This window comes from Sycon ciliatum, chromosome 13 (assembly GCF_964019385.1).
Source record: "Sycon ciliatum chromosome 13, ocSycCili1.1, whole genome shotgun sequence".
NCBI classification, from domain to species: Eukaryota; Metazoa; Porifera; class Calcarea; order Leucosolenida; family Sycettidae; genus Sycon; species Sycon ciliatum.
In genome coordinates this window covers 6,381,639-6,516,320 of record NC_088655.1, presented here as the reverse complement: position 1 = coordinate 6,516,320, position 134,682 = coordinate 6,381,639, and the positions used below count along the sequence as shown (strand labels likewise).

At 51.2% G+C, this 134,682-nt stretch overlaps 2 protein-coding genes and 1 long non-coding RNA gene across 4 annotated transcripts; 1 reads left to right on the top strand and 2 right to left on the bottom strand.

Moving 5' to 3' along the window:
* The first annotated feature begins 23,178 nt into the window (after positions 1–23,178).
* Positions 23,179–111,343, top strand: LOC135829386 (uncharacterized). 2 transcript variants are annotated; one of them, XR_010555807.1, is made up of 3 exons: positions 23,179–23,248; positions 37,275–37,373; positions 111,244–111,343. It is a non-coding gene; the product is annotated as an uncharacterized LOC135829386 (long non-coding RNA). The 2 variants fall into 2 exon arrangements; XR_010555806.1 differs by lacking the exon at positions 111,244–111,343 and adding an exon at positions 47,686–47,769.
* A 1,694-nt stretch (positions 111,344–113,037) lies between these two features.
* On the bottom strand, positions 113,038–114,228 carry LOC135829110 (uncharacterized). The gene has a single exon (XM_065341516.1). It carries the CDS (start codon positions 114,226–114,228, stop codon positions 113,038–113,040), a length of 1,191 nt encoding a protein of 396 aa, XP_065197588.1.
* Positions 114,229–123,834: 9,606 nt separating this feature from the next.
* On the bottom strand, positions 123,835–125,025 carry LOC135829109 (uncharacterized). Its single transcript, XM_065341515.1, has one exon. The coding sequence runs from the start codon at positions 125,023–125,025 to the stop codon at positions 123,835–123,837; it is 1,191 nt and encodes a 396-aa protein (XP_065197587.1).
* Positions 125,026–134,682: the final 9,657 nt, after the last annotated feature.

Sequence of the window (134,682 nt, the reverse complement as noted above, 5' to 3'; positions counted from 1 at the left end):
GTACTACAGACCACCGTGACTAGTGACCAGCCTGGTACTACAGACCACCGTGACTAGCGACCAGCCTGTACTACAGGGGGGACAACCGTGACTTGGTGACCAGCCTGGTACTACAGACACCGTGACTAGCGACCCAGCCTGGTACTACAGACCACTGTGACTAGGACCAGCCTGGACTACAGACTACTAACCCCCGTGACTAGCGACCAGCCTGGTACTACAGACCACCGTGACTAGCGACCAGCCTGGTACTACAGACCACCGTGACTAGCGACCAGCCTGGTACTACAGACCACCGTGACTAGCGACCAGCCTGGTACTACAGACCACCGTGACTAGCGACCAGCCTGGTACTACAGACCACCGTGACTAGCGACCAGCCTGGTACTACAGACCACCGTGACTAGCGACCAGCCTGGTACTACAGACCACCGTGACTAGCGACCAGCCTGGTACTACAGACCACCGTGACTAGTGACCAGCCTGGTACTACAGACCACCGTGACTAGCGACCAGCCTGGTACTACAGACCACCGTGACTAGCGACCAGCCTGGTACTACAGACCACCGTGACTAGCGACCAGCCTGGTACTACAGACCACGTGACTAGCGACCAGCCTGGTACTACAGACCACCGTGACTAGCGACCAGCCTGGTACTACAGACCACCGTGACTAGCGACCAGCCTGGTACTACAGACCACCGTGACTAGCGACCAGCCTGGTACTACAGACCACCGTGACTAGCGACCAGCCTGGTACTACAGACCACCGTGACTCGCGACCAGCCTGGTACTACAGACCACCGTGACTAGCGACCAGCCTGGTACTACAGACCACGTGACTAGTGACCAGCCTGGTACTACAGACCACCGTGACTAGCGACCAGCCTGGTACTACAGACCACCGTGACTAGCGACCAGCCTGGTACTACAGACCACCGTGACTAGCGACCAGCCTGGTACTACAGACCACCGTGACTAGCGACCAGCCTGGTACTACAGACCACCGTGACTAGCGACCAGCCTGGTACTACAGACCACCGTGACTAGCGACCAGCCTGGTACTACAGACCACCGTGACTAGCGACCAGCCTGGTACTACAGACCACCGTGACTAGCGACCAGCCTGGTACTACAGACCACCGTGACTAGCGACCAGCCTGGTACTACAGACCACCGTGACTAGCGACCAGCCTGGTACTACAGACCACCGTGACTAGCGACCAGCCTGGTACTACAGACCACCGTGACTAGCGACCAGCCTGGTACTACAGACCACCGTGACTAGCGACCAGCCTGGTACTACAGACCACCGTGACTAGCGACCAGCCTGGTACTACAGACCACCGTGACTAGCGACCAGCCTGGTACTACAGACCACCGTGACTAGCGACCAGCCTGGTACTACAGACCACCGTGACTAGCGACCAGCCTGGTACTACAGACCACCGTGACTAGCGACCAGCCTGGTACTACAGACCACCGTGACTAGCGACCAGCCTGGTACTACAGACCACCGTGACTAGCGACCAGCCTGGTACTACAGACCACCGTGACTAGCGACCAGCCTGGTACTACAGACCACCGTGACTAGCGACCAGCCTGGTACTACAGACCACCGTGACTAGCGACCAGCCTGGTACTACAGACCACCGTGACTAGCGACCAGCCTGGTACTACAGACCACCGTGACTAGCGACCAGCCTGGTACTACAGACCACCGTGACTAGCGACCAGCCTGGTACTACAGACCACCGTGACTAGCGACCAGCCTGGTACTACAGACCACCGTGACTAGCGACCAGCCTGGTACTACAGACCACCGTGACTAGCGACCAGCCTGGTACTACAGACCACCGTGACTAGCGACCAGCCTGGTACTACAGACCACCGTGACTAGTGACCAGCCTGGTACTACAGACCACCGTGACTAGCGACCAGCCTGGTACTACAGACCACCGTGACTAGCGACCAGCCTGGTACTACAGACCACCGTGACTAGCGACCAGCCTGGTACTACAGACCACCGTGACTAGTGACCAGCCTGGTACTACAGACCACCGTGACTAGCGACCAGCCTGGTACTACAGACCACCGTGACTAGCGACCAGCCTGGTACTACAGACCACCGTGACTAGCGACCAGCCTGGTACTACAGACCACCGTGACTAGCGACCAGCCTGGTACTACAGACCACCGTGACTAGCGACCAGCCTGGTACTACAGACCACCGTGACTAGCGACCAGCCTGGTACTACAGACCACCGTGACTAGCGACCAGCCTGGTACTACAGACCACCGTGACTAGCGACCAGCCTGGTACTACAGACCACCGTGACTAGTGACCAGCCTGGTACTACAGACCACCGTGACTAGCGACCAGCCTGGTACTACAGACCACCGTGACTAGCGACCAGCCTGGTACTACAGCACCACCGTGACTAGCGACCAGCCTGGTACTACAGACCACCGTGACTAGCGACCAGCCTGGTACTACAGACCACCGTGACTAGCGACCAGCCTGGTACTACAGACCACCGTGACTAGTGACCAGCCTGGTACTACAGACCACCGTGACTAGCGACCAGCCTGGTACTACAGACCACCGTTACTAGCGACCAGCCTGGTACTACAGACCACCGTGACTAGCGACCAGCCTGGTACTACACACCACCGTGACTAGCGACCAGCCTGGTACTACAGACCACCGTGACTAGCGACCAGCCTGGTACTACAGACCACCGTGACTAGCGACCAGCCTGGTACTACAGACCACCGTGACTAGCGACCAGCCTGGTACTACAGACCACCGTGACTAGCGACCAGCCTGGTACTACAGACCACCGTGACTAGTGACCAGCCTGGTACTACAGACCACCGTGACTAGCGACCAGCCTGGTACTACAGACCACCGTGACTAGCGACCAGCCTGGTACTACACACCACCGTGACTAGCGACCAGCCTGGTACTACAGACCACCGTGACTAGCGACCAGCCTGGTACTACAGACCACCGTGACTAGCGACCAGCCTGGTACTACAGACCACCGTGACTAGTGACCAGCCTGGTACTACAGACCACCGTGACTAGCGACCAGCCTGGTACTACAGACCACCGTGACTAGCGACCAGCCTGGTACTACAGACCACCGTGACTAGCGACCAGCCTGGTACTACACACCACCGTGACTAGCGACCAGCCTGGTACTACAGACCACCGTGACTAGCGACCAGCCTGGCACTACACACCACTGTGACTAGCGACCAGCCTGGTACTACAGACCACCGTGACTAGCGACCAGCCTGGTACTACAGACCACCGTGACTAGCGACCAGCCTGGTACTACAGACCACCGTGACTAGCGACCAGCCTGGTACTACAGACCACCGTGACTAGCGACCAGCCTGGTACTACAGACCACCGTGACTAGCGACCAGCCTGGTACTACAGACCTCCGTGACTAGTGACCAGCCTGGTACTACAGACCACCGTGACTAGCGACCAGCCTGGTACTACAGACCACCGTGACTAGCGACCAGCCTGGTACTACACACCACCGTGACTAGCGACCAGCCTGGTACTACAGACCACCGTGACTAGCGACCAGCCTGGTACTACAGACCACCGTGACTAGCGACCAGCCTGGTACTACAGACCACCGTGACTAGTGACCAGCCAGGCACTACAGACCACCGTGACTAGCGACCAGCCTGGTACTACAGACCACCGTGACTAGCGACCAGCCTGGTACTACAGACCACCGTGACTAGCGACCAGCCTGGTACTACAGACCACCGTGACTAGCGACCAGCCTGGTACTACAGACCACCGTGACTAGCGACCAGCCTGGTACTACAGACCACCGTGACTAGCGACCAGCCTGGTACTACAGACCACCGTGACTAGCGACCAGCCTGGTACTACAGACCACCGTGACTAGTGACCAGCCTGGTACTACAGACCACCGTGACTAGCGACCAGCCTGGTACTACAGACCACCGTGACTAGCGACCAGCCTGGTACTACAGACCACCGTGACTAGCGACCAGCCTGGTACTACAGACCACCGTGACTAGCGACCAGCCTGGTACTACAGACCACCGTGACTAGCGACCAGCCTGGTACTACAGACCACCGTGACTAGCGACCAGCCTGGTACTACAGACCACCGTGACTAGCGACCAGCCTGGTACTACAGACCACCGTGACTAGTGACCAGCCTGGTACTACAGACCACCGTGACTAGCGACCAGCCTGGTACTACAGACCACCGTGACTAGCGACCAGCCTGGTACTACAGACCACCGTGACTAGCGACCAGCCTGGTACTACAGACCACCGTGACTAGCGACCAGCCTGGTACTACAGACCACCGTGACTAGCGACCAGCCTGGTACTACAGACCACCGTGACTAGTGACCAGCCTGGTACTACAGACCACCGTGACTAGTGACCAGCCTGGTACTACAGACCACCGTGACTAGCGACCAGCCTGGTACTACAGACCACCGTGACTAGCGACCAGCCTGGTACTACAGACCACCGTGACTAGCGACCAGCCTGGTACTACAGACCACCGTGACTAGTGACTAGCCTGGTACTACAGACCACCGTGACTAGCGACCAGCCTGGTACTACAGACCACCGTGACTAGCGACCAGCCTGGTACTACAGACCACCGTGACTAGTGACCAGCCTGGTACTACAGACCACCGTGACTAGCGACCAGCCTGGTACTACAGACCACCGTGACTAGCGACCAGCCTGGTACTACAGACCACCGTGACTAGCGACCAGCCTGGTACTACAGACCACCGTGACTAGTGACCAGCCTGGTACTACAGACCATCGTGACTAGTGACCAGCCTGGTACTACACACCATCGTGACTAGCGACCAGCCTGGTACTACAGACCACCGTGACTAGTGACCAGCCTGGTGCTACAGACCACCGTGACTAGCGACCAGCCTGGTACTACAGACCACCGTGACTAGCGACCAGCCTGGTACTACAGACCACCGTGACTAGCGACCAGCCTGGTACTACAGACCACCGTGACTAGTGACCAGCCTGGTACTACAGACCACCGTGACTAGTGACCAGCCTGGTACTACAGACCACCGTGACTAGCGACCAGCCTGGTACTACAGACCACCGTGACTAGCGACCAGCCTGGTACTACAGACCACCGTGACTAGCAACCAGCCTGGTACTACAGACCACCGTGACTAGTGACCAGCCTGGTACTACAGACCACCGTGATTAGTGACCAGCCTGGTACTACAGACCACCGTGACTAGCGACCAGCCTGGTACTACAGACCACCGTGACTAGCGACCAGCCTGGTACTACAGACCACCGTGACTAGCGACCAGCCTGGTACTACAGACCACCGTGACTAGCGACCAGCCTGGTACTACAGACCACCGTGACTAGCGACCAGCCTGATACTACAGACCACCGTGACTAGTGACCAGCCTGGTACTACAGACCAGCGTGACTAGTGACCAGCCTGGTACTACAGACCACCGTGACTAGCGACCAGCCTGGTACTACAGACCACCGTGACTAGCGACCAGCCTGGTACTACAGACCACCGTGACTAGCGACCAGCCTGGTACTACAGACCACCGTGACTAGCGACCAGCCTGGTACTACAGACCACCGTGACTAGCGACCAGCCTGGTACTACAGACCACCGTGACTAGCGACCAGCCTGGTACTACAGACCACCGTGACTAGTGACCAGCCTGGTACTACAGACCACCGTGACTAGCGACCAGCCTGGTACTACAGACCACCGTGACTAGCGACCAGCCTGGTACTACAGACCACCGTGACTAGCGACCAGCCTGGTACTACAGACCACCGTGACTAGCGACCAGCCTGGTACTACAGACCACCGTGACTAGCGACCAGCCTGGTACTACAGACCACCGTGACTAGCGACCAGCCTGGTACTACAAACCACCGTGACTAGCGACCAGCCTGGTACTACAGACCACCGTGACTAGCGACCAGCCTGGTACTACAGACCACCGTGACTAGCGACCAGCCTGGTACTACAGACCACCGTGACTAGCGACCAGCCTGGTACTGCAGACCACCGTGACTAGCGACCAGCCTGGTACTACAGACCACCGTGACTAGCGACCAGCCTGGTACTAGAGACCACCGTGACTAGCGACCAGCCTGGTACTACAGACCACCGTGACTAGCGACCAGCCTGGTACTACAGACCACCGTGACTAGCGACCAGCCTGGTACTACAGACCACCGTGACTAGCGACCAGCCTGGTACTACAGACCACCGTGACTAGCGACCAGCCTGGTACTACAGACCACCGTGACTAGCGACCAGCCTGGTACTACAGACCACCGTGACTAGCGACCAGCCTGGTACTACAGACCACCGTGACTAGCGACCAGCCTGGTACTACAGACCACCGTGACTAGCGACCAGCCTGGTACTACAGACCACCGTGACTAGCGACCAGCCTGGTACTACAGACCACCGTGACTAGCGACCAGCCTGGTACTACAGACCACCGTGACTAGCGACCAGCCTGGTACTACAGACCACCGTGACTAGCGACCAGCCTGGTACTACAGACCACCGTGACTAGCGACCAGCCTGGTACTACAGACCACCGTGACTAGCGACCAGCCTGGTACTACAGACCACCGTGACTAGCGACCAGCCTGCTATTACAGACCACCGTGACTAGCGACCAGCCTGGTACTACAGACCACCGTGACTAGCGACCAGCCTGGTACTACAGACCACCGTGACTAGCGACCAGCCTGGTACTACAGACCACCGTGACTAGCGACCAGCCTGGTACTACAGACCACCGTGACTAGCGACCAGCCTGGTACTACAGACCACCGTGACTAGCGACCAGCCTGGTACTACAGACCACCGTGACTAGCGACCAGCCTGGTACTACAGACCACCGTGACTAGGGACCAGCCTCGTACTACAGACCACCGTGACTAGCGACCAGCCTGGTACTACAGACCACCGTGACTAGCGACCAGCCTGGTACTACAGACCACCGTGACTAGCGACCAGCCTGGTACTACAGACCACCGTGACTAGCGACCAGCCTGGTACTACAGACCACCGTGACTAGCGACCAGCCTGGTACTACAGACCACCGTGACTAGCGACCAGCCTGGTACTACAGACCACCGTGACTAGCGACCAGCCTGGTACTACAGACCACCGTGACTAGGGACCAGCCTGGTACTACAGACCACCGTGACTAGCGACCAGCCTGGTACTACAGACCACCGTGACTAGCGACCTGCCTGGTACTACAGACCACCGTGACTAGCGACCAGCCTGGTACTACAGACCACCGTGACTAGCGACCAGCCTGGTACTACAGACCACCGTGACTAGCGACCAGCCTGGTACTACAGACCACCGTGACTAGGGACCAGCCTGGTACTACAGACCACCGTGACTAGCGACCAGCCTGGTACTACAGACCACCGTGACTAGCGACCAGCCTGGTACTACAGACCACCGTGACTAGGGACCAGCCTGGTACTACAGACCACTGTGACTAGCGACCAGCCTGGTACTACAGACCACCGTGACTAGGGACCAGCCTGGTACTACAGACCACCGTGACTAGCGACCAGCCTGGTACTACAGACCACCGTGACTAGCGACCAGCCTGGTACTACAGACCACCGTGACTAGCGACCAGCCTGGTACTACAGACCACCGTGACTAGCGACCAGCCTGGTACTACAGACCACCGTGACTAGCGACCAGCCTGGTACTACAGACCACCGTGACTAGCGACCAGCCTGCTATTACAGACCACCGTGACTAGCGACCAGCCTGGTACTACAGACCACCGTGACTAGCGACCAGCCTGGTACTACAGACCACCGTGACTAGTGACCAGCCTGGTACTACAGACCACCGTGACTAGCGACCAGCCTGGTACTACAGACCACCGTGACTAGCGACCAGCCTGGTACTACAGACCACCGTGACTAGCGACCAGCCTGGTACTACAGACCACCGTGACTAGCGACCAGCCTGGTACTACAGACCACCGTGACTAGGGACCAGCCTCGTACTACAGACCACCGTGACTAGCGACCAGCCTGGTACTACAGACCACCGTGACTAGCGACCAGCCTGGTACTACAGACCACCGTGACTAGCGACCAGCCTGGTACTACAGACCACCGTGACTAGCGACCAGCCTGGTACTACAGACCACCGTGACTAGCGACCAGCCTGGTACTACAGACCACCGTGACTAGCGACCAGCCTGGTACTACAGACCACCGTGACTAGCGACCAGCCTGGTACTACAGACCACCGTGACTAGCGACCAGCCTGGTACTACAGACCACCGTGACTAGCGACCAGCCTGGTACTACAGACCACCGTGACTAGCGACCAGCGTGGTAATACAGACCACAGTGACTAGCGACCAGCCTGGTACTACAGACCACAGTGACTAGGGACCAGCCTGGTACTGCAGACCACCGTGACTAGGGACCAGCCTGGTTTTTTTTTTTTTTTTTTTTTTTTTTTTTTTTTTTTTTTTTTTACTGAATACCACAGTACCATCAGATGCTGCACAGCGGGGGCGGTGGCATATTGGATGGAAGTGGGGGCGGGGCAAAAGTAACTCCTCCGACCAAAGGTCTCGGAATCATTGTTACTCCTGTGCGCCGATACATAGGAGAAAAGAAACATGTGCATCCAAGAGGGGAGCACTGGCTTTGCAAACGATAATGGGGAGAATTTGAGATTGGGATAGGACAAAACAATAGTAAAAGCAGTGCACCGTAGGAAGATGGAGTGAACTGATAATCGGGTTTTAAGGCTGAGCGAAGGGGATCAAAGAGGGGTAGAAGGGAGCTGGAGTGCGGTCAGTATAATTAGGCTGGTGTGTTGGCAGAGATCATAGCCTGTCTGTGGCCCACTCCCTGGTACTACAGACCACCGTGACTAGCGACCAGCCTGGTACTACAGACCACCGTGACTAGCGACCAGCCTGGTACTACAGACCACCGTGACTAGCGACCAGCCTGGTACTACAGACCACCGTGACTAGCGACCAGCCTGGTACTACAGACCACCGTGACTAGCGACCAGCCTGGTACTACAGACCACCGTGACTAGCGACCAGCCTGGTACTACACACCACCGTGACTAGCGACCAGCCTGGTACTACAGACCACCGTGACTAGGGACCAGCCTGGTACTACAGACCACCGTGACTAGCGACCAGCCTGGTACTACACACCACCGTGACTAGCGACCAGCCTGGTACTACAGACCACCGTGACTAGCGACCAGCCTGGTACTACAGACCACCGTGACTAGCGACCAGCCTGGTACTACAGACCACCGTGACTAGGGACCAGCCTGGTACTACAGACCACCGTGACTAGCGACCAGCCTGGTACTACAGACCACCGTGACTAGCGACCAGCCTGGTACTACAGACCACCGTGACTAGCGACCAGCCTGGTACTACAGACCACCGTGACTAGGGACCAGCCTGGTACTACAGACCACCGTGACTAGGGACCAGCCTGGTACTACAGACCACCGTGACTAGCGACCAGCCTGGTACTACAGACCACCGTGACTAGCGACCAGCCTGGTACTACACACCACCGTGACTAGCGACCAGCCTGGTACTACAGACCACCGTGACTAGCGACCAGCCTGGTACTACAGACCACCGTGACTAGCGACCAGCCTGGTACTACAGACCACCGTGACTAGCGACCAGCCTGGTACTACAGACCACCGTGACTAGCGACCAGCCTGGTACTACAGACCACCGTGACTAGCGACCAGCCTGGTACTACAGACCACCGTGACTAGCGACCAGCCTGGTACTACAGACCACCGTGACTAGCGACCAGCCTGCTATTACAGACCACCGTGACTAGCGACCAGCCTGGTACTACAGACCACCGTGACTAGCGACCAGCCTGGTACTACAGACCACCGTGACTAGCGACCAGCCTGGTACTACAGACCACCGTGACTAGCGACCAGCCTGGTACTACAGACCACCGTGACTAGCGACCAGCCTGGTACTACAGACCACCGTGACTAGCGACCAGCCTGGTACTACAGACCACCGTGACTAGCGACCACCGTGACTAGCGACCAGCCTGGTACTACAGACCACCGTGACTAGCGACCAGCCTGGTACTACAGACCACCGTGACTAGCGACCAGCCTGGTACTACAGACCACCGTGACTAGCGACCAGCCTGGTACTACAGACCACCGTGACTAGCGACCAGCCTGGTACTACAGACCACCGTGACTAGCGACCAGCCTGGTACTACAGACCACCGTGACTAGCGACCAGCCTGGTACTACAGACCACCGTGACTAGCGACCAGCCTGGTACTACAGACCACCGTGACTAGCGACCAGCCTGGTACTACAGACCACCGTGACTAGCGACCAGCCTGGTACTACAGACCACCGTGACTAGCGACCAGCCTGGTACTACAGACCACCGTGACTAGCGACCAGCCTGGTACTACAGACCACCGTGACTAGCGACCAGCCTGGTACTACAGACCACCGTGACTAGCGACCAGCCTGGTACTACAGACAACCGTGACTAGCGACCAGCCTGGTACTACAGACCACCGTGACTAGCGACCAGCCTGGTACTACAGACCACCGTGACTAGCGACCAGCCTGGTACTACAGACCACCGTGACTAGCGACCAGCCTGGTACTACAGACCACCGTGACTAGCGACCAGCCTGGTACTACAGACCACCGTGACTAGCGACCAGCCTGGTACTACAGACCACCGTGACTAGCGACCAGCCTGGTACTACAGACCACCGTGACTAGCGACCAGCCTGGTACTACAGACCACCGTGACTAGCGACCAGCCTGGTACTACAGACCACCGTGACTAGGGACCAGCCTGGTACTACCGACCACCGTGACTAGCGACCAGCCTGGTACTACCGACCACTTCGCCAGGCACGGACGGTCTCACATTCAAAATGCACTGTCACTAGCGAGTACCTGCTGAACGCGACCAGCGACCGCCTTTTCTTGTCCCAATGTTGAATTTTGACCCGTAACTAGCGACCGCGATGAAGGAAATCAAACATTGTTCGAAGCTCCTTCTCGAAATGCTGATGATTTTCCATGGTCCTGAAAGGACTGTTTCGATACTACGGCTGGACAAATGAACGCAGTCTCATATGGACTGTGTAATCAGCGTGGACTGCCCTACACCTGTCATAATTTCAAGTGCTGTCAAGAACAAACATGATAGGAAACGTCTTGGAGAGTGCATCCAAAGCGCTCTTTGATCGATGTTTCTACTCGAAGAAGAAACTAAGACTGAGCGGCTCTCTGTCGAAGTGCAATCACACAGCTCAGTCACCAGGTCGCACTGGCAGTCTGTGCTGGCTAGCTAGTATGCTACGGTATTATGTACTCACCTGTACGGAACACAGGCCAGGATACGATGGCGGATACAGTGAAGGTGCGAGAACTCGCAACATCGCCACATCACGTACATGTAGATGGAGTACTGGTACACACCAGCGCAAAGAGAAGCTTCAACAGGGAACTCTTGACTCCTGGCTTCAAAAGTAGGAGCTGAATTTAATGTCTGCAATAAAACTTGATTTTCTCTCTCTCCAAGTGTTGTATGATCTGAAAGAAGAATATCAGTGCGCAAGTGGTGGGGGATTGTATTATCTGCATTTTGACATACATATCATATAATGGGATCCTTATATGGTCACGCGATGCAAACCTCTAACTAAAGACCACCTGCCACTAAAGACCACTTTTCCGGGCACCAAGGGGTGGTCGTTAGTTACAGGTTTTACTGTAGTAAAAAGCAGTGCACCGTGGGTTAGAAAGATGGAGAGAACTGATAGTCGTGTAAGGTATGATGACTGGGAGATACAAGCTAGATTTAAGGCTGAGCGAAGGGAATCAGACAGGGGTAGAAGGGAGCTGGAGTTCTGGTGAAATGCACCGCTGTTTGTGTTATTACTTTGTCAATCTTTCTTTCTCTTCTTTTTTCATTAGCACATGCATTCGTGATTTCTCTTGCTTTCGTTTTTAAAATTCACACTTGTGTTGATTACTCCTGTTGGTATTGGTGTTGTTTTACGTTAGTTTTCTATAATGTGTAAAATGGGGGTTTGTCAACTGACAACCGCAATATCCATTTGCTATTCACTCAGCGCATGAGCTATATGAAATTATTCTATTAGTGATTGATAAAAATGGTGGTAAAGACACACCTGGCAATATGGCTGTAAACACGTGCCTCCCCACACACGCTCTCTAGGATGCAAAGTTCTGGCACAGAGCTCTTCTTCTCACCACCACCACCATCAGTTCGCGCCTGGCGCCTAGTCGATGCATGGTTTGGGGTATCCGACATAGCAGGCTGGTACATCAAGTAGCGCATGGCACATAGAAGATGACACAGCAACAGCATAGCTCGATTGCGACGTACTTTTCGTCCCCGCTGGACTCATCAGGCAATCTTCTTCTTGGATATCTTCATACGGAGCTTGACTCTGGCGAATGAAGTTGAAGACACCACTGCAGCTGTACTTATGGTTTTACCACCATATTTATCAACCATAAGTACAGCTGCAGTGGTGTCCACCACTTTCTGAATTTCTATAACATAAGGAAATAATTGAAGGTGTATCCAATTTCGAAAGAAATGGTGTCAGCACCGGCGCAATCCACACAGTTCAGTAAAGACAATTTAGCAACCGAACGTTTTCGTTCCCTTCTCATTATGGCTAAGTACAGGGAATAATAGAAACATGTTTCTTTTCTTTCTATAATAGTTCAATTTTGTTTCATTGACAACGACAGTTCACTTTACTGTATAGTCTCGGACCCGACGCCGACCCTGTGTTTGAATACCAGCTGGGCTTGTCCGCCGCCGACAAAAAAAATATGCTGAGGTTGTCGAAGCATTCGACACGTACTTCCGTCCTGCAACGAATGTCGTCCACGAGCGGGCGCAATTCGAATACCTCATCCAACGACCAGGACAAAATCGAGAGGAATTTGTCCACGATCTATACAAGGAAGCCGAATTCTTTTCTAAGGACTCGCAGACTCCATTGCAGCCATTCACACATTATAGGGTACCTCACTTCAAACTCTCCAACTACGGTCTCTTCGCTGCATACGTTCACTTCACTTCCAAACAAAACAAATAATATTAGATATAAATGGAATGCACCAAATTTTCGGGCCTGGCCTATCTTCAGGGTGAAAAAAAACCCCATTCAACTGCCGAATTCTGTGGCTTTGGCGAAGAGAAAGAAAACCAGATCAGGGACCGTGTTGTGGCGCACATGAGCAAGAAACGCGTCAGCCGTGAGATCCAGATGAAGGAGGCGTCCGAACAGACCCTTGCCAAGGCACTCGCGCATGCCCGGCAAGCGGAGAAAGTTGAGGACCAGGCTACAGCTCAGGGTCGCTCTGCAGCTGCTTCGTACGTATCGAAGCCAGTGACCTCATCAGCGGTCTCTCACCGCCCTGGGGACTCGGGACGCAAGGAACCCACACAGCAGCAGCCCAACAGTGGCGCCCGGGGAGTGCTGGAACTGTGGCCGAGCTCATGCTCAGGGTAAGTGCCCAGTTCGCGGCAAGTCGTGTAATGCGTGCGGCAAGCGAAATCACTTCGCACAAGTGTGTCGGTCCAAACGTCAGGTATCCGATGTCTCCGAGTCTGCACCAGTGCGTGACAGTGACAGTAAAACTGTATTCATCGGTTCTGCTGAGTCGTGTGGGCCTACTTCACCGTGGTTTGCTGATGTGCGAGTTGGAAACCGCCCTGTTCTATTCAAGTTGGACACCGGCGCGGATGTTACAACGATGTCATTGACGGCTTTCAAACAACTGTCGCCAACACCTAGCCTTTCTGCCTCCACCATTCAGCTACGTGGCCCTGTTGATCACCTCTTACCTGTTCATGGCGTTTTCACAGCACACTGCTCACATCGCCACAGATCCACAGACATTCCTGTGTATGTCCTGGGAGGAGCTACCACTTGCCTCCTTAGTCGGTCAGCATGCTCTGATCTCGGTTTGATCCAGCGCCTGGGATCTGTGTACAGCAAACCTGAGTTGGTACAGTGTATGAAGGGCCCAGCTGTAAACATCCAGCTGAAGCCTGAAGCCACACCTTACCACTGCATGACTCCCCGAAGAGTGCCTCACCACCTCTACTCAAAAGTGCGCGACGAACTGGCACCCATGGAAGAAGGTGACATTATCGCAAAGGTGGATGAGCCGACTGATTGGTGTTTACCAATAGTTCCAGTGTTAAAGCCCAATGGGAAAGTGCGCATCTGCGTTGATTTGAAGCGCCTCAACGCATGCGTGAAACGAGAAACTTGTTCAGCTGCCAACACTGGATGACGCGCTTTCCTCGCTGCCTGATGCCACGGTGTTCTCAACACTAGACGCAGCTAATGGGTTTTGACAACTGCCGCTCGCGCCACACGCTGCGCACTTGACGACATTCATCACACCGGTTGGCCGGTATTGCTTCAAACGGCTGCCATTCGGCATTACTTTGGCACCAGAGATTTTTCAGAAGCGCATCACCAACCTCCTGGATCAGCTCCCTGGTGTCACCGTGTATATGGATGACATCATCGTCTCTGGACGCACCGTTGAGGAGCATGATCGAAACCTGGAGGCTGTTTTCGACATCCTCAAGAAAGCCAACGTGACCGTCTATGAGTCCAAGTGTCACTGTAGGAAGAGTGAAGTGAAGTTTCTGTCTCCAAGGATGGTCTGCGGCCGAATCCACGGAGAGTGTCTGCTGTTACTGACCTCAAGCCACCCAAGAATGTCACGGAGCTGCGACGGCTTCTTGGTATGTTCAACTTCATGTCACGGTTCATCCCGAATCTGTTAGAAGTCAGTGCTCCCCTTCGTCTTCTGCTGGCCAACAACGCAGTCTGGAAATGGTCTGCAATGCAACAAGCAGCCCTGGATCGGCTGAAACTGCTCGCTACCGACACCCCCTGCCTGTCATTCTTTGATGCGAGACGGCAGACAGTCATCAGTGCAGATGAAAGTAGCTATGGTCTCGGCGCTGTTTTGCTGCAGAACCACGACGGCAGTCTCCGTCCAGTTGCGTACGACGTCGAGTGAGCAGCAGTATGCGCGAATTGAAAAGGAGTGCCTCGCCGTGGTTTGGGCCTGTGAACGGTTCCATGGCTTTGTGTACGGCGACCCGTCATTGACGGTCCATACTGACCACAAGCCATTGATACCTCTGATCAACAAGCGCGACTTGAACCGTGTACCACTGCGCTGCCAGCGACTGCTCATGCGTCTTTTGAAGTACAACCCCGCAGCTGTGTATATTCCCGGAAAGCAGCTTGTTGTAGCGGACGCCCTATCACGCGCTCCGGACGCGTCGGTCGACACGCCAACGTTTCAGCTGGCGGAAGAGATCTCTCTTCACATATCAACGGTCACCAGTGAAATCGTCTCGGCACGCAAAGCGGAAGAGCTTGCGGCTAACACTGCAGCAGATACCGTCTTGCAGCAAGTCCTGCAGTACACGAAGTCTGGGTGGCCCGACTCAGCCCATCTTGTAGAGGATGCAGTCCACCCTTTCTTTCACGAACGTGCCCTACTGTCATGCAGCAATGGCGTCCTGTATCAAGGCACCAGGATCGTCATGCCACCCAAGCAGCGTGCCTTGGTCCTTGCCACCACTCTACTCGAAAGCCACCAGGGTGCCACGAAGTGTAAGGCATTAGCGCGAAACTCAGTGTGGTGGCCAGGCCTTGCCAAAGAAGTATACGCACTGGTCGTAGCATGTCCCTTCTGCTGTAAGCACCGCCTCCAGCACAGCGAGCCACTTCAGCCGGTTCCGCGCCCTCAGCTCCCATGGCACACCACTGGCTGCGATCTGATGGAGCATACTTGGTCCGCGTCAGCGATATTGTCGCCTATCTTTCGACAATTTGAACTTAGACTTTGGACAAACAATGAGTGCACTTGAGACAATAAAACTTGGTATGATGGAAGGTAAGGTACAGAATGACAACTGGCCATGAGGAATTTATTGTCCAAGGAAGGGTTCATACTTTTTTTGGTCCTCCTCGTCGCTGCTCTCGGCGCTGGTGACAAAATAAATAATTTTTGTTCAGGATCGATACTCTCGCTGTCGCAAGCTCATCTCTCTTCCTCTCCGCTGCCTGTCTAGTTTCTAAAGGGAAGTCGACCGTGACGATCGCCTTCTCTATAGGACTTCGCGTGGATTGCCTGCGTGGTTTAAATCAGTCGCCGTTCTTTGCAAGATTTATTTTGAACGACGATGACTCGTACAGTACTTGCAAATCTCCACGATTCGCTGGATACTCTGAGCGTTGAGCTGGAGGTGAGGGAACTGCGATCTCAACTTGGCGAGTGATCCCTGATGTGAGTGATCTCGGCCGTTTTGTAAAATCCCGGGAACTGATTCCGAGTAGCCGATTATTTTCTGGTATGTCGCGCTGATTTTGCCTGCTCAGTGTGACAAGATAATCTATTTTGATGCAGTGCTGTATCAATCATAATCACCAACCTGTCGCTCCCGAAATCTAGCTAGACGTTTCAGGTACTCGTAAACTAACCAACTAACCAGAATTGGGATAAAATGGGCTGCCAAGTGAGCATTGGCGACATAATAACAAAGCTGAAAGATAAGCGACAATATTGCTGACGCGGACCAAGTAATAGTAAAGTGTACCTGGTGGTAGTTGACTACTTCTGGCGATTTCTCGACGTCATCCCGCTGCGTTCCACGACGTCTGCCAGCATTGTCTCCAAGCTGCATGGTCTCTTCGCCACCCATGGCATCCCAGCATGCCTGGTGAGTGACAATGGTCCCCAGTTTGCAAGTGCGGACTTCCGTAGCTTTGCCTACTTGTACGACTTCAGTCACCGAACCTCCCGTCCTCGCTACCCCCAATCGAACGGCGAAGGAGAACGAGCTGTCCGAACTGCTAAGGAGCTTCTCAAGAAGAACCTGAGTCTGCCTGATGCTCTCCTAGCGTATCGCAACACGCCACTAGCCAACGGCTTTGCGCAAGCTCAGCTTTTGTACGGTCGACGTATCCGCACGACCGTCATGACGTCTTCAGAGCAGCTTCACCCAGAATGGCCCGACATCACCGCTCTCCTGACCACTGAGCACACCCTGCAGGAGAAGCAGAAAGAGGTTTACGACAGCCGCCATGCTGCCCGACCTCTGCCGCCATTAGGGTCCGGTGGCAAGGTGTGTATCCCAGACTTGAAGAAGGAAGGGAAAGTAGTGGAACGCCTGTCAAACCGTTCGTACAATGTGGAGACAAACACCGGCACTGTTCATCGCAACCGCCGACACGTCATCAAGTAACCCTTGGACGACACTGCAGTTGTTGTTGATGTTGAGCCAAACACCGCTGACCAGCCAGCAGCACCACGTCGTTCGGAACGGGCAACTCGAGGTGTCCCAGGAAACAGTCTCGAGGTGTCCCAGCAAACTGTCCCACAGTACCGTACCATCAAAGACAGCTGGCCACAATATTCAAATAGGGGTTTCAAATGCAAGATCATAACGTGAAGCAACTTGGAAGAATGAGTATGTATGCGAAGTGTACCGGGATAATGCATGCAGGACGATAGTGCGGGTTCGAATCCTAGGTCATATTATCTTGAAAAAACACTTCAGTATTTACACAATTGGGTGAACTCACCCATTCCACAATTCTCTGCAAATCTGAACCATTCCATTATAATACAACGTTCCGGCACTTGGCCATCGTCAGGTAATAACAATGAATACCGTGGAAGCCACACAAGAGCAGTATATATACGCAGAGTATAGCGCCAAAAAAAGATGCGAATTATGTCACCTAGTATCCAGAAGAGGGGGGGGGGGACAGAGAGAGAGAGAAGTCGCAACTAGCACATCACGGAGAAGAAGCAGCAGAAGGTAGCGAGCCATTGCACTGTGCTCTGTGACGTGAGCGCGAGTGTCATGGCGTTACGCAGAGTGTAGCGCCAAAAAAAAAGGGATGCGAGTTATGTCACCTCTATGCCAGTCTCAGCCGGTGCTTGTGTTAACTGTTAATAACCAAGCAACTAAAACTGAATCACTATCATTACCTGGGCTACCATCTGCACTTGCCTCTTTTTGACTTTTTGACCACACTGCTTCATCACACTTGACATACTTTGACTTTTTCTGCGACTCGGCGACCCGCCATCGGGGGCAAGTCGTCACTCTACACCTGTTTCCTATCACCCTGTCTCCCTGCTTCACACCTGACTCATACTCACAGTCGACTAGTCACAGCTTGCTACTGCCCAGCGCGCTGCCATCGGTGCGGGTGGCAAACCTCTCTCCCCCCCCCCCCTCTGCATAGAGGTGACATAACTCGCATCCCCTATTTTGGCGCTACACTCTACGTAACACCATGGCACGCGCGCTCCCTTCACAGAGAACAGTGCAATGGCGCGCTACCTTCTGCTGCTTCTTCTCCGTGATGTGCTAGTTGCACCTTCTCTCTCTCTGTCCCCCCTTCTGCATACTAGGTGACATAATTTGCATCTTTTTTTGGCGCTATACTCTGCGTATATATGTTGGACTCAGTAGAGCGTCCAGCCCCTATACGATGTCCAACCCCTATATAGAGTTCATTGGTCCAAAATCCACTGTACAGAGTCCAAACTTGGAATCAACTGTGAGCTCAAAGTTTAGATGGACATCACTCCCTGTATAGAGTCCAGCCAATTGGCTTCACCCATTGGTCCATTGGTCCAAAATCAACTGTATGGAGTCCAAACTTTGAAATCAACTATAAGGAGTCTTTATGTGGACAACACTCCCTGTATAAAGTCCAGCCAATTAGGCATCCCCTATCCAGAGTTCGAAATTAGACACAGAATCTGCTGTAAGCAGTGAATATTAACCAGAAAACGGCCTCTCCCTTTAATCCTTTACATCATTCACTTCTCAAGATAAAAGTAAGTATTGAGGCGCCACTGCAGCCACTTCATCACATGAAAAACCCTACAAACACAATCCTGAAATCAAGTGGTCTCTTCGCAGACGCTGCAAATTACAATATCTCAATCATGTAGTGTTGCCAAATTATTGCGCACGCACACACACTACTTGTTGCTCACTGCCAAAACTGGTCACGTGAGTCCCCCCGGGAGAGGGGAGAGAGACTCAAAAGGAATCTTAGAAAAGATGACTCAATTGGTTATTGAACCGCCCAATGGCCGACACCCCCTGAAATCCCCAAAACTCTGGGTGGACTTGAAAATGATCCCACTTATGGGCTCACCACACCTCAGTAAGTGGGTGAGGACAAGGTGCAGAAAAAGGATTGACGGCATCAGGTATCCGTCCCGGGATCCAACTGCAGTTACCCCTGCCCCCAGTGAAGGTAATATTTGCTACTAGTGTGAGTGGCTAAATCAGAGTGGATCTGATAAAAGCTTCACTAGCACCATTGATTACACAAGAGTTAATCTAGCCAGAAGCAGTCCATGGTTAACAGGTATGTATACTTCCAATAGAAAGTATATGAACCCTGGAACAAACAAAGGTGGCAGGTACAACATTACACCTTCAAACAGCCGAGCCTGTTGGCAACAGACCCAACACAATCAGGCATAAGTGTACCTACCAGCCGAACTAGCTGGCACACACATGCACACACCCACACAACGCCAAGAAAATACCTAGAAAAAAACCAAGAATCGAAAGAGAATAATGGAGAGCCAAGGATTAATTATTTGTTTTCAAATTATTCGCACACACACACACACACACACACACACACACACACACACACACACACACACACACACACACACACACACACACACACGCACACACACACACACACAAACTTATACAACGCCAAGAAAAGAGTAGAGACACAATACACACGCAACTCCAACAGCCATGCAAACGTCCACCCATTTACACGTAAAGTCAAGAGGGATAACAAATAATTACACGAAACGAATGCATACTTGGGCGGATGCACGCACGTTTACATACATGTAGTAGTGTACGAGAGTAACATAGTGCAGTAGTCAGCATAATACTAGCACATGCTGAGAGGGCAATAGCAAGCTTCACCATTGCTCATGGCCATGCAAATGTTCAGCAGCACTCAGCTCCGCAAGCTTCTGAAGATCAGCACACCTGCAACAAATAGACAGGACAAGGATACTCTTATTACCATAATGATGCATGGGAGCACACAACTACCAAGTTCTCAACGAATGTGATGCTCAATGAAAATCCATCCACTCAATGACCTGTGAACAGGTGACGGTGGGGACAATAATATATTAGTAATACGAGGAATAAGATCGTTTGTGCACACTCAAAACGCACAGACACACCATCATACATATAGTGTACACAGTGTTTCACTTCACTGCAACTAAATTGAAATGAGATGATTTTTTAAAACAATCTGTACAGCGTTGTCGTCAGTCAGTCTTCCCCAAGATGGAAATGCAATGATATGTTGTCACGAGGCAGTTTCACTGACACAATGTCATGTTTGTGACATCAAAACGGTTACTTCATGGAATACGAGTACTTTGAAGTACATGTATTGGCTTGAGAAGCTTTTTCTTGTCATCGGCATACAAGAAATCCTCCTCCTACTACTACTACTAGTACACTGGCACTGCGGTTGTGGATCCAATTGCATTTGACATCATACTAGAGCCTAGTAGTAGAGGAAGAGTGTCGTGGAGTTCACATAATTATCACAGGGATAAAAATACATTTCTCATGAAATAAAATTATTGATGATAGCTAGACGATCGTATACGATTGATGCAAAGGCAGTTCTTGCAGTCCTTGAGGACTATTACGAAGTGGTTGATTACTTTTAGGGCATTCATTTAAGCAACAACAAACAAACGCGATACGATCCTTGAAAATGGAAAAATTCAAGCATAACAACAGAATAGCAGACCAATCGAAACGGGTAAAAGCTTCCTTACCTCAGTCATCGTCCTGCCATGTAGTTGGACAGCCTTTTGACACGGTGGTACAGGCAGCTCTTGTCCAGTCAAACACGGTATCCTTGTGGCGTCCAACTTAAGAGAGTGTCAGTGTATCTGACTCGTCAGATTGGAACTGTGCTGAACGTTTCTCGTTCTCCACTTTCTGCTTTCATCCCTCGCTCTGATGAAACCGTTCAAACGCCTTACTGGCAACAATGGCCAGCCAAACAGGGGATCCTTGTGGCGTCGAACGAAAGAGAGTGTCAGTGTACCTGACTCGTCAGATTTGAACTGTGCTGAACTTTTCTCGTTCTGCAATTTCTGTTTTCACCCCGCACACTGATGAAACGTCTTCAGAGAACCACAAGACGCTTGCTTTCCGATTTGATTTTGAACGTTTCCTTATCCTCCTTGGTTACCTCGAGACAGATTACTGTCAGCAACTGCACAGCAGAACTGGCAGCCATGGCTGAAGTGAAGAAAGGAATGCGCTGCCACGAGGCAAGCAAAACTGAAAAGGTGTTTCTTCTCTTTCGGGCACAACACACAGGACGGCGTGACTGGATGAACTGGACTCCTGGACCGTGAATAGGGGACTTGTAGAAAAAGTGTACTCCTTATAGGGGATTGCGCGGCAGGATGAAGCTGATCAAAACTAAGTGGACTCCTGGACTCTGTATAGTGGATTTTGGACCAATGGACTCTATATAAGGTGCTGGACATCATAAAGTGCATGGACTCTATACTGAGTCCTACATATATACTGCTCTTGTGTGGCTTCCACGGTATTCATTGTTATTACCTGACGATGGCCAAGTGCCGAAACGTTGTATTATAATGGAATGGTTCAGATTTGCAGAGAATTGTGGAATGTGTAAGTTCACCCAATTGTGTAAATACTATGAAACTGCAGGCAGCCTCAAAACTTCTTCTCAAAAATAAATACGTCAGTTGGAGAAATGAAAAAATACATAACATCTCTACGTTTTTTCGCCTAGGTCAAGGTGGTAGACGGTGTCGTATTACCCTCGAATGCAAAGAGAAAGTTTATATAACCCAATAAATTCTGCAATTACTTTTTCGGAACTCATATTCAAACCGATTGAAATGTTTTTGCATTACAATGATGTAACCAATCAATGGAAAAAAAACATTTCCAACAGTTCTAATAACATGCATGATGAACTAGGCATAAAAGCATACCGTAGGGCCCTGAGCTTCCAAGCTCTCTATTATTAATTCTTTTTTTAAACGGGTCCAAGGAACCCGCCTTCCCCCCCCCCCCCCCCAGGGTCGCTGACCTGCTTGAACCGGCACTGGAGCTGACACTGCTCAAAGTCCATAACCAACTTAATTGAAGACCAAACCTTCTCAGATGCTAAGTACAGTAAATCCTGGTACTAAAGATCACCGTGACTAGCGACCAGCCTGGTACTAAAGACCACCGTGACTAGCGACCAGCCTGGTACTAAAGACCACCGTGACTAGCGACCAGCCTGGTACTAAAGATCACCGTGACTAGCGACCAGCCTGGTACTAAAGATCAACGCGACTAGCGACCAGTCTGGTACTAAAGACCACCGTGACTAGCGACCAGCCTGGTACTAAAGACCACTTCGCCAGGCAGGGAAGGTCTCACATTCATACATGGTTGGGTGGTGCAAACCTGTAGCTTAGGACCACCTGCCACTAAAGACCACTTTCTCTGGCCCCAAGGGGTGGTCGTTAGCCACAGGTTTCACTGTAGAAGGCATCAATTCCCAATTAATTTTTCATCGATAAGGATGTGGAACTCTCTATGCCAGTGCCTGTGTTGTCTTTACTAACTAAATGTATGTATGTGTTTGTGTTTCTCTGTGTGTGTGTGAGTGTGTGTGTGTGTGTGTGTGAGTGTGTGTGTGTGTGTATGTGTGTGTGTGTGTGTGTGTGTGTGCGCGCATGCGCGCGCTTGTGTGCATGTGTGCTCACGCACGTGCGCGCATATGCGTGTATGTGTGCATGTGTATGTATGTATGTGTATGTGTTTGTGTGTGTTTGTGTGTACATGGTTTGTATTCATTAATGATGTTACTTCCAGGATGATTGGACACCACTCCACTATGCAGCACAGGAAGGTCATGTGTCCGTACTAGAACATCTACTTAATGCTGGACACCCATTGGAAGCGAAAACTTCGGTAAGTCAGGATATCCCTGGTGCATGCTTGTTTGGGTAGGAGCAGAAAAGAAGGATTACCGTGCTTTCGCGATTAGACCCCTCTCTTGAATAGTGCTCTATGTTGAAGAGTGCCCCAGTCTCTAAGAGCACATGAAAAAATATGCAGCCCTCTATTGAAATGTGCCCTCCCCCCCCCCCCCCCTGCTTGTTACGAAGCACATGTGCACGTTTGGTGTTCCAGGCCATGTGATGAGAAATCATGGTCGTTCTGACGTAATGTCCTGACACTTCACGGACATACCATTTTTGCCGCAGAAGTCTTTGAAAGCCAACATTTTTTTTATTCTCGACCCAACGATTAAAGACTCCGGGAAGCTTTTGAACGAACACATTTTCTCTGGAAACCGCACAGAAACCTTGTTGCTCTCAACAGTCCACTTGTCAAAACTGGTGGCACGCACAGCGCGGAACTTCATGCCATGAGGTGGGCCATCGTGGCCACCTTTTCTCTTCCCGATCTTTAAGGACTAGAACTGATCTCGTCGAATGCGAAATCGGCATTCTTGCACATACTTCTTTTCCAACGATAAGTTGAATAACTCCACTAATAACTTGTAGGTCGATTTTCACAATTTTGAGCTTTCTGGAAGGCTCCATCCATAAGAAATACACTTCCTGTAGACATGACGAGCATCAACGTAAAAGTACAGTGAGCGAAGCAAGCGTACACGCCAGGGTCATGTTAAGGAGGTTTGGGACAGTTTAGGCAAAATTTCATAATCATGATATTTTGATGTGAACAGATTGCTTGGAGTCTAAGGTACCTTAGGTTTCAAATTCTGAAATAAAAAAGGGTGGTCCCCATATCCGTTTTGTCAACTTCAGTCACTTTTCCACCCTTAGTTTTTACGGACATTGCTGGGTGGTTGCACATTTTCTACTATAAGTATTATCTTTATAATCTCTTGCAGCATTGCATTGAAACTTTCGGAAATACAAACCGACTCGGTTTGAATTGTGAAGAAAGTAGGAAAATGTCATTGGGACTAAGCACACCACCGAAAATTGCAAAATGCAAAGCTGCGCTTTTCTTGAAAATGGAGAAAAGAAAGTAATTTCTCACATGATTTCCAACGTAATATTTCTATGAACATGGGTTTATGGGATCCTTTCATGGAAAGGAACAGGTTTGCCAAATAAAACACAGGGTGTCCCCATATTCGTTGAGACAATAAACACTACTGATAAATGTACGAAAAATGTCATATTTTGATAGTGTATGTTCAGGCATGCAAAGTGGCTCAATTTAATTTGTTAAAAAGGTAAAAACAACCCAGATAGTTCTGTCTTTTTTGGTAATGCCTCCTAGGCGATTTAAAAGCAAGTATCAACGTAGTTGAGAAGAAGTACCGACGACCCGGCCATTATGGAATCCAATGCACCACACCACCACATTGCGCTCTTGGCTGATCCAAACTCTGCACTCACATCACCATCACCACAGCGAGGACAATTCCGGTATATAGATTGAAACTGACAAAGACACTCCAGACAGCTGTTTCGCTCCTCCTGAGCACATCAGTGGAGGCATACGATGTTCAATGAATAAATAATAAGAATAGACTGATCTTTATAGGGCTAAATTGTCTGGAGGGTCATTGTCAATATCAATCTATAATATACCGGAATTGTCCTCGCTGTGGTGATGGTGTTGTGAGTACAGAGTTTGGATCGGCCAAAAGCGCAATGTGGTGGTGTGGTGAATTGGATTCTATAAGCAGGCGCGTAACGCCGTATCGCAAAAATCGCAAACAAAGCAGCTAGAGTTTGCCGCACTATGTTCGCAAAACGCCCAAATAAAAGCAGGGTAAAAAGTATCACAAAGTGCCCGCGTTAAACGTAACCTCGTTCATCAGTGTTTCGATGAGTGCACTGTACTTGTACAATCATGTACTGAATAGGTTCATCACATATGTTTTCTTCACGCTACACTGTATATCAGTCTTGAACAGGATTGTACATGCAGCCATTTTCGGCACCTTTGAAACCGTACAACAGCTGAGTGACCTGAGCGCCCGGGGGGGGGGGGGGGAGTGGGGGGGGGAGGGGGGGGGGGGAGGGGGGGGGGGTTAGCTGAGTGTGAAGCAAGGAGCAGCAAGTACCGGTGTTTTAATGCTCCATGGTGTGAAGTGACTACACTGTCCTGTTTTTGTTCCAACTTGCTGCTCCCTGCTATTTGAGGAAAAGAAGCCATGCTTGTTTGCAAGTCCAACTATCGCAGCCTCCAGAAAAGCCTTTTTAAGAAGCAGCCGATAGTACATGTACATGTAGTTCAAGATGAAAGGGAATGATGTACATGTACAACGTATACCATGGTATACAATGTAGTCTGCTGCATCAGACTCATTTCTGAGTGCAGTTTACCGCGAAACTTCAAAATAAAAGGAGCTGGCTGAGCAAAAATCCTTGGCTGCAAAAATTAAAATAGGATGAATTTTTTACCCTATGTCACGTCACATGACCTTCCAAAGCAGACTAAAAAGGGCTACGATACACCCCTGCATAAGTATCAACGTAATTGAAAAAAAAAGAAAATTGCCCCTATTGGGATTAGAACCCACAAACCTTGATTTGGGAAAGAAAAAAGAAAAAAAGGTCGCCAAAAGTGGTGTTCGAACCCACAAACCTTGATTTGGAAAAGAAAAAAAGAAAAAAAGGTTGCCGAAAGTGGGGTTCGAACTCACAACCCACGGCTGTTAGCTGCACTTGGATCGCGGCAACTTAGTTTTCTGCACGGGAACCATGAAAAATCAATGCATGCTCATGCATAACCAGTCAGCTGGCCTGCTCGCCCACGCATTTGACAAGTAACAATTCCATCAAATTTGAGATATCGCTTTCGTTCTAAGTCTCAAAATAGTTCTAAAGTCACCAAACCACGCTGGTAATCGATGGCTATTCAATGTTAACATCTTCAGGAATACTTCAGCCGTTTCCCGAGAGTTTGGGCATCGTTGCCGTTATTTTTCACGGTGTTCTTCTTCCTCCTGTCTGGAGCTGCAATTGCATCCTGGACTTATTTGAAAGGTATTTCGTGCGGGCTGTGGGGGGGTTCCAACAGGCATAAACTGACATTGCTATAGGATAACTGGTAACTTTCACCCTTCAAGGAGGTAGAGCAATGAGAATTTTTTTGTGGCGGTCGTCCAATTTTTGTGGCGGTCGTGGCTGTATTTGTGCACTTCCAAGGCTTTCATTCTGCCTGATAAGACTCTCTACTGTATGGGAATCGTTGTTTAGGCACATGTAGCTGTGTTATTTGGTAGATCTGCTGTTGTCAATCACTTGGGACACTTTGTGTAACCTATTTGTCTTTCGTTCGTGCCATCTATCAGTTTTGTAGGGTGCCTTGACCTGTATTTGTGAACTTCTCGAGTAAAGACCCTAATTCTTGACTGGAGTCACGTCTTGAATAGAATTTGCTGGGCGAACTCTTGTTCACGCAGTTGTCCTTATCGTAATAGTCAATATCTGCTTGCTGGACGGACTAGCGGCTAGAACAGGGATGACCAAATGGTCCAAGTGTGCACTAGTACACGATTATTGTTTCCATCATCGTGAAACTGCAGTCGTCTGCCTTTGGCACTGAGGACATGAGGAGAGTTGATTGTTACTTCTGCTCAGCAATGAAGCGATCATCAGCTCTCTTTGTTCTAATTATTGAGAGGACATACCGGCATCGCAATCAAGTAAAGATTAGCCAAACCTCGCCAATCTCCAAAGAGAGTCGAAGATATTTTCTCCAAATGCAAAGACGATCTTTGTGAGTTTGTGACTTGCATTTGCGTGCATACATGGGCAAGTCACGGACCACGGCGAGTGCACGGTTACCATGCCATCTCCAACCGACGCCATCTTTCTAAGTTGCCGCTTCTTGACAGCCGTGAACCTTCGGTCCTGTTTTTTGTTTTTGTTTTTTTGTTTGTTTGTTTTTTACATCGGAAGCTTAATAGTGCAGCTGCACAAGTATGAAGAGGCCAATGGGACCAAAAAAACAAAAAACCTCTTGGCCAAAATGAGGATAACTGTCGCGAACCTCCTCAATTGCGATGGAAATACTCATCGCAATACAATTCCCTCAAAGTTTATCGTAGAGCGCTGGGATTTTTGCAAAGACTTCTGGATGCCCGTAGCCTGATTTGGTCGTAGCACCTGGCTGGCTAGGGACGCGCAAAAATGGGCAAATCCCCATTTTACAAGCACATGATAAAGCTTGAGATATAGCCCCACTGTCGACGTCTGCACCCTGTGGTGTTTCGTCACGTACTGAGTATGATGCTGGTTACTGGTTCTGACATTGGGCGAGATGTGCTGTCCCAATTCCTTGCGAGATCACTTTGGGTGGTGGAGCACTGCATTTTAAGCTTCTAAAGCTGACGGCGTTCCACCGAGCCATGATGGTGATGGCAAACGAGAGCATGTTCTTCGCTTGCGGAGTCGTGAAGTGATACCTCCATTTTCAGTAGTGACGGTTAACGCTGTGTTAGACAAGTCGGAAGGGTTGCCTACCTGTGCTTTGAAGATACTCGATGGGTGATTTCAAGGGATGAACGATGTAATGATGGCGGATGCGCTAGTAAGCCCTACGGTGGTTTGTGTTCCCATATGGGTGTTGAATTACTCTGATGAGGCAGTGACTCTAGACTGGGCGATGCAGATTGGTCGGTTTGAACCAATATCTGAGGTCCTGAACATCGGGACCGAAGACACTGTGGCCGGTGGCCAGCGAGAAACCTCGGTTCAAATAGGTAAGACAGAGGATCCCCTCAAGGTCTTGAAGCAGTTGCGTATTGGCGCCAATGGTCCGGTAGCAGGCCCGCGTTGCAGGTTGGACGAGCTGGACTCGATCTTGGAGCCTGGTGGGTTAGACGAGCTGGACTCGATCCTGGAGCCCTGTGGGTTGGATGAGTTGGACTCGATCCTGGAGCCCTGTAGGTTGGACGAGCTGGACTCGATCCTGGAGCCTAGGTGTGTGGAGGAGCTGGACTTGATCCTGGAACACACGGGAACGCGGGGTGCTAGAGAGGGTCTTGGGACCGGTCTCGGACAAGACATCTCCTTGGAGAAGATGGGTTGCGCACAGACTTTTGTGCTTTGATACCATGCTGCGTTCGAATTGGACCTATCCGAGCTTGGTCGCACTTCGGTGCTTCAACATAAGATTGAGACACGTGATCGTGATTGCACAGGCTGCAAGGTGTATGCCATCATGGAATTCTCGTGAAACTGCTCTCGGGCTTGTTGACAATATGAAACATCAGAGGCTGGTGGAAGATTCTACTGGTCCTTGGTCATCGCCTATTGTACTTGTCGAAAGACAGCCAGTTTAACACAAATTAGTGTTGACTACAGGCAGCTTAGTGCTGTGACAGAGCGGGACCTGTATCCCCTCCTGCAAATTGAAGAGACGCTTGGCGCTCTGTAAGATGCAAACATGTTGCACCCTAGACCTGTGTTCAGGTTGTTACTATGCCTTTGGCAGTTGCAGACAAGGAGAAGACTGTCTTCTCTAATCATAATAATAATAGTTACAGTTCGCATGTCACTCATGGAAGGATCCATGGGCTTAACGCATCTGTCAACAAAACCCAGACAGAAGAGCCTGTCTTCTCTAGGCCCGGTGGCAATTATCAGTTTTTGTAATGCCATTCGGAATGTGCAATGAGCTCAGCTCATTTCAACGGCTCATGAGTTTACTGCTCAGGGACCATTGCGGCGTATCTAGTGTATCTAGAATTTTCTAGTGTATCTAGAATGAAATCACTGTTTCAGCGTTCATTGATGACCATCTGGAATGTTGCGATGCTGTGTTCAGCGAGTTGGTTGCGAAACCATACTGTACTACCACAAAACTGTGCTACAGTGTGTGTGGATTACGTCTGTCCTTGTTGGCAGCAATGAACCTACCGTGGAAGTATTGGCGAGGTCGCCAAGGTCTTTTGTAATCGATGGTGTGTGGGTGCAACTGATTCGTTGGATACCACCAAGTCTATGAAATGGCTCTTGGAGCTATGCAGCAGTTTGTACTGAACCCGATACCTACGTGGTAGAGGGGTGTGTCTACCACACGTTATGGCCTATGGTCTACCTCCATCTGGGATGGCACGAAATGGCGAACCGTCATACGTACACGCTCTGAGTGAGTGATTGGCAAACGTGCATTCAGCTGTATGCGACAAGCTCTGTGCTGTTCATCAACACCAGGCTCATCTCTACGATAGTGGAGCAGTACCAGTTTCAGCTGAAGTAGGAATTTTTTGGATCGAAATGTCCCTCCAGTGGAGCCACATTTCATACTCTATGCCCGTACCTGTTGCGGTACAGAACCAGTTGTCTTGGCCAACGAGAGCTAGGCGGTTACCGTCACGACTCGCTGACTTTAATGATGTTTGAGATCACGGGGACGTGATTCTTGAGAGGCCGGGGAATTGTCATGATCCGGTTTAGGCTCATCGTGAAAAAGACCACACATTGAGTTCAGCAGCCAAAAGCTGGGCTCCAAAATATTCAAGAGTTCTGTAAGAACCATGAATAGTCCTGCGAAGGATTTGGCACTTTCGTTAGTTGAGCAATCATGGCTAACAACTCGTGGCCTAGAGTAGCAAAGTGTTTTCGTACGTCGGCGACACCTTCAGTACAAGTCGTCAGCATTGTACTCACTTCACTGTTGAGCTTGAGGGGACCACGCTTAATCCTGCAAGGGAGCTGATACATGTGTTAGTTGAGCAAGAATGGTGCCTTTTCTCGTGTCGTAAGACGCAAAGGGTCGACAGTACTTTGCGTACTCTAGACCGCCGGCAGGTTGGAGGGAAAACGGCACTGCCATCTGCTGTTATGTTTGGGGGAAGAGACCATATTGGGTGAAACAACGAGAACGACACAGCTACGCTTTCCGCCTGCTGCAATGCATCCCAGCCACTGGATCGCGGACCAAGAACATGCAAGCATTTGAAAAACACTGTATTCGTATTTGAGTGAGCGGGCTCCCCGTATTGATCAGTGTACTAATGTTATATCCTAGTTTGGCTGATTGCATCACTGTTTGAAATATAGAAATAATCCTTATGCATTCTTTTCGCTGTTGCCTACTTTTGATCACATAATGTAGCATAATATATAAGGAGCTGTTTTGCTGGCATTCATCCTCCACTCTCGGGGAGCTCACTACTCCTCTGACTCTCTCCTGCTTTGGGTCTTTGACTCTTCACGCTTGATTCTTTCGATTTAGCATCGCAATGGTTCAATAAACACTGTTCAAGTGGAATTAGAATCAGATGGTGCCGCACTGTGTAGACGTTGACCTGAGTACCTGTCAGGTGAGGGATTCATTGCAGGTGGCGTCAATTGCGGCATAACGGCTAATTGCGTTGACTGCGATGACAGCGTGGGGTTTTGACTGTATGGTCAGAAGCGTCTGGTGTGGCGTCGACAATGCGTAGATCTACGACGATTGCTATTGCGCTGCGTGCGGCGGCTGCTACGACACTGCATGCGGCGGCTTCTGTGCGGAACTTGAAAATGCTGTGTACAGCAGCTGCTGCGGCGCTGCGTGCGGCGGCTGCTGTGCGGAACTTGAAAACACTGTGTACAGCTGCGGCTGTGTAGCCTGCGTCGACAATTGACGTGGCACCGAGCACGGCGGCTGCTGCAGAGAACTACTGGAAAACGCTGTGTACACAGGCTGCTGCGTGACCTGCGTTGACGACTACTGTGGCGCCGAGTAGGATGGCTGCTGCACAGAACTACTTGAAAACGCTGTGTACAGCGGCTGCTGCCTGGCCTGCGTTGACGACTGTCATGGCGCCAAGTAGAACAGGTGCGGCACAGAGCTCTAGAGCTGCAGAGAAGCCGGAGAGCTTGAAAACGCAGTGTACGATGGCTGCGGCCGGGAGTTCGAAAACTTCGTCCACGCCGGCTGCTGCAAAGCCAGAGAGCTCGGAGATGCCGTGTACGGCGGCTGCGCGTGCGGCCAAGTGTTCAAAAGCTCAGTGCACGGCGGCTGCTGCGAAGCCAGAGAGTTCAACAACTCTGCATATGACTGCTGTGTCAGGGAATTCGAAAACTCCATGCTCGGCGGCTGAGCCGGCGATGTTGAACTTGGATTCGAGAGGATCTCTGTAGCTGTGGCCATCAGCCCACGTGGAGGCTTGACCTCGAGGTCTTTTGGGAGCGCCGCATATGGGTCCCCTTTGACATGTATGTCGGGCGGACCTTGGCCAACAACGACTACGTAGACTCTCCTCCTCTCTACTACTAATGGTACTCGTATGACGGGATGGCCTGGCCCTGCATACTAGATCTACGGGACAGAGCAGCTGTAGGTGCACCCAAAGACACACTGTCACTCGCACTACATGTGGTGCTACTCTGCATGTGTGTGGATTCCTGTTGCATTCGTAACTGCAACTGATCCTGTGCAGTATGCAGTGTCCTCGCCGCAGACACAGACTCCAAATGCTCTCATACTCGATCAGGGTTACGTGAGTACCGTACACCAGTCGTCTCGCTGGTGCACGTCCTATTGTAAAGGCTCATGCTAGCCAAAACTGTACTCGCAAGAGTGACAGCATCCGTATACTGCTTTTCCAGATCATCAGCATCGTTGCAGAGACTATCAAGCAACACATTGTCCTGACTGGTACTACTACATTCACTGGATAACTCAGTGATGATCTCCATCACAGCGTTCAGGCCGTTCTCAAGTAAAACAAGACTGTACTTGATCTTGTCTTTATCTACATCTGGTTCGTTGATGGCGACGAGTAGTCTGCGGCGAAGGTTCGTGAAGGTTGCCTTCGCCTTCGCCTCGGCGAGTTTCAGCGTCAGCCATCGTCTGAGAGGCTCGAAGGACCAATTTACAATTTCTACTTGGTCCGACTCATTAAAATGTGCGCTTCACTTCAAAACTCAACCATGTGTACAAAGGAGCACCTGTACTAAAAAAACAACCAAGAGACCGTAGATAGATAACTACTGTGTCGTTTCTTGGCCTGACCTTCTAGTTTTCATCGCTGCTGGTGTCTCAGGGCGCATCTGCAAGAGCGTCAACCTGCAAAACGTCGACATTTTTTCCATCTCCTCCAAGCTACACTGCGCCTCTTTGATTTGTTCAATCCATAGGCACGATTTAGACGATCGACTTCGCCTCCTTCTCGTGCAGTACGACTACCAGAATGGTGGCTGTAGGTGTTTTCGCCTGAAGCTCCCACAACACCTTCGAATTAGGCGAACAAGTAAACCACCACGCATAAAAAATCACTTCTGACCACCGTGTACCGCGCGAGTAGGTCTACTGATCATGAGTCTGATCTGTGTCGACATGTCATGCAGTCAGACCATGCGTGCTCTTCCCTGCGAGCTGCCTGTTTCACGAATCCACTGGCCCTGGAGACTGGCGATCTTTTGACGCATCGGGATCGCGGCTCCGAGGACTCCGCACCGTATTCCCCGGATAATTCACCCTTTCTGTGCTTCAGTTTTCCAGCCAGGTTGTCGCTTGAAAGTCGACCTCAAGGCCGGTTATTTATTTCGATCAACTTCTCGACGATCACTTCTGTGATCTTGATTCGTCGGCCGCCACATCGTGAACGACTGCGAGAGAGATTAGCAAACTGGACGGAGCGATGCTGGTGCTTTCTGCACGAGTTTCTGGATGTTGTTGTTGTTGTTACTTTATTTTACTTCACCAGAATTACAGGCAGTAGAATGCTCTCAACTGGTTATGCATCTCTATGAGGAATGTGTTTGAGAACACAGGCACAAGACGAGGAATTTGTTTGAGAACAGATACACAAGAATATAGATATCTTCGAAACTAGAAAGGAGTCTGTAATGAGAATTCTTAGAGAAGCTAGGGAACTAGAGCCCGGCGGAGAATTCGGCTAAGTATTCCAATGAGCCTGGACTCAGCTACAAAGTAAGAATATCGAGATCACACTGCACTGGCGATTCAGGCACAGAACTAGACTCACACGACAACACATTAGATTCAACAGCAGGTTTAATCAACTCAATATTTACAGACTTCTGTTGATCAAAACCATCCACAGAACGACACACCACACACACACACACACACACACACACACACACACACACACACACACACACACACACACACACGAACACACACACGAAAACACACACACACACACACACACACACACACACTACTACTACTACTACTACTACTACTACTACTACTACTACTACTACTACTACTACTACTACTACTACTACTACTACTACTACTACTACTACTACTACTACTACTACTACTACTACTTCTACTACTACTACTACTACTACTATCGACAGTTGCCAAGAAATGGCCACGCACACACACACACACACACACACACACACACACACACACACACACATTAACTACAACACACAGCAACTTGCGGTACGGGGGAGTGCCGGCCAGCGGAGTGAGAGGCTACAGGAAGAAATACGTAGACACTGCCGGAGCAGAATGTTGGCGGAGCCAAGTATCTACGAGAGAAGATTCAGAGTCGGCCGTGTAGACACTGCCGAAGCAGAATGTTGGCGCAGCCAAGTATCTACAAGTGTCTGAATCTGAGGGACGACGACCGAGGGCCCTGAGTAGCCAGAAGTGAGCGTGGCCAACACCCCGTTTATTCACTTTATCAAAGCAAATTAGTGATGAGAAATGGGAGGTGGGAGGGTGAAACACTACGAGCAAGCAAGAATGATCGTCGCACAGAACGGATCGAAATATCTAGCAGAGTAAACTCTAGCAAGACATGCAACGATGCATGCCACCCACGTTGAGCGCTACAAGCAAACGTCATAATAGCGCCGCCACACGCTTTCCACATCGGAGGCGAACGACACGCATGAACACGTTCAATGTCAGAGACACGTTCAAGGTCAGGTAGAGAGAAGCATTCAATATCATGCAGAGTGCCAAGCCGCACAGAGACTATAGCCAGCAGCAAATCATGAGCATGCAGTACCAGCACTATTAAACCCAGCAGCATAGATTGAGCGGTAGCACAAAGCTGCGTGCACCCATTAATCTGCATTATCACCGTAATGCTACTTCAAGACACACACACACACACACACACACACACAATCATCATCATCATCATCATCATCATGATCAGATCTAATGAAAAGGTTCATAAGTTTTGGTTGATGAAGTTGACATGTACATGCACATTGTACATCAGTCCAAACACTGATAATTTACAATCTCTTTTCATCTTACGAACTTAGAACCTCTCTTTTCATCTTGTTTTTATTTTTCTAAACACCAATCGGTACTTTTACCCATTCTACTTCCCCATAGCTAGATCTAGCTTTGCTTTACATTTCTGTTTCTTTTTCCTGGTGCGTGCTTGTGGCATTGAAGCCGAGACCTTTGGTCGGTGGAGCCCCTGGTACCTCACCACCACTGCTGGCCAGTGCAGCCCCTGCTCAGTAGCTGTTTGTTTTGTCCACATAATTATTTATTTTACGAGTTGGGTTTGTGAATAATAGTAAAAACACACACACACACACAAACACACAAACACACACACACACACAAACACACACACACACACTCACGCACGTGCGTACACAGGTAACTTAGTTCCAGGGTGGGACACTAACAACTTGTACAAGTGCCGATAGTCTAACACCGGACGCACAGGCGTAGACGTCTTGTGCGGCTGACTCACAGCAATCAACGACAAGACACAGACTGGGCGACCATGGGTGTCAGCGGCGTGCTTCACCAGCCAGCCTCGCTCAATCCACTCCTCCACAGCAGAGAAGAACTGTGTCTCCTCTTCTGCCGTAATCTTCTTCCGCGGGTACTCGCTGATACCCGGACCATCACAGCCATTTGGTTCTTCACCAGACTTCTATACCCATTTAACCTCCCAAAGCTTCTCCGCCGACATCCAATGCATCTCGCCGTCGTCAACCTTCAGGATGACATCGTTGCCGTCACTCTCTACTTGGACATGATGAGACAGCTTTGAAGGCGGGCGCGTCGGAGCTGCAGGCATTGGTGAGTCATCGGCGACTGGCTGGAGAACTTCGTTGTTAGCATTAGGGGCCATACCATCGGTCAGCTGATCCTCATACACTAACAATCGTGTAGACTGTTCAGGAGGCGCCACAGCTACTGATGCGAATTGCACTGGCGGGCTACTATCTGCGTGAGCTGGACCGGGCCGAATTACGACACGCACAAGCTGATCATTCGCATACTCTACAGACAGGCGCCCACACAAAGTCACCAGGTCAATGCCAATCAGTACGCCGGCGGCCACTACATACAGATCAGGCACAACGACAGCATTCAATACCACTTCATGTATACTCACTGGTCCGTCATGCCTCCAAAACGTGAGGGTCACTGTACCACACGTCTGCATGGTGTTGCCATCCAGCGCTGCAACACTGTCACTACTCGTCAGTGGCGTCACATCGAGACCAAGGCAATGCTGCAGGGCTTCTGTTACTAACGTCCGGGTGGAGCCAGTGTCTATCACTGCTGCAGCACGCTCACTGTCACTCGCGTTAGGACCAGCACATTCAACAAACACACGAGGTAGCTTCGGGCACGATGATGATGCAGATGCCAGGAAGTACACACCCTTGGAGTAGACTGAGGCCCCATCAACTTAGCAGCTACCATGTGTATCCAGCCACTTTTGTCTCAGCACGCAGTCCTTCTTGACATGCCCTTTCTTGTCACAGAAGTGGCAGAACAGGTCCTTGCGCCGGTGCTCTTGTTTTGTACCATTCCCTGCTAGGGATAACTTCGGGCAATGCCTTTTGAAGTGGCCCGGTTCTCCACAATGGTAGCAAAGCTGCGGTGATGGCGTGGCAACACTGTCTTGCACAAATGTGGCAGCTGCGGACACTGCACCAACTCTGGTGTCGGTTGCTGTTCGCAGTGCCCGGATCCTATCAAGGCATCCATTCACCTTCAGGTCCTTGCCTGCCATGGACAAACGGAAATTATTTGCCAACACTCACATCCCGCTCGACATTGGACCAATTACTTGCTTTTGCACAAGAAGAACTAAAACTAAAAGAGCAAGAGAAAAAAGATCATGGCTCGCGCACCAAGATCACATGGACAAAATGGCGACCTACGTCATCGTGTGCACTCACAACAATACTAGAAAAATAATACTGGAAAATGGATGGACGTCACGAGCAGAGCGCGGATAAATAATACAAAGCTCAACAAGAATTGATATGTAGTGATCAATAGTAAATACGTTCGATATCAAGAAAGTAATATAGAGAGAGAGAGAGTGAAAGAGAGAGAGAGAGAGAAAGAGAGAGAGAGAGAGAGAGAGAGAGAGACATAATCACACCAACAAACAAGTACCCCTTGCCCACACAAATACGTCACATACACACACCTGCAGTAGCATGCATATGCAAAGTAAACGGCATGCTCTCATGCACGCACACACGTGTGTACGCCTGCGTGTGTGTGCTCAACATTCATGAACATGCACAAGCGCACACACTCACACACAACATGCGCCATGCCATGTTCATTGGATTTTGCCTGTATTTCACCTGATGATCAGGCATGAAAGTATACTAGTGAAAATTGCATTCTTGTCTCCAAAGAAATTGTTCATTAATTCCCAAAGAAATCTTCATTGATAATGATCCAGAAATCCCTATGCCATTGTCGGTGTTACCTTTACTCTTTAACTGTGTTTGTTTGTTTGTGTGTGTGTGTTTTTGCGCATGCATGGTTGTGTGTGTATGTATGTGTGTGTGTGTCTATGTGTGCATGTGTGTGTGTGTGCGTGTGTGTGTGTGTGTGTGTGTGTGTGTGTATGTGTGTGTGTGCGTGTGCGTGAGTGTGTGTGCGTTCATGCATATGCATATTTTTATGTGTTTGGGAATCGGCATGTGTATGTGTGTATTTGTGTATGTTTATGTGTATTTGTGTGTACTTGGTTTGTATTCATTAACATTACTACTTCTAGTATGGTAGCACACCATTACACTTTGCAGCACGGAAAGGTCATGTTTCAGTAGCAGAATATCTACTTAATTCTGGACATTCGTTGGACCCAAAGGATAATGTAAGTCAGGATATCCCTGGTGCATCCTTGCTAGTGTATGAACAGAAAAGAAAGATTATACGGTTGTACATAGTCCGGTCCGGTGCATGTGTACCAGGTCTCATGTTCATCTGTTGTACTCACAATAATACATGCACAATAATTGGAGAACATTTTCATAGGAGAACAACAGTTTGCACTATCTTCAACAGCCTAGACATAAATATTGAGTTCCTTGCGTCAACTCAAAAATACTTATAAGTCCAGTGTCTTGATGAGATTTGGTGTATGTTTTCATGTGAAATCACCGAACACAACTATGGTTCTGTAAAGCAACCGGCTACTAGATCGGAATTCTTTGGTACTTTGTACACCTGCACAATGTTACACTACCAGTGGCAGGTAAGATAGTTGAACAGCACAATCAGTCATGTCTTTGTGCGTAACCCGTACAATAATGGTGGTTTGTGTAAATCTGCATGAAGAAGTCTCTGCTAAACTTGGTTGGTTCAATTTCCAGTGGCGTACTTTCTTGTCCTGAACAAAACCAATCTACCAACCCACAGGGGCGAACACTCGGGTATGCCAATGTTACACCAGTTTTTTGTTCATTGCAGGCATCCGTGCTTGGCTTTTGAATTGCCTCTCATTGGCAGCAGAGGGTTTGGCGTATTTTTCAGGCTTACTTTATATTAAGTTCTTACCCTATCCCTCATGCCTTCGAACTTATCACAGACAATAACGACCTTTTTGGGAGATAGTGTGCTGCTTTGAGTAACTTGCATTGTAATGCAAATGTTCAACAAGCTTAAAAGCAATGCCACACCGCTGCCTGCAACTAGGTCGGGAATCCCCGCAATACACTTACAATAGTTGTGAAGTGAAATACCAAGCTATGGACAGCAGCTGGTTAATGAGGAGCCATACTCTTGTAATGACTTGTAATGAGCAGGAACAAGTGAAGCCAATGCCCGTTTGGAGGAGCAGAGCTAAATGTTCAAATCTACCATATGGAAGACGATGTGATGTGAGAAATGGAGGGTGAAAACCTAGCATGAACTAGAAGCAAACAGTTATGTTGACGTTGCATGGATGGCATCAGATAAAAAAGGAAAGTGAAAGTGAGTAGTCATGCACATGCAAGAACAGTGTCGTTATGGTTGGTGTTGTTGTGAACAACCCCGTCTGCACTGGCCAACAAGCAACACTCACAGCCCACTCGACATTGGACTAGTTACTTGCTTTTGCACAAGAAGGACTAAAAGGATAAAGGCTTGCGCATCAAGATGCCACGGACAAAATGGCGACCTACGTCATTGTGTGCACGCACAACAGTACTGGAAAATGGAAGACTGTCACGAATACAGTGCGAATTAATAATACAAAGCTCAAGAAGAATTGACACGTAGTGATCAACCGCAAATATGTTTGTTATCAAGAAAGGAATAGAGAGAGAGATGAGATGGCGTTGACAATGACTTGGCAAATCTATTTCACCTCTCCCTCCAGACGTCACTAATCAGGAACAATATCGCATTGAGCGTCGACGGATAGCTGGGGCATGGAGATCATAGGTTGGGACCAAGTCAATGTCTCCGCCATCAAATTCCAGGGCGACGGCTTCACTATCACTAGCGTCACTATCACTGTCACTCTTGGCAGGACTCGGCTAAGCGCTATGGACATCAGTAGTAATGTAAGGCAATTCAAGTCACCCCTCCCTTTACAGTCAATGTTGACCACTGTCTCTGCGCCATTGACATGGCTGATCACAACAATTGATGGTGATACACTCTTCTCCACTTTCCAGCCAGGCTCAAATGGCGGGAGCAGCTTCTGGTGACACCCGGGGCGTACAAACAGTACTATATCACCGAGAATGTAGGTTGACTGTTTGCTGCTGCGTGGTTGTGGAGGGCTCGATGCAGACAACTCTCTCTCTCTCCACAACATCGTGTACATGGCCAGCCGATCCACTCAGCTTGTTAACCCACTCGCTCACCACAGGGGCGCCCAGGCACGCTTCCAGAACTAATGACCGGGGCTTCTAGGCTCACATCGCACGCATAGGCGACACTGTTGTCGAAGAATACGACCGGGAACAGTAGTAGAACAGCAGGAGGTCGAGCTCCCTCCTCCAGTCCGATACTTTATCTAGTACTTTCCTCATCAGCGTGATGAGAGTCCGATTCATGCGCTCCACGCCGCCTTGCAACTGTGGGTGATGAACTGCTCCCGTCTTCACACGCACGCCGAACTGGGTGAGGAGGGCCTGGACAAGAGTATTCTGGAACTCAGTCCCGTTGTCCATTCTAGTCTTGTCGGGCGTACCCCACCTGCAGCAGATACTAGTCATGTAGCGCTCCTGCAAAACTAGCAGCAACGTGTCGCGTAGTGGCTTTACATCGAACCGCTTACTAAATTCATTTTGCGAAAGCAAACTGTGGCCCGTTATTGGTGTACTAGCTGTGCTAGTACTTGTTAGCAACAATCCGAACTAGCGCACACACTGCACTGCATTGCTTTGTACTGCATTCAAGACTGACGTCATGCGCTTTGTTTTGCTGCGTAATCACAAATGGCACCAGCCCATTTTGCGGAAAAGAAAAACAAATCTTGCTTGCCCTGTTGTGCTCTTCCAGACAACGGATCGTGCTTCAGCAGTGTTTCTTTTCCTTTCGTAGCTTTGCTGCCAGCCCGAGTGTCACCTCGACACTGTATTTCTTCAGTATGTCTGACCTAACTGTCGACACTGTCAAGGCAATGCCTTGCCAAGCCCCCGCGGCGAGCCTTCTCAGCGCGGCTTGAATCCGAAAGGAAACTTAGTAAAAGTATTTTACAGGACCGTTTGCTGGCACAACTAGCCCTTGGTAGTGAGGTCTGCTCCGGCCAGGAGAACCAGCAACATGACAGTGCGGACACGGCTCGCGAGCCCAGAAGCCCGACTTGCACCAATGCCTCCTCCGCCAGCTCAGGTGACGCGGGCTCAACATGGGATCTGCGCTCCCGTAGATCTACGTGACGAGGTGTAGTCGGCTTTGTCGGCCGCCATTTTATTATTATCGGAGAGCATTGTGCCGCTCCTCACCCAAGGCCAAGGCAATGCGGCTGCTGCCGCCACTACGCCAGGCCAAGCCCTTGTAACCCACCCGATCAGCCACCTGCACCAGCTGTGCCCAAGGCTGTGCAAGAACGTATCTTGCGAGGGGAGTTCGTAGATTTTTCAAGTTGGTTGCCTGAAATTCTTGCACACTTCCGGCCCAACATTCCGGCTGGTGCACAGCCCGAATAACGATAGCCAGCTAAATATCGTTGAGTCGGATGATCGTACGCGAAGCAGGTGCGTCGCAAGGTTCACGATAATTATACATGTAACTACCCGGCTCGAGGCATGGACCACATACATGTCTGTTATCACGGCTGCTGCCCTACACCGCACTGCTGAACTGCTGAACTGATTGCGTACCAGCAGTTGATCCTGACTGCTAACCGCCAGTTCTTCCCAAGCGCGTGGCTAGAGTACGACCGCCAGCTGCGGCTGCTCGTGGCCCAGTAACCAGGCACGAAGAGGTTGGACACCATCGACGTGAACCTATGGCAGATAGCTGTCACAAGCCATGCACACCCAAAATGCGCTCAATGTAAGACGGCCCATCCGGGGGCGGTTTGTGTCCTTTTCGTCCCCAAGCCAGCAGCATTTACCTCCAGTGGTCGCAACCATACCAGCGACAGCCAAGAAATCTGCCGCAACTTCAATGGAGGTCGCTGTTCTTCGTCGTCGTGCCGCTTCTCCCACACCTGCAGCCAGTGTGGCAAGGACCACCCATGCATCATGTGCAACCAGCGGCAGCGCGGAGCCAATCGGCCACCCCGCCGCTCCTAGCAGAATGGCTACTGAATAGCTTGACTCGTACGTAGCTTCTTTCCTATACACTCTGCAGACACCACACTGCTAGCTGACCACTTTGCCCGCCTGTTACGTAACCACTCATATCAATAATGCGTTGCGTATGTTCTCCATGGGCTGCGCCGTGGCTTTACTCTTGGATCTGCCGGCCAACACGACATTTCGGTTTTCTTTAATAATCTACCCTTGGCTTTCACTCACTCGGCATTTATATCCGAGCAATTAGCTGCTTCCTGCGCCCGCAGCGAGACCACAGGCCCATTTCCGTCACCTCCATTTCAGTTCATGCGCCGCTCTGGTATTGGTGCCATCCCCAAAAAGAACGGCAAGCTGCGAATGATCCACCATCTGTCTAGTCCGGAAGGCACCGGCGCGAACGACAGCATTCCTGCCGAGCCGCTCTCTCTGCACTACGCGAGCATTGACAACGCGATCAACATCATCATGTCATGCCCACAGCCTGTGTATTTGTCCAAGCTCGATGTACGCAGTGCATTTCGGCAGATCCCAGTCCGCCGTCAGGACTTCGCTGGGAAGGCTCCTACTACTACGAGCGCTTTCTGCCTTTCGGCCTCCGCTCCAGCCCAGCCGTCTTTGACTCAGTAGCCACAGCAGTCAACTGGATCATGCAGCACGATTTTGCTATAGATCACCGGCTTCATTACCTCGATGACTTTCTCGATATCTCCACTGGTTTGGCTGCAGCCAACCAGCAACTCACCACCCCCCCCCCCTCCGGGCATTCACGTATCTCGGCACTCCTCTTTGCTCCATCCCAGCTCGAGGGCCATCACCATCATTCACCTTGGTATTTTCCTAGACTGCGGCTACCAGAGGACAAGCTGTCCGAGATCCGTGCGCCACTCATGGCTACTATCAGCGAGCGCAGCATCGGCCAGCGTCAACTCGAGTCCCTCCTGGGGAAGCTCACTTTTGCTGCCCGAGTCATCGTTCCTGGACACACATTCATGCGTGAACTATGATCAGCGTGCCCTGAACTGTATCTGTGTATGCGAGTGCGGTGCATAAAGCCCACCTTGAGAATGGGTTTGCCGGCCCCTTAGTAGATGCGTGGCTTCTGGAGAGGGTGTTGAAGGGCATCCAGCGATGCCATGGTACGGCTGTACTCACCCCTCGCCTTCCTATAACTATGCCAATCCTACGACACCTCACGGATGCACGCCGGAAAAGTAGTATCCTGAATGGCCATGACAAGCTGCTCTACCAAGCCGCCATGCTGCTTCTTTGGATTTCTTCGGTGTGCTGAATTCACTAATGGCATCACACGGGGCTGTACTAGCTCCCCTGGTGACGGACGCTTGCAGCTCTTCCTGCTTTCATCCAAGACGGACCCATTCGGTAAAGGCGTTACTAGTGACATTGGCCCGTCTGTACCGCCGTACTGCCCGGTCCGTGCCATTGTTAGCTACCCATTATTTTGTCACTCGTCGCGAGGGACCAGAGCAACTCTTGTTCGTACTCTCGAACAGACAGCAGCTGACCAGGCAGTCATTCACAGTAACAGTATGGTCTCTTGTCGCTGCGGCCGGTGTACCATCCCAGTCGAACTACTCCGGGCATTCGGTCTACATTGGTGCAGCCACCACCGCTGCTATGGCTAGTGCCCCGACTCCTTCTTCCGAGTGGCAGGTCAGTGGAAAGAGCGATGCGTGTCTATGCTACATCCGGACTACAACAAGCGCTAAGCGCCAGCTATCGTCTCGGCTTGCTGCCGTGCCATGGATGCCATGATCCCCAACTCGGGTGAGTAATGAGCTACTGAACTCTAGCTGCGCAATGCTTGCCTGTGCTGACATAAATTGACCCTTGCTGTGCGTCAATAGTGCTTAGCTAACGGAGTGCTGGTTTCATGGGTCCACTCTCACAACTGGTGTTATCTAGCTATTTGCTGCGGCTCTGCCTTGCGCTATATTACATCCATTTAGCATTGCAGCTCTACGTTGAGCTAACAGCAGCTCTACTTTGAGCTAACAGCAGCTCTACTTTGAGCTAACAGCAGCTCTACTTTGAGCTAACCGCAGCTCTACTTTGAGCTAACAGCAGCTCTACTTTGAGCTAACCGCAGCTCTACTTTGAGCTAACCGCAGCTCTACTTTGAGCTAACAGCAGCTCTACTTTGAGCTAACAGCAGCTCTACCTTGAGCTAACCGCAGCTCTACTTTGAGCTAACAGCAGCTCTACTTTGAGCTAACAGCAGCTCTACTTTGAGCTAACCGCAGCTCTACTTTGAGCTAACAGCAGCTCTACTTTGAGCTAACCGCAGCTCTACTTTGAGCTAACAGCAGCTCTACTTTGAGCTAACAGCAGCTCTGGTGATGGCGTGGCAACACTGTCTTGCACAAATGTGGCAGCTGAGGACACTGCACCAACTCTGGTGCCGGTTGCTGATCGCAGTGCCCGGATCCTATCAAGGCATTCATACACCTTCAGGTCCCTGCCTGCCATGGACAAAAGGAAAATCCTTTGCAAACACTGAACGAGCGGGGTGACGGAGCAAAACAGCATCAGCAACAGCATATGGATTGGAATCGCTGACCTCAACAAAATCATGAGAAGACAACTCAGCTTCAACAAAGTCTTGAATACGAGCGGACCGACCAGCAAGGCTACCCACCCAAACACTAAGACTTGAACGAACAGCAGACTCATCAACAATTAACTGACATGGAAGCCATCCACACATAGCTTCCATTGGGGACCAACCAATAGCGGCATGAGGTCGCGTACGGCAATAGTGCAACAAAACAAGAACTTTAGACTTCCAATCACTAGAGGAGTCGAGCAGCTTACGGATGAGGGTCAACAATGTGCGATTAAATCGCTCAGCAGAACCCTGAGACTGGGGATGCCTAACTGCACCAGTATGCACCGTCGTGCCAAACACACGGAACAACGACTCCACAATGCCATTCACGAATTCAGTACCATTGTCCATACGAACAATTTCTGGGGAGCCCCACTTCAGGCAAACTTCGGTCACAGCTTCAGTAACTGATTAACCATCATGCGCACGTACGGGAACAACCTCGACCCATTTAGTAAACACGTCAACAATTACAAGAACTCAATGAAAACGCCCACTGCGGTCAGAACCAAGTTCAAGAGTATCAATAAAAATCTCCTGCCAAGGCTTAACGGGAAAATCTGGGCGAGCGGGATCAGCCGTCGGACCACTCTTAATACTGGCGGAAACGCAAGCTTGACACTGCCGGACAAACTCAAGGCACAACGACGAGACACAAGGGAAATAGCACTTCGAACGAAGCAAATCATACATCATTTGCCAATTACCATGGCCAGAATTCACATGAACAGAAGAGACAACAGCATGTTGCAAGGACGTATGAACAGAAGAGACAACAGCATGTTGCAAGGACGTAGGAATAACTGGCACAGACACCAAACCATCAATAGGCAACTTGATACTACGCACTAACATACCATCATCAACAAGCAATTGATCACGCACCTTTATGAACTCAGCAACTGAGACCAACTCAAGACACTCCAATTGAGCAACAGCAGCTTGAATGGTGGGATCCACCTTCTGGCCTGCACGTATCTGCGCTAAAGTGATAGGGTCAACCACAGACAGGCAGGCGGCCACAACGCCAGTCGGTGCAAGAGTCTTTTGCATACTTGATCCAGTCAAACCGGGGCACGCGATCAGCACGGTTCTTGTTCTTTGGAATCCACACGACCTCGATCGTCAGACCTAGCGTAGTGATGAGATCATCGATGATCTATAGGCGACGACGCAGAAGCTCTTGCTCTTGCAGACCACCAGTCTTCACACGTTTGGAGTCTGTGGCCACTTGCGTCAGCCATGTTGCCACTGTCTTGGAGTCAGTCAACAGCTGGAAACGGGAAACTCCCCACTTAGCGGCAAGGGAAATGCCTTCGACTACGGCTTCCAATTCAGCAATGTTAATATGCCGCTTGTTGTCAGTATTACAATGCCACTAACCATCCTCGACGATGTGACCAACGACTTCCAACGCCAATATCAGACGCATTGCACCACACGTGGTCTTGGCTTTCACCGTTGGAGTCTACATGCCACATGCCGCTAGCAGGATCGTGTTGGCTTAAATGACAAGCGAGACTCATGCAGCGTTGTACGAGATCTGCTGGTAACGGATCATCCCAGCCATCCTTCTCCAGACATGCCAAACGCTTCAGCCAACTACAATGAGGAAGAAGCCATGACGCAACAGGGTAGTGGCTCGTCAACTGGCCACGCCACTTGTATAGCTCACGTTTCGTCGTGACATCGGCAAATGCGACATGCGATTCATCATGCCGGGACTCGACCATCCTCTGACTCCTTGAGCTGCATTGCGAGAACACATGTCGCCGACATCTCCATTGCTGGTTAAGTTGGCAGGCTGTAGCTAGCAAGATGTTCTGTCAACACAGTCCGTTGACTCTTGGGAACAATGATGTTGCCGACATAATTATCTCTCTAGGGCAAGCTGCCGGTAGTGTACTTGATGATGGTGTCCATGAACTTCGACGCCACACTCAGGCAAAACGCCATACACGTCATCACGTAGCGAACACCACGCCACAACTTGGAACCGTAGCAACTCCGTGCTGATATGGATTTGCAAGTACGCCTTGGTAATGTCCAATAACTAAAACTCGTCAGCTTCACCCTTGAGCCTCCACTGGCGCAATGACTCGGCACACACAGGTGACTTAGTTCCAGGGTGGGACGCTGACAACTTGTGCAAGTGCCGATCGTCTAACACCGGATGCACAGACATAGACGTCTTGTTCGGCTGACTCACAGCAATCAACAGCAAGACACAGGCTGGGCGACCATGGGTGTCAGTGGCGTGCTCCACCAGCCAGCCTCACTCAATCCACTCATCCACAACTGAGCAGAATTGTGTCTCCTCTTCTGCGGTAATCTTCTTCCACGGGTACTCGCTGATACCCGGACCATCATGGCCCTTGGGTTCTTCACCAAACTTCCATACTGATTTAACCTCCCAACTCTTCTCAGCTGACATGCAACGCATCTCGTCGTCGTCAACCTTCAGGATGATATCGTTCTCGTCAGTCTCTACTTTGACATGATGAGACAGCTTCGAAGGCGGCGCGTCGAAGCTGCAGGCATTGGCGAGTCGTCAGCGACTGGCTGGAGAACTTCGTTGCTAGCACTGGGGGCCATACCGTCGGTCAGACATGCCCGTTCTTGTCACAGAAGTTGCTTTCTCTGGTGCTCTTGCTTTGCACAAAAAAAAGAAGAAAAGGATCAAGGTTCGTGCACCAAGATCACATGGACAAAATGGCGACCTACGTTTTCGTGTGCACTCACGATAATACTAGAAAAATAATACTGCAAAATGGATGAACGTCACGTCTTGAACAGAGCGCGGATAAATAATACAAAGCTCAACACAAATTGATACGTAACGTTAGTGATCAATACGATGGATATCAAGAATGTAATAGAGAGAGAGAGAGAGAGAGAGAGAGAGAGAGAGAGAGAGAGAGAGAGAGAAAGAGAGAGAGAGAGAGAGAGAGAATGAGAGAGAGAGTGACAGGGAGAGCTCAAAGCTCAACAAAAATTGATACGTAGTGATCAATAGTAAAATAATACGTTGGATATCAAGAAAGTAGTAGAGAGAGAGGGAGATAGAGAGAGAGGGGGAATGAGAGAGAGACAGAGAGAGAGAGAGACAGAGATAGAGAGAGAGAGAGAGAGAGAGAGAGAGAGAGAGACAGGGAGAGAGAGAGAGAGGGCGGGGGGAGAGAGGGAGACATACTCACACTCACAAACAATTACCCCTTGCCCACACAAATACGTCACATACGCACACCTGCAGTAGAATGCATATGCAAAGTAAACGACATGCTCTCATGCGCGCACACACATGTGTACGCCTGCGCGTGTGTGCTCAACATTCGTGGACATGCACGAGCGCACACACTCACACACAACATGCGCCATGCCATGTTCATTAGATTTTGCCTGTATTTCACCTGATGATCAGGCATGAAAGTATACTAGTGAAAATTGTATTATTGTGTCCAAGGAAATTGTTCATCAATTCCCAAAGAAATCTTCATTGATAATGATCCAGCACTCCCTGTTATTGCCGGTGTTACCTTTACTCACTAACTGTGTTTGTTTGTTTGTGTGTGTATGTTTTTGCGCATGGATGGTTGTGTATGTATGTGTGTGTATGTGTGCATGTGTGTGTGTGTGTGTGTGTGTGTGCGTGTGCGTGAGTATGTGTGTGTTCATGCATATGCATATTTTTATGTGTTTGGGAATCGGCATGTGTATGAGTGTGTTTGTGTATGTTTATGTGTATTTGTGTGTACGTGGTTTGTATTCATTAACAATGCTTCAAATAAACACAACCAACCAACCAACCATGCTACTTCCAGAATGACAGCACACCATTACACATTGCAGCAAGGCATGGTCAAGTTTCCGTAGCAGAATATCTAATTAATTCTGGACATTCGTTGGACCCAAAGGATGATGTAAGTCAGCATATCCCTGGTGCATCCTTGCTAGTGTATGAACAGAAAAGAAATATTATACCGGTGTACATAGTTCGGTCCGGTGCATGTGTACCAGGTCTCATTTTCATCTGTTGTACGCACAATAATACATGCACAATTGGAAAACATTTTCAAAGGAGAACGACAGTTTTCACTATCTTCAACAGCCTGGACAACACTATTGAGTTTCTTGCATCACCTCAAAAAAACTTATAAGTCGAGTGTCTTGATGAGATTTGGTGTATGTTTTCATGTGAAATCGCACTGAACACAATTATGGTTCTGTAAAGCAACCGGCTTCTAGATTGGAATTCTTTGGTATTTTGTACACCTGCACAATGTTACACTTCCAGTGGCGGGTAAGATAGTTGAACAGCACAATCAGTCATGACTTTGTGCGTAACCCGTACAATAATGGTGGTTTGTGTAAATCTGCATGAAGAAGTCTCTGCTAAACTTGGTTGGTTGAATTTCCAGGGGCGTACTTTCTTGTCCTGAACAAAACCAATCTACCAACCAACATGGGGAGAACACTCGGGTATGCCAATGTTGCACCAGTTTTTTGTTTATTGCAGGCATCCGTGCTGTGCTTTTGAATTGCCTCTCGTTGGCAGAAGAGGGTTGGACGTATTTTTGAGGCTTCTTGTATATTAAGTTCTTACCCTATCCCTCATGCCTTCGAACTTATCACAGACAATAACGACATTTTTGGGAGATAGTGTGCTGCTTTGAGTAACTTGTATTGTAATGCAAATTTTCAACAAGCTTGAAAGCAATGCCACACCGCTGCCTGAAACTAGCTCGGGAATCCCCGCAATACACTTACAATAGTTGTGAAGTGAAATACCAATGGACAGCAGCTGGTTAATGAGGAGCCACACTCTTGTAATGACTTGTAATGAGCAGGAACAAGTGAAGCAAATGCCCGTTTGGAGGAGCAGAGCTAAATGTTCCAATCTACCGTATGGAAGACGATGTGATGTGAGAAATGGAGGGTGAAAACCTAGCATGAACTAGAAGCAAACAGTTATGTTGACGTTGCATGGATGGCATCAGATAAAAAAGGAAAGTGAAAGTGAGTAGTCATGCACATGCAAGAACAATGTCGTTATGGTTGGTGTTGTTGTGAACAACCCCGTCTGCACTGGCCAACAAGCAACACTCACAGCCCACTCGACATTGGACTAGTTACTTGCTTTTGCACAAGAAGGACTAAAAGGATAAAGGCTTGCGCATCAAGATGCCACGGACAAAATGGCGACCTACGTCATTGTGTGCACGCACAACAGTACTGGAAAATGGAAGACTGTCACGAATACAGTGCGAATTAATAATACAAAGCTCAAGAAGAATTGACACGTAGTGATCAACCGCAAATATGTTTGTTATCAAGAAAGGATTAGAGAGAGAGATGAGATGGCGTTGACAGTGACTTGGCCAATCTATTACACCTCTCCCTCCAGACGCCACTAATGAGGAACAATATCGCATTGCGCGTCGACGGATAGCTGGGGCAGGGAGATCATAGGGTGGGACCAAGTCAATGTCTCCGCCATCAAATTCCAGGGCGACGGCTTCACTATCACTAGCGTCACTATCACTGTCACTCTTGGCAGGACTCGGCTAAGCGCTATGGACATCAGTAGTAATGTAAGGCAATTCAAGTCACCCCTCCCTTTACATCCTCAGTGTTCGGTAATACAGGAGCTCAGTCTAGCTTCAGCAGTCAATGTTGACCACTGTCTCTGCGCCATTGACATGGCTGATCACAACAATTGATGGTGATACACTCTTCTCCACTTTCCAGCCAGGCTCAAATGGCGGGAGCAGCTTCTGGTGACACCCGGGGCGTACAAACAGTGCTGTATCACCGAGAATGTAGGTTGACTGTTTGCTGCTGCGTGCTTGTGGAGGGCTCGATGCAGACAACTCTCTCTCTCCACAACATCGTGTACATGGCCAGCCGATCCACTCAACTTGTTAACCCACTCGCTCACCACAGTGGCCCCCAGGCACGCTTCCAGAACTAATGACCGGGGCTTCTAGGCTCACATCGCACGCATAGGCGACACTGTTGTCGAAGAATACGACCGGGAACAGTAGTAGAACAGCAGGAGGTCGAGCTCCCTCCTCCAGTCCGATACTTTATCTAGTACTTTCCTCATCAGCGTGATGAGAGTCCGATTCATGCGCTCCACGCCGCCTTGCAACTGTGGGTGATGAATTGCTCCCGTCTTCACACGCACGCCGAATTGTGTGAGGAGGGCCTGGACAAGAGTATTCTGGAACTCAGTCCCGTTGTCCATTCTAGTCTTGTCGGGCGGTCCCCACCTGGAGCAGATACTAGTCATGCAGCGCTCCTGCAAGACTAGCAGCAACGTGTCGCGTAGTGGCTTTACATCGAACCGCTTGCTAAATACATCAGCTTACACGAGTGCACAGTGGTATTGTCAGCTGCGGTCTGCGCCAACTCTAGTGTGTCAACTTGCAGCACACTAGAAGGGCGACTGAAGATATCTGGTTCAGTAAGTGGCACCGTCACTCCACCGCGTCCATTTGCTGCACAGCACGCTTGCCAGTCACGGCAATATTCTTGGCAGCGTAAGTTCATACCTGGGAGGTAGCAGATGCCGCGCAACATTTCGTACATCACTGTCTAGCTACCGTGCTCGGACATCTGATGCGCTTCTTCCACTACACGTGGTATCAGGGATTCTGGGATGATCGACATGGTCACATTCCCGACCGCTGGGAGCTTGAAGCTGCGAGATAACTCTCCATCATCCATAACAAGCTGGTCTCTGATCCTGTTGAATGGTTTTACCTCGACTCGTTTGCTTAGCTTGACGGCCGACAGTACAGGCATCAGCTGGGGAGATGCTCTCTGGACATGATGTACCTTATCGCGCGTGATGGCTTGTCCTGTTGCATCGTCAACTGCGCTAGCGTTGGGTGCAGTTTAGTTGTCTGGTCTCCATCAGGTCAGTTGCCACTTGTAAAATGATGTTCAATGAGCACCTAATGCAGGCCTACTACGCGAACACGGCATACATTCTCGGCAACTTCACAAAGCAATCCAAATACAGCCTTGGAGTCGGTAATGAGCTGCATTGATTCCATGCCCCGCTCAACAGCCAGTGACAGGCCACGCATTGCCACATCGAGTTCTGCGACGTTGATGCATTTCCTGTCGTCGCCATCACATAGCCACTTGCCATCCTCAATGATGTCTCCATTGCGTTTCAGCACAACGCCAGTTGCCAGGTCAGACACGTCGCAGTAGACTGCCCAGTTGCCGTCAGACGTTGATGGCACACGCCAAACTCCACGCGCAGTGTCACCACATGCCATATGCTCAACTACTTCCTTGGCACACCGTACATTGCCTTACAGAACTGGATCGTCCTTCCCAGTAGTTGTGCTTGCCATATGCTTCAAGTACGAACAAACGGGTTGGGGCCAGGCGCATACTGGGTAGTGACTGGTCAGTCGTTCGGTCCACTGGAAGACGCTTCACTTTGTCAGGGGAAGCTCAAATGCAAGATGTATGCCATCTCGCCTCAACCATCTGGCACTGGTAGCAGATGTGGACAGCTGCAATGCAAAGACTCGTGCAGTAGACAGTAGCTCTGGTGGCTTTGTGGGCAGGCTGTAGCGCACCAGTTCAGCAGCTACTGCTTCTCGTGTCGATGCTGGCGTCAGCACATCATCAACATGATTGTCCACCTCAGGCCAAGGCCGTGTAACATAACTTTCTGGGCAATTGCTAGCCCAATGCACACTTGCGTCATCATGGACAGCTTGTCACGACTGCCTGGTAGCGTTAAAAAGCAGGATTGACGTGCACTTGCAGGTAAGCCTCGTGTATGTCAACGAGCTCATACCGCTCTCCGACTTTCCGCCATTAACGAACCTTCTCCGCACATGCGGGCGCATCCGTACCGGGCCTGGACTGGATCAGGTTATTCAAGCCATGGTAGTCTAGGCACGGACGTACCGGAGTGCTAGCCTAGTGTGTCTGGCTCTTCGTCAATAGTGGAATGAAGGTTCCAATGCATCCGTGGGTGGCCTCATCAAGCTCTACTAGCCAAACCCTCTCTACCCACGAGTCCACTTCTGCACAGGGTTAAGCCTGTTGACCATCAAACAGATCTCTGTGTGCGTACTGGCAAATGACTGAGCCGATCGGCCATGTTGGCGCTTGTTCGTCCGTCCTTCCAGCGCCACTGCTCGGTGTCTTTATCCCATCGGATTAGACCGTTGTCGGCTTCCAGCATTACCCCTTTATCATCCTTCGTAACGGTCACATGACATAAGGGATGTTCGCCGGGACACACGGTTGTTGCTGTGATGCCAGAAGTTGCTGTGCCCGGGCCAAACGTAGCAGGGTTGAACTCACCTGCTTCGTCATAGCCTATGCTGACACCTCCGATGCCAGCAATTAGGTCTGCGCAGAGATATACGTATGCGCCAACAGCTGCGAGTGATCCGACAACACTTGCTTTCACATGCACGCGTGGAAGAGACACAGGTCCATCTAGACGTTGAAGCTGGAGGTCTGTTTCAACTAGGATCTCAACAGGGTTGCCATCCAGGGCCACCACTAATGTCTGTCGGTCGATTCCGTATGAAATTTTGGCGTGCTCGATAGATTTACACTTAGTCTTAATTAATTGAGGAGCAAGAAAAGTGTTGTATGAATGCCAAAGGAAAAGAGCGAAGAGAAAGAGAAAGAGAGAGAGAAGGAAAAAGCAATAAGGAGAGACATATGTGTTTATGGAAATTCATACTACCTCCGACAAGCGACACTTGGCGCGTTTTTTACTTCAAATTACTCGAAATAACTCACACTTTACAATCAAGACTAGTGATTGACTCACCAAAATACAACTGCGTATTGCTCAACAAGGACATTAGAGACATCAGCTAGGCTGAATCACTCTCCTCTGATTCAGAGATCGCAGTTTCTTCTGGAGAGGAATTGTCCCTGTTTTGAGACGAAAGCGCGACTAGAGCGGATTCAGTTGCCGCAAGTATCTCTGTTGTGATCGCTCTGGAAATATCGATGTCGCTCCTGTGCTTGAGCCACGGTGTCGACCCTCGGTGTCGAGGGTCGTCATTTCCGCCGCCACTATCCAGGTTGACGTGGTAAGAACTGTGCAACACCTCCAAACGCGCCTGGACTGCAACATTTTTGCCGGGTATTCTCGCCAACTGTCCAAAATTGCAGGCAGCAATTCCTGGCTCTTTTCCTTAGCCACCAGAGACGCATGGCTCTGAAGGCTATTGAAAGACGCTAGGATTATTTGGCATGGACGTGTGGACTCTGTGCTGGCTGAGTGATCAAGTGAAGAGAGAGAGAACTCCTTGGTTTTGCATTGAAACGCGAAATCACGACGATTCTCCTTCGCAGAATGGACGCGCGGCGCGCGCGCACTGTTGTGCTGGTACACGAGAGACTGGCCTGCTTCTGACTAGTCGAGCCATGTGCCACTCACCAGCTCGTCGCATGGCTTCCTGCACCCGGTTGCATGGAGAGTACAATTCCACAAGTAGGTCGTATACGCGTACTTCACACACACACAGCCTTGTGAAGTAACTAAAGTTACTTGTGGTACAAACACAAAAAGATCAAAAAAACGCGCCAAGTTTCGCTTGTCGGAGGTAGTAGATACGGTACAGTCCGCACAGGGACGTATATGAGCAGGTACACTGAACCTGGGAGACATATACAAATACGGGGGTGCATAAATAAACTCTACCGTACGGGAAATGTGCACAAGGCAATCTGAGGTCATGCAAACTGTTGTGTCATGTACGGACATAAGGAAGTGGATTATTTTACAGACCGATGAGTGTAGATATAGGGAAGAGTCAGGAAGGCCATGCCCAGCAGAGTATGGTATTGTGCGTAGCACGGGGGTAGTGCGAGGTCACGTACCGTGTATACATGATGACAGACATGGGGAAGGACTATACCGTGAATGGGTGAAAGGATAACATGATACAGAATAGGACATCTCCCTGTTTTAAAAAAAGTTGAAAAGAGAGAAACCCAACAGCTGGGAAAGAAACTGTTATTGAGCAAATGCAAGACAGATACATGTACGGGTTGTACATAGCCAACCACTAAGAACAGAACTATTCAATGTGCGGGCTAGCAATAGCATGAAGCCAGAGAGAGTTACATGGTAGCGATCAACCTCTGCGGTGGCTGGATGTTGTTGCAAGCACGGAGAGTTTGCTGTGACGTAGACGCAGGCTGTTGATGCGGGACTAGCGCGGCCGGTGGTACTGCTAGCACGGGTCCGGGAGGAGTCACTGGCAGAACCAACTTCACAGAAGACCGGATGAGGTGGCGATGTTGTAGGAGAGATCGGTGAGTTGCTCAACCACTGTACCCTCGCGCTTGTCGTCCAACCACACTTTCGCTCCCAATGGCAGAGGGAAGAGAGACTTGGCTGCTAAGCATTGATCGAAGTGATCTTCTTGGCGATGCTTAGCCTTCTGCTCCTTGGTCCGGAGAGCGGTGATGTCTGGCCAGAATGGTTGCAGGAGACCAGGTGGGCACGGAAGATTGGTGCGGAGCCTGCGGCCGTATAAGAGTTCGGCGGGCGAATAGCCGTTGGCCAGGGGTGTAGAGCGATAGGCTAAGAGATTCTGCTGTAGATCACCTGGCACAGGTGTCGTCACGGGTTTGGAACCGCGAATGAATTGCCTCTACGCTCCTCGCCACGCCACACAACACAGGACCAGTACAAATTGTTAGAGAGCGTTTTCTCTGACTTCATTTCACAAGGCGACTGGAGAACTCATAATTATTATCAGACAACTAACACTGACAACGAACGACGGACAACTGACACTGAGACAAGACGAGACAACAGAATATATTATTGTAGTGAAGGCGTACAACGGGGACAAGACGAGCAAGTGTGTACCAACGGGAACAGAAGACGGTGCAGCCGCATGTACGCAGGAGTCGAAAACAGCGCAGCAGCATGTACCACGACTCAGCAGCATGTACAAGAAAGAGACACAAAAGCAGCCACATAAACGACAAAGAGCTACACGGGCAACCACATGTACAACAAAGACACACAAGCGCAGCCACATGTACAACACAGGGATGAGTCGTTTGGCAGTCTGTACGACGCGTTCTGCTTCGCCGTTGCTTTGAGGATGCTTTGGGCTGCTGGTCCGATGCGTGATGTTGCACGACGACATAAACCGTGCAAAAGCGTCGAAAGCGAACTGTGGCCCGTTATCGCTAACGAAGATGTCCGGATAGAGTAATGACGGCTCGTGACTTAGTCGACGAGAGACAAGCGACATCAATCTAACGAAAGGAATAGTTGACGGTGATCAGGTACTGGTGGCCGTCGACATCACAGAGATCAGATGCGATACGCTGCCACGGACGCTCGGGGAACGGAGTTGTCTGGAGTGGCTCTGAAGACTGATGGAGCTGCTTGATAAAGGTAGTGCACTTGGCGACGTACGCCTCGATGTCAGCAGAGATATCTGGCCACCACGACGAGAAGTGGTCACGGGCTTTACTCTTTGTGACACCTTGGTGACCATCCTGCAGCTTCTGGAGGATCTCAGGCTGTAGCACGGACGGAACAACCAGGCGAAAGCCGTGGCAAAGGACACCTTGCATGTGAGACAATTGGCTTCTCTCAAGATGGAACGGCTTGATGTCGTCAGGAATGGTAACAGGCCAGCCATGGATTACGTAGCGCATCACACTGGATAACACGGAAGCCTTGGCTAGGTCGGCGAGAACGGATGGACTCATGAGATCTTCGGCAGTAGTTGATAAAATCATGCCTATGTCGTCTTGCAGAACATTGTGAACTGACGCCGATGCTGGTGCTCGTGAAAGCGTGTCGGCCATCACCAGATCCTTGCCGGGAACGTGTATGGCATGGACTTCGTACCGGAGGAAGCCGAGCAACATTCGTTGGCATCAGATGCGAACCTTGTCCAGGTCTCTGGTGTTCATCAGCAGCACTAGCGGCTTGTGATCCGTCTGCACGATGAACCGGGGAGCGCCGAAGAGGTACTGGTCTAACCTTTCGCACGTCCACACCACTGCGAGGCATTCCTTTTCTATCTGCGCGTAGCCTTGTTCCGTCTTTGTAAGGGAACGGGAGGTGTAGGCCACTGGGCGCCAGTCGCCATCGTGCTTCTGCAGAAGAACACCACCAATGCCATAGCTGCTGGCATCTGCACTGACCATGATGGGATGCTTGGGGTTATAGTGCACTAAGCACGGGGCTGAAACGGCGAGCTCTTTCAGCCGACGGAATGCGTCCTGCTGCGGGGAGTCCCAGAACCATTCAGTGTCGGTGTGCGGGAGCTGACGTCGGGGTGCTGAGATTGTAGCCTAGTCCAGGATGAATCTGGCGACGTATGTGAACAGACCCAAGACACGGTGCAGCTCAGGAACATTCATAGGCTCCTTGAGGTCTTCAATGGCGGAAACTTTGCTGGGGTCGGTGTTGCGGCCCTCTGGCCGTGGTAGACAAAATTTCCTTCCAACCATTACTTGTTCTTGTTCTTTACCAAGTGGAAAAAAACTGAATCTGCAAGAGTCTTCAAAAGCAAAGATCGACACGTGTACATGTAGCCTCAAGCAGAAAAGCTGGCAGCGCAAAAGGAAACATGAAGCCAAAAGCGATGTCTAGCTCTGGCGTACATCGTTGAGGTCACTGCGCATCAGGTGCACTGTGCCCCAAAGATGCAGGCACGGCGCCCTAAGAAGCGACAACATCACATCATGCAGATAGAGCGATAGCGTACCGAAACTAGTATAAAATACAAACAAAAACAAAATATCTGAGAGAGAGACATGCAGATACACAATAGAATCGACTCGACTGTGGTAGAGTAGCTGCCTGTAACTGCAGCAGAGTGGAGCACGCAGGTACGTGATCAACTCGGGAAAAGTGAAAGGTGAGAGAAACAAAATACAAATAAATTCGAACGAGCAAATACAATAATTGTGAATTCATGTGCAAATGTCTGTAACACCACGGCTGTAACATTCTCCCCCCGGTAAGCCAACGCGGGAGACTTACCAATTAAAAAAACAACATAACAGACATTCTAGCAAAAAGCGGGAAGTCTAAGCATTGGCTTTTGCGAAAAACCATAAACAAGTCACCAGTGTCCGCCGCCACACGAGAGTTCATACCTGCTTGTGTACGTCCAGCTTACACAACCGAGCTACTGGCCTGCGGTATGTACCCGTCTGAGTCTTTACATCCACAACACGTACACGACCATCCTTGCCGGGGTGAGTGGCGACGACTCTGCCACGAATCCAACCCCCCCCCCCCCTCCCCTGGGGTAGGTTGCTGTCGGCGATGATGACCACATCATCCATTGCCAAGTCAGCTGCACTTGCGTGGTCCTTGTGCCACTTCGTTCGCCGAGACAGCTCTGGCAGGTACTCTTTCACCCATCGCTGCCAGGACATGTCAGCTAAACACTGAGTGATACGCCAGCCCTTCCGCAGGCACAAATCGGCATCAGTACTTGTGGTGATGGAGTGGTTGGGACTGGACGTGCCGATCAGGAAATGACTCGGCATCAATGCCTCCGGATCATCAGGATCAACGGAAACGTGTGTCAGTGGCCTACTTTTTACAAGGGCTTCAGCCTCTGCGAAAGCTGTAGCAAGCACCTCGTCGGACGGCGTACGCACATCCATGATGGCCCGGTGCGCACTCTTCACCGAACGCACCAAACGCTCCCAGACTCCACTCATGTGCGGCGCGGCTGGCGGGTTGAAATGCCACTGGATGCTGTGCGGTGTCAGCTCTGCGGTGAGTTGATCTTGTTGCAGGGCCGACAGTGCTGTCGACAGCTCCTTATCCTCTCCATGCTGGTTTGTGCCATTGTCGGAGTACATCTTGGCGGGGTGACCACGCCGGGCTGTGAACCGCCGGATCGCCATGATCGTGCCGTCCGTGGTAAGACTGGTTGCGATTTCCAGATGCACTGCGCCAGTAACCAGGCATGTGAATAGCACGCCATAGCGTTTCTCATAACGTCGTCCCACCTTCACTGTCAGAGGACCAAAGTAGTCGACTCCTGTCGTTGCGAACGGACAGATGTTGGGCGTGAGGCGCGAGGCTGGTAGTCCGCCCATCATCGGCACTTGCGGTTTGCTGCTAGCATTCTTGCACTTCTGGCACAGTATCGAAAAGAGCTTGACTGCGGATCGACCACTCAGGACCCAGTAGCGCTGGCGAATCTCATTCAACACCAGCTCTTGACCTTGGTGGCCAGCGGCTTGGTGGTAGTGCTGGATAAGTAGCTTTGTGAACGGCTGCTCAGGGGCCAGGACAACAGGTTGTTTAGTTGAGTCGGTGAGACAATCGGCTTTCGCCAAACGACTCCTGAGTTGGAGAACTCCATGTTTGTCCACCAGAGTTGTCAGTTGTCGTAGTCGACTATTGCTTGGTAGAGGTTGTCTGTTGTCCAGTGCCTTGATGTCCTATGAGAATGCCTTGGCCTGAGCATTGCGCCTCAGTAGCTGTTGTACAGCTTCGAATTCATATCCTTCAATCTGCGGCGACGACTTCATGTCGCTCTCCTGGCATCCTGCCGACGACAGATAACGCATTTGCTATTCACGCTGCGCAACGCGCGTCGATCGCCAATGATCCAATACTGCTGCCGCGCGAGAGCTAGCACACTCTCGACACCCTGATGTAGCGACTTCAGGTGGAGATGGCGCAACAACATCTCGGCGACGTGGTGTTTAGCGAGCAGGACCGAATGCTTAGCGCCGTACGTCAAGTCGCTTGACGCCAGCCGGCCGCCAACTCGCATCACGCCGTCGTCGTCGATGAGCGGCTGGTACTGGAAGAGCTTCGACTCCTTCAGCACCGGTTGCCCTGCCAACAGCCGTTTGACTTTCTCCGGGAAGAGCACCAGCTGCACCTTCTGGAACACGAGTGCCCTGGCTCATCTCTCCAGATCTTGAGTCGACAACGGTGGGCGGCTCTGGGGACGCCAGCTCAGCAGACGCTTGGCGACTCCCAGCAAGCGTGGCCACCTCGATAAGCGTGACCACCAGAGCTGCTCGGGCTCCAAGCTGGCGGTGGCGACATTCACCTTCACTGGTAGCGACTCTTCTTCGGTGCACTATACTGTTCGTCACATTGGCCAGGCGACCTTCTCAGACAACCACTCGGGACCATGCTGCCAGCTCGATTGATGCAGCTCCTTCAGCGTTGCACCACAACTTGCCAGGTAGGCCGGGTTGTCGCTGCCTGGACAGTGATGCCACTCTATTCCGCGGCCGTTGAATACCTCCTGGATTTCGCTGACCCGGTTGGCGACGTACGTTTGCGAGGGATGGGGTTGGCCGGCGATCCACTGTAGCATCGCCATCGAATCCGACCAAGCGTGCGTCTCCTTGATAGGCAGGCACACCTCTCCTGCGACGAACTGCAGCCAACGACTGCCGACAAATGCTGCCTGCAGCTCCATCAGTGCCAGGGTCTGCTGCTTCATCGGAGCGACCTTGGCCTTGCTGAAGATCAGCTCTCTCACGCTGGGCCACGTGGCGTAGATACAGCAGCCGAACCCTCTCTCAGAGGCGTCGACAAGCAGATGTATCACTGCTTCGGCGCTGCAGCCGAGGTAGCGCGGCAGTGGCTGGTGCTGCAGAGCTGTCCTCTCTCCCCACCATCGCCGGATCAACACCTGCATGGCTGCAGGCACCTGGTCGTCCCACGCGACGGCCTCCTGCCATAGCTCCTTGAGGAACAGCTTTCCCTGCAGGACGTACGGCGACGCGAACCCGAGAGGGTTGTACAGGCTGACCACGCAGTGCAGCAGCTGGCGCTTCGTTGTCGGATTGTCACAGTCTGAAGGCACCGGAATGCGCAGCGAATCCTCTTCGCCATTCCAGCAGAGACCGAGCACCTTGCCGCTCGACTGTACCTCGTCATTTCCAAGCGGAAAATTGCACTTCCACTTCCGCAGATCCATGCCCGTTGTCTCCAGGCACGCGGTCCCGATCTTCTTGAACTGGGGTGCCTTGTCATTCGTTGGCACGCTGGCGATGCAGTCAATGACGTACAGACTGTCGCGCAACCGGGGCGAGACATCTGCCTCGGTCGGCGTGGCATGCTCCAGCGCGGACTCCAGGTGTGTCCGCAGCAATGCTGTGAGCAGAAACGGTGAAAAATTCACCCCGAACGGCATCCTCGCCAGTCGCCAGACCTGCATCTTGCCTGACGCATCGCTCCACAGGAATCAGAGATAGCGCCGGTTGGCCTCCTTTATACCGATCATAAAGAAGGCCTTCCTGATGTCGGCTTGCACGGCGACCGGCTGTTCCCGGAACCGAATCAGCAAGCCTGCCAAGCTCGGTAGTAACAACTGGCCCGGGTCCAGCAGAGCGTTCAACGACTCACAGCCGGCCTGTGACGCAGACGCATTGAAAATGACGCGCGTCTTCGTCGTCGTGGATTCGGCCTTGAATACTGCATGATGCGGCATGTAGTACCCCGCCGTCGACGGGTCCGGCTCAAGCTCGATCGCGCCCAGCTCACCGTACTCGCGCAGAAGGACAACGTCATGCAGCGCACGCCGGCCGTTGCGGTCGAGCCTTGCCATAAGTCGCGACGCCGTTGCCATGGCCTGCTCATAGTTGTCGACTGGACGCTCCACCGACTTCCAGAGCAGGCCGACTTTGTAGTGCTGTTTCTTCCGTGCGATAGGATATGCTGGCAAAGGCACCGACTTGGAGGCTGCCTCCTCCATCTGCCACAGCATCTCCACGGCCGACGACTGCACCAGGCCGACCGAAATCGCGGGCCTACTCGCCGAGCCGCCGGGTGCGGGCGACTCGAGCTGGTGACCAGGGCCAGACAACACCCATCCCAGCTCCGATTTCTACACAAACTCTCCTTCAAACTGACACTTCTGCGTAAGGAGGCTGTTCGTTGCGTCGTCGCCCACCAGCAAGTGCGGCTCGATTAGCACCTGGTCGGTCTCCTGGTCGCTCAGCTTTGCGCCACGACTCTGCCACCGCTGGACACACGTGCCGGGGAATGGTTCGATATGCAAATCGAGGTCCGGCTTCTCGTACCCTCGGGCAACATGCGTCTTGCCGTCCAACCCAGTCACGCGGATTTGGTACAGCCCGAACTCGGCCTCGACTTCCGTGCCGTCGAACGACCGCACCGTCATCCGGTGGCAGCCCACCTTCGGCGGGCGGACAGCGCTGACCAGCGCCGATGACACTAAGGCCGTTTGGCTGCCGAGGTCGTTGAAGACACGCACCTTCGCTCGCAGGGTTTCACCTTGCACCTCGCCCACAGCCGTCATCAGGCGCACCGGGGGCCGTTGGCTGTCCGTCTGGCAGCTGTACGACACGATACCGCGACCGCCCGGCTTGCCGCGCGCATGCAGCATCGGGTGATGCCGTCCGGGGCACTGGTCGCACTGCGGATTATCGCGACATTGCGCTACCATGTGACCCGTCTTCAGGCAGTTGAAGCAGAGCTTGGCTTGCATGGCGTGGGCTCGGCGGTCTGGAGGGGTCATGCTGCGGAGCCTCTTCACAGCGTCCTCCGTGCTGACGCTGAAACACTGCGCGGTGCTAGACATTTCCGCACAGGTCCCCTTGGGCGGAACGCTGGGCTTGTCCGGTGTCGAGGTGGTGGCGAACGAGGACTGGTAGGTGGTGCCAATCTCCGCTAACATCTCCAGGGACCGGTCCTCCCCGCGAGTGCGCAAGATGAATGCGCTCAGCGCCGGTGGCACCGCTTCAAGTACCAACTGCTGTACAAGCGCAGCCACCACCTCTGCCGGAGAAGACGGGTCCTCATTGGCTCGGCTGACCAACTTCAACCACCGCTTCACCCATCTGGAGACACGCAGGCTGTACTGGCAGAACATCTCCAGGGGGCGCTGCTTGGAGCTCATCAGTTCTCTCCATGCGGCGCTGGTGTGCGCCCAAACGCCAGGAGCAGTTCCGGCTTGATGTCGGCGAAACTGTCAAAGTCCTCCATACAGACGGATCCTGCCAGTTTGGTGTTGATCACCGCCGCTCGCAGTCGCAGCGGCCAGGTTTTTTCGGGCGCTCGGTTTTGAACCATGACTGCCTCAACCAGATCGAGATACGTTGCCACTTCATGGCTATCTTCGAACTTGGGCACCGCCATCCTGGCTGCTCCTCCGAGCCTGTTGCCATCGTCGTCGAACCGAGCCTCACCGCCCCGCTCGCCTTTCAACGCGCGATGCTCGCACTCTTGCCCGATCCGCTCCTGTTCGTCGCTCTTCAATTCTAGCTCCCGAATCTGCATCTGGTGGCGTCGTTCCTGAACGCAAGCTTCGCGCTCCGCGCTCTGGGCCTCCTGACATTCCCATTGCTCCAGACGCCCTTCCACAAACGCCAGCAAATCGTCGCCCGATTTACCATAGACTTTGCCGATGGCGATAAAATCCTGCTCGCGGACCGCCACAGCAGACTGGACAACATCTAATTCTGCTGCGACTGGCTCCAATTTGGAGTTCACTCCGGAATCCCCCATTCCAGGCTGTATCCTGGCGTGGTCGCCAAATGTTTGGGAACGGCTGCAGCAACTTCACAACACCATCGAGCATTGTCTTTCCCAAACCAAAAGTGAATTTGTTTATTTATTTCCGAAACGGGTAGACCGTGCTGCGCAAACAGCTCACGCTGAGGGGGCGCACGATGCTGTGGGTCAGACACGGGTCTAGTTTGTGTGTCAGGTGCACATGGCTGCGCAGCACTCTGGGTGTTTGGGAACGGCTGCAGCAACTTCACTACGCCATCGAGCATTGTCTTTTCCAAACCAAAAGTGAATTTATTTATTTCCGAAACACAAATTATATGAATGGAAAACATGGAAAACCTCCAGTCAAGTACGCGTTGGTACTACGAATTGCCAGTACAGAACTGTTATATCATCCGTATCATGCCTGTCATGATTGTCTGAAGCTATTGTCTGTGTTGTGGGTGACTTCACTCTTTAGTACTATTGACTGGCCTTTCGTACAATACCTATTGATGTCTAGAGGCATACTGTCTAGCCTTCCCCTCGTGCGCTTATTGATACACTATCCAGCTGTCCAGTGGCTCTCCTTCCACCGCTCTCCTTCCACCGCCCTTCCACTCTCCTTCCACCGCTCTCCTTCCACCGCTCTCCTTCCACCGCCCTTCCACTCTCCTTCCACCGCTCTCCTTCCACCGCCCTTCCACTCTCCTTCCACCGCTCTCCTTCCACCGCTCTCCTTCCACCGCTCTCCTTCCACCGCTCTCCTTCCACCGCCCTTCCACTCTCCTTCCACCGCTCTCCTTCCACCACTCTCCTTCCACCGCTCTCCTTCCACCGCTCTACTCCCACCGCCCTTCCACTCTCTCTGTCCAGTGGCTCTCCTTCCACCGCTCTCCTTCCACCGCTCTCCTTCCACCGCCCTTCCACTCTCTCTGTCCAGTGGCTCTCTGTCCAGTGGCTCTCCTTCCACCGCTCTCCTTCCACCGCTCTCCTTCCACCGCCCTTCCACTCTCTCTGTCCTGTGGCTCTCCTTCCACCGCTCTCCTTCCACCGCTCTCCTTTCACCGCCCTTCCACTCTCTCTGTCCAGTGGCTCTCCTTCCACCGCTCTCCTTCTACCGCTTTCCTTCCACCGCCTTTCCACTCTCCCTGTCCAGTGGCTCTCATTCCACCGCTCTCCTTCCACCGCTCTCCTTCCACCGATCTCCTTCCATCGCCCTTCCACTCTCTCTGTCCAGTGGCTCTCCTTCCACCGCTCTCCTTCCACCGCTCTCCTTCCACCGCCCTTCCACTCTCTCTGTCCAGTGGCTCTCCTTCCACCGCTCTCCTTCCACCGCTCTCCTTCCACCGCTCTCCTTCCACCGCTCTCCTTCCACCGCTCTCCTTCCACCGCCCTTCCACTCTCTCTGTCCAGTGGCTCTCCTTCCACCGCTCTCCTTCCACCGCTCTCCTTCCACCGCCCTTCCACTCTCCTTCCACCGCTCTCCTTCCACCGCTCTCCTTCCACCGCTCTCCTTCCACCGCTCTCCTTCCACCGCCCTACCACTCTCTCTGTCCAGTGGCTCTCCTTCCACCGCTCTCTATCTGCTATACTCTTATTCACACTCTATAAGTCCGTGACTTCTTTACAATTAAATCAATTCAGTGACTGACGAGTTCAAGGTCACAACAAGAACAGTCTCTCGTACCGCGTACATATGCATGACAAAAAAACAACTCCAAAAGTAGTCGGAACACGAATCGCGGATTCGTGTCAGGGCAGTCATAAATTTACCACGCTGTACTGTCTGTACACAATGTACGTCGTGTCAACGTCATGCATGTGCGAATTCTGGTTACTAATCCTTCTCATACCGCGAATTCCGTCACTGAGTTCGACTTTCCTTGGAGAGCGAACGCGAACGTGAATTTCGTCTTGCTAAACCCCATCATTTGCCTCTATGACAAACTTTGGCCTGCGATTTACTTTGGCCGGTTGGTACCAAGTGGCGAAATCAGCGAAATTAAATCGCCAGCGAAAATTAGTTGATTTTAATACAGTAATCGGATTTTCTGGCCTTTTTGTAGTATTACATTGACCTGTCGAGCCAATGAAGACGGCCGGATGGATGGTTGCCTGTGGAGCACATTACATAACTTTACAGTCTCCTAAAATACGTATCCTGTCCGACGGCAAAAGAGGCTGCAGATGTAGTTTTTCTGCGTGTCGAAAGGGATGTCTGTCCTGACGTTTCCTGGGCCCAACGCTAACTCTGCCGATCACAGGCGTTCTGGACTCGACGGGATGTCTGTCCTGATGTTTCCTTGGACCGGCGCTGACTCTTCCGATCACGGGCGTTCTGGACTCGACGGGATGTCTGTCCTGACGTTTCCTGGGACCGGCGCCGACTCTGCCGATCACGGGCGTTCTACAGTCGACAGGATCTCTATTCCGACGTTTCCTGTGACCGGCGCTGAATCGCTCGTTCACGCTTATTTTGGAGACGACGGGATCTCTCTTCCAAAGTATGTTTTTGCTGACGCATCCTATCATCTATTCGGCAACTAACGTCCATTCTAAATTCATTTCATCATCGTCTCCCTATTTCTTACCAAATCTCCCTCTACATCAGGGAGTCGTATACAGAATACGACGAATATTGTGGCCAGCTGTTTGTACGGGACGGTACCGGACAGATACGGGAGCCAGCAAATAATGTGGCCAGCTGTTATGTACAATCCTGTAGAGCCTTTGTAGTCACAGATACGGGACAGATACGGGACAGATAGGGGATAGCTCCAGGCGTGACACAAACACACAAACAAACAAAACAAAACAAACAAACAAACACCAAACGAGAGAGCTTGGAAGCTCAGGGCCCTACGCTATGCTTTTTGCTTGCTCATCATGCATAGTACAGGTCCTCCCCCGTTATAACGAGTCCGGTTAGTACATAAACCCCGTTAGTAGATACAAATCTGAAATCCCCTGGCGAAACGTGGTCTATACCACTGTTTACAGGTCCGGATACAACATAATCCGTTATAACATAAAACTCGTTATAACGAGTCTTTGTGCTGGCCCCGGGAAGCATCTCCTTCATTATAACATAACTTGTCCAATGGAGAAATAAGAAGTTAGAGTGAGGAACAAAGGGAAGGTCTTCGTGCAGCGTCGTAACATCAAATACCCACAACAATTTCACCAATCTGTATAGGTTACTCAAATGCACAACATCGACAGCTAATTCAGTCTAGGGTACACCGTATGCACTCAACGACAGTACGCTACCAGCACACTCCAGATGAAGCGGCTATGTCTGCAACGCGTGGGCACGGAAGAGGAAATAGTGTTGTAAGATACGTTCTTTCCATTGAGGTTTTGTTAGTTGTCGTCTGAGATACGACAATTGTACGTCCGTTCAAATACGGTCCAGTGAACACGCGGAAACAAAAGGAGTGCGTAATAATTCAACGAAGCTTGACGAAAAGGCTGCTGCTGAACGGACCAAAACATACTTTGCTCACCTCAAATAAACGTCTAAGTGACGGAGTCGAGTGCAAACAGAGATCGAGTGAACCAAGCTGCACTTCAAACTGACAAGGACAAATTGTCCTAGCTCTAGGCGTTATGCGCATATGCAGCATGAGGCTTGTGCCAAAAAGTTGTGAGTGTGACACACCTCCGACCTGCACCTGTGATCTACCATGTGTTTACCAAGATGCTTTTACTGCACTCTTCATTTACTGGCGGGACAATAAAAAACATTTCAGTGTTCATCTCATCTCTGTACTTGTACCAAATACGCTATTACACTGCATTGAAACTGTACAGTGTATCTTTATTTTCCGCATCCGATAAACAGCCGGCATGTAGTACTGTATTGAAATTATCTTATAACGAGTTTCAGGATCTAGAAATTATTTTGTATCGAGGGAAACACAGAAAAGTGCATACCAGCGCTTACTGACCATGTTTGGTTGCAAGTCCTGTTACAATATAAGTCTCGTTATAAGATAACTTTCCTGACGGCCCAGAGATTATCTACTAACGAGGGAGGACCTGTAGTAGTAGTAGTAGTAGAATTTTTTTTTAAGTTCCTACAGACGTTGCCGTCTTTTTACAGGCAACCCTAGGTGCTCTTTGCAGAGCGAAATGAAGGCATGTAACCTGATAACGTGTCAAAGCTGTGTGGACCCTGGCTAGTGGCTAGCGTCAAACCATACTGAACTAACGTCTGTTGCATAGCTACGGATTAATATTTTATTTGGTATTTATTTTTTATTGTTTAACTTTTTTTGTGTCACGCCTAGCCTTGTGCTATCCCGTATTTGTCCCGCACCGTACCGTACCATCAAAGACAGCTGGCCACAAACAGCTGGCCACAATATGTTTGGTTGTTTGTGCCATCAGCATGCCTGGCGCTATCCCGTACCTGTCTCGTTTCTGACGGTCACGGGCGTTCTGGAGTCGACGGGATGTCTGTCCTGACGTTTCCTGTGAGCAGCGCTGACTCTGCCGATCACAGGCGTTCTGGAGTCGACGGGATGTCTGTCCTGTCGTTTCCTGTGACCGGCGCTGACTCTGCCGATCACGAATGTTCTGGAGTCGACGAGATCTCTCTTCCGACGTTTCCTGTGACCGGCGCTGACTCTGCCGATCACGGGCGTTCTGGAGTCGACGGGATCTCTTTTCCGACATTTCCTGTGACCGGCGCTGACTCGCCCGTTCAGGATTATTTTGGAGACGACGGGATCTCTCTTCCAAAGTATGTTTTTGCTGACGCTTCCAGTCACCTATTCGGCAACTAACGTTCATTCTTAATACATTATTCAGGCGCGTGCTCGGCGATGGGCACGGGGGGCACGTGCACCCCCCAAAAATTTTCAATCTGGGTAATTGCAATTGTAATGTATGCAAATATGCTCTAAAATTCAAGAAAGGTTGCAAACAAATTGCAGAAAATTGCCGGGGGGGCTCCCCTCGGCTCCCGTGCACCCCCCTAGTTGGGGGGCCGAGCACGCCCCTGTTATTTACTTGTCTTCCTACTTCGTATTTCTTTCCAGAAAATCTCCCCAAACAGCAGGGAGTCGTTTACATAATACGACTCCCTGCTATACATCTATACGTTATAATTATTATGCTATCGGCCTACATGCGATTCCCGGGCTGGTCGACAGGCGGCCCAGCCAGCCTGCTAGTGGGATCTCGGCCTCGCACACAAATCCACACAAAATGTTACTGCACTGAATGCATTCCCCCGATACACTTCGCATATATACTCATTCTCTTAATGGTACCGTACTCTTGATGGTACGGGACAGGTACGGGATAGCGCCAGGCATGCTGATGGCACAAACAAACAAAAATATTGTTGCCAGCTGTCTTTGCTGGTACGGTACGGTACGGGACAGATACGGGATAGCGCCAGGCGTGACACAAACAAACAAACAAACAAACAAACACCAAATTAAAGCTGTGTGGACCCTGGCTAGCGCCAGACGTTACTGAAGTAACGTCTTCTGCATAGCTACGGGAATTAAAGCTGTGTGGACCCTGGCTAGCGCCAGACGTTACTGAAGTAACGTCTTCTGCATAGCTATGGGAATAATACAAAGCTCAACAAGAATTGATACGTAGTGATCAATAGTAAATACGTTCGATATCAAGAATGGAATAGAGAGGGAGAGGGAGAGAGAGAGAGAGTGAGAGAGAGAAAGACATGATCACACTCACAAACAAGTACCCCTTGCTCATACAAATACGTCACATACACACACCTGCATTTACATACATGTATGCAAAGTACACGGCATGCTCTCATGCGCGCACACACATGTGTACGCCTGCGTGTGTGTGCTCAACATTCGTGGACATGCACGAGCACACACACTTACACACAACATGGGCCATGCCATGTTCATTGAATTTTGCCTGTATTTCACCTGATGATCAGGCATGAAAGTATACTAGTGAAAATTGTATTCTTGTCTCCAAGGAAATTGTTCATCAATTCCCAAAGAAATCTTCATTGATAATGATCCAGAAATCCCTATGCCATTGCCGGTGTTACCTTTACTCATTAGCTGTGTTTGTTTGTTCCTGTGTGTGTGTTTCTGCGCATGCATGGTTGTGTGCATGGTTGTGTATTTGTGTGTGTGGGTATCTATGTGTGCATGCGTATGTGTGTGTATGTGTGTGTGTGTGTGTGTGTGTGTGTGTGTGTGTGTGTGTGTTCATGCATATGGAGATTTTTATGTGTTTGAGAATCGTCATGTGTGTGTGTGTATTTGTGTATGTTTATGTGTATTTGTGTGTACGTGGTTTGTATTCATTAACAATACTACTTCTAGAATGGTAACACACCATTACACTTTGCAGCATGGAATGGTCATGTTTCCGTAGCAGAATATCTACTTAATGCTGGACATCCGTTGGACGCAAAGGATGATGTAAGTCAGGATATCCATGGTGCATCCTTGTTAGTGTATGAACACAAAAGACAGATTATATCGGTGTACATAGTGAGGCCCAGTGCATGTGTATCAGGTCTCATGTTCATCTGTTGTACGCACAATAATACATGCACAATTGGAAAACATTTTCAAAGGAGAACAACAGTTTTCACTATCCTCAACAGCCTAGACAACACTATTGAGTACCTTGGGTCACCTCGAAAATACTTATAAGTGTCTTGATGAGATTTGGTGTATGTTTTCATGTGAAATCGCACTGAACACAATTATGGTTCTGTAAAGCAACCGGCTACTAGATTGGAATTCTTTGGCATTTTGTACACCTGCACAATGTTACACTTCCAGTGGCAGGTAAGATAGTTGAACAGCACAATCAGTCATGTCTTTGTGCGTAACCCGTACAATAATGGTGGTTTGTGTAAATCTGCATGAAGAAGTCTCATCCGAACTTGGTTGGTTCAATTTCCAGTGGCGTACTTTCTTGTCCTGAACAAAACCAATCTACCAACCCACATGGGGAGAACACTCCGGTATGCCAATGTAGCACCAGTTTTTTTGTTTATTGCAGGCATCCGTGCTGTGCTTTTGAATTGCCTGTCGTTGGCAGCAGAGGATTGGGCGTATTTTGGAGGCTTCTTTTATATTGCTTCCTACGTTAAGCAAAACTTCGTTGCGTTTTTACAGTTCAGTCCAAATCATTCTATGGCTGCAAACTCGCTTTGCAAAGTGGAAAACGGCAGCATATGAAAGATATATAATTACAGATGACACACAGCTCGTTTCTAAGCCTCCAGCTTCACTCTTCGTCTGAATCTGATGACGACTCACTGATGACATCGAGTCTGGATCCTCACTGACTTTCGCCTCCAGCGCTGCCAGCTTTTGTACCGCAGCGTTTACAAATTGCCAAGACACAATTTGATCGTGGAGATCGCCAAGTTCTTCGCTCGAACTGTGAGCTTGACGACCTCCACGGTGGCGCTGGTAGTTGTGGCCACTCTCCGGAACGCCATGGAAGGAGCCATACAGACCCAAACAAACGCACCCCATCTTCGCAGGGGTGTAGTCGTGCCAGAACGTTTCCACACCCTGCAGAAGCTCCTTTTAGGTTTCCTTCGCCACGAGTGACACGGCTGTCTACAGTCTGTGGAACAACGCCAAGTCGGCGACGTTGAGATCAGGATTTTGCGCCGACTGCATGACAACATGAATGTCGAACATTTTTGATTTCCCCTGCGCTGCAAACAAAAGTGCATTGATTTCGGTTGTGTGCGGATGCGCACCATCGACTCGTGCTAGTACAGCAGTGCCTGAGCGCTGGCAGGCTCCTGGATACTTCTTCGAGCCAGCGGTCTTTCAAACTTTTTCTCACTTTCGGACTTTGGTGTTATGCGCGCACGCCTGGGGTTGTGTTCTGGTGACATCCTGTCGAGAAACGGCTCTGCTTCGCCGATTTTTTCAAAGGACTCCACGCTTTTTGGAGGTTCAAAAGCCTGTCAGAACAATGGACGACAACTCGGCTACCCTATGTAGGGGATAGATCACTGACATGTATGTCTAATACCCACAGAAATATCATGACAAGAACACTAAAAACGCAACGAAGCTTAGCGGAGGTAGTAAGTTCTTACCCTATCCCTAATGCCTTCGAGCTTATCACAGACAATAGCGACCTTTTGGGGAGATAGTGTGCTGCTTTGAGTAACTTGTATTGCCATGCAAATGTTCAACAAGCTTGAAAGCAACGCCACACTGCTGCCTGGAACTAGCTCGGGAATCCCCGCAATACACTTACAATAGTTGTGAAGTGAAATACCAAGCAATGGACAGCAGCTGGCTTATGAGGAGCCATAGCTGACTTGTAATGAGCGGGAACAAGTGTAGCCAATGCCGGTTAGAAAGAGCAGAGCTAAACTTCCCAATCTACCATATGGAAGACGATTTTATTAGAGAAATGGAGTGTAAAACCTAGCATGAACAAAAGAAGTAAATTATCGTATCCGTTCCCGAAGGGAACTCACGACGGCCGCTAACACCCGATAAACCCTAGCGGCAGATGCAGCGCCTAACGGTGGAGGTGAGTGGATAAGTCTCACAACCACTGGCACAAGTGCCGAGAACGACCCTATTAGCTGCATCCATGTACCCCTTGTGCCTGACCACAAGTTCCCAGTTGACTGTGGGTAGCAGCACGGCTGGAAAAACCGCTCCCAGGCAGGACTTGAACCAGGTACCTCTCGTATCTCAATCATGGTCTTTGACCAACCCACTGTGCCTGCCTGGTCTAGAAGCAAACAAATATGTTGACGTTGCATGGATGGCACCACAAAAAAGAAAGTGAAAGTAAGTAGTCATGCACATACAAGAGCAATGTCATTATGGTTGGTGTTGTTGTCAACTACCCTGTCTACACTGGCCAACATGCAACACTCACTGCCCACTAGACATTGGACTAGTTACTTGGTTTTGCACAAGAAGAAATAAAACTTTTAAAAAATTAAAAAAATTCACGGTTTGCGTCTTGCGTCTTCGCAGCTGCATCTGCGCCTTGATCCTTGAAGGGTGGTGGCGTTCTTACGGATGCGGAAAACTCGGCCTCTATATATAAAACTAAAAGAGCTAGAGAAAAAGAATAAAGGCTTGCAAACCAACATGACACGGACACAATGGCGACCTACATCATCATGTGCATGCACAATAATACTGGAAAAAGGAAGAGTCACGACCACAGCGCGAATTAATAATACAAAGTCTAACAATAATTGGTACGTAGTGATCAACAGTAAAGGTGTTTGATATAAAGAAAGGAATAGACAGAGAAAGAGAACAAATTCTGCTGTCATCGCCACACTACAACCAAGTCATGAAGGTTTACCAAAATCGATTTTCTTGTCACAATCATCAGTGGAAAGCCGTGACTGAAGAGTAACCATGCTGAATCAATGATTATTATACATTCAATAATGTGTTACGAGAACAAAACAAAGTGCTAAAATAGAATGAGGGAAGGTGAGACAATAGAAGTGAAGTGAGAGCTAAGTGCAACAGGGGTGAGGAACTAATTACAACGCTAGAACTGTGTATTTAGACAAACAATCATGCTGTGCACCTACGAAAACAATCTTAACGCAACTACATGTTTCTTCTGCTTACAAAGATCAGGCTTATGCAAACGAATACAAACAGCCTCAAGTACTTTCAACTGACTAGCGTACCGTGCACGACAAAGAACAGAAAAACTAAAATCATCATACACCTGCAGACACCTTTAGGGTGAGACAACAGATGAAGAAAAACGGCAGGCTTCTTACAATCACAATCACCATCCGATTCCTCGTCTCGACCAACCGCAACCTCGTCCTCCGTCTCATCTTCCAACTCGTCCTCAGTGTCGTCCCCCGTGTCATTCTCCTCATCCACACTGATCGGTCCCAGGCTCGCTTCATGTTGCTTAACCTCTGTTCGTTGACTCCTCCTTTGATCTTGATGGTAATTTGTTACAATCGTCACCACAACACAATGCACGACAACAGCACAAGAGAGTACGCCACAAGAACATCTGGCTCAAGACCAAAGTGGACGCTGCGATGAGGTGATTCCCTCATCGCCGTCGTTGCCGTTGCCTCCCCCGGAATCGCCACCTGCACCTGTCATCAGCGGTGCTGGGGCTTGGTCTGTGGGGTCGGTGGCACAGGTGAATATGGAAGAGGCAAGCACTGAACATGAACAAGGAGAAAGAAAGCTGAAGGGAACGGAATTCAACAGAGAAAACAACACGATCAACATTCAAAGACCTAGACGTTCAACGGCTAATTATTCAATGAATTATTACAGTACTGGATGTTAAGCACCGGCGAAGACACTGGGAACAGAAGATTTAACAACAACAGGAACAACAACAATAACAACAACAATGGTAACAAATTACCATCAAGATCAAAGGAGGAGTCAACGAACAGAGGTTAAGCAACATGAAGCGAGCCTGGGACCGATCGGTGTTGATGAGGGGAATGACACGGAGGACGACACTGAGAACGAGTTGGAGGATGAGACGGAGGACAAGGTTGCGGTTGGTGGAGACGAGGAATCGGATGGTGATTGTGATCGTAAGAAGTCTGCCGTTTTTCTTCATCTGTTGTCTCACCCTAAGTGTCTGCAGGTGTATGATGATTTTAGTTTTTCTGTTCTTTGTCGTGCACGGTACGCTAGTCAGTTAAAAGTACTTGAGGCTGTTTGTATTCGTTTGCATAAGCCTGATCTTTGTAAGCAGAAGAAACATGTAGTTGCGTTAAGATTGTTTTCGTAGGTGCACAGCATGATTGTTTGTCTCAATACACAGTTCTAGCGTTGTAATTAGTTCCTCACCCCTGTTGCACTTAGCTCTCACTTCACTTCTATTGTCTCACCTTCCCTCATTCTATTTTAGCACTTTGTTTTGTTCTCGTAACACATTATTGAATGTATATTAATCATTGATTCAGCATGGTTACTCTTCAGTCACAGCTTTCCACTGATGATTGTGACAAGAAAATCGATTTTGGTAAACCTTCATGACTTTGTTGTAGTGTGGCGATGACAGCAGAATTTGTTCTCTTTATAGCTATTATAAAATTGTTGTCTCCACGTCGAAAATTGCGTTTATTTTATCTTTCACAATGAGTTCAGAGTTTTACTGTTAGAGGCAGTTTTGCCGTTCTAGAGAGAGATAATTGTTAATAAAGTTAGTTTCGAGTTGTTAGGTTGTTTTGCCTCCAGGCCCGCTACAGTATCACCCTGTCAGCCAAGAAGCTTGCATTCGCCGAGACCGAGATCAAATTCTGAGGCTACGTGAGAAAAAAGGCCGGCTGGAAGATAGACTAGGAAAAGAACCGCGCCATCACCGACTTCGAGATCCCTGCAAATCGCACTGACTTGCGATCATGCATGGGTCTCGTCAACCACTGCAGTGATTTCAGCTCAGCCATCGCCGAACACGCCGTGCCTCTCCATGGTCTGCTAAAGGCCAATAATGAGTTTCTCTGGCTACCCAAGCACACAGTCGCTATGAACGCTGTGAAGCAAGCACTAGTTGACCCACCATTATTGACCGTCTTCGGCCCGTCAGCACAGACATGTCTCGAGTGTGACGCCGCTAGAACCAAGGGTCTCGGATTTGGCCTCTGGCAGTGCCTGAACAACTCGTGGCGCCTCATTCAGTGCGCCAGCAGATTCATCACCGACACCGAAACCGGGTACGCAATGATCGAACTGGAGATGTTAGGTGTCGCCTGGGCCATTCAAAAATGCCACACCTATCTTGCTGGCATGTTGTTTCACGTAGTTGTTGACCATCAGCCCCGTGTTCCAATATTGAACACCTACACACTGGACCAGGTTGAAAGCCCTCGGCTCCAACGTCTGATGACCAAAGGCCAACTCTATCAATTCGACGTCTCGTGGCGTAAGGGCTCTGAGCATGCCTATGCTGAGGCCTTGATGTGTGCTCCAGTGCAGAGCCCGGTTGCCGATGATCTTCGGGGGAGAAGGCGCCTCGCTATCTGGACACGCCATCCGTGCATGCCTTCAGCAGGATGACTCCGGATCAGCGCTATTTGTTTTCCCGTTCCATTGGCTCCGCAATGCCGCTAGGTCTGATGTTCATTACGTACAGTTAGTCTCCTACATTCGTGAGGCTTCCCTTCTGCCAGGCGTAACATGACACCTGCTCTCGCTCCATATTGGAATGGCCATGAGCATCTCGGCCTGGATAACGGCATTGTCCTCCGTGGCTCTCTTGTTGTCTTGTTGTGCCCAAGTCTCTACAACGCCGTGTACTGAGTGACCTCCATTGGTCTCACCAGGGGCTGGAACGCACCAAGCGTCGTGCGCGCCAAGTTGTTTACTGGCCGAGGATGAGTGATGACATCACACGTGAGCTCTAACGTTCGCAGCAGAAGGAGCCATTGATGCGCGAGCCACAGCCGACATTTCCATTGGAGTATTCCTGCTGAGATCTCTTCTCCTGCCAAGGCTGGCAGTTCCTGGTATATTCTGACCATCTGTCCGGCCGGCTGTGTGTAGCTTGAATTGGCCGTACTGCTACTTCCCATGACATTATCTGTCACTTCGGCCGTTGGTTCGCAGATGTTGTCATACCGCGCAAGATATTCACAGATGGAGGGCCGCAGTTTGCCTCTTCCCGTGTACGTGAGCTCTGCAAGCGTTGGGGTGTGGAACAGTGCTTTTCCACCCCACACTACCCTCAATCCAACGGCCACGCGGAATCAGCAGTGAAAGCAGTGAAAATGCTCCTTGCGAAGACGACCGGGAATGGAGATCTGGATGTAGACTCCTTCCAACGCGGCCTGTTGGAGTGGCGCAATACTCCACGCTCCAATGGCAGCAGTCCCGCCCAAGTGTTGTTCGGCCAGTCCCTCCAGTCGTTCGTGTTCTCCCACCGTGCTAGTTTTGATCGGCACTGGATTGCATCTGATGACGCTGTGGACTCTGTATACTCGAAAACACATTATGACAAATCGGCACGCTCTCTCAATTCTCTGTGGATTGGCACCCACATTGATGTTCAGCACTACCAGACCAAGCTGTGGTCCATGCGTGGCGTCATTGTAGCAATTGACAGTCGGACGACTACCGTAAACCGCCCAATATTCGCGTCACAAATTTTTTCCCGATTTCCTAAAACCAGCGAGTTTGGGATGACAAAAGTTCGCGAAGCACTGGGGCCACTTACATAAACCCATTGTGAAGTTAGATTTCGCGATGGTTAATATTCGCGTTGTGCTCGTCTCGCAAAAATAGTGAACATTAATCCGTCGCGAATATTAGGCAATTTACAGTACTTCGTCAAGATCCCTAGTGGCCGTGTCCTATGGCGTAATCGCCGCTTTCTCCGTCCGTACGTTCCCCCTGAGTTGACTTCGCTAGTCATATCCCTTCCCCAACTTCATCAGTACGTGTACCTACTGACGCTGCTACCCAGCCCGTCCGTCGTAGCACTCGTATTCGCAAGATGCCAGACCGTCTCACCATTACATCAACGCCTGGACATTTATATGTGTGACACTGTGTTGTCTGTAGCATTTGGTCTCATCTTGCCATCATGCCTATGTAGACTCTATGTGATTTCATTTTGTCTGCGTGTGGAATGCCAGCATCACCAGGGATTGCTTGGAAAGACACGTGGGTTTCTTGGACTAGGGATGACGGTTGCTCCTAACAAGAACCCAACAGTGGTCCTTGGAAAGCATTTCGAAACCTCTTCCTCCAGAACTAAAAAAGACTTCAAATGAAAAAGGCTGGGAAGTACTAGTACATACAGACTCAGTACATGAACATCGCGTCGGGACCGTGAAAACACAGGAAACTTGATCACGTCCTGAATCAAACCATGCATGCTGGTTGCATTCCAAGTGTACAGAGCGTGCATAGCATCCCCCGTCTCGACACCCCTCGCTTATTGTGCAAAGGGTCTATCCTGATGACGCTTCTTGGGCGTGTCGACTAGATGAGCCAAGACGAATCGTCGATTGATTCTCACGACGATTGCACATGAGACAACCTGCTTGTGAGACGCTGGTATGCAGGGGTATTTCTGACGACTACGAGAATACGTAGTTTAGGAGACTCCGGGTGAGACGATCCACTTGCGACATCAACTAATTACTTGTACGAGTACGTTCTCTCCACCATTTTCTGCCCTCAGCTGCCAGCCGCATTGCGCGGGGCGACACGCTCGATCTCCAACACGACTGGGGATTACTGCGAGCGGAAAATGCGCCTGGATCGGCAAGGCACGGGGCGGAACCTGAGAACAATCTGCCGGCATGCTGCTCGGCAAAATGTTCTGCGTGAAGATACTGGGACTGGAAAAATTGCTGGTTTGTTTGCCAGCCAAGTGAAAGAATCGAAAGCTGTAGCTAGCCGACAATGTCGGGAGAACAAGAAACTTACAGGACAAACTGAGGGAAAAGTTGAATGTTCCGTGTGACGATACGTATATACCGGGACTGGAAAACTGCAGATTTGTTTGCCGGCCAGGTGACAAGAATCAAAAGCTATAGCAAGATGACAATGCCGAGAGAGCAAGAAATGCAACTGGACAAACTGACGGAAAAGCTAAAACTGCATGTTTACACATCAAGAAATCAACTGCAAAGAAACGCTCCTTCACATCCCGACAGTTCAAGAGCTTGAAGAAGACACGTCTTCCAATATGACACCATTACAGGATGTCCGTAAAATGTTGCGAACTTGTAATCGTCACAGGGAGAGTCACGTGACACACACTCACAGCAACATGCCAATATTGCGCGTGTGCCAGGGCTAACTAGGCTTTGCTGCACAAAGCCCACATTGTGTGTTAATATGTGTCGCATCCCTGCGAGGTTCGTTGAACGCCATGATCACTCACAACCCAACCAAATCCAACCGCCAGGCGATCGACCACTATAATCGACGACCCAACTTAGTGCTCTTGAGTCAAACTTGACAATGAAGCGAAGACAGGTAAGGATTCTCAGTCGATCAATCAAGTCCGGGAGAGAGTTATGTGAGTTATGGTGAAGATATCGTTCTTTTTATGCACTAAAACGAAGAGAGAGAGAGAGAGAGAGAGAGAGAGAGAGAGAGAGAGAGAGAGAGAGAGAGAGAGAGAGAGAGAGAGAGAGAGCGAGAGAGAGAGAGAGAGAGAGAGAGGTTCGTGCAAAGCATTGCGTGATTGTTTCTTGGAAGGCGGCATGGAATACAGGTTTGACAGATCAGGCATGGTAGGAAAAAGAAAAAGATCAAAAATTCAAATAACGGAAAACGACAAGAACAAGCACAAACGGAGCAAAAGGCCGGATCGGGACATCTCACCTACGTCTCCTCAGAAATTGTGAGATTTATGGATCACGTTGGGGAGCCCGCTCACCCGACGTGATAGAACAGCGTTACTCCGGCGGGATGTTGTGCCGTATACTGCGCCCTTTTCCGGGAACTTCACCGCAGGGCCCTTCGCGGGTCACCGCGGCGTTGCTGTACCGCGCTTGCCACGCCTCTCTTTTGCGCCTTCATTTTGCGCACGGTTCCCCTCTCTTTTGCGCACGCCTCTCGTTCTACTGCACTCAGCTCCCATTCTTCTGCACTCAGCTCTCACTCTTTTGCGCACGGCCCTTCGTGTCTTGCACGAAGCGCGAAAGGGATCATGGAAATCAATAGGACATCTCAGTCACATGATTTTGCATGAACCTACATTTCCAGGAAGTAAAGAACCTCCGGGAACATTCCTAGAACATTCCACGCGAGAACCTACCTGACCAGATTCCGGCGGTGAATCACACGATGTGTCATGTCCAAGAGACATGACACCGGCATGGGATATCACGCCTAAAAAGCCTGATACCTACATGGAACAGCGCGTGCCGCTCAACCTACATGCTCAACACGTGGCACAAGACACTGGCCAAACCACGTGATAGTATAGATTGTGACAACTCAAACACAGAGCTGCGCACTAACTTACATAGATCCTGCTGCCACAGGACCTGTCATACTGCGAGCGTCGTGTCCAGGACGTGACATTTCCCCCGCCATTAATGAATTGTCGTCACGGGTTTGGGAACCGTGAACGAACTGCCTCTAGGCTCCTCGCCACGCCACACAACAAAGGACTAGTGCAAATTGTTAGAGATCTTTTTCTTCTACTTCGCTTCAGTAGGCGATGGAGAACTCATGGTTATCAGACAACTAACACTGACAACGAACGACGGACGACTGACACTGAGACAAGACGAGACAACAGAATATATTATAGTGAAGGCGTACAACGGGGACAAGACGAGCAAGTGTGTACCAACGGGGACAGAAGACGGTGCAGCCGCATGTACGCAGGAGTCGAAAACAGCGCAGCAGCATGTACCACGACTCAGCAGCATGTACAACAAAGAGACACAAAAGCAGCCACATGTATGACAAAGAGCTACACGTGCAACCGCATGTACAACGAAGAGACACAAGCGCAGCCACATGTACAACACTATCCCCCATCAAAAAAAGACATCCACTCCTGTGGATGGAAGCAATCAAAACAAAATAAGAAGAAGAACAGAAGAAAAAGAAATCAAATGTGAACAACATACACAGGAGAATAGAAACAAAACATGCAGGGCCAAAACAGTAAGAGACGTAACTCCGGACAAAAAGCCAAGGCACAAATGTGTGAAAAGAAAACAGACCGGGCCCACCCATAGAGGGAACCGCCATACTTTCAGGCGTGGGCCGCCAGGAAGTAACCACGTTGCCCTGGTACGAAGCCAAGGCAAACCGATGGCACTGCGAAGACCGCGGCAGCTGAACCGGGTGACCAGGCATCTGGAAGCACAGGAGTTGTCCGGAAAACCATCACGCAGCAAACCATCACGCAGCCGATGGGGCTACGAAAGCTCACAGAGACAGAAAGACACACACAGAAAGAAACACGGACTGACGCAAACATCTCAGCCATCGCCGAAAATCAGAAAGGCACACGAAGGAAGGGAAGAACAGTCAGGAAGAACACGTCGACTGAAACAGGAGCAATTAATCAGTGAGGACACCATTGAGGACACACAAACAAATCGGTTACCAATACGCAAAAGATAATGAAGAAAAACCACAGGGCGCTACCCTGAAAAAACCCACAGGTCTCTAACCTGAAAAAACCACAGGGATTGAACCTGAAAAAACCACAGGGATTGAACCTGAAAAAACCACAGGGATTGAACCTGAATAACACGGAACTTATAGTACATCCGCTCACAAAACCAAAAAACCGAAGAAAAAAACTGTCAGGGACCGACTGGGGCGCGCAAGGGCCAACCAGCAACACGCGGAAACCATAACACCCGCAAGGCAAACCGATACAACAAAACACAGGATCCCTGCAGACCACCAGGCAGACCGTGGCTCACCATGATCAGACGCCCACCCAAACGAACTAGAGAGACCCACATGCCGAAACACAATTATTACAAAACCATACGCTCACAAAAAAAATTCAACCTGGATCCGAAACGAGAATCCTACATGAAGTTCACACCTCCCACCAAACCGGAAGCCACCAGCTTTCCGACTGGGTGCACAGTGCATGACCGAGCCTGACAACGCTCTGCACGGAACATGGAGAAACTACTAGTACTACTACTAGTACTAGTGAAACGGTAGAAACACGAAACAAACAATATGGATCGACTACAAACGAGGCACAACCGCGAGAACGTTCAGGTGGACATCCAAACAAATCACGCGGCACAGTCACAATATCGGAGCGGTCCGACGGCAACTCGGTCTCCGTGACAAGCACAAGTGCACAACACAAGACAAGATCAAAGCTACCCATGCTGAATGCACGACGAGCAAGCAAAAAACAAGTTCCAGATTCGAACGCGTGGCACACGAACAGAAGTTTGAAATTTTCATACACACAACCGTACAGTACAGGGTAGTCAGAGCGACACAGGAACAACGAACACAACGGGGCGAACTTACAACGAGCAGCTAGACTACACTACACACTCGAGCACAAGAGAACAAGGTTCCACGGACTTCCTGCCGGGACCCGAGGCACCCGACGCAAAACAATTCGAAAAATTCGAAATCGAATACAAGTTAGTTACGGCCACACAGTACGCAGAGCAGACAATTACAAAGGCATTCTCACCTGAGTAGGCGCTCTCATGAGAGGCTTGGACGTTTGTGAGACTCAAGTAGCTGGGCCATGGCGAGAACACGAAGAGGAGACGAAAACACAGCTGATATGGAGACGAACTCAGGGTCGTGGATACGATTTGTTGGGCGCCAAATGTCGTCACGGGTTTGGGAACCGTGAACGAACTGCCTCTAGGCTCCTCGCCACGCCACACAACAAAGGACTAGTGCAAATTGTTAGAGAGCTTTTTCTTCTACTTCGCTTCAGTAGGCGATGGAGAACTCATGGTTATCAGACAACTAACACTGACAACGAACGACGGACGACTGACACTGAGACAAGACGAGACAACAGAATATATTATAGTGAAGGCGTACAACGGGGACAAGACGAGCACGTGTGTACCAACGGGGACAGAAGACGGTGCAGCCGCATGTACGCAGGAGTCGAAAACAGCGCAGCAGCATGTACCACGACTCAGCAGCATGTACAACAAAGAGACACAAAAGCAGCCACATGAACGACAAAGAGCTACACGTGCAACCACATGTACAACAAAGAGACACAAGCGCAGCCACATGTACAACACAGGGAAGAGTCGTTAGGCAGTCTGCACGCCGCGTTCTGCTTTGCGGTTGCTTTGAGGATGCTTTGGGCTGCTGGTCCGATGCGTGATGTTGCACGACAACATAAACTGTGCAAAAGCGTCGAAAGCGAACTGTGGCCCGTTATCGCTAACGAAGATGTCCGGATAGAGTAATGACGGCTCGTGATGTAGTCGACGAGAAACAAGCGACATCAATTTAACAGGAGGAAGAGTCGACGGTGATCAGGTACTGGTGGCCGTCGACATCACAGAGATCCGATGTGATACACTGCCACGGACGCTCGGGGAACAGAGTTGTCTGGAGTGGCTCTGAAGACCGATGGAGCTGCTTGATACAGGTAGTGCACTTGGCGACGTACGCCTTGATGTCGGCGGAAATATCTGGCCACCACGACGAGAAGCGGTCACGGGCTTTACTCTTTGTGACACCTTGGTGACCATCGTGCAGCTTCTGGAGGATCTCAGGCTGTAGCTTGGACGGGAAAACCAGGCGAAAGCCGTGGCACAGGACACCTTGCATGTGAGACAACTGGTTTCGCTCAAGATGGAATGGCTTGATGTCGTCAGTGTAGTATTATTCACAATATGGACAAGGAGACATGGACGAGTAAACTAATGAGGAGCAAGAAATGCACAACCAGTAGGTAAGTGAAAAACCAGAGAAGTCCCGAGCCAGTGAAGCACATCAAAGTTCTGGCCTACGGGAAACGGCCTGTGTGACGTACATACAGCATGCAACGCATACAGTCATAAGTGTACAGTAGTGTACGCATAATAGAGTCCAGATATTACGACATCTCCCCTTTCAGGGCGCGCAGCAAGAGAGCGATAAGTTAGCAAAACAGGAATAATGCTGAAGACGAAAGAGTAACGCTAAATGATTAACGGAATCTGATAGGAGTATGAACGGTACGTCCGGAACGGGTAACTCTACCGGAACGCTCAGGGACGGGAGTACCTGGAGATGGACGTTGGGCAGGTGACGCTGGCTCACCATTGTCCACAGCCTCGTTAGCAGAACCTGCAGGCGGATCGACGATGAGGTCACTGCGGTTGCGGCGGAGAACCGAACCGGATGGCGTCTCTACGATAAGCGACCTGGTGGAATGCTCGGCAGTGACAATACCAGGCTCTTTCCTATCCGGAACAAAGACAGCGGTACCCGGGACCAGTGGCGTAGCATCGAGAGCGCGATGGCGGGAGTTGAAATCCGACGCTTGCCGGGACTTCAGAGAGGCGTCTTTAGCGGCAAACGCTGTGCGATCTAAGAGGTATGGCCGTCGAACGTCTGCCGTCATGGGTAAACGCGTCTGGATGCGGCGGCCCATGAGGAGCTCCGCAGGACTGAAGCCATGTGCTAGTGGACTGGCACGATAGCTCTGCAGAGCAACATACGGATCACCTGCCCTCACCAGCAAATGCTTTAGGGTCTGCACTGCGCGTTCCACTAAGCCATTGCCTTGCGGATGAAGAGGGCTGCTTGTGCGCTGGGTGGTTCCTTGCTCTTGAAGCCATGCTGAAACCTCTGCACTTGTGAATGGGGGACCATTGTCCGAAGCAAACACATCTGGATTGCCGTGACGCGCAAACATGGACTTCAGTTGCGTGATGAGAGAAGCTGCAGAAGTACGGGACATCTGAGCAAGCTCCATCCATCGGGAGTATTAGTCAACGACAACTAGGTACTGAGAGCCTTGGAACTGCATGAAATCGGCAGCGACTTCCTGCCACGGGAACTCAGGAAGACGTGAGGACAGCAGGGGCTCCATTGGCATTGGCTTGTCACGAGCGCAGGCTTGGCAATTGGACACGATATCAGCCAACTGGGCGCTTAGACATGGCCACCAAACTGACTGGCGAGCCCTTTCGCGGGTCTTCGTGATGCCGAGGTGACCAGCATGGAGCTGCTGGAGGACTTCTGGACGGAGCTGGTCTGGGATGACGATTCTGGAACCGTACAGCAGCAGGCCATCTGTGATACAGAATGACTGCCGGGATGCGTAGTAGGGCTTAACGGACACTGGAGCAGACTGTAAGCTTGGCCAACCGGACAGAGTGTACTGCACAAGATGTTGGCACACTGGGTCTTGAGCCTGCTGGTGTTGAATCTCACTCAGTCTTGCATCGGACGCAGGGAGATGAGAAACCACACTGTCGAGAAAAGCTTCTGCGTCGTCGAGGAGGCGGACGTCATCAGCGGACAGAGGACGCGACGCAGGTGACCTAGATAAGGCATCAGCAACGATTAGATCTTTGCCAGGGATGTGTACGATGTCGAAATCATATCGCATCAGGTTGAGCCGGAACCGAAGTACACGTGGAGGGATAGAGTCGAGAGCACTGGTGCTGAACAGGGGCACCAGAGGCTTGTGATCTGTTTCCAGCGTGAATCTCTTACCGATGAGGTAATCAGAGAATCGGTTGCAAGCCCAGGTGAGGCCAAGAGCTTCCTTTTCTATTTGAGCATAGCGACGCTCTGCCGGCAGTAGTGCACGAGACTGGAACGATACGGGTTTCCAATCGCCGGACGGCTGTTGCTGCTTGATAACGGCACCGAGACCATAGCTCGAGGCGTCTCCAGAGACAATAGTTGGGTACTCGGGAGAGTACAGAGCAAGAACAGGCGTACACGACAGAAGAGCCTTAATCTCTTCAAATGCCGATTGCTGAGTGGATCCCCAGGACCAAGCATTGCCTTTCTTGAGAAGGTCGCGGATCGGCTGTGAGACGGAAGCAAGTGAGGGAGAGAACTTGCCAAGCTGGTTGACGAGGCCGAGAAAGCTTCTCACATCCGAGACATCCTGGCATGGCGTGAAGTCTTGAATGCCCTGCACCTTCTGAGGATCAGAGTGGATGCCGTCTTGGTCGATGATATGACCCAAGAACTTGGCAGAAGTGACTTTGAAGAGACACTTGTCCGGGTTGAGTGTGACACCGTTGTCGCTGAGCCGTTGTAGCACCTGGTGCAGCCGGTTATCATGTTCCTCTTCAGCGCTACCGAACACTAGAGCGTCGTCCATCTGACATGCGGTACCGACCACACCGTTCATGATCCGAGCCATTCGTTTCTGAAAATGCTCGGGAGCCAAACAAATACCGAATGGTAGACGTGTGAACATGAAACACCCAAACGGGGTGATAAACGTGGTCAACTTCTGGGATTCCTTGGCCAAGGGCACTTGGTAAAACCCAGAGTTGGCATCAAGCTTTGTGAAATACTTGGCACCGCCCAACTGACCCAGCGTGTGGTCTACCGCCGGCAAGACGAACTACTCACGACGAACGTGTTGGTTGAGACGTGTGTAGTCAACGCACAGACGGACTGCCTCCCCTCCAGGTTTGGCGACAACAACAAGGCCAGCACACCAATCAGTTGGTTCGTCGACAGGGACGACGACGCCTTGCTTTTCCATCTTTTCAAGCTCCGCTTTAACAATCGGCATAAGCGGTATTGCCACATTGTCGCGCGGGCAGGACAGAGGAAATGGTTTGGCGCCTTCTTCGAGGCGAATGCAGTGAGGCTCTCCAGCGAACCTGCCGAGAGGTTTGAACAAATCGGGGTATGCAGCTTGTGCTGTCGGGGTGTCGCGAATACCGCTCGATACTTCAGAGATGTCAGCCTTGACGTCCAGGAGGTCCAAGGCGACTATTGCAGGGCGTCCTAGGAGGGCCTGCTTGAGGTTGTTGGCAACGAAAATCTCTTGGCGAGACGACTTGCCCGCATGTGTTACCATTGCGTCGAACACGCCAGCTACGTCGAGGACGCTTGAGTTAGCAGACATCAGGGTACGACGACTGGGTCGCAGGGCCTGCGCATCTAACAGGCGGAATACACTTTCTGGAATTACAGAGACATCGGCTCCGGTGTCGATCTTCATCATGACTGGGGAGTTGTTGACTTCCACCGACACAGACCAAGGGTCACGTCCGGCATCGACGCTGCCGAGAAACATGCCAGGGGCATGCGCATCAGTATGTACAGCGTCACAGGATCGTTGCTTCTTCTGGCACACAGTAGCAAAGTGCCCTTGTTTCTTACAGAAATTACACTCAGCTGATCGAGCTGGGCATACTGCACGATCATGGTCTTCCTTCCCACAGAATTGACAACTCTTTTTTTGTTGTTTTTCTTGAAATCCTTGGATCTCTTCGGAGCAGACTTTTTAACAAAGGATACGTCAGCAGGGCTAACACTGGCGGAGCGAGACCCGGTTAACTGAGCCATCTGGGTAGCTGTAGCTTCATGTGTCCTCGCAACTTCCAGCCCTTCGTCAAGAGACGACAACTGGTCGCCCTTCTCCAACAGCTTCTCCTGTACCGTTTTATGTCGGGTGCCGACAATCAGCTGCTCTAGCAAACGGGTGTTGACTTCACCGGCATCGGCAAATTTGCACTCCACTGCCAAGTTCCGACAGCGACAGAGAAAATCGTCAGTGGTTTCCCCCACATTTTGCAGTTGCTGTTGAAGCTGGAAACGGACCAGCCACGCGTTTACTTTCGGCTGCAGGTGGGCCTGAAAACGGGAAAGTAATTCGTCCACTTTGAAGCGGTCAGCTTCGTCTGCAAATGTCCAGGAATTGTAGATGTCCACACCAGGTCGGCCTATCCAAAGGAGGATATACGAGCATTGCTCTTTCGCCGACTTCGCTGAGTACGGACCTCCGAAAATCAATTCACAATACTGCCTAAACGAGGCGAATTCCTCTGGGAGGTTGTCTGACTCCCATCTCATGGATGGAATAGAAAATCCAGCCATCGTTTATATCAGCAGCCCAATTCTGACACCATGTAGTATTATTCACAATATGGACAAGGAGACATGGACGAGTAAACTAATGAGGAGCAAAAAATGCACAACCAGTAGGTAAGTGAAAAACCAGAGAAGTCCCGAGCCAGTGAAGCACATCAAAGTTCTGGCCTACGGGAAACGGCCTGTGTGGCGTACATACAGCATGCAACGCATACAGTCATAAGTGTACAGTAGTGTACGCATAATAGAGTCCAGATATTACAACAGTCAGGAATGGTAACAGGCCAGCCATGGATTACGTAGCGCATCACACTGGATAACACGGAAGCCTTGGCTAGGTCGGCGAGAACGGATGGACTCGTGGGATCTTCGGCAGTAGTTGATAAAACCATGCCTGATGCTGGTGCTCGCGAAAGAGTGTCAGCCATCACCAGATCCTTGCCCGGAACGTGTATGGCATGGACTTCGTCCCGGAGGAAGCCGAGCAACATTCGTTGGCATCAGATGCGAACCTTGTCCAGGTCTCTGGCGTTGATCAGCGGTACTAGCGGCTTGTGGTCCGTCTGCACGATGAACCTGGGAGCGCCGAAGAGGTACTGGTCTAACCTTTCGCTCGTCCACACCACTGCGAGGCATTCCTTTTCTATCTGTGCGTAGCCTTGTTCCGTCTTGGTCAGTGAAAGGGAGGCGTAGGCCACTCGGCGCCAGTCGCCATTGTGCTTCTGCAGAAGAACACCACCAATGCCATAGCTGCTGGCTTCTGCACTGACCATGATGGGATGCTTGGGGTTATAGTGCACTAAGCACGGGGCTGAAACGGAGAGCTCTTTCAGCCGAATTCGTCCTGCTGTGGGGAGTCCAAGAACCATTCAGTGTCGGTGTGCGGGAGCTGACGTAGGGGCGCTGAGATCGTAGCCAATTCTGGGATGAATCTGGCAACGTATGTGAACAGACCCAAGGCACGGTGGAGCTCAGGAACATTCATAGGCTCCTTGAGGTCTTCAATGGCAGAAACTTTGCTGGGGTCGGTGTTGCGGCCCTCTGGCCGTGGTAGACAAGATTTCCCTCCAACCATTACTTGTTCTTGTTCTTTACCAAGTGAAAAAAAAACTGAATCTGCAAGAATCTTGAAAAGCAAAGAGCGACACGTGTACATGTAGCCTCAAGCAGAAAAGCTGGCAGCGCAAAAGGAAACATAAAGCCAAAAGAGATGCCTAGCTCTGGCGTACATCGTAGAGGTCACTGCGCATCCGGTGCACTGCGCTCCAAAGATGCAGGCACGGCGCCCTAAGAAGCGACGACATCCATAAACTGCATCGCATCATGCAGATAGAGCGATAGTGTACCGAAACTAGTATGAAATACAAACCAAAACAAAATAACTGAGAGAAGCGAAAATAAAGAAATCAAAGAGGAGAAGAGAAAGAGAAGAGAGAAGGATTATATTTCTTATTACTTAGAGCTAGACAGATATTGTCAAGGAGACATTCAGATACACAATAGAATCGACTCGACTGCATGTAGAGTAGCTGCCTGTAACTGCAGCAGAGTGGAGCACGCAGGTACGTGATCAACCACGGGAAAAGTGAAAGGTGAGAGAAACAAAATACAAATAAATTCGAACGAGCAAATACAATAATTGTGAACTCACGTGCAAGTGTCTGTAACACCATGGCTGTAACATTCTCCCCCCGGTAAGGCAACCCGGGAGGCTTATCAATTAAAAAAAAAACATAACAGACAGTCTGGCAAAAAGCGGCAAGTCTAAACATCGGCTTTTGCGACAAACCATAAACAAGTCACCAGTGTCCGCCGCCACACGAGAGTTCATACCTGCTTGTGTACGTCCAGCTTACACAACCTAGCTACTGGCCTGAAGTATGTACTCGTCTGAGTCTTTACATCCACAACACGTACACGACCATCCTTGCCGGGGTGAGTGGCGACGACTCTACCACGAATCCAACTTCCTGGGGGTAGGTTGCTGTCGGCGATGATGACCACATCATCCATTGCCAAGTCAGCTGCACTTGCATGGTCCTTGTGCCACTTTGTTTGCCGAGACAGCTCTGGCAGGTACTCTTTCACCCATCGCTGCCAGAACATGTCAGCTAAACACTGAGCTATACGCCATCCCTTCCGCAGGCACAAATCAGCATCAGTACTGGCGGTGATGGGGTGGTTGGGACTGGACGTGCTGATCATTAAATGACTCGGCGTCAATGCTTCCGGATCATTAGGATCAACGGAAACGTGTGTCAGTGGCCTGCTGTTTACAAGGACTTCAGCCTCTGCGAAAGCTGTAGCGAGCACCTCGTCGGACGGCGTACGCACATCCATGATGGCCCGGAGGGCACTCTTCACCGAATGCACCAAACGCTCCCAGACTCCACCCATGTGCGGCGCGGCTGGCGGGTTGAAATGCCACTGGATGCTGTGCAGTGTCAGCTCTGTGGTGAGTTGATCTTGTTGCAGGGCCGACAGTGCTGTCGACAGCTCCTTATCTACTCCATGCAGGTTTGTGCCATTGTCGGAGTACATCTTGGCGGGGTGACCACGCCGGGCTGTGAACCGCCGGATCGCCATGGTAAGACTGGTTGCGATTTCCAGATGCACTGCGCGGGTAACGAGGCACGTGAATAGCACGCCACAGCGTTTCTCATAACGTCGTCCCACCTTCACTGTCAGAGGACCAAAGTAGTCGACTCCTGTCGTTGCGAACGGACGGATGTTGGGCGTGAGGCGCGAGGCTGGTAGGTCGCCCATCATCGGCACTTGCGGTTTGCGGCTTGCATTCTTGCACTTCTGGGACAGTATCCACAAGAGCTTGACTGCGGAGCGACCAGTCAGGACCCAGTAGCGCTGGCGGATCTCATTCAACACCAGCTCTTGACATTGGTGGCCAGCGGCTTGGTGGTAGTGCTGGATTAGTAGCTTTGTGAACGGCTGCTCAGGGGCCAGGACAACAGGTTGTTTCGTTGAGTGGTTGAGACAATCGGCTTTCGCCAAACGACTCCTGAGTCGGAGAACTCCATGTTTGTCCACCAGAGGTGTCAGTTGTCGTAGTCGACTATTGCTTGGTAGAGGTTGTCTGTTGTCCAGTGCATTGATGTCCTCTGAGAATGCCTTGGCCTGAGCATTGCGCCACAGTAGCGGTGGTACAGCTTCGAATTCATCTGCTTCAATCTGCGGCGACGACTTCATGTCGCTCTTCTGGCCTCTGGCTGCTGCCTTGATGTTGTGCACGAAACGAATGAACCTGGCTGTGGTGCGTACGAGTTTCGCCCACGATGAAATTGGTAGCCTCAGGCAGGGCTTCGCTGAGCTGTGTGGGCGGCTCGACATGAACGGTTAGAGTAGCGAACTCGGACTTCCGCTCTGGGTCAGTGGTGGCTGTTGCTGGGGGCGATGGCTGTTGTGGCCACTCACACTTGAGTGTTCGCAGGAATGAAGGGCCTTTGCACCATCTTCCCTCACAGAGCTCTTCAACAGAGAGACACCGAGTAGCATCATCGGCGACGTTTTCTGCTGTCGACACCCAGCGCCAGTCCTTTGCCGTGCCGTGTTCTAGGATCTCTTCGATGCCATGAGCCACGAATGGCTTGTGCTGCCGGGCATCGGACTGTACCCACTGCAAGACGGTTCTCGAATCGGTCCAGAACCCTGTAAGCTGCCATTCGATTCTGAGCTCTTTTCTCAACATCTGGGCAAGACGGACGCCGCGTACGGCTGCTTGCAACTCCCGACGTGGGATAGACATGGGCTTCAGTGGTGCCACACGTACCTTGGCTGATACTAGGCAACTCTCGATGCCCTCCAAATCTTCGGCACTGAGGTAGGGAGCTGCTGCGAATGCTTTCGAACTTGAATCACAGAAGACATGCAGGGATCCAGGGATCCAGGGATCTTGACTGAGTAGCACCTGGGCAGTGCAAACTTGTTGAAGTCGAGTAGCTGTTGGCACCACGAACGCCACCGAGCTAGTAGACTAGTTGGGAGCTCATCATCCCAGCCGATGCCACTGAGCCGTACGTCCTGCAGCAATACTCCGGCAGGCACTGTGACCCCAGCTAACAGACCAAGTGGATCAAACACGGACATGTCGTGACTCAGGACCGCTCTTTTGGTTGGGCGTAATGACGAATCGGACAGCTGGTTGAGGCGTGATGGATGCACGGTGAACAGGAAGCGGTTACTGTTCGGGTTTCACCTCGACCCTAGCGCACGCTCCACTGGCAGCTCAGTGTTGGCGGTGAACGTGACGTCACCCACGGCGCGGAGCTCTGAGGCGATGCTCTGAGGACAGTGTGCAAGCTGCTCACCCAGTTACACACCTTGAATCCACCACGAGCTTGAACTTCTCTGTTCTGAGCCACCATCTTGGTTGCCTCAGCTTCTGTACTGCGGCTATCGAAGTAATCATCTATGTAGTAGTCCTCTTGGATAGCGGTGGCCGTCTCTGGGTACTGAGTAGCGAACTGCTGTGCGTTGTGTTTAATCACATACTGCGCTGATGCGGGCGATGAAACAGCACCGAAGATCATGGACTGCATGCAGTATTGCTCAGGGTCGCCATGGCGGCGGTTACCGTGCCAGAGAAAACACTGTGCCGACTGGTCGTCTGCCCGGATATGCACTTGGTGGAACATCTCTTTGATGTCTTCGCCGAAGGCTACCTTGAATTGTCGAAAGCGGAGTAGGACACCAACCAGAGAATTAAGTAGGTCTGGATCCTGGACTAGCGCATCATTCAGACTTGTGCCAGCGATTTTGCAGCCGCGTAGAAAAAAATCTCAATTTGCCGGGCTTGTTGACTTTGTACACCCCGAAGTGCGGTAGGTACCAGGTAAGGCCGCTGATGTTGGTAGCTTCATCCGGTGAGAGCTTGCGCGCGTATCCCTTTTTCAGGTAGTCATTGACCTTGGACTCGGACTTGGCTGCAAATTCTGGCTGGGCATCCATCTTCCGTTCCAGGTGACGGAGGCGACCGAATGCCATGTCATAGCTTCCTGGGAGCTGTGGTCAGTCCTGCTTCCACAGCAGGCCCGTCTCGTAGCGGCCATCGATCCATTTGCTCGTATGTTGTAGCAACGTTTCAGCGTGAGCAATCGCTGACGACTTCAGTGTTTCTGCGCACAGCTTTACGCCAAAGTTCTCTACGGTGAATCTGTCCTCGACCAACTGGTTCAGAGTGTCATGGTCGGACTTCTCCCACATAGTCAACGTGATGTGCGGGTCCACTCGGTTGCGAAGCTGTCCGCAGAGGCTGCCATGGATGACCCAGCCAAGTTTGGTCCGGGATGCCATGGGAGCATTGGGCGGTCCCTCAATAACTTCCCGTGCCACAGTCAGGTGGCCGTGGTCCTGACCAATCAGCAGTTGCGGTGGTGAGCCGTTACACTTCGACAGGTCAATACTGTGCAAGTGGCCCCACTTGCTCTTGACCTTGTCCAGATCGACCGGTGGCGCTGCTAGAGTTAGGCTTTGCCTAGCCCGCACATTGGTGAGGACGAAAGATGCAGAGCTGCTAGTACGGATAGTGAGGTTGACTCTCTCACTCGCTCTGTCCTGCTGTGTGATGCCGTTGGTCCACTTCAGGGACAGAGGGTCACTGGGCCCAGTAGCGCCTAGGCGCCGTGCCAGGTCTGCGTTGATCAATGTCACTGTGGATGCCTCGTCGAACAGTGCTGAGGTCTCAACTGTTCCACTGGGTCCTTCCAGTGTGACCGGCATGACATGGAGCAATACATTATTCCGTGTGGCCGTTGCGCTGACAGATTCCGCCGCATCGGTTGACTCTGTTGCATCGGCCGGCGCTTCGTCAGCGGATATATCATGGGTGGCATTCATCACGTATGACCTGGGGGCGTGATGAAGCAGAGATTGGTGTGGCTCCTGACAGCCATCTACCTCACACTTTTTGCTGCGAGAGCAGTCTTTCAGCATGTGGCCGCGGTTTAGGCAGGCATAGCAGAGGCGGTTCTCTCTACAGATCTTCCACAGCTGACGGATAGGCTTGCCACCAAACTCCGAGCACTTGCGGATGTCGTGCTCGCCTGTTCCACAGGCATCACAGGATTTCTTGCCATCGCGTTTGCTTGACGGCTTGGCATCAGCTGGATCCCTGGTGATTGTGTAGTTCACCTCTGGACGACGACCTGTCTTGTCCGGCACTTGAGTTCCGGTACGTGGTACGTACACATGTGCGGCAGCTTCTGCTATTTTCAATAACCATTATTTTGGAAAATAGAGCGATACTGATGTCACCCGACGTTGACGACTGCATCACTTTCCCCCACTGCAGCCGCAGACTTGCGGGTAGCTTGGAGACAAGCTCCTGGCGGAGTTGCGGGTATATAAGTGCCCGACACTGTTCAGCAGACTCATTGTGCCGACGAGTGTCTGGACGGACGTAGTGAAAGCCATTATGCCGTCAAAATCGTCACTTCTGATGGTGCTGAAGTTCCTGGCTCTCTGGATCACGGCGCCGTTCACAAGCTCATGCCTGCCGAAACGGTGTTCAAGAGTACGAAACACTTCGTTGATGTTGTCTGGTACTGCTTGCAGTCCAATCACAGCGTCCTTGGCCTTTCCCCGCAGACATTTCTGAAGGCGCACGAGATTACCGGCATTTGAGAACCCACACGCTCCACTGGCAGCTCAGTGTTGGCGGTGAACGTGACGTCACGCTCGGCGCGGAGCTCTGGGGTGATGCTCTGGAGGACAGTGTGCAAACTGCTCACCCAGTTACACACCTTGAATCCACCACGAGCTTGAACTTCTCTGTTCTGAGCCACCATCTTGGTTGCCTCAGCTTCTGTACTGCGGCTATCGAAGTGATCTTCTATGTAGTGGTCCTCTTGGATAGTGGCGGCCGTCTCTGGGCACTGAGTAGCGAACTGCTGTGCGTTGTGTTGCATCACATACTGCGCTGATGCGGGCGATGAAACCGCACCGAAGATCATGGACTGCATGCAGTATTGCTCAGGGTCGCCATGGCGGCAGTTACTGCGCGAGAGGAAACGCTGTGCCGACTGGTCGTCCGCCCGGATATGCACTTGATGGAACATCTCTTTGATGTCTCAGCCGAAGGCTGAATTGAATTGTCGGCAGAGTGGGACACCAACCAGAGGAGTAAGTAGGTCTGGACCCAGGACTAGCTTGCGCGCGTATCCCTTTTTCAGGTAGTCATTGACCTTGGACTCGTACTTGGCTGCAAATTCTGGCTGGGCATCCATCTTCCGTTCCAGGTGACGGAGGCGACCGAATGCCATGTCGTAGCTTCCTGGGAGCTGTGGTCAGTCCTGCTTCCACAGCAGGCCCGTCTCGTAGCGGCCATCGGTCCATCTGCTCGTCTGTTGTAGCAAAGTTTCAGCGCGAGCAATCGCTGGCGACTTCAGCGTTTCTGCGCACAGCTTTATGCCAAAGTTCTCTACTGTGAATCTGTCCTCGACCAACTGGTGCAGAGTGTCATGGTCTGACTTCTCCCACATAGTCAGCGTGACATGCGGGTCCACTCGGTTGCGAAACTGTCCGCAAAGGCTGCCATGGATGACCCAGCCGAGTTTGGTCCGGGATGCCATGGGAGCATTGGGCGGTCTCTCAATCACTTCCCGTGCCACAGTCAGGTGGCCGTTGTCCTGACCAATCAGCAGTTGCGGTGGTGAGCCGTTACACTTCGACAGGTGAATGCCGTGCAAGTGGTCCCACTTGCTCTTGACCTTGTCCAGATCGACCGGTGGCGCTGCTAGAGTTAGGCCTAGCCTAGTCTGCATATTGGTGAGGACGAAAGATGCAGAGCTGCTAGTACGGATAGTGAGGTTGACTCTCTAACTCGCTCTATCCTGCTGTGTGATGCCGTTGGTCCAGTTCAGGGACAGAGGATCACTGGGCCCAGTAGCGCCTAGGCGCCGTGCCAGGTCTGCGTTGATCAATGTCACTGTGGATGCCTCGTCGAACAGTGCTGAGGTCTCAACTGTTCCACTGGGTCCTTACAGTGTGACCGGCATTACACGGAGCAATACATTATTCCGTGTGGCCGTTGCGCTGACAGATTCCGCCGCATCGGTTGACTCTGTTGCATCGGCCGGCGCTTCGTCAGCGGATATATCATGGGTGGCATTCATCACGTATGACCTGGGGGCGTGATGAAGCAGAGATTGGTGTGGCTCCTGACAGCCATCTACCTCACACTTTTTGCTGCGAGAGCAGTCTTTCAGCTGCACCTTCTGGAACACGAGTGCCCTGGCTCGTCTCTCCAGATCTTCAGTCGACAATGGTGGGCGGCTCTGGGGACGCCAGCTCAGCAGACACTTGGCGACTCCCAGCAAGCGTGGCCACCTTGATAAGCGCGACCACCAGCGCTGCTCGGGCTCCAAGCTGGCGGTGACGACATTCACCTTCACTGGTAACTCTTCTTCGGTGCACTCTACTGTTGGTCATATTGGCCAGGCGGGACCATGCTGCCAGCTCGATTGATGCAGCTCCTTCAGTGTCGCACCACGACTTGCCAGGTCGGCCGGGTTGTTGCTGCCTGGACAGTGATGCCACTCCATTTCGAGGCCGTTGGATACGTCCTGGATTTCGCTGACCCGGTTGGCGACGTACGTTCGCCAGCAATGGGGTTGGCCGGCGACCCACTGTAGCATCGTCATCGAATCCAACCAAGCGTGCGTCTCCTTGATAGGCAGGCGCACCTCTCCTGCGACGAAATGCAGCTAGCGACTGCCGACAAATGCTGCCTGCAGTTCCATCAGTGCCAGGGTCTGCTGCTTCATCGGAGCAACCTTGGCTTTCCTGAAGATCAGCTCGCTGACTCTGGGCCACGTGGCGTAGATACAGCAGCCGAACCCGCTCTCAGAGGCGTCGACAAACAGATGTACCACTGCTTCGGCGCTGCAGCTGAGGTAGCACGGCAGTGGCTGGTGCTGCAGAGCTGTCCTCTCTCCCCACCATCGCCGGATCAACACCTGCATGCTTGCAGCCACCTGGTCATCCCACGCGACAGCCTCCTGCCATAGCTCCTTGAGGAACAGCTTTCCCTGCAGGACGTACGGCGACTCGAACCCGAGAGGGTCGTACAGGCTGGCCACGCAGTGCAGCAGCTGGCGCTTTGTCGTCGGATCGTCACAGTCTGGAGACACCGGAATGCGAAGCGAATCCTCTTCGCCATTCCAGCAGAGACCGAGCACCTTGCCGCTCGACTGTACCTCGACGTCTGCCTCGGTCGGCGTGGCATCCTCCAGCGCGGACTCCAGGTGCGTCCGCAGCACTGCTGTGAGCAGAAACGGTGAACAATTCACCCCAAATGGCACCCTCGCCAGTCGCCAGACCTGCATCTTGCCTGACGCATCGCTCCACAGAAATCGGAGATAGCGCCGGTTGGCCTCCTTCATACCGATCATAACGAAGGCCTTCCTGATGTCGGTTTGCACGGCGACCGGCTGTTCCCGGAACGGAATCAGCAAGCCTGCCAAGCTCGGTAGTAACGACGGGCCCGGGTCCGGCAGAGCGTTCAACGACTCACAGCCGGCCTGTGACGCGGACGCATTGAAAACAACGCGCGTCTTCGTCGTCGTGGATTCGGCCTTGAATACTGCATGATGCGGCATGTAGTATCCCGCTGTCGACGGAACCGGCTCAAGCTCGATCGCGCCCAGCTCACCGTATTCGCACAGAAGGACGTCGTCATACAGCGCCCGCCGGCCGTTGCGGTCGAGCCTTGCCATAAGTCGCGACGCCGTTGCCATGGTCTGCGCATAGTTGTCGGCTGGACGCTCCGCCGACTTCCAGAGCAGGCCGACTTCGTAGTGCTGTTCCTTCCGATCTCCACAGAGAACTGTTCACTCTTGTGCATGGTGTCTGCAGTGAACTGACCCTTGATGGATAGAGGTGCACCAGATGGACCAAGGAGTTTGGTACTGGATGGTGTGAGTACAGGGCATTGTTCGAGATTCTGTTAGTGGAGTGCATGATACACGATACATCAGCACCTGTGTCGATCTTGAATATCAAATTTGTCGAGCAAACAGGCCGACTTACTGACCAGGTCAGTTGACTGGGAAGGACTGGTGTTGGATTACAGCTCTACCACAACACCCATGAGTGGCGACGGGGATGCAAGGATTCATTTCCGACAGCTCTGGCACCACGCGTGGTTGCTGGAGTGGAAAGACAGACGGCGGCGAAGTGGCCCTTCTTTCCGCATGAATTACACTTGCGACCAGATGCAGGACACGCAGAACGGTTGCTCTTGTGCGAACCAGCGTGGCCACACCACGGACTTGTTGAAGATGAAGTGCCGCTCTTCCTCTGCATGGACGGCGTTAATGCAGGCTTCGATGGAATGTCACTGCGCTGTAGACGACTCCTTGCATCTTGCTGCTTTCCTCCAAAGCGGGATGCAGCATTGACTTGCGGCCTGGCGGCTTGTGCTGCAACGTCTCCAGAGATTTTCTTGGCCTGCCTGGCCCTGAGAACTGCATCCGTGAGGGTGAGTTTTGTGGGCTCAATCTGCTGCAGCTCCTTGGCGACTTGACGATCCAGAAGGTGAGCCACGAGGCGATCTCGAATTCTGTTGTCCTTCTGGTCACCGAAGTCACAGAATTTCGTTACGGCGTGAAGTTTCCGAACAAATTCTTCCACGGACTCTGCTGGAAGATAGACGCACTGTTGGGAAATGGTCCTCTGGTGAAACACGTTCAGTGCTGGCGTAAAGTAAGCGTCCAGCTTCGTCATGACCTTGTCATGCTTGTCCTCGTCTCCAAAGGCGTCAAACACCAGTTGATCGAGGACAGTTTCGGCCTCTGGGGCCAGCCAGTAGAGCAACGTAGAGATTTGTGCTTTCTCGTCTTTCGCGTTGAGCTCTGAGGCGAGGCAATATCCCACAAACCTGCGTTTCCAAGCCGGCAAGGCATCTGGAATGGAGAAATCTAAGTCTGCAGGCGGCGCGAGCTTGGCCATTTCTACTCGAAGTGTAGACCTGGTTGACTAACTTTTGACACCATGTTGTGCCATGCACTGACATAAGGAAGTGGTTTATTTTACAGACAGATGAGTGTAGATAATCATAGTGAAGAGTCAGGGAGGCCATGCCCAGCAGAGCATGGAATCGTACGTAGCACGGGGGTAGTGTGAGGTCACGTACCGTCTATACATGGCGACAGGCAGGGGAAGGACTATGTCGTGAATGGGTGAAAGGATAACATGATACAGGATAGGACACAAACCAAATGTACAAGCATGAGGAATAAGAAACATGCATGACGAATTTAGAAAAGGGAAATTAAAGTTGCTGATGCGAGTTCATGATAAGTATTAAATTATATGCCCAAGGTCCGAGTCTAGAGTCGTACTGCCACAGTATTCCCACCCAGAGAACGAGTGCGGGAACAATCAAGGGAATGATAAGAAATCAAAAAATACAGGAAAGAAGTACAGTATGAAACACTAGTAGCGGAAAGCGGATGATGCCCAGCTCAGCAAGTCAATCAAGCAAATGCGCAGGCTTAACACGATCAACAGAGACAGTCTGGTCCATACCATTGATACGCTGAGTGAAGTACTTGGGAGTGCGCTTGACCACGGGGAAAGGACCATCATACGGCGGGTGGAGTGGTAGCCGAACTGCGTCACGGCGCAAATACACTTCAGCGGCTGTGTCCAAATCGCTGGGCAGATAGACAGGATTCATGCTAGTACGGACGGGAAGAGGACGGATCTACCGCAGGAAGGTAGACAGATGAGATGCGTAATCACTGCGGTCGCTGGCAGAAGTCAGGGAACTAGATGGGAAGAATTCACCAGGAAGGCGCAGCGTTGTACCGTAGACCAGTTCTGACGTTGAACAGTTGCTATCAGGCTTTGTCGATGTCCGGATGCTGAGCAGAATAAGCGGTAGCGCTTCGAGCCAGTGAGTTGAGTCAGAGAGAGAGTCCGGAGTGATGACTTGACATGCCAATGGAATCGCTCAATTAAACCATTGCACTGGGGATGGTAGGCGGTATTGCGCTTACGCTGGTATCCCAGTAGCTTCATCAAACTGTTCCAGAGGGCCGACTGAAAATGAGCACCACGATCTGTGACAAGAGAACAAGGTACACCAAACCGGGAAATCCAGCCTGAAGCTAAGGCAGACGCAACAGTGGATGCAGTGGCATCGGGGATTGAAACGCCCCAGGCCACCGGGTGAATCGATCAATGCACGTCAAGAGATAACGATTTCCGTTGCATGAAGGAAGAGGACCAACGACATCGATGTGGATGGAATCAAAACGCTGAGCCGGTACAGGAAAGCTACCAATAGCAGAGTGGGTATGACGCTGGACCTTAGTTCGCTGGCACGAGTCGCAGGCCTTGGTCCAAGTGGCAACATCCTTCTGCATAGATGGCCAAACAAAGCGAGCAAAACCGGGTAGCACGAACACCAGGATGACGGAGACTGTGGATTATTATTATACTTATTTAATATTATTTGAACCTGGTACCCTCTGCTTCTCAATTATGGTCTTAGACCATCCCACTATGCCTGCCTGCTTGGAAGGGGAAGGATTTTTTCCAGCCGTGCTGCGACCCACAGTTAATTGGGAACTCGTGGCCTGGCACGAGGAAAACATGGATGCAGTGAATGGGATTTTCGGTCTTTGACCACTTGCTGGTGAGCTGATCTACTCACCTCCCACCGCTTTAGGAGCTGCATCTGCGCCTTGATCCTTGAAGGGTGGTGGCGTTCCTACGGATGCGGAAAACCCGGCTTCCAGCCGAGTCTCACGCGAACCGTGATTTTTTTTATTTTTTATTATTATACGCACTATCGCCATGCAAGCGGGAATGCCTACTTCACTTGTTCCATTCGGGATGATGATAAAGAAAAAGACAAACAGAAAGCTCAGAATCTTGAGGAACAATGCTGCAGAGCAGAAAAGCTGTGATCGATAGGATGCGCTACAGAAAGGTGAAAATTATTACTTCATTGATAATAGCTGGTGAGTTGTCTCTCGAGACTGTGGATAGACACACATATATCATGGCGAAATTTATGCGGCACAAATGGGCGAGCTACACCGGTAGACACGTCACAGATAAGCAGAGAGGTACTGCCGGGCACTGGAAGACGCTGGAGCTTGAGTGGTGAGTCAGGCTTCGACATGTAGGTAGCCAACTAAGCATCAGTCTCTTGGGCTGTGGCAAAAGCGGTGAAATCAACAGCGTGCGATTGGCTAACAGCATCAACGTCAGGGCGGGATAGAGCATCAGCGACAGTATTCTCCTAGCTAATCATGTAGCGAGTGTCGGTCGCAAACTCGGCAATGTACAACAGTTGACGAAACTCACGAGAACTCACGTGAATGACGTGAAGAGGACAGATTAATAGCAAATGTCAGCTGCTTGTGGTCTGTCAGGATATGGAATGAACGGCCCTCCAAGTGATGCTGAAAATGCCGGATTGCGAGGTAGATACTTGGCAGCTCACCACGTCGGCGTCACCATGGCATTTGTATGTGGCGCGCAACGTGGGCGACATGCGACATTCGTTTGACGTCGCACTCGACGTGTCTTGCCAGAGTTTGCCTGGCTATATATTTCGATCCGTTCTGTGTTTGAATCATTCTTGTTTGCTTGTAGTGTTTTAAAACCATCCCACCTCCCTTTTCTCATCACTAATTCACTTTGATAAAGTGAATAAATGAGGTGTTGGCCACGTTCATTTCCAGCTACTCAGGGTCGTCCCTCGGACGCAGACTTTTGTAGAAACTTGGCTCCGCCAACATTCTGCTCCGGCAGTGTCTACCCGGCCGACCCTGAATCCTCTCTCGTAGAAACTTGGTTCCGCCAACATTCTGCTTCGGCCATGTCTACGCATTTCTCTCCGTAGCCTCTCACTCTGATGGCCGGTACTCCCCAGTACCGCAAATTGCTGTGTGTTGTAGAAGATGTGCGTGTGTGTGTGTGTGTGCGTGCGCAATTGGTGTTCGGCGAGCTGCCTGCCCCCCGTCCTCGTCACGGCCCGAAGAAGAGGTGGCGAGATGTGATGTCGACTGACCTTGCGGACCTCGGCATGACCACCTGGCTTGAGAGTTGCCAAGATCGTCCTGGCTGGAGACGAGTTGCGAGTAGCACTCCGCCGCCACAGCCCGCTCCTGATCCTCTTCTCTGTGTCCGTGGTCGCCCGTTTCGTCGACCAGGAGACCTGAAACGACATGCCAAGTTCTGCGCTCGCGTTCTCACTTGAACTTTACGACATTCGCTATCATTGCATACGCAATGGGCAAGATCAAGGTCAAGGTCAAGGTGTGTGTGTGTGTGTGTGTGTGTGTGTGTGTGTGTGTATGTGTGTGTGTGTGTGTGTGTGTGTGTGTGTGTGTGTGTGTGTGTGTGTGTGTGTGCATGTGTGTGTGTGTGTGTGTGTGTGTGTGTGTAATCCCAGCACTAGTTGATGTGTCTAACGTAGCTGTTCGCTATCATTGCTTCTGTGTTGGGCAGGTCTGAGGTCTGGGGTCTGAGGTGTGTGTATGTATTTATGCGTGTGTTTTGGGATGTGTGTGTTTGTGTGTGTGTGTGTGTGTGTGTGTGTTTGCGTGTGTGTGTGTGTGCGTTCATGCATGAGTATGTGCGTGGGTTCATGTGTGCGTGTGCATCAACATGTATATGCTCGTGGGTATATGTGGACATGGTTTTTCTTTGTTGTTGCTGCTACTTCCAGGATGGTCACACACCATTACATGCTGCAGCAGAGAAAGGTCATGTTTCCATAGTAGATTGTCTACTTAATTCTGGACATTTGTTGGAACCAAAGGATGATGTAAGTCAGATTATCCCTGATGCTTTCTCGTTTTTGTATGAGCAGAAAGAAGAATTAAGCAGTTAAATATTTTTTGGGAGTATACTTCTGTGCCTTCTCTTCATATCGTGACGTACCTTCTCCCGTACGTTGTCTCCTTCCGCATCACCAAGGTGATATAGCGGCACGAACAAATGAGAGCAAGAACAATGAATTATAATGTATTATTGTGAAAAGAAGAAGGACAAAATGTTACGAGTTCTGACAAACTGTCCACTAACGTAACCAGATCTTATACAGTCAGTGAGCGCGACAAAATGGCACAAAACTGACAAGGTTTACTGAGACATTCGGCGACCTGACTCCTAGCTCCAACAATTCTCCAAGGTGCAAAGGAAAGCACAACGAAGAAGAGCACGAGCTACGCGCCACGGCAACAAAAATGCCTGAAGTTACTGGATGATGGCGAAAATAGTAAGACTCTTGGACATACCGGCCTTACTACAACTCGACGACGCAAAACAACTGACCACCCAACTTGGGAGTCTCAAGTTTATGTAATAAACATAGAAAGGGGAAGCTAACCAAAGACAAATTGTCTCAAACCGAAACGTCAATATCCTACTGAACTCCACTATCATGTAAATGTGATGGACTAGTTATGTACAACAACAATGCTCTCATGCGCGCACACACGTGTGTACGCCTGCGTGTGTGGGCTCAACATTCCTGGACATGCACGAGCACACACACTTACACACAACATGCGCCATGCCATGTTCACTGAATTTTGCCTGTATTTCACCTGATGATCAGGCATGAAAGTATACTAGTGAAAATTGCATTCTTGTCTCCAAGGAAATTGTTCATCAATTCCCAAAGAAATCTTCATTGATAATGATCCAGAACTCCCTATGCCATTGCCGGTGTTACCTTTACTCATCAGCTGTGTTTGTTTGTTCCTGTGTGTGTTTTTGCGTATGCATGGTTGTGTGCATGGTTGTGTATTTGTGTGTGTATGTCTATGTGTGCATGCGTATGTGTGTGTGTGCGTGTGTTCATGCATATGCGTATTTTTATGTGTTTGTGAATCGTCATGTGTATGTGTGTATTTGTGTATGTTTATGTGTTTTTGTGTGTACTTGGTTTGTATTCATTAACATTACTACTTCTAGTATGGTAACACATCATTACACTTTGCAGCACGGAATGGTCATGTTTCCGTAGCAGAATATCTACTTAATGCTGGACATTCGTTGGACCCAAAGGATGATGTAAGTCAGGATATCCATGGTGCATCCTTGTTAGTGTATGAACACAAAAGACAGATTATATCGGTGTACATAGTGAGGTCCAGTGCATGTGTATCAGGTCTCATGTTCATCTGTTGTACGCACAATAATACATGCACAATTGGAAAGCTTTTTCCAAGGAGAACAACAGTTTTCACTATCTTCAACAGCCTAGACAACACTATTGAGTACCTTGGGTCACCTCGAAAATACTTATAAGTGTCTTGATGAGATTTGGTGTATGTTTTCATGTGAAATCGCACTGACCACAATTGTGGTTCTGTAAAGCAACCGGCTACTAGATTGGAATTCTTTGGTACTTTGTACACCTGCACAATGTTACACTTCCAGTGGCAGGTAAGATAGTTGAACAGCACAATCAGTCATGTCTTTGTGCGTAACCCGTACAATACTGGTGGTTTGTGTAAATCTGCATGAAGAAATCTCATCCAAACTTGGTTGGTTGAATTTCCAGTGGCGTACTTTCTTGTCCTGAACAAAACCAATCTACCAACCCACATGGGGAGAACACTCGGGTATGCCAACGTTGCACCAGTTTTTTGTTCATTGCAGGCATCCTCGCTGTGCTTTTGAATTGCCTGTCGTTGGCAGCAGAGGATTGGGCGTATTTTGGAGGCTTCTTTTATATTACTTCCTCCGTGAAGCAAAACTTCGTTGCGTTTTTACAGTTCAGTCCAAATCATTCTATGGCTACGAACACGCTTTGCAAAGTGGAAAAAAGCAGCATATGAAAGATAAATAATGACAGATGAAACACAGCTCGTTTCAAAGCCGTCCAGTTTCACTCTTCGATGACGACTTACACTCACTGATGACATCGAGTCTGGAGCCTCACTGACTTTCACCTCCAGCGCTGCCAGCTTTTGTACCGCAGCATTTACAAATTGCCAAGACACGATTTGATCGTGGAGATCGCCAAGTTCTTCGCTCGAACTGTGAGCTTGATGACCTCCACGGTGGCGCTGGTAGTTGTGGCCACTCTCCGGAACGCCATGGAAGGAGCCACACAGACGCAATCAAACGCTCCCCATCTTCGCAGGGGTGTATTCATGCCAGAACGTTTCCACACCCTGAAGAAGCTCCTTTTAGGTTCCTTAGCCACGAGTGACACGGCTGTCTACAGGCTGTGGAAGAACGCCAAGTCGTCGAGGTTGAGATCATGATTTTGCGCCGACTGCATGACAACATGAATGTCGAACATTTTTGATTTCCCCTGCGCTGCAAACAAAAGTGCATTGATTATGGTTGTGTGTGGATGCGCACCATCGACTCGTGCTAGTACAGCAGTGCCTGAGCGCTGGCCGGCTCCTGGATACTTCTTCGAGCCAGCGGTATTTCAAACTGTTTCTCACTTTCGTACGTTGGTGTCATGCGCGCACGCCTGGGGTTGTGTTCTGGTGACATCCTGTCGAGAAACGGTTCTGCTTCGCCGATTTTTTCAAAGGACTCCACGCTTTTTGGAGGTTCAAAAGCCTGTCAGAACAATGGACGACAACTCGGCTACCCTATGTAGGGGATAGATCACTGACATGTATGTCTAATACCGACAGAAATATCATGACAAGAACACTAAAAACGCAACGAAGCTTAGCGGAGGTAGTAAGTTCTTACCCTATCCCTAATGCCTTCGAGCTTATCACAGACAATAACGACCTTTTGAGGAGATAGTGTGCTGCTTTGAGTAACTTGAATTGCCATGCAAATGTTCAACAAGCTTGAAAGCAACGCCACACTGCTGCCTGGAACTAGCTCGGGAATCCCCACAACACACTTACAATAGTTGTGAAGTGAAATACCAAGCAATGGACAGCAGCTGGCTTATGAGGAGCCATAGCTGACTTGTAATGAGCGGGAACAAGTGAAGCCAATGCCGGTTAGAAAGAGCAGAGCTAAACTTCCCAATCTACCGTATGGAAGACGATTTTATTAGAGAAATGGAGTGTAAAACCTAGCATGAAAAAAAAGAAGTAAATTATCGTATCCGTTCCCGAAGGGAACTCACGACGGCCGCTAACACCCGATAAACCCTAGCGGCAGATGCAGCGCCTAACGGTGGGGGTGAGTGGATAAGTCTCACAACCACTGGCACAAGTGCCGAGAACGACCCTATTAGCTGCATCCATGTACCCCTTGTGCCTGGCCACAAGTTCCCAGTTGACTGTGGGTAGCAGCACGGCTGGAAAAACCGCTCCCAGGCGGGACTTGAACCAGGTACCTCTCGTATCTCAATCATGGTCTTTGACCAACCCACTGTGCCTGCCTGGTCTAGAAGCGAACAAATATGTTGACGTTGCATGGATGGCACCACAAAAAAAGAAAGTGAAAGTAAGCAGTCATGCACATACAAGAGCAATGTCATTATGGTTGGTGTTGTTGTCAACTACCCTGTCTACACTGGCCAACATGCAACACTCACTGCCCACTCGACATTGAACTAGTTACTTGGTTTTGCACAAGAAGAAATAAAACTTTTAAAAAATTAAAAAAAATTCACGGTTTGCGTCTGCATCTGCATCTTCGCAGCTGCATCTGCGCCTTGATCCTTGAAGGGTGGTGGCGTTCTTGCGGATGCCGAAAACTCGGCCTCTATATATAAAACTAAAAGAGCTAGAGAAAAAGGATAAAGGCTTGCGAACCAACATGACACGGACACAATGGCAACCTACATCATCATGTGCACGCACAATAATACTGGAAAAAGGAAGAACGTCACAACCACAGCGCGAATTAATAATACAAAGCCTAACAATAATTGGTACGTAGTGATCAACAGTAAATGTGTTTGATATAAAGAAAGGAATAGACAGAGAGATAGAGATAGATAGATAGAGAGAGAGATAGATAGATGAGGTGGCGTCGACAGTCACTTAGTCATTCTATTACAACTCTCCCTCCAGACGCCAATACTCCAGAACAATATCGCATTGGTACTGAGTCACTGCCTCCGCCGTCAAATTTCAGGCCCCAGGCTCCACTATCACTAGTGTCACTCTCACTGTCACTCTCGGCAGGGCTCGGCTGAGCGCTGTGGACATCCGCATTGTCTGGTAATACAGGAGCTGAGTCTAGCTTCATAAGGTCAATGTTGACCACTTACTCTGCATCATTGGCATGTCTGATCACAATGGTTGATGGTGACATCATTTTCTCCACCTTCCAGGCACGTACGCAGGGTAACCTCTAGAGGGTTTCCAGCCGAATCACAACCAATAAGTTTTAAAAATCTCAGTTGAGGCGTAGTATTAACTGTAGTTAACACGCACGTAACGATCTCTCAGCGCGTGTTAACTGTAGTTAACACGCATGTAACGCTCTCTCAGCGCGTGGCCGCCTGCGTTTACTGCACATAGCACTCCACATTTACCCGTAGCTACTTCACACTGCATTCCATATCTACCTGTAGCGCTGTCGTTGAGCTGCTTTCCCGGTTGATGCGGTTGATGCGATCCGAATTGATGCAATCCGAATTCGGACCCCACGCGGAGTTCTCTGAGACCCCCGCGGTGGCTGCGCGACAAAATGTCGAGGACAGGGACACCCACGAACCTACTATACCTGTTGCCCCCGTGTTCGCCGCAATCGCGACCGTCATGAAACCGTTTATGGACCGACTGGACCGTCTGGCAGGTGCAGCGCAAACAGCAACCTCAGCCCTAGGTACGTCCACTTTGCATTCGTCTAGTGTTTCCTGCGCCATGCTGCATGATTAAGGGCCTGTAAAAATCAAGCGCACCCCAGAGCGTGATCGACAAAATCATAACGCACCAATTTGTTGACTTACAACAACTGTTGCCACTGACCGTTACGGACGTGCCAAGCCCCCCCCCCCCCCGCTCTGGTGTTGGGCGAGGAGGCACCCGGAAAATTCACGCTGTCCTCCCAGCCACGCATGTCCCGGCGCATTTCGGACATCAAAAATATTCGCAGCCGTCCATCTAGATGCGCGTCCGCGCAGAGCAGCAGAACTGTTGGCGTATCAGCACCATATTCTGAACGCCAGCAAGAAATTCAAGTTTTCCGCTGTAGCGGAGTATGACTGCACCTTCCGCCACAGCATCGCGTCCCAGCTGTCACGTCGTTGGGACACCACAAACACTGTACACTACCGTGTTCGATGCCCGTGCTGTGTGGCCCTTTCGGCCCAGCTCCGCGGTAGCCCCCGGCGCCGCACGCTCGTCAACCGAGCAGTGTCGACTGTACAACCGGGGCTTGTGTCATCGAAACCCCTGTCCGTACGCTCACCAATGCAGCACCTGCAACGTCTCCGGACACAGCGCACGAGAGTGTCGCACAGGGCAACCAGCCGGCAGGCGTTCCGTTGCGCCAACAGTCCCCCTGGACGCCCGTTCACTTTGATCGGCTTGCGTCGGCTCTGGCCAGGCACCCTGACCGCGCATTCGTTAACTCCCTTATGCATGACATGCGTGACGGTGTTGTAATCGGTTACTCGGGTGATCGCTCTCATTTTATTGCTCCCAATTTAGTCTAATGAATGCACCGAGGGTCGTATGGCTGGCCCACACCCATTTACCTCATGCAGATCTGCGCTGCTCTGGTGTAGGTGTGGTCCCCAAGAAGTCGGGAAAACTTCGCTTGATTATGCATTTATCTGCACCTGAGGGCACTAGCATTACTGACGGTATCAGGCAAGATGAATTTTCGCTGCACTTAATGACTGTTGAATATGCGGTTCGGCTGCTGCACCGGCATGGCAAGGGGGCCCTGTTATCCTAAGTCGAGCTACGCAATGCATTCCGACTATGTCCCGTGGCCCCATTGGGCTGGCCATTGCTGGGCATTCACTGGGACAACGCATTCTACGTTGACAAATTCCTCCCCTTTGGCCTGCAGTCCTCTCCATTTTTGTATAACAGGCTTGCCGATGCCCTTTGCTGGGTAGCCACGAATAGATTCAATGTGCATGACCTGCTGCACTACCTCGATGATGTCCTCACAGTTCAACCTCCAGAGCCGCCAAACTATGCTCGTCAGCAGTTTCACACGTTACTAGCAGTCATGGAGCACCTGCATGTCCCGTTAGCCGAGGGCCCTGACTGACAAGGTGTGCCCGCCGTCCACAATTGTCACATTTTTGGGCATAGAGTTAGTTTCCCAAGCATGGGAGATGCGACTGCCAGCCTCAAATCTGTCAGAACTAAAGAACACCCTTGACTCCTGGGTACACTGAGTACAGTGCACCAAACGGGAATTGCTCTCGTTGGCAGGCTCTTTGTCATTTGCTGACAAAATAGTACCGCCCGGGCGCACTTTTTGCCGCCGGCTCTTCGACGAGGCCAGCCAGTTCATGTCTCTTGACAGGACCCAGCGCCGGAACCAAGAGGCTCCAAACGATATAACCCTGGTGGCACGCTTGCATTGATTCATGGAACGGCCGGTCATTACTGCTAGACCCATCCTGGTGCAAACCCACTGAGATGCAGCTGTTCACGGATGCTTCTGACCATGGCTATGGCTTGGTCTGTAGCAAAGAATGGGCGTATGGCCAGTGGGAGGCACTCCACAAGGATCTGTCCTTAGAATGGCGCGAATTGTTTCCCGTCGCCCTTATCTGTGTGACGCTAGGCAAACGACTGTGCAATCGTCGACTATTAGTTCAATGTGATAACGAAATGGTCTGCACAATCTGGCGCACAGGAATCTCAAGGTGCCCAGAAATCATGGCACTTGTCAGGATTGCGTTGCTAGCGGCTGCCAAGCATGACATGGTTGTGTTTTTAGCACACATACGTGGTGTTGACAACGTTCTTGCTGACCGTTTGTCCCGGCTGCAGGTCCAGAGCTTCCGGAAGCTACATCCCCAGGCGTCTCCTGTCCCCATGTCGCTAGAAGTCCAGCAGCTGACACGCCTACTGACCACACCATGGGCCTTATCCTTGCGGGAGTGACAACAAGTACCGCCCGGCCGTATGCTGCCGGCGTGACAGCATACGAGAGGTACGCCAGCCTGCACCGTGTCGCGCCATACCCCATTCAGGCCACCCGCCTAATGGATTTCCTAGCATACATGCCATCCGAGTGCCGGCTGGAAACTATCAAGGTCTACCTCCATGGCCTCCGGCATTACTTCGTGGTCAACCACCTGTCGTTGTCCCCGTTCCAGGAGGGGCAACTGGACCTGCTGCTCCAGGGTATCGCCCGCAACTAGTGCAACACCTCCATGCAATCCAGGGCTTCCTGTCGCACTCCGGTCTATCACCAGCCGACCAAGCCATGCTCTGGAGCGCTATCACACTCACTACTACGCATTCATGCGAGACAGCGAGTACGCATCTACCCACCCGCAGAAGATGTTGACGCAGGAACGCGTCTGCATCCGGGAAAACGCAGTGAGGCTGGCTGTCCCATTCTCCAAAACAGTGCAACTGGGAGAGGGCAGCAATGTGACGGTCGGCGCCACCAACAATAACACCTGCCCGGTAGCCGCATTGGGGAAGTACGCACAGCTGCGCCCCCAAGTACTGGGAGCCTATTTCCGCTACCAGTCTCGCCAGCCGCTTCGCCCCTCGGACATGAACGACTTACTCCGCCGAGCTCTCCCTAGCCAGAAGATCTCCAGCCATAGCCTGCATATCGGTGCAGTAAATGCCGCCGGAAGGAATGACCTGCCACCTTACGTCATCCAAAGGGCCGGCCGATGGCGGAGCAACGCTGACCTCTGATACATCCGTCTGTCAGAATCGGACATGGAGCCAATCGCGAAGGCACTGGTGACCGCGTGAGTACATGCACCGCCTTCCTAGCACTATCAGCTTCCTGAGTGACGGCACTGCCCTCTTGACACTATCTGCTGTATGAGTGACAGCACTTCCCCCTAACACTACTCGCTATAGGTCGTGGTGACCACACTGCCCCCATAAGCACTGCTGGCAGCAGGAGCGTCTGCACTGCCCTCCTTGCATTCCTCTCTGCACGAGTGCTCTTGCTCTCCCGTGCTGCTCTCTGCATAGTTGATGGCACCTGCCCTCTTGACACTAACTGTTGTAGACTCAAAGTTATGTCCTTGAACATCGCTGTACACTTTCATGTAGTTTCCATGTTAAGGTCAGCTAGATTGGGCTCACGCCTCCCCCAGCAATTTCATTTTTCGGTGGCATTCAAATGGAGTGGGTGGCTGCAAAGCACCCCGTAAGCCTTTGAGCTGACACCCAACTCTAAGTTACCAGCCCCTCTGCATTCGCACTACCATGCAGATGTTCGGGTGTAAGCGTAACCCCGTTAGCAGCCTACTTACGCATCTGTTCTACCATGTGGAAGTGCGGTGTAAGCCTAACCTTGTTAGCGGTCCCCTCCACATTCGTGCTATCATGTGGTGGCCTGGGTGTAAGCCTAACCACATTTCCCCACATGAATTCCAGTCTAGCCTAAACCTTGTCTTCTATATTGTGTGTGCAATGGGATGTTAACCCTTGTTTAAAGAGCCACAGGTAGCCCTTGGCAGATCATGCTGGCATAATCTTCGGAGTTTGCCTAAAAATGATGCCCTGCAATAAATGGACTTTTGAGACTAGAGAGTTAGCATAACCTTAAAATGCTGGCCAAAGATTTTTCCTCCATGCATATTTAGGCATGTTAAAGGAAATAACCTGATGAAACTAGGCCAGCAGTGAAAGGGTTGATGGGGTGTTGCCCGCGCTTATTTCCAGCTACTCAGGGCCGTCCCTCGGCCGCAGACTCTTGTAGAAGCTTGGCTCCGCCAACTTTCTGTTCTGGCAGTGTCAACCCGGCTGACCCTGAATCCTCTCTCGTACATACTTGGCTCCACCAACATTCTGCTTCGGCCGTGTCTACGCATTTCTCTCCGTAGCCTCTCCCTCCGATGGCCAGCACTCCCCGTACCGCAAGTTGCTGCGTGTTGTAGTTAATGTGTGTGTATGTGTGTATGTGTGTGTGTGTTTGTGTGTGTGTGTTTATGTGTGTGTTTTTGGATGTGTGTGTGTGTGTGTGTGTGTGTGTGTGTGTGTGTGTGTGTGTGTGTGTGTGTGTGTGTGTGTGTGTGTGTGTGTGTGTGTGTGTGTGTGTGTGTGTGTGTGTGTGTGTGTGTGTGTGTGTGTGTGTGTGTGTGTGTGTGTGTGTGTGTGTGTGTGTGTGTGTGTGTGTGTGTGTGTGTGTGTGTGTGTGTGTGTGTGTGTGTGTGTGTGTGTGTGTGTGTGTGTGTGTGTGTGTGTGTGTGTGTGTGTGTGTGTGTGTGTGTGTGTGTGTGTGTGTGTGTGTGTGTGTGTGTGTGTGTGTGTGTGTGTGTGTGTGTGTGTGTGTGTGTGTGTGTGTGTGTGTGTGTGTGTGTGTGTGTGTGTGTGTGTGTGTGTGTGTGTGTGTGTGTGTGTGTGTGTGTGTGTGTGTGTGTGTGTGTGTGTGTGTGTGTGTGTGTGTGTGTGTGTGTGTGTGTGTGTGTGTGTGTGTGTGTGTGTGTGTGTGTGTGTGTGTGTGTGTGTGTGTGTGTGTGTGTGTGTGTGTGTGTGTGTGTGTGTGTGTGTGTGTGTGTGTGTGTGTGTGTGTGTGTGTGTGTGTGTGTGTGTGTGTGTGTGTGTGTGTGTGTGTGTGTGTGTGTGTGTGTGTGTGTGTGTGTGTGTGTGTGTGTGTGTGTGTGTGTGTGTGTGTGTGTGTGTGTGTGTGTGTGTGTGTGTGTGTGTGTGTGTGTGTGTGTGTGTGTGTGTGTGTGTGTGTGTGTGTGTGTGTGTGTGTGTGTGTGTGTGTGTGTGTGTGTGTGTGTGTGTGTGTGTGTGTGTGTGTGTGTGTGTGTGTGTGTGTGTGTGTGTGTGTGTGTGTGTGTGTGTGTGTGTGTGTGTGTGTGTGTGTGTGTGTGTGTGTGTGTGTGTGTGTGTGTGTGTGTGTGTGTGTGTGTGTGTGTGTGTGTGTGTGTGTGTGTGTGTGTGTGTGTGTGTGTGTGTGTGTGTGTGTGTGTGTGTGTGTGTGTGTGTGTGTGTGTGTGTGTGTGTGTGTGTGTGTGTGTGTGTGTGTGTGTGTGTGTGTGTGTGTGTGTGTGTGTGTGTGTGTGTGTGTGTGTGTGTGTGTGTGTGTGCATGCATGCATGAGTGTTTTGTGTTTTTTTTTTTTTTTTTTTTTTTTTACAAAGACCACTTAATGCCAAACATGAGATGCAGCTAGGGGAAGCACGCACAACCTGAATCGTGGCAGTGGTGGTGAGGTTTAGGGAGCTCCGCCGACCTAGGGTCTCGACATCATAGCCACCTAGACGCACCAAGAGTTGTGCATGCATGTGTGCGTGTGCATCAACATGTGTGTGGCTGTGGGTATGTGTGTACATGTCTTGTCTTTAATTTTGCTGCTACTTCCAGGGTGGTAACACACCATTACATGATGCAGCACGGAAAGGTCATGTTTCCGTAGTAGAATGTCTTCTCACTTCCGGACATTCGTTGGAACGAAAGAATAATGTAAGTCAGATTATCCATGATGCATGCTCGTTTTTATGAGCAGAAAGAAGAATTACGCAGGTAAATACTTTTTTTGCGAGTAAACTTCCGTGCCTTCTCTTCATGTTGTGACACACCTTCTCCCGTACATTGTCTCCTTCCGCATCAACAAGGTATTATAGCGGCACAAGCAAATGAGAGCACGAACAATGACGTATGTATATGCATGATGTATATTGGTCACGTATTAATCATCGTTGTTTTTAGCTATTCTGCTTTGACCCGGTTTTGTCACTACATTGCTGATCATAATTCATTGTGAAAATAGCGTAGGACAAAATGTTCCGAGTTATGACCAACTGTCCGCCAACGTAACCAGACCTTATACAGTCAGCGAGTGTGACAATTTTTTATTTTATTTACAATGAACACAGCTCACAGGCAAAGGCAAAAAATTGAATAGTGGGCTTGCACACGGTCGAGTCTTGCAAGATGGGATCGGGCTTCTTAAATCCAGATGATGGGGCAGTACTCCATCACTGGGCGCACAAAAGCATTGTAAGCTTGGATGCAACCGGGCGCCTCTAAAAGGTGGAAAGCCTAACACAAAACGCCGAGTCGCTGTGTTGCCGGGAGGGCTACGGTACAAAGGTGGCGCCGGAAGGTAAGCTGACCATCAAAACTGACGCCCAAGATTTTGAGCTCCACTTGTTCCCTCAGGTTAGATCCGTTGAAATCAATCTGTGGCATGTTCCATTGGGTGCGGTGGACGCTGACAGTCAGTGCTTGGGATTTGGCTTGTTCAAATATCTATCTTCCATTCTTGACCCCAGAGGGAGATGGTGTTGACTGCTAGCTGGAAAACTTGGGTGGTATCTTGTTGGATGGTGGGGGTAATGTTGGCATGCAGTGTAGTGTCGTCTGCGAATGAGGCTAGGTCAGCACCGGCTGGTAGGTGGTCCTTGCAGTCGTTCACGTATATGAGGAAGAGATTCGGACCAAGAATACTGCCCTGGGGGACTCCAGCCTGAATTGGGAGCCTTGAGGATGTCTGGCCACAAATGACCATTTGATGGTAGCATTCACTGAGGTAGCTGCTGAGCCACTGGTGCAGTTGCCCACGTAGGCTGTAAACGTTGGACTTGTGTAGCACACCGGGGTGTGATACGCGATCAAACGCGCCGGCTTTGTCAATGGCGAGTATGCGTGCTGCGTCTTTCTCCCTGGCTGTATGCAGCCACCGATGGTGGAGGCTGGAAAGGAGGTCGGCTACACGATGGCCATGGCGAAATCCAAACTGTCTTGTGGAGAAGACGTTGCTCGACTCGAGGAAATTAGTTATTGTTCTGTTGATAATTGCTGCTCGGGCTCCAAGCTGGCGGTGACGACATTCACCTTCACTGGTAGCGACTCTTCTTCGGTGCACTCTACTGTTGGTCATATTGGCCAGGCGGGACCATGCTGCCAGCTCGATTGATGCAGCTCCTTCAGTGTCGCACCACGACTTGCCAGGTCGGGCGGGTTGTCGCTGCCTGGACAGTGATGCCACTCCATTCCGAGGCCGTTGGATACGTCCTGGATTTCGCTGACCCGGTTGGCGACGTACGTTAGCCAGCGATGGGGTTGGCCGGCGGTCCACTGTAGCATCGTCATCGAATCCAACCAAGCGTGCGTCTCCTTGATAGGCAGGCGCACTTCTCCTGCGACGAACTGCAGCTAGCGACTGCCGACAAATGCTGCCTGCAGCTCCATCAGTGCCAAGGTCTGCTGCTTCATCGGAGCAACCTTGGCTTTGCTGAAGATCAGCTCGCTGACTCTGGGCCACATGGCGTAGATACAGCAGCCGAACCCGCTCTCAGAGGCGTCGACAAACAGATGTATCACTGCTTCGGTGCTGCAGCTGAGGTAGCGCGGCAGTGGCTGGTGCTGCAGAGCTGTCCTCTCTCCCCACCATCGCCAGATCAACACCTGCATGCTTGCAGCCACCTGGTCATCCCACGCGACAGCCTCCTGCCATAGCTCCTTGAGGAACAGCTCTCCCTGCAGGACGTACGGCGACGCGAACCCGAGAGGGTCGTACAGGCTGGCTACGCAGTGCAGCAGCTGGCGCTTTGTCGTCGGATCGTCACAGTCTGGAGGCACCGGAATGCGAAGCGAATCCTCTTCGCCATTCCAGCAGAGACCGAGCACCTTGCCGCTCGACTGCACCTCGTCATCTGCAAGCGAAACATTGCACTTCCACTTCCGCAGATCCATGCCCGCTGTCTCCAGGCACGCGGTGCCGATCTTCTTGAACTGGCGTGCCGCGTCATTCGTTTGCACGCTGGCGATGCAGTCATCGACGTACAGACTGTCGCGCAACCGGCCAAAGACGTCTGCCTCGGTCGGCGTGGCATGCTCCAGCGTGAACTCCAGGTGCGTCCGCAGCACTGCTGTGAGCAGCAACGGTGAACAATTCACCCCGAACGGCACCCTCGCCAGTCGCCAGACCTGCATCTTGCCTGACGCATCGCTCCACAGAAATCGGAGATAGCGCCGGTCGGCCTCCTTCATACCGATCATATCGAAGGCCTTCCTGATGTCGGTTTGCACGGCGACCGGCTGTTCCCGGAACGGAATCAGCAAGCCTGCCAAGCTCGGTAGTAACGACGGGCCCGGGTCCAGCAGAGCGTTCAACGACTCGCAGCCGGCCTGTGACGCGGACGCATTGAAAACGACGCGCGTCTTCGTCGTCGTGGATTCGGCCTTGAATACTGCATGATGCGGCATGTAGTATCCCGCCGTCGACGGGTCCGGCTCAAGCTCGATCGCGCCTAGCTCACCGTACTCGCACAGAAGGACGTCGTCATACAGCGCCCGCCGGCCGTTGCGGTCGAGCCTTGCCATAAGTCGCAACGCCGTTGCCATGGTCTGCGCATAGTTGTCGGCTGGACGCTCCGCCGACTTCCAGAGCAGGCCGACCTCGTAGTGCTGTTCCTTCCGATCTCCACAGAGAACTGTTCACTCTTGTGCATGGTGTCTGCAGTGAACTGACCCTTGATGGATAGAGGTGCACCAGATGGACCAAGGAGTTTGGTACTGGATGGTGTGAGTACAGGGCATTGTTCGAGATTCTGTTAGTGGAGTGCATGATACACGATACATCAGCACCTGTGTCGATCTTGAATATCAAATTTGTCGAGCAAACAGGCCGACTTACTGACCAGGTCAGTTGACTGGGAAGGACTGGTGTTGGATGACAGCTCTACCACAACACCCATGAGTGGCGACGGGGATGCAAGGATTCATTTCCGACAGCTCTGGCACCACGCGTGGTTGCTGGAGTGGAAAGACAGACGGCGGCGAAGTGGCCCTTCTTTCCGCATGAATTACACTTGCGACCAGATGCAGGACACGCAGAACGGTTGCTCTTGTGCGAACCAGCGTGGCCACACCACGGACTTGTTGAAGATGTAGTGCCGCTCTTCCTCTGCATGGACGGCGTTAAGGCAGGCTTCGATGGAATGTCACTGCGCTGGAGACGACTCCTTGCATCTTGCTGCTTTCCTCCAAAGTGGGATGCAGCATTGACTTGCGGCCTGGTGGCTTGTGCTGCAACGTCTCCGGAGATTTTCTTGGCCTGCTTGGCCCTGAGAACTGCATCCGTGAGGGTGAGTTTTGTGGGCTCAATCTGCTGCAGCTCCTTGGCGACTTGACGATCCAGAAGGTGAGCCACGAGGCGATCTCGAATTCTGTTGTCCTTCTGGTCACCGAAGTCACAGAATTTCGCTACGGCGTGAAGTTTCCGAACAAATTCTTTCACGGACTCTCCTGGAAGATAGACGCACTGTTGGAAAATGGTCCTCTGGTGAAACACGTTCAGTGCTGGCGTAAAGTAAGCGTCCAGCTTCGTCATGACCTTGTCATGCTTGTCCTCGTCTCCAAAGGCGTCAAATACCAGTTGATCGAGGACAGTTTCGGCCTCTGGGGCCAGCCAGTAAAGCAACGTAGAGATTTGTGCTTTCTCGTCTTTCGCGTTGAGCTCTGAGGCGAGGCAATATCCCACAAACCTGCGTTTCAAAGCCGGCAAGGCATCTGGAATGGAGAAATCAAAGTCTGCAGGCGGCGCGAGCTTGGCCATTTCTACTCGAAGTGTAGACCTGGTTGACTAACTTCTGACACCATGTTGTGCCATGCACTGACATAAGGAAGTGGTTTATTTTACAGACAGATGAGTGTAGATAATCATAGTGAAGAGTCAGGGAGGCCATGCCCAGCAGAGCATGGAATCGTGCGTAGCACGGGGGTAGTGTGAGGTCACGTACCGTCTATACATGGCGACAGGCAGGGGAAGGACTATGTCGTGAATGGGTGAAAGGATAACATGATACAGGATAGGACACAAACCAAATGTACAAGCATGAGGAATAAGAAACATGCATGACGAATATAGAAAAGGGAAATTAAAGTTGCTGATGCGATTTCATGATAAGTATTAAATTATATGCCCAAGGTTCGAGTCTAGAGTCGTACTGCCACAGTATTCCCACCCAGAGAACGAGTGCGGGAACAATCAAGGGAATGATAAGAAATCAAAAAATACAGGAAAGAAGTACAGTATGAAAAACTAGTAGCGGAAAGCGGATGATGCCCAGCGCAGCAAGTCAATCAAGCAAATGCGCAGGCTTAACACGATCAACAGAGACAGTCTGGTCCATACCATTGATACGCTGAGTGAAGTACTTGGGAGTGCGCTTGACCACGGGGAAAGGACCATCATACGGCGGTTGGAGTGGTAGCCGAACTGCGTCACGGCGCAAATACACTTCAGCGGCTGTGTCCAAATCGCGGGGCAGATAGACAGGATTCATGCTAGTACGGACGGGAAGAGGACGGATCTGCCGCAGGAAGGTAGACAGATGAGATGCGTAATCACTGCGGTCGCTGGCAGGAGTCAGGGAACTAGATGGGAAGAATTCACCAGGAAGGCGCAGCGTTGTACCGTAGACCAGTTCTGACGTTGAACAGTTGCTATCAGGCTTTGTCGATGTCCGGATGCTGAGCAGAATAAGCGGTAGCGCTTCTAGCCAGTGAGTTGAGTCAGAGAGAGAGTCCGGAGTGATGACTTGACATGCCGATGGAATCGCTCAATTAAACCATTGCACTGGGGATGGTAGGCGGTATTGCGCTTACGCTGGTATCCCAGTAGCTTCATCAAACTGTTCCAGAGGGCCGACTGAAAATGAGCACCACGATCTGTGACAAGAGAACAAGGTACACCAAACCGGGCAATCCAGCCTGAAGCTAAGGCAGACGCAACAGTGGATGCAGTGGCACCGGGGATTGGAAACGCCTCAGGCCACCGGGTGAATCGATCAATGCACGTCAAGAGATAACGATTTCCGTTGCATGAAGGAAGAGGACCAACGACATCGATGTGGATGGAATCAAAACGCTGAGCCGGCACAGGAAAGCTACCAATAGCAGAGTGGGTATGACGCTGGACCTTAGTTCGCTGGCACGAGTCGCAGGCCTTGGTCCAAGTGGCAACATCCTTCTGCATAGATGGCCAAACAAAGCGAGCAAAAACGGGTAGCACGAACACCAGGATGACGGAGACTGTGGATTATTATTATCATTATTTATTATTATTATACGCACTATCGCCATGCAAGCGGGAATGCCTACTTCACTTGTGCCATTCAGGATGATGATAAAGAAAAAGACAAACAGAAAGCTCAGAATCTCGAAGAACAATGCTGCAGAGCAGAAAAGCTGTGATCGATAGGATGCGCTACAGAAAGGTGAAAATTATTATTAGCGCTTGCACCCGGATGCATCAGAGCAGTGTATAGGAAATGGGAGAGCCAAGTGACTACATGCAATGGAAAGTCACAGAGCAAAGCTGCATGCATACCCACGTATTCTCACAACACCGCACGAGGATGATTGGGGTACACCAGTGTGCTGGTTTCGATCAACTGGTGAAGCGATTGGCGTTGCAAACAGCCAAAGTGATCGCTCACGACTGAGGCGCAGCAGTACCCGCGACCGGGTGCAAAGTTCCCTGATCGACGTTGCAAACAGCCAACCAGGGTGAAGCAATTGGCGTTGCAAACGGCCAAAGCAATCGCTCATGCTTGAGCGGCAATAGTACCCGCGACCGGGTGCAATGACTACTGATTGGCGTCGCAAACAGCCGACCAATAGTATGCAATTTTAAGCAGAGATAGTAGCAGCAAAGCAACCAGTTGAAGGAAGCTGTTCCCACCTATATAATGTGGGAATTGGAGGGTGGGTGGCAAACAAATTCCGGGTGCTGCTCAGTGACACTGCAAAGGAAAGCGCAAGCCAAAGTCAGCGCAGCAAGAGCTACCCAAGGCGATCTGGGCGCGCATGCGCAGCAGTTGCGTGCACGTGTAAAGCCAGCTCAGTCGCAGCTAGCATGCGATAGAGAGCAGCGCATCGGTCTTATCGCTAACTAGGGTTAGCCCAAAAGCTAACCCAACATTTAGCGCTTGCACCCGAATGCATCAGAGCAGTGTATAGGAAATGGGAGAGCCAAGTGACTACGTGCAATGGAAAGTCACAGAGCAAAGCTGCATGCATACCCACGTATTCTCACAACACCGCACGAGGATGATTGGGGTACACCAGTGTGCTGGTTTCGATCAACTGGTGAAGCGATTGGCGTTGCAAACAGCCAAAGTGATCGCTCACGACTGAGGCGCAGCAGTACCCGCGACCGGGTGCAAAGTTCCCTGATCGACGTTGCAAACAGCCAACCAGGGTGAAGCAATTGGCGTTGCAAACGGCCAAAGCAATCGCTCATGCTTGAGCGGCAATAGTACCCGCGACCGGGTGCAATGACTACTGATTGGCGTCGCAAACAGCCGACCAATAGTATGCAATTTTAAGCAGAGATAGTAGCAGCAAAGCAACCAGTTGAAGGAAGCTGTTCCCAGAAAACCAGCACACGGCACCCCAGCAAGCGTTCACCACCAATGCACGAGAGCTAAGAACAAGTGATTAAAGCACGAGATGGATGAAATCCAACGCAGGTTCTCAATACGGCAATTTAGCAATGGCAATCGGTACCTGTATGTCAAGGCATCGACATCGACTGGAATGGCAGCACTGCTCGGTCTGGTTGTGCTTGAGCAGCTGGGGCGAGACGCTGGAATTCCTCCATGCGGAAACGAGACAGCGAATCGGCAATGCAGTTAGACTGGCCAGCAATGTGAGTAGCAGTGACGGTGAAATTGAAGCGGGCGCACACAAAGAACAGCTCCTTGATCAGGGTCATCACTGGCGGTGACTTGGATGTGCCGGAGCGGATGCAATCTACCACGGCCTTGTTGTCACAGTGCATTGTGATACGAAGCTGGCGCCATTCCTTGCCCCACGTGCTGCACGCTGTGACCAACGCTTAGAGCTCCTTCCACTCAATGCTGTGAGCGAGTTGCTCAGGCGACCAGGTCCCTTGAAGCCAGCAGCCGCTGTTGAATGCGCCTCAGCCCAGGGTGCCACTGGCATCAGTGAACAGCTCCAAGTCTGGAGATGGTGTCCAATCTGGGAACAGGAAGAATGATTTTCCGTTCCATTGTTCCAGGAGCCGTAGCCACCATTGGATATCTTCCTGGCACTCGGTAGTCAAACTGATGCGGTAGTGAGGCTGCTGGTAGCGACTGCAAATAGACCACAGGCGCCGCATAAATGTCCGGCCGGGTACGATGACTCTTGCAGCGAAGGAGAGTTTCCCCAGAAGAGATTCGAGTTCGCGCTGAGACATGGTGGGGTTGATGCTCGCTGCAGTCAACAGGCGCTTGATGTCAGCCAATTTGTCGTCAGGGAGCCGGGCTTCCATCTTCTCACAATCCAGGATAATGCCCAGGAATGTTAGGGTACGAGACGGGCCTTCCACCTTCGCAGGCGCGAGCGGGACTCCGAGGTATGAGAATGCACGGAGAAGAATGGCCAGCTGCCGATTTGCCACTGCCTGGCCCACGCTCACGCACAAGTAGTCGTCCAGGAAATGCAGCAAATTAGGGATGGAGAATTCGTGGTGCATTATCCATTCGATGGTGGCTGCCACGGCATCAAAAACCGCCGGGCTAGAGCGGAGCCCAAATGGCAAGACACGGTCGTAATAGTACTTCCCCTGCCAAAGGATGCCGAGGAGATGCCAATCCTGTGGGCGGACAGGTATTTGATGGAAAGCGCTCTTCACGTGGAGTTTAGAGAGATAGGTAGGAGACGGGGAGGACATAATGATGTTAATGGCTTCATCAATGCTGATGTACTGCAAAGAGAAAGGCTCGGCAGGGATCCCGTCGTTAACGCTGGAGCCGGCAGGGCTGGACAGGTGGTGTATCAAGCGTAGCTTGCCATTCTTTTTCGGAACGGCGCCAATGCCAGAGCAGTACATAAATGGGAATGGGGGCGAGTCAAATGGGCCAGCCGTGTAGCCGGCGTTGCAGGAAGCGGTGAGCTGTGCAGACACAAATGCAGAGTGCTGGAATGCTGATGAGAGGTTGGACGAGTGCTGGTTAGTTATGCAGTTGCCGGTAAAGCCAATGTCAAAGCCGCAGCGGAGGCCGTTAATAACATACGAAGCCAATGAACTGTCAGGGTGGTTACGGAGCAGTGATTCGAAGCGAGAAACAGAGAGGGGTCTGTGGACAGCAGGACATGCGCTTGTGAAATCAGTAGAACGTGAAGGGCAGGGAGAAATATGTACAATCGCGGGAGCTGCAGCCAAAGCAGCAGAGTTACTGGCGCCTACCGCACTTAGACCCGTTGTGGTCCTTGGACCCGCAGCGGTTGCAGACATGGGCGTACTTGCACGTGCTGAGACTGCAACGCCCAGCGTTGAAGTTCCGGCAGATCGGTTGGCCATTAGACACCGTACGGACTCCATTGAAGGCTTGCTGGTTGTTACGTTGCGGACGAAAGGGACACTGGCCGCCTCCGGGATGGACGAGGCGGCAGGACTCACATGTGGGCCTTGATCGGCTAGTCACGGACATTTGCCACAGATTGATGTCGATGACGTCAAAGCGCTTGCCTGGCTGAGCAGAAATGGCAGAGCAAAACTGGGTGTCGTACGATAGCCAAGCCTCCGGATAGTATTGCCTGTTGGCTGCAACAATGGTGGCTTGGTATGAGAGCATCTCCTGTAGGCGGGACGGGTTAGCAGAACACAGAACGTTCATGAAGAGAGTCCATGCCTCCAGCCATGTCGGCAAGTCGTGGACGCGTCGACGAACGGGCTGGGCAGCTCCACCTTCCACCACCTCCAGAGGCTGGCCGCCACTGCTGAACTGCAGCTGAAGCTGGCGTGGGGCAGAATACGAGGTGGCGATAGTATCGGGCGGCAGCTGGGTGAAATCTACAAAGTCACCCTTCAATATTTTCTCTCGTATAGTCTGGGGAACGGAGAGATTACCAGCGTTGGAAGACTCCGCCGAAGGCTGAGTTCCAGCGGATCCAGGGGCAGTGATGGTGACCAGCATTGGAGCGATCGCCTCCGACAAGGCAACGGTGACGGCGGAATGTACTTCCTGCCGCACAAACTGGCGCAAATCGTCATTCCTGCTCCGGTCCGGGATCTGGGGAGTCGGAGAAGCTGCTGCAACACTCTCCAGATCCTGCTCTTGCTCCTGCTCGTGCTCCTGCCGCAGGGATGGCGTGGGATGGCATTTCCCCACATGAATTCCAGTCTAGCCTAAACCTTGTCTTCTATATTGTGTGTGCAATGGGATGTTAACCCTTGTTTAAAGAGCCACAGGTAGCCCTTGGCAGATCATGCTGGCATAATCTTCGGAGTTTGCCTAAAAATGATGCCCTGCAATAAATGGACTTTTGAGACTAGAGAGTTAGCATAACCTTAAAATGCTGGCCAAAGATTTTTCCTCCATGCATATTTAGGCATGTTAAAGGAAATAACCTGATGAAACTAGGCCAGCAGTGAAAGGGTTGATGGGGTGTTGCCCGCGCTTATTTCCAGCTACTCAGGGCCGTCCCTCGGCCGCAGACTCTTGTAGAAGCTTGGCTCCGCCAACTTTCTGTTCTGGCAGTGTCAACCCGGCTGACCCTGAATCCTCTCTCGTACATACTTGGCTCCACCAACATTCTGCTTCGGCCGTGTCTACGCATTTCTCTCCGTAGCCTCTCCCTCCGATGGCCAGCACTCCCCGTACCGCAAGTTGCTGCGTGTTGTAGTTAATGTGTGTGTATGTGTGTATGTGTGTGTGTGTGTTTGTGTGTGTGTGTTTATGTGTGTGTTTTTGGATGTGTGTGTGTGTGTGTGTGTGTGTGTGTGTGTGTGTGTGTGTGTGTGTGTGTGTGTGTGTGTGTGTGTGTGTGTGTGTGTGTGTGTGTGTGTGTGTGTGTGTGTGTGTGTGTGTGTGTGTGTGTGTGTGTGTGGTGTGTGTGTGTGTGTGTGTGTGTGTGTGTGTGTGCATGCATGCATGAGTGTTTTGTGTTTTTTTTTTTTTTTTTTTTTTTTTACAAAGACCACTTAATGCCAAACATGAGATGCAGCTAGGGGAAGCACGCACAACCTGAATCGTGGCAGTGGTGGTGAGGTTTAGGGAGCTCCGCCGACCTAGGGTCTCGACATCATAGCCACCTAGACGCACCAAGAGTTGTGCATGCATGTGTGCGTGTGCATCAACATGTGTGTGGCTGTGGGTATGTGTGTACATGTCTTGTCTTTAATTTTGCTGCTACTTCCAGGGTGGTAACACACCATTACATGATGCAGCACGGAAAGGTCATGTTTCCGTAGTAGAATGTCTTCTCACTTCCGGACATTCGTTGGAACGAAAGAATAATGTAAGTCAGATTATCCATGATGCATGCTCGTTTTTATGAGCAGAAAGAAGAATTACGCAGGTAAATACTTTTTTTGCGAGTAAACTTCCGTGCCTTCTCTTCATGTTGTGACACACCTTCTCCCGTACATTGTCTCCTTCCGCATCAACAAGGTATTATAGCGGCACAAGCAAATGAGAGCACGAACAATGACGTATGTATATGCATGATGTATATTGGTCACGTATTAATCATCGTTGTTTTTAGCTATTCTGCTTTGACCCGGTTTTGTCACTACATTGCTGATCATAATTCATTGTGAAAATAGCGTAGGACAAAATGTTCCGAGTTATGACCAACTGTCCGCCAACGTAACCAGACCTTATACAGTCAGCGAGTGTGACAATTTTTTATTTTATTTACAATGAACACAGCTCACAGGCAAAGGCAAAAAATTGAATAGTGGGCTTGCACACGGTCGAGTCTTGCAAGATGGGATCGGGCTTCTTAAATCCAGATGATGGGGCAGTACTCCATCACTGGGCGCACAAAAGCATTGTAAGCTTGGATGCAACCGGGCGCCTCTAAAAGGTGGAAAGCCTAACACAAAACGCCGAGTCGCTGTGTTGCCGGGAGGGCTACGGTACAAAGGTGGCGCCGGAAGGTAAGCTGACCATCAAAACTGACGCCCAAGATTTTGAGCTCCACTTGTTCCCTCAGGTTAGATCCGTTGAAATCAATCTGTGGCATGTTCCATTGGGTGCGGTGGACGCTGACAGTCAGTGCTTGGGATTTGGCTTGTTCAAATATCTATCTTCCATTCTTGACCCCAGAGGGAGATGGTGTTGACTGCTAGCTGGAAAACTTGGGTGGTATCTTGTTGGATGGTGGGGGTAATGTTGGCATGCAGTGTAGTGTCGTCTGCGAATGAGGCTAGGTCAGCACCGGCTGGTAGGTGGTCCTTGCAGTCGTTCACGTATATGAGGAAGAGATTCGGACCAAGAATACTGCCCTGGGGGACTCCAGCCTGAATTGGGAGCCTTGAGGATGTCTGGCCACAAATGACCATTTGATGGTAGCATTCACTGAGGTAGCTGCTGAGCCACTGGTGCAGTTGCCCACGTAGGCTGTAAACGTTGGACTTGTGTAGCACACCGGGGTGTGATACGCGATCAAACGCGCCGGCTTTGTCAATGGCGAGTATGCGTGCTGCGTCTTTCTCCCTGGCTGTATGCAGCCACCGATGGTGGAGGCTGGAAAGGAGGTCGGCTACACGATGGCCATGGCGAAATCCAAACTGTCTTGTGGAGAAGACGTTGCTCGACTCGAGGAAATTAGTTATTGTTCTGTTGATAATTGCTGCTCGGGCTCCAAGCTGGCGGTGACGACATTCACCTTCACTGGTAGCGACTCTTCTTCGGTGCACTCTACTGTTGGTCATATTGGCCAGGCGGGACCATGCTGCCAGCTCGATTGATGCAGCTCCTTCAGTGTCGCACCACGACTTGCCAGGTCGGCCGGGTTGTCGCTGCCTGGACAGTGATGCCACTCCATTCCGAGGCCGTTGGATACGTCCTGGATTTCGCTGACCCGGTTGGCGACGTACGTTAGCCAGCGATGGGGTTGGCCGGCGGTCCACTGTAGCATCGTCATCGAATCCAACCAAGCGTGCGTCTCCTTGATAGGCAGGCGCACTTCTCCTGCGACGAACTGCAGCTAGCGACTGCCGACAAATGCTGCCTGCAGCTCCATCAGTGCCAAGGTCTGCTGCTTCATCGGAGCAACCTTGGCTTTGCTGAAGATCAGCTCGCTGACTCTGGGCCACATGGTGTAGATACAGCAGCCGAACCCGCTCTCAGAGGCGTCGACAAACAGATGTATCACTGCTTCGGTGCTGCAGCTGAGGTAGCGCGGCAGTGGCTGGTGCTGCAGAGCTGTCCTCTCTCCCCACCATCGCCAGATCAACACCTGCATGCTTGCAGCCACCTGGTCATCCCACGCGACAGCCTCCTGCCATAGCTCCTTGAGGAACAGCTCTCCCTGCAGGACGTACGGCGACGCGAACCCGAGAGGGTCGTACAGGCTGGCTACGCAGTGCAGCAGCTGGCGCTTTGTCGTCGGATCGTCACAGTCTGGAGGCACCGGAATGCGAAGCGAATCCTCTTCGCCATTCCAGCAGAGACCGAGCACCTTGCCGCTCGACTGCACCTCGTCATCTGCAAGCGAAACATTGCACTTCCACTTCCGCAGATCCATGCCCGCTGTCTCCAGGCACGCGGTGCCGATCTTCTTGAACTGGCGTGCCGCGTCATTCGTTTGCACGCTGGCGATGCAGTCATCGACGTACAGACTGTCGCGCAACCGGCCAAAGACGTCTGCCTCGGTCGGCGTGGCATGCTCCAGCGTGAACTCCAGGTGCGTCCGCAGCACTGCTGTGAGCAGCAACGGTGAACAATTCACCCCGAACGGCACCCTCGCCAGTCGCCAGACCTGCATCTTGCCTGACGCATCGCTCCACAGAAATCGGAGATAGCGCCGGTCGGCCTCCTTCATACCGATCATATCGAAGGCCTTCCTGATGTCGGTTTGCACGGCGACCGGCTGTTCCCGGAACGGAATCAGCAAGCCTGCCAAGCTCGGTAGTAACGACGGGCCCGGGTCCAGCAGAGCGTTCAACGACTCGCAGCCGGCCTGTGACGCGGACGCATTGAAAACGACGCGCGTCTTCGTCGTCGTGGATTCGGCCTTGAATACTGCATGATGCGGCATGTAGTATCCCGCCGTCGACGGGTCCGGCTCAAGCTCGATCGCGCCTAGCTCACCGTACTCGCACAGAAGGACGTCGTCATACAGCGCCCGCCGGCCGTTGCGGTCGAGCCTTGCCATAAGTCGCAACGCCGTTGCCATGGTCTGCGCATAGTTGTCGGCTGGACGCTCCGCCGACTTCCAGAGCAGGCCGACCTCGTAGTGCTGTTCCTTCCGATCTCCACAGAGAACTGTTCACTCTTGTGCATGGTGTCTGCAGTGAACTGACCCTTGATGGATAGAGGTGCACCAGATGGACCAAGGAGTTTGGTACTGGATGGTGTGAGTACAGGGCATTGTTCGAGATTCTGTTAGTGGAGTGCATGATACACGTTACATCAGCACCTGTGTCGATCTTGAATATCAAATTTGTCGAGCAAACAGGCCGACTTACTGACCAGGTCAGTTGACTGGGAAGGACTGGTGTTGGATGACAGCTCTACCACAACACCCATGAGTGGCGACGGGGATGCAAGGATTCATTTCCGACAGCTCTGGCACCACGCGTGGTTGCTGGAGTGGAAAGACAGACGGCGGCGAAGTGGCCCTTCTTTCCGCATGAATTACACTTGCGACCAGATGCAGGACACGCAGAACGGTTGCTCTTGTGCGAACCAGCGTGGCCACACCACGGACTTGTTGAAGATGTAGTGCCGCTCTTCCTCTGCATGGACGGCGTTAAGGCAGGCTTCGATGGAATGTCACTGCGCTGGAGACGACTCCTTGCATCTTGCTGCTTTCCTCCAAAGTGGGATGCAGCATTGACTTGCGGCCTGGTGGCTTGTGCTGCAACGTCTCCGGAGATTTTCTTGGCCTGCCTGGCCCTGAGAACTGCATCCGTGAGGGTGAGTTTTGTGGGCTCAATCTGCTGCAGCTCCTTGGCGACTTGACGATCCAGAAGGTGAGCCACGAGGCGATCTCGAATTCTGTTGTCCTTCTGGTCACCGAAGTCACAGAATTTCGCTACGGCGTGAAGTTTCCGAACAAATTCTTTCACGGACTCTCCTGGAAGATAGACGCACTGTTGGAAAATGGTCCTCTGGTGAAACACGTTCAGTGCTGGCGTAAAGTAAGCGTCCAGCTTCGTCATGACCTTGTCATGCTTGTCCTCGTCTCCAAAGGCGTCAAATACCAGTTGATCGAGGACAGTTTCGGCCTCTGGGGCCAGCCAGTAAAGCAACGTAGAGATTTGTGCTTTCTCGTCTTTCGCGTTGAGCTCTGAGGCGAGGCAATATCCCACAAACCTGCGTTTCAAAGCCGGCAAGGCATCTGGAATGGAGAAATCAAAGTCTGCAGGCGGCGCGAGCTTGGCCATTTCTACTCGAAGTGTAGACCTGGTTGACTAACTTCTGACACCATGTTGTGCCATGCACTGACATAAGGAAGTGGTTTATTTTACAGACAGATGAGTGTAGATAATCATAGTGAAGAGTCAGGGAGGCCATGCCCAGCAGAGCATGGAATCGTGCGTAGCACGGGGGTAGTGTGAGGTCACGTACCGTCTATACATGGCGACAGGCAGGGGAAGGACTATGTCGTGAATGGGTGAAAGGATAACATGATACAGGATAGGACACAAACCAAATGTACAAGCATGAGGAATAAGAAACATGCATGACGAATATAGAAAAGGGAAATTAAAGTTGCTGATGCGATTTCATGATAAGTATTAAATTATATGCCCAAGGTTCGAGTCTAGAGTCGTACTGCCACAGTATTCCCACCCAGAGAACGAGTGCGGGAACAATCAAGGGAATGATAAGAAATCAAAAAATACAGGAAAGAAGTACAGTATGAAAAACTAGTAGCGGAAAGCGGATGATGCCCAGCGCAGCAAGTCAATCAAGCAAATGCGCAGGCTTAACACGATCAACAGAGACAGTCTGGTCCATACCATTGATACGCTGAGTGAAGTACTTGGGAGTGCGCTTGACCACGGGGAAAGGACCATCATACGGCGGTTGGAGTGGTAGCCGAACTGTGTCACGGCGCAAATACACTTCAGCGGCTGTGTCCAAATCGCGGGGCAGATAGACAGGATTCATGCTAGTACGGACGGGAAGAGGACGGATCTGCCGCAGGAAGGTAGACAGATGAGATGCGTAATCACTGCGGTCGCTGGCAGGAGTCAGGGAACTAGATGGGAAGAATTCACCAGGAAGGCGCAGCGTTGTACCGTAGACCAGTTCTGACGTTGAACAGTTGCTATCAGGCTTTGTCGATGTCCGGATGCTGAGCAGAATAAGCGGTAGCGCTTCTAGCCAGTGAGTTGAGTCAGAGAGAGAGTCCGGAGTGATGACTTGACATGCCGATGGAATCGCTCAATTAAACCATTGCACTGGGGATGGTAGGCGGTATTGCGCTTACGCTGGTATCCCAGTAGCTTCATCAAACTGTTCCAGAGGGCCGACTGAAAATGAGCACCACGATCTGTGACAAGAGAACAAGGTACACCAAACCGGGCAATCCAGCCTGAAGCTAAGGCAGACGCAACAGTGGATGCAGTGGCATCGGGGATTGGAAACGCCTCAGGCCACCGGGTGAATCGATCAATGCACGTCAAGAGATAACGATTTCCGTTGCATGAAGGAAGAGGACCAACGACATCGATGTGGATGGAATCAAAACGCTGAGCCGGCACAGGAAAGCTACCAATAGCAGAGTGGGTATGACGCTGGACCTTAGTTCGCTGGCACGAGTCGCAGGCCTTGGTCCAAGTGGCAACATCCTTCTGCATAGATGGCCAAACAAAGCGAGCAAAAACGGGTAGCACGAACACCAGGATGACGGAGACTGTGGATTATTATTATCATTATTTATTATTATTATACGCACTATCGCCATGCAAGCGGGAATGCCTACTTCACTTGTGCCATTCAGGATGATGATAAAGAAAAAGACAAACAGAAAGCTCAGAATCTCGAAGAACAATGCTGCAGAGCAGAAAAGCTGTGATCGATAGGATGCGCTACAGAAAGGTGAAAATTATTATTAGCGCTTGCACCCGGATGCATCAGAGCAGTGTATAGGAAATGGGAGAGCTACATGCAATGGAAAGTCACAGAGCAAAGCTGCATGCATACCCACGTATTCTCACAACACCGCACGAGGATGATTGGGGTACACCAGTGTGCTGGTTTCGATCAACTGGTGAAGCGATTGGCGTTGCAAACAGCCAAAGTGATCGCTCACGACTGAGGCGCAGCAGTACCCGCGACCGGGTGCAAAGTTCCCTGATCGACGTTGCAAACAGCCAACCAGGGTGAAGCAATTGGCGTTGCAAACGGCCAAAGCAATCGCTCATGCTTGAGCGGCAATAGTACCCGCGACCGGGTGCAATGACTACTGATTGGCGTCGCAAACAGCCGACCAATAGTATGCAATTTTAAGCAGAGATAGTAGCAGCAAAGCAACCAGTTGAAGGAAGCTGTTCCCACCTATATAATGTGGGAATTGGAGGGTGGGTGGCAAACAAATTCCGGTTGCTGCTCAGTGACACTGCAAAGGAAAGCGCAAGCCAAAGTCAGCGCAGCAAGAGCTACCCAAGGCGATCTGGGCGCGCATGCGCAGCAGTTGCGTGCACGTGTAAAGCCAGCTCAGTCGCAGCTAGCATGCGATAGAGAGCAGCGCATCGGTCTTATCGCTAACTAGGGTTAGCCCAAAAGCTAACCCAACATTTAGCGCTTGCACCCGAATGCATCAGAGCAGTGTATAGGAAATGGGAGAGCCAAGTGACTACGTGCAATGGAAAGTCACAGAGCAAAGCTGCATGCATACCCACGTATTCTCACAACACCGCACGAGGATGATTGGGGTACACCAGTGTGCTGGTTTCGATCAACTGGTGAAGCGATTGGCGTTGCAAACAGCCAAAGTGATCGCTCACGACTGAGGCGCAGCAGTACCCGCGACCGGGTGCAAAGTTCCCTGATCGACGTTGCAAACAGCCAACCAGGGTGAAGCAATTGGCGTTGCAAACGGCCAAAGCAATCGCTCATGCTTGAGCGGCAATAGTACCCGCGACCGGGTGCAATGACTACTGATTGGCGTCGCAAACAGCCGACCAATAGTATGCAATTTTAAGCAGAGATAGTAGCAGCAAAGCAACCAGTTGAAGGAAGCTGTTCCCAGAAAACCAGCACACGGCACCCCAGCAAGCGTTCACCACCAATGCACGAGAGCTAAGAACAAGTGATTAAAGCACGAGATGGATGAAATCCAACGCAGGTTCTCAATACGGCAATTTAGCAATGGCAATCGGTACCTGTATGTCAAGGCATCGACATCGACTGGAATGGCAGCACTGCTCGGTCTGGTTGTGCTTGAGCAGCTGGGGCGAGACGCTGGAATTCCTCCATGCGGAAACGAGACAGCGAATCGGCAATGCAGTTAGACTGGCCAGCAATGTGAGTAGCAGTGACGGTGAAATTGAAGCGGGCGCACACAAAGAACAGCTCCTTGATCAGGGTCATCACTGGCGGTGACTTGGATGTGCCGGAGCGGATGCAATCTACCACGGCCTTGTTGTCACAGTGCATTGTGATACGAAGCTGGCGCCATTCCTTGCCCCACGTGCTGCACGCTGTGACCAACGCTTAGAGCTCCTTCCACTCAATGCTGTGAGCGAGTTGCTCAGGCGACCAGGTCCCTTGAAGCCAGCGGCCGCTGTTGAATGCGCCTCAGCCCAGGGTGCCACTGGCATCAGTGAACAGCTCCAAGTCTGGAGATGGTGTCCAATCTGGGAACAGGAAGAATGATTTTCCGTTCCATTGTTCCAGGAGCCGGAGCCACCATTGGATATCTTCCTGGCACTCGGTAGTCAAACTGATGCGGTAGTGAGGCTGCTGGTAGCGACTGCAAATAGACCACAGGCGCCGCATAAATGTCCGGCCGGGTACGATGACTCTTGCAGCGAAGGAGAGTTTCCCCAGAAGAGATTCGAGTTCGCGCTGAGACATGGTGGGGTTGATGCTCGCTGCAGTCAACAGGCGCTTGATGTCAGCCAATTTGTCGTCAGGGAGCCGGGCTTCCATCTTCTCACAATCCAGGATAATGCCCAGGAATGTTAGGGTACGAGACGGGCCTTCCACCTTCGCAGGCGCGAGCGGGACTCCGAGGTATGAGAATGCACGGAGAAGAATGGCCAGCTGCCGATTTGCCACTGCCTGGCCCACGCTCACGCACAAGTAGTCGTCCAGGAAATGCAGCAAATTAGGGATGGAGAATTCGTGGTGCATTATCCATTCGATGGTGGCTGCCACGGCATCAAAAACCGCCGGGCTAGAGCGGAGCCCAAATGGCAAGACACGGTCGTAATAGTACTTCCCCTGCCAAAGGATGCCGAGGAGATGCCAATCCTGTGGGCGGACAGGTATTTGATGGAAAGCGCTCTTCACGTGGAGTTTAGAGAGATAGGTAGGAGACGGGGAGGACATAATGATGTTAATGGCTTCATCAATGCTGATGTACTGCAAAGAGAAAGGCTCGGCAGGGATCCCGTCGTTAACGCTGGAGCCGGCAGGGCTGGACAGGTGGTGTATCAAGCGTAGCTTGCCATTCTTTTTCGGAACGGCGCCAATGCCAGAGCAGTACATAAATGGGAATGGGGGCGAGTCAAATGGGCCAGCCGTGTAGCCGGCGTTGCAGGAAGCGGTGAGCTGTGCAGACACAAATGCAGAGTGCTGGAATGCTGATGAGAGGTTGGACGAGTGCTGGTTAGTTATGCAGTTGCCGGTAAAGCCAATGTCAAAGCCGCAGCGGAGGCCGTTAATAACATACGAAGCCAATGAACTGTCAGGGTGGTTACGGAGCAGTGATTCGAAGCGAGAAACAGAGAGGGGTCTGTGGACAGCAGGACATGCGCTTGTGAAATCAGTAGAACGTGAAGGGCAGGGAGAAATATGTACAATCGCGGGAGCTGCAGCCAAAGCAGCAGAGTTACTGGCGCCTACCGCACTTAGACCCGTTGTGGTCCTTGGACCCGCAGCGGTTGCAGACATGGGCGTACTTGCACGTGCTGAGACTGCAACGCCCAGCGTTGAAGTTCCGGCAGATCGGTTGGCCATTAGACACCGTACGGACTCCATTGAAGGCTTGCTGGTTGTTACGTTGCGGACGAAAGGGACACTGGCCGCCTCCGGGATGGACGAGGCGGCAGGACTCACATGTGGGCCTTGATCGGCTAGTCACGGACATTTGCCACAGATTGATGTCGATGACGTCAAAGCGCTTGCCTGGCTGAGCAGAAATGGCAGAGCAAAACTGGGTGTCGTACGATAGCCAAGCCTCCGGATAGTATTGCCTGTTGGCTGCAACAATGGTGGCTTGGTATGAGAGCATCTCCTGTAGGCGGGACGGGTTAGCAGAACACAGAACGTTCATGAAGAGAGTCCATGCCTCCAGCCATGTCGGCAAGTCGTGGACGCGTCGACGAACGGGCTGGGCAGCTCCACCTTCCACCACCTCCAGAGGCTGGCCGCCACTGCTGAACTGCAGCTGAAGCTGGCGTGGGGCAGAATACGAGGTGGCGATAGTATCGGGCGGCAGCTGGGTGAAATCTACAAAGTCACCCTTCAATATTTTCTCTCGTATAGTCTGGGGAACGGAGAGATTACCAGCGTTGGAAGACTCCGCCGAAGGCTGAGTTCCAGCGGATCCAGGGGCAGTGATGGTGACCAGCATTGGAGCGATCGCCTCCGACAAGGCAACGGTGACGGCGGAATGTACTTCCTGCCGCACAAACTGGCGCAAATCGTCATTCCTGCTCCGGTCCGGGATCTGGGGAGTCGGAGAAGCTGCTGCAACACTCTCCAGATCCTGCTCTTGCTCCTGCTCGTGCTCCTGCCGCAGGGATGGCGTGGGATGGCATTTCCCCACATGAATTCCAGTCTAGCCTAAACCTTGTCTTCTATATTGTGTGTGCAATGGGATGTTAACCCTTGTTTAAAGAGCCACAGGTAGCCCTTGGCAGATCATGCTGGCATAATCTTCGGAGTTTGCCTAAAAATGATGCCCTGCAATAAATGGACTTTTGAGACTAGAGAGTTAGCATAACCTTAAAATGCTGGCCAAAGATTTTTCCTCCATGCATATTTAGGCATGTTAAAGGAAATAACCTGATGAAACTAGGCCAGCAGTGAAAGGGTTGATGGGGTGTTGCCCGCGCTTATTTCCAGCTACTCAGGGCCGTCCCTCGGCCGCAGACTCTTGTAGAAGCTTGGCTCCGCCAACTTTCTGTTCTGGCAGTGTCAACCCGGCTGACCCTGAATCCTCTCTCGTACATACTTGGCTCCACCAACATTCTGCTTCGGCCGTGTCTACGCATTTCTCTCCGTAGCCTCTCCCTCCGATGGCCAGCACTCCCCGTACCGCAAGTTGCTGCGTGTTGTAGTTAATGTGTGTGTATGTGTGTATGTGTGTGTGTGTTTGTGTGTGTGTGTTTATGTGTGTGTTTTTGGATGTGTGTGTGTGTGTGTGTGTGTGTGTGTGTGTGTGTGTGTGTGTGTGTGTGTGTGTGTGTGTGTGTGTGTGTGTGTGTGTGTGTGTGTGTGTGTGTGTGTGTGTGTGTGTGTGTGTGTGTGTGTGTGTGTGTGTGTGTGTGTGTGTGTGTGTGTGTGTGTGTGTGTGTGTGTGTGTGTGTGTGTGTGTGTGTGTGTGTGTGTGTGTGTGTGTGTGTGTGTGTGTGTGTGTGTGTGTGTGTGTGTGTGTGTGTGTGTGTGTGTGTGTGTGTGTGTGTGTGTGTGTGTGTGTGTGTGTGTGTGTGTGTGTGTGTGTGTGTGTGTGTGTGTGTGTGTGTGTGTGTGTGTGTGTGTGTGTGTGTGTGTGTGTGTGTGTGTGTGTGTGTGTGTGTGTGTGTGTGTGTGTGTGTGTGTGTGTGTGTGTGTGTGTGTGTGTGTGTGTGTGTGTGTGTGTGTGTGTGTGTGTGTGTGTGTGTGTGTGTGTGTGTGTGTGTGTGTGTGTGCATGCATGCATGAGTGTTTTGTGTTTTTTTTTTTTTTTTTTTTTTTTTACAAAGACCACTTAATGCCAAACATGAGATGCAGCTAGGGGAAGCACGCACAACCTGAATCGTGGCAGTGGTGGTGAGGTTTAGGGAGCTCCGCCGACCTAGGGTCTCGACATCATAGCCACCTAGACGCACCAAGAGTTGTGCATGCATGTGTGCGTGTGCATCAACATGTGTGTGGCTGTGGGTATGTGTGTACATGTCTTGTCTTTAATTTTGCTGCTACTTCCAGGGTGGTAACACACCATTACATGATGCAGCACGGAAAGGTCATGTTTCCGTAGTAGAATGTCTTCTCACTTCCGGACATTCGTTGGAACGAAAGAATAATGTAAGTCAGATTATCCATGATGCATGCTCGTTTTTATGAGCAGAAAGAAGAATTACGCAGGTAAATACTTTTTTTGCGAGTAAACTTCCGTGCCTTCTCTTCATGTTGTGACACACCTTCTCCCGTACATTGTCTCCTTCCGCATCAACAAGGTATTATAGCGGCACAAGCAAATGAGAGCACGAACAATGACGTATGTATATGCATGATGTATATTGGTCACGTATTAATCATCGTTGTTTTTAGCTATTCTGCTTTGACCCGGTTTTGTCACTACATTGCTGATCATAATTCATTGTGAAAATAGCGTAGGACAAAATGTTCCGAGTTATGACCAACTGTCCGCCAACGTAACCAGACCTTATACAGTCAGCGAGTGTGACAATTTTTTATTTTATTTACAATGAACACAGCTCACAGGCAAAGGCAAAAAATTGAATAGTGGGCTTGCACACGGTCGAGTCTTGCAAGATGGGATCGGGCTTCTTAAATCCAGATGATGGGGCAGTACTCCATCACTGGGCGCACAAAAGCATTGTAAGCTTGGATGCAACCGGGCGCCTCTAAAAGGTGGAAAGCCTAACACAAAACGCCGAGTCGCTGTGTTGCCGGGAGGGCTACGGTACAAAGGTGGCGCCGGAAGGTAAGCTGACCATCAAAACTGACGCCCAAGATTTTGAGCTCCACTTGTTCCCTCAGGTTAGATCCGTTGAAATCAATCTGTGGCATGTTCCATTGGGTGCGGTGGACGCTGACAGTCAGTGCTTGGGATTTGGCTTGTTCAAATATCTATCTTCCATTCTTGACCCCAGAGGGAGATGGTGTTGACTGCTAGCTGGAAAACTTGGGTGGTATCTTGTTGGATGGTGGGGGTAATGTTGGCATGCAGTGTAGTGTCGTCTGCGAATGAGGCTAGGTCAGCACCGGCTGGTAGGTGGTCCTTGCAGTCGTTCACGTATATGAGGAAGAGATTCGGACCAAGAATACTGCCCTGGGGGACTCCAGCCTGAATTGGGAGCCTTGAGGATGTCTGGCCACAAATGACCATTTGATGGTAGCATTCACTGAGGTAGCTGCTGAGCCACTGGTGCAGTTGCCCACGTAGGCTGTAAACGTTGGACTTGTGTAGCACACCGGGGTGTGATACGCGATCAAACGCGCCGGCTTTGTCAATGGCGAGTATGCGTGCTGCGTCTTTCTCCCTGGCTGTATGCAGCCACCGATGGTGGAGGCTGGAAAGGAGGTCGGCTACACGATGGCCATGGCGAAATCCAAACTGTCTTGTGGAGAAGACGTTGCTCGACTCGAGGAAATTAGTTATTGTTCTGTTGATAATTGCTGCTCGGGCTCCAAGCTGGCGGTGACGACATTCACCTTCACTGGTAGCGACTCTTCTTCGGTGCACTCTACTGTTGGTCATATT

Coding starts and splice junctions, on each gene's coding strand:
- LOC135829110 (XM_065341516.1), bottom strand. CDS start 114,228: ATGGCAACGGCGTTGCGACTTATGGCAAGGCTCGACCGCAACGGCCGG.
- LOC135829109 (XM_065341515.1), bottom strand. CDS start 125,025: ATGGCAACGGCGTTGCGACTTATGGCAAGGCTCGACCGCAACGGCCGG.